The sequence below is a fragment of the Bufo gargarizans genome, chromosome 2 (assembly GCF_014858855.1).
Source record: "Bufo gargarizans isolate SCDJY-AF-19 chromosome 2, ASM1485885v1, whole genome shotgun sequence".
NCBI classification, from domain to species: Eukaryota; Metazoa; Chordata; class Amphibia; order Anura; family Bufonidae; genus Bufo; species Bufo gargarizans.
In genome coordinates this window covers 457,706,742-457,850,920 of record NC_058081.1, presented here as the reverse complement: position 1 = coordinate 457,850,920, position 144,179 = coordinate 457,706,742, and the positions used below count along the sequence as shown (strand labels likewise).

At 40.5% G+C, this 144,179-nt stretch overlaps 5 protein-coding genes across 5 annotated transcripts; all 5 read left to right on the top strand.

Annotated features, from left to right (window-relative positions):
• The first annotated feature begins 14,597 nt into the window (after positions 1–14,597).
• Positions 14,598–17,052, top strand: LOC122926038 (protocadherin alpha-4-like). Its single transcript, XM_044277428.1, has 2 exons — positions 14,598–16,964; positions 17,047–17,052. Exons 1-2 carry the CDS (start codon positions 14,598–14,600, stop codon positions 17,050–17,052), a joined length of 2,373 nt encoding a protein of 790 aa, XP_044133363.1.
• Positions 17,053–48,726: 31,674 nt separating this feature from the next.
• LOC122926037 (protocadherin alpha-3-like) lies at positions 48,727–51,189 on the top strand. Its single transcript, XM_044277427.1, has one exon. The coding sequence runs from the start codon at positions 48,727–48,729 to the stop codon at positions 51,187–51,189; it is 2,463 nt and encodes an 820-aa protein (XP_044133362.1).
• Positions 51,190–90,462: 39,273 nt separating this feature from the next.
• On the top strand, positions 90,463–103,997 carry LOC122926036 (protocadherin alpha-4-like). Its single transcript, XM_044277426.1, has 3 exons — positions 90,463–92,829; positions 103,779–103,854; positions 103,909–103,997. The coding sequence occupies exons 1-3, from the start codon at positions 90,463–90,465 to the stop codon at positions 103,995–103,997; spliced, it is 2,532 nt and encodes an 843-aa protein (XP_044133361.1).
• Positions 103,998–105,606: 1,609 nt separating this feature from the next.
• Positions 105,607–108,015, top strand: LOC122926035 (protocadherin alpha-10-like). The gene has a single exon (XM_044277425.1). It carries the CDS (start codon positions 105,607–105,609, stop codon positions 108,013–108,015), a length of 2,409 nt encoding a protein of 802 aa, XP_044133360.1.
• A 15,731-nt stretch (positions 108,016–123,746) lies between these two features.
• LOC122926034 (protocadherin alpha-3-like) lies at positions 123,747–126,122 on the top strand. Its single transcript, XM_044277424.1, has one exon. The coding sequence runs from the start codon at positions 123,747–123,749 to the stop codon at positions 126,120–126,122; it is 2,376 nt and encodes a 791-aa protein (XP_044133359.1).
• Positions 126,123–144,179: the final 18,057 nt, after the last annotated feature.

Here is a 144,179-nt window from a genome sequence, read left to right as displayed (position 1 = left end):
GGGAATTGTATTTCAACCCAGAACAAGAAATGTGCTTGAACGGACACTAAATAACTCGCCCAGCTACAGCACTAAGGACAGATTTAGCGGGATATAAATTTGAGACCTAGTATTTAGGCGCTGGGTGACAGGTATGGGTTTAGTGCCAGAATTAGACTTGGAAATACACAGTAGCGGGTGTGTGTGAAGTTATTCTGAATGACCCAATGTGCACCTTGAATATTATATACCCTTTTAGGGATAGATTTCAAATAGCTCTGATATAGCAGAAACCACTAAATTATGAAATTGCTAAATTGGGAATTGTATTTCAACCCAGAACAAGAAATGTGCTTGAACGGACACTAAATAACTCGCCCAGCTACAGCACTAAGGACAGATTTAGCGGGATATAAATTTGAGGCCTAGTATTTAGGCGCTGCGTGACAGGTATGGGTTTAGTGACAGAATTAGACTTGGAAATACACAGTAGCGGGTGTGTGTGAAGTTATTCTGAATGACCCAATGTGCACCTTGAATATTATATACCCTTTTAGGGATAGATTTCAAATAGCTCTGATATAGCAGAAACCACTAAATTATGAAATTGCTAAATTGGGAATTGTATTTCAACCCAGAACAAGAAATGTGCTTGAACGGACACTAAATAACTCGCCCAGCTACAGCACTAAGGACAGATTTAGCGGGATATAAATTTGAGGCCTAGTATTTAGGCGCTGGGTGACAGGTATGGGTTTAGTGCCAGAATTAGACTTGGAAATACACAGTAGCGGGTGTGTGTGAAGTTATTCTGAATGACCCAATGTGCACCTTGAATATTATATACCCTTTTAGGGATAGATTTCAAATAGCTCTGATATAGCAGAAACCACTAAATTATGAAATTGCTAAATTGGGAATTGTATTTCAACCCAGAACAAGAAATGTGCTTGAACGGACACTAAATAACTCGCCCAGCTACAGCACTAAGGACAGATTTAGCGGGATATAAATTTGAGGCCTAGTATTTAGGCGCTGGGTGACAGGTATGGGTTTAGTGCCAGAATTAGACTTGGAAATACACAGTAGCGGGTGTGTGTGAAGTTATTCTGAATGACCCAATGTGCACCTTGAATATTATATACCCTTTTAGGGATAGATTTCAAATAGCTCTGATATAGCAGAAACCACTAAATTATGAAATTGCTAAATTGGGAATTGTATTTCAACCCAGAACAAGAAATGTGCTTGAACGGACACTAAATAACTCGCCCAGCTACAGCACTAAGGACAGATTTAGCGGGATATAAATTTGAGGCCTAGTATTTAGGCGCTGGGTGACAGGTATGGGTTTAGTGCCAGAATTAGACTTGGAAATACACAGTAGCGGGTGTGTGTGAAGTTATTCTGAATGACCCAATGTGCACCTTGAATATTATATACCCTTTTAGGGATAGATTTCAAATAGCTCTGATATAGCAGAAACCACTAAATTATGAAATTGCTAAATTGGGAATTGTATTTCAACCCAGAACAAGAAATGTGCTTGAATGGACACTAAATAACTCGCCCAGCTACAGCACTAGGGACAGATTTAGCGGGATATAAATTTGAGGCCTAGTATTTAGGCGCTGGGTGACAGGTATGGGTTTAGTGCCAGAATTAGACTTGGAAATACACAGTAGCGGGTGTGTGTGAAGTTATTCTGAATGACCCAATGTGCACCTTGAATATTATATACCCTTTTAGGGATAGATTTCAAATAGCTCTGATATAGCAGAAACCACTAAATTATGAAATTGCTAAATTGGGAATTGTATTTCAACCCAGAACAAGAAATGTGCTTGAACGGACACTAAATAACTCGCCCAGTTACAGCACTAGGGACAGATTTAGCTGGATATAAATTTGAGGCCTAGTATTTAGGCGCTGCGTGACAGGTATGGGATTAGTGACAGAATTAGACTTGGAAATACACAGTAGCGGGTGTGTGTGAAGTTATTCTGAATGACCCAATGTGCACCTTGAATATTATATACCCTTTTAGGGATAGATTTCAAATAGCTCTGATATAGCAGAAACCACTAAATTATGAAATTGCTAAATTGGGAATTGTATTTCAACCCAGAACAAGAAATGTGCTTGAACGGACACTAAATAACTCGCCCAGCTACAGCACTAGGGACAGATTTAGCGGGATATAAATTTGAGGCCTAGTATTTAGGCGCTGGGTGACCGGTATGGATTTAGTGACAGAATTAGACTGGGATATGGCCAAAAAATAAACAGACTATTGCTGGTTAAATGCACTTGGTGTGACAGCTTCACCCTGATGTAGGCTTTAGCCAAAAAACAACCACACCATTGAGGGTTAAATGCACTTGGTGACAGGCGCAGCTTGCCCCTGATTTAGTATATGGCCAAAAAATGAACAGACTATTGCTGGTTAAATGCACTTGGTGTGACAGCTTCACCCTGATGTAGGCTTTAGCCAAAAAACAACCACACCATTGAGGGTTAAATGCACTTGGTGACAGGCGCAGCTTGCCCCTGATTTTGTATATGGCCAAAAAATGAACAGACTATTGCTGGTTAAATGCACTTGGTGTGACAGCTTCACCCTGATGTAGGCTTTAGCCAAAAAACAACCACACCATTGAGGGTTAAATGCACTTGGTCGCAGCTTGTGCTGGCGCACCACAAGACACAAAATGGCCGCCGATCACCCCAGAAAAATGTGACTGACAAACGGTCTGTGCAGCCTAAAAACAGTGAGCAATTGAGGATCAGCAGCTCAATGATCCACAGCTGCAGATCGATCAGTTAATCAAGTCCTTTGGAGGAGTTAATCTGCCTAATCTCGCCCTACTGTCGCAGCCGCAACCTCTCCCTACGCTAATCAGAGCAGAGTGACGGGCGGCGCTATGTGACTCCAGCTTAAATAGAGGCTGGGTCACATGGTGCTCTGGCCAATCACAGCCATGCCAATAGTAGGCATGGCTGTGATGGCCTCTTGGGGCAAGTAGTATGACGCTTGTTGATTGGCTGCTTTGCAGCCTTTCAAAAAGCGCCAAGAAAGCGTCACAAAAGCGCGAAGAAAGCGACGAACACCGAACCCGAACCCGGACTTTTACGAAAATGTCCGGGTTCGGGTCCGTGTCACGGACACCCCAAAATTCGGTACGAACCCGAACTATACAGTTCGAGTTCGCTCATCCCTAATAGTGAGTGCCTTAACGAAAAAATAAAATCAGAATGCCCAAATCACTTTGTTGAGGTAGATTCCTGTTAAGGGAAATATGGCTTTCAGCCAGAACCTCATCCTGATGACCACACAAATATGCCTAATAATTGGACCCAGTGCTATTCACCCATTCAGTATGGCCAGTAGCATTGTGTCCCTTGTTAGCATATCTAAGGCAGTTGAACAACATCCTCTTGACCAAGAGATGGGGGGAGATATTTGGGTTGTCACAGGGTGGAGTCTATGGTGGGGGGGCTGGAACACAGCAAGATATAGGTGAAAGTTGGGAGTGAGGCAGGCTCTCTCTCTTCCTGCCAGCCACTGGAACAACAGCACTTCAGGAGCAAGCTAAGTTATATGTGTGCGTATGTGGGTATGTATATAAGTATAATATCCCAGTAGACTTTATATGTGTACATATAGATATTTGTAGTCGGCAATTGCATTACCAGTTAGATTATATATGCTGTTTATGCAGGAGTCTCTATATGTACATGTACTAATGGTCAGGTACTGGATGTGAAGAATAGATCCAGTAGACTGTATATTGATGGACTCTGGATATACTGTATATACATACACATTATTAGCCACATTTGGTTAGTATCCGGGGAGGGCAGGAACTGAGAAGGCTGTGTGTGGTGGTGTCCTCTATGTATTGTGTTATCTGTATCTCTATGTATAATGTCCATTGCTTTGTCATCTTTATGTTATCAGTAAACTATTTTTATATATAAGAATCTGCGAGGGTTGTGTGTTGCTCCTGGGGTATATGAAGGACTGGAAGAGGTGTAATTATACACAGGATATTCGGGTTGTATGGGAAACAACTGCAACATGCTAGGAATAGAATAGAAGGGATGGAAAACAGAGATATACATAAATCTCCATTTTCCAAGAAGCAAAAATCCCCTCTTCAATTCCCCTCTCAAAAAAATAGAATAAAGAGTAATCAAAAAGTCATATATACCCCAATAAAAAGACTACAGCGTACCTGAAAAAAGAGTCCTTACAGAACTCCGTAGACATAAATATATAAAAAGAAATACAAAGAATGGTCGGCTCACAAGAAGTCAAATATAAGTTATTTAATCCTCACTGATGAAATAACAATAACCCTTATGGATCGATCTTATACAGACATAAACAATATATATTACAGATGTAGAATGACAGATAAAACAACATAAAATATCTAAAATGATCCAGGGTCCGCCTTTGTAATGAGCTGCGGAGCTCTCGCAGCTCCCAATTTAATATGGTGACTGCAAACCTTTGTAGCCTTGGTTATGATTCCCGATGTAAAGTCATCCAGATTTTGAACAAGGACACAAATTTGTGCGGCTTTCTGGTAAAATCCAGTATCATTATGCGGTTATATTTGGTGTGTCTGATAGTGGTCAGTAAGCGGCTTAATATAGTGAATGGAAGTTCACCAACTCACAAATGCGCCACACGGATGTCACATGACACGCGTGCTTGGTTTTTACAGTCGCCAAGTTGTATCAAGTTGTTTTCTTTTTTCTGTACTTAGTAGCACTCTGGATTTGATGGTATAAACATATAGGACAGAGATATAGGGAAAAAAGAAGAGGGGATTAGTCGCAGACTCCTTGGTGTCTAGAGAGTCTGGGATATCCAGGCAGGGCGCCAAAGGGAACGGACCGTTAGGTGGTAATATGATATATCCCGGGTCCAAAAGTGTATATTTCGGGTGAATACTTATTTCTTTCTGTATGTTATTTTTTGTATTTTTTATAAATATTTATTTTTCGTATATTTTTTATTATTATTATTTGATTCGGTTGTTGGGGAAGTGTAAGGCTGCCACATGTGCAATGTCCAGATAGAATTAATCTAAAATGGACCTGGTACAAGAAGGACAACACAAAATGAAGAAAATGACCTGTATAAGGCGCCAAATCCTTAAAGACCCAGTCCTAAAAGACTCCCTACCTAGGCAACCCTCCCTCACATTCAGAAGAGCAAAAACCCTAAAGAATCGAATTTCCCCGTCCTGCCCCAAATTAGAGACGCAAAAAGTGATCCAACCACTAGGGATCACCCAAAATATAAGTAGAATAGGGATACGGAAATGCCAAACCAAAAAGTGCCTATGTTGCTCTATGATCACCCATGGGATCAAAGAATTGCCTCTCAGTACACCAAAAGAAGGCCATTACGGAATATGGAACATCAAACAAGACCTACATTGTGGTACAAAACATGTGATATACCTACTAACCTGCCCTTGCAAGTTACAATATGTCGGCAGAACCACACAATCAGTCAGAGAAAGAATGAACGAGCATCGCTCAAACATCAGACGAGGTGTCCTAACCCACAGCGTATCCCGCCACTACTCAGAGAAACACAACAAGGACCCGTCAACACTCAAAGTTTCACCCATAGAACATATAACCACTTCTTATCAACAACTCTGCCAGAAAGAAATGCACTGGATCTATCGCCTCAACACATTAACACCTTTTTGACTAAACAAATCAATCGAATATTCAAACTACTAACCAGAACCTCCAAACCATATGACGTTAAAAACTGACCACAACCTGAGACCGTGTGGACGAGGATAATTTATGTAATACATTTATATGTACGCGTGTGTATATATATGTATATATGTATTTGTACATCTGTTCGTAGGTATATACATATACAGTTGAAAATAGAACACAGAAAAAGCCACATTTCCCCCGCATGATATATCATTATATATCTATATGTGTCTCTATTTTATTTATTTTTTTTATTTTATTTTTTCATGTAGATATATATATATATCTTTCTGTATATATATAGATCGAGGTTTTTATTTATATTTCATTTACATTTAGATTTTATTTACATATATTTACGTTTTTAGAGACAACGCACAGTCTGACGAATACTTAATATTTATTTATTCTTTTTACATCGTTCTCACCCTCTTTTTAAATTTTTCTACTCAAATATGACATTACCATTTCTATTTATTTTCATTTCCATTTGGATTTTATCCTCCTTTTTTATTTCATTTTTTTATTCTTTTCATCCTTCATCTCATCTATCGATTATATATTTTCAATAGTCTTTTCATTTTTTACTGTTTGTAATCCATGCGCAATTTCTGTACAAACTTATGTGAAACACCCCTGGTTTAAGGACAGAGTTGAACACAGACCCGCATGTAATTTCTATGTATATAACTTCCACTGGTATAATTTAAATTTTCCAACTTGCTCTCTACCCTGGAGCAACTCATCAGTGCCAATTCACCCCCTCCCCCTTCCCAAACCTTTCTCTCCCCCCTCCGGGCCCTTACATGCAGTATCAAAAACCAAAAAAAAACTTTCTGTCACCACCATATATGCCCCCTATCAGCCTTCTAGACAGAATTAGAATAATAACAAAACCTACAAAAACAGTTTTTATTGCATTATTGCATCATTGCATATGCCCCTTATTACCCCTCCAGACTAGCCATCCACATCATCCCTTGAAAGTGCACCATTCTACATTCGTCTTGCATTGGCTACGATGCGTTCCACAGTGGAACGCATACCGGAACTCACTTCTCAGCCGCACCAAGCGCTCTCTATTGTTCGCGATGCGTTCCACTGTGGAACACAAACCGGAACTAACCTCTCCACCGCTCCAAGCGCTCTCAGCTGGAGCTTATCTTTAAACCATGTCACTTCCTCCTGAAGCGCCTGCCTCCTCACCACCCAGGTCCCGGTCATCACACCAGAACCACTTCTAACTTAGCCGGCCGATGTGCGCTCCACTCTGGAACGCATACCGGAAGTGACATCACTTCCTTTCCCCGCTGCTGCTGCCCTGCTGCTTTTTGGCGCCCTTTTTGAATATAAATACATGAGAACCATTGTAATTTACTCATGCTCCTGTTGAAGGGGATCCTTGGTGACCCCGAAACACGTTGAGCCTACCTTTACCTTTACCCTACCCTGTGCTAATAAAGAGGAAATATACCAGACGTTCCAGTTGTGACTGCCGTTTATTTCCAGACGATCTTATAGGCGACCCAGGCATAGGAGGAAGCAGAGTGGGTGTTATGTGCTTTATCCCACCCTGCCCCTCCTGGGTGAAGTGAGTTTTTTTTTTTTACTTGAAAATTTCCATTTGAAAAATGCATTTTATAGAAGATTTTTTGCAAAAAGAGTATCTTTTTTGAAAAATTTCTTCGGTTCCAACGGGGACATTTTTAATAAACCTTTTTAATATACCTTTCTCAATTATACCATTCTAATAAGCCTGCTGAGGTAGACAAGCATCTGGGATTTTTTATAGCGAGTTTTTATAGCGAGTTTTGATTACCACCTGTTTTCAACATTCAACCCCCCCCCCCCTTTTTTTTTTTTTACTATTCTAAAATCAGCAACTGACTACCTCTAAGGGATTTGGCGCCTTATACAGGTCATAAACATATAGCACAGGGTCCTTAAAGGATGCCGTCACTCTTATCACAGACGCGTTTCAAAACTGCAAGGGTTTCATCCTCAGTGGCAAAAGAATTGTGTTAACAAGGGGGACATGTCGCTCTTTAAATAGAGCCTGAGTTTAAATTAAAACCTGGACCGGACCGTGACTTCTAATCATATAGCATATACAATAGATAATTTTGTTTACATTTAGCTTAATAGGCCTATATCATTCTCCACATATAAACAATTGCTATAAGATAAACATAATATTATGTTTTAAAGAAAATGAGAACATTTTAAAGTTAGGTCTACAAAATTCTCAAAGTCATTCCTTGTATTACTATACATCGATTAGCAATGTCTGCTTTACTTCAACTGATGGATTATCTGATACCGGAGAGAAGATGCAGGACATGTCGACACGCTGGAAAACATGACATGTCCGCAGCTCATTACAAAGGAGGGACCGTCATCATTTTACATATTTTATGTTATTTTATCTGTCATTCTAAATTGGTATTTTTATGTTACATACTATTTTTTGATAAATATATAAAAGTTTATGGTGTCAAAATATAGAAATGCAAATATTATTTTCTCAAATTCTTAAATTTGTTATATATATTAAAACTATTTATATTTGGCATCATTTCCATCATTCTGACCTGTAGAAAAAAGTCAACATGTCATTTTTGCTACGCAGTAAATATCTTAAAAACAAAACCTACAAAATTATAGCACAATTGAATTTTTTTCTAATTCCACCCAATTAAATGTTTTTATCGAAGCTTTCTAATATATGTTATGGAATATCACATGGTGTCATTGGAAAGTATAACTTGTCCTGCAAAATGCCAAGCTCTCATTTTTTTTCTAGAATTGTTTTGTTATATGATTAATTTATAAGTGAATAGTGTTTGTGGATACAATATGATACACATTTATCCTATTGACTATTTGCCATATTTATATTTATTACTTTGCTTTATATTTTTCTCAGTGTACTATTTGGATATTTCTTGATACTTTCTTCTAAGACTTTTTTTTCATTTTCATAGTTATCCGTTGAAGCCTCTCTAACCCGCTTTTTATAGAATGATTCATATACTGTATTATATTGTATATACTGTAAATTACTGTACTAAATTACAAGTGGCATTGATAACCAAAAGTTTACCTTGCTTTATCACGGAATGAAGTGGTGCTCTGTTGAACTCAAAATTAAAAAAATTACCTTTGACAATTATACAATACACTGAGTTGGGTATGTTCACCTTTGCAAGGAAAAAACATATTTGGTGGTAGAATATATCCAAAATAAAAAAATCAAGCATCTTTATGAATATTCTTGATTTTAAATATCCTACCATTTTGTAGTTATACCTTCTAAGCAGGACTGTATCTTCCCATTACTACAGACTACAAACTAATCATGTTTAGTCTGATCCTAAGGTCATGATCCTTCATCCCACTGATTATTGACAACCTATCAGATATATGTTATATTGTTTTGTCTTTGGCATTTAACATTCTGCATAATACTTTATGCATCTTTTAAAACTTTTTCAAAAATTTTATTGTACAACAATATTCGGAAGAACAAAATATTTGTCTTTTTTACATAAATTTTTTAACAATTAACATTTTTCTAGACATAGTATATTAGACCAGATAAACTAGGGCTAGTAAAAGTTGTGATTAGTGTTGGGCGAGCATGTTCAGCCGAACACCATTTTCACTATGCTGCCAATAAACACGCAGGAAAGTACTGCCCCTCACTGTAATGCCATAGCCATGTTGGTTACTGGCATTACAGTGATTGGCTGGCTGGACCGTGTCATCGGGTGCTATATAGCACCCGATGACACGTGGTTCGGCTCAGTCTTAGTCAGTCAGTCTTAGTTAGGTCAACAAGTCAGGAGGATGACCAGAGTGAGAAAGTGGAAGAGGAGGTGGTGGACGATGAAATCACTGACCCAACCTGGGTAGAGATGCCTTTTTAAAAATAATGAATTAAAAAAAGTTTTTTTTATTATATAAAAGTGTATCTGGTACTGGCTATATGCATTATATCAAGCATATTTCTCTTTACTATAATCACATTTATCGTATTAAGATGGCAATAATATAGAGATTAATAAACTGAAGGAAAATTACAAGATGTGCTTTAACATTAGTGCTAGTCGGATTTATAGTATTCTCAGCAAACTCAATATAGAGTATGTTCCAACCCAATGCCAGTCAAGAATGACTAATTATCTTTACCCCTAATGGTTCTCAGACTACCGGCAATGAAAATCAACAATCTAACAGATAATGCAACTACATTTATCTTACCAGATAAATCTGAAATAATTAGAAGTATTTTATTAGAACAAGATGATGAAACTTTATATGACAGATAGATATGACAATGTATTATTAGTAATTTATAGCCTTATTCATGATGAACTGCAATGAATAATACAGTGAATAATTTTTTTCACCTTAAATTCTAGTCCAATTTTTGGAAATCTGATGTTATTTTATGCGGTAATAACTCTTGAATGCTTTAACTTATCTGCTTTAACACATTGTATTTCATTATAGTAACGATAAATACTCCAGCGCTTATGATGCAAAAGAATAGGTATTTATTGGATAGTGTGGCTGTATGATACATGTGACGTTTCGGCCACACTCTGGCCTTCATCAAACTGGTGCCGCTTGGTAGATGGCTGTCCTGGGAAATAGGCGTGCAGGATAGAGTGCAACAGCACTGAGGGAAAAGGTGCCTGTATCCCTGGGAGCACATGCCATATCTCTAAGCATACTATACTCAAGCTGTCTTTTTCTTTGGCAGCACATCGATGCACTTGTTTGAGTAGGGGTATTGTTTTTGATATATTTTTAAAGCAGTTGTGTGGTTAGAAAACCTATAGCTAACCCACCATACCTGTGTCCATACATTCAGATAGTTTTATTGGGCAATTGGTTAAACTTTAAAGTTTCCCCTTGGTGGTGACACTTCAAAGGGTTGAAAATGTTCTTCTGAATTCACTTTAGATTATAGTTAATCCCCGGGGGTTCTAACAGCAGAAATCATAACTTATTTTTGAAGTTACATTTTGATCAATCAAAAACAATAGGGGGTGCTCCCTTGTGAAATACCTTAGGGTTCCCAGATAAGAACTCAAGGTGAGAATACCTTACTGAATAATGTTATACAAATCTAGACACAACACTAGAAAATTGTCTCTCCTGTAGAGAGAATAGATCAGGCTGCTGTGCTTGTTCGCAGGGATCCTCCAGATGGAGTCTGCAATAAACATAGGAAAATGTACGCTCAACAAGGAGCAAAAAAAAGAAAAACAAAAGCGTGCTGCTCTGCAATCTATAAAAGTTATTTATTAAAAACATACATAAAACACTATAAATAAAAGGCTAGCTATGCATTTCAGTGGAATGTTAATCATTTGTCTATCCAATTTGTATTTGTTGTTCAATTCAAATTTAGAAACTAAGGCCATGAAAATATTATTGCTATGATAATCATGAGATTTCTTTTTATAGAACTATCATTGAAAACTAGCCATTTTACTAGTTCTCAGGCTTAGAGGTTTGATATAGTAACTTTTTACTGGCTATGAGTTGTAATTTGCAATGCCACCATTTTGGGGTACAACGATAACTCTTATTAGCTCATTTATTTAATTCTACCATTGTCTTATATCTGGTAATGTACATTTACCATATTGCTTTAATAGTACATTACCACATTTTTATTTAATATATTTTACCCTTTTGCACATAAATACTTTTTTTTTAAAGAAAATCATTTGCTTATTGTGCATTATTAGAACCATTAAAAAAATGCCATTGATGGAACTAAGAGAGGATTTTTTTTTTTTGGTAGATATGACTTTTTGATCACATATTTTTTTTGTGCTATAAACGGAGTGATATAAATGACACCTTAACCTTATTCTACAGATTGCTACAATGAGGGCAATATGATTTATTTCTTATTCTTTCCTAAATTATAAAAAAAATAACATTTTGCCGCCATTTATTTAACTTTAGTTGCTTTTTTTGCAGAATAAGGTGTTTTACTTTTTTAATTGGGTATATATATATATATATATATATATATATATATGTGAAACTCGAAAAATTAGAATATCGTGCAAAAGTCCATTTATTTCAGTAATGCTAATTAAAAGGAATTTCATTAATGCAGCTTAAAATTAGAATTTTGTGAAAAGGTTCAATATTCTAAGCTCAAAGTGTCACACTCTAGTCAGCTAATTATTCCATATCCCCTGTGAAAAGGGTTCCTCAAAATTGTGACTTTGGGGTTTAATAAGCTGTAAGCCTTAATCATCCAAATTATAAAAAATAAAGGCTTGGAATTTCTCTCTTTGCATGTAATGAGTCTATCTCATATATTAGTTTCACCAACTTTACACAATATTCAAATTTTTCGAGTTTCACATATATATATATATATATATATATATATAAATTTTCCCATTATTTTTCTTTTTTATAATGTTTACAGTGCAAGATAAATAAGTTTTATGGAAAAGTTGTTTCAGGCATGGTGACACAAAATATTTGTAGGTGTTTTTTTTATATATTTATATAATGCAATGTATTTTTGCCTATATACTGTTGTCTATAAGGCTCCGTTACTGTTTATTACATCTAAGAAGTTAAGCTGCTAGGATTGGAGCTACAGTCGTTCTGTTTCTGGTTATTTTAGTGGAAGCCTGGCTGTGAGTCATCATTTGGATCCTGCATGCTTTGATATAGATTTTTATATTTAAAGATTTTGCCTGGGTGTCCCTATAGCAAATGATAATAAATATTAATTTTACTTAATTTAAATAATTGTATAACTAGTTTAAAATGTTAAAAAAGGCAAGATAGTCATTGTTCAAGGTTTGTTCTGGTTAAACCTTAATCTGACAACAGTGAGCAATTTTTTTTATTTTGCTTTATGGTGTTATTTAGAGATGAGCAAAGTTGTATAAAATTCGATTCGGCTGCTTCGCCAAATTTTAGAAAAAAATTCACTTTATGACAAACTACGCAAAGCGCACATATTAAACAAATTGTCAGAAAGAAATTTGGCTTTGAGATTAATCTAATTCATCCTGAAATTCAGATCATCATTCCTAGTATTATTATCCTTTTAAGGGTCTTAAATCCTTATTGACATATTGAACTGGCAAAAGTATTGTGTGTTTTAGGCTTTATTGTAGGGTGCTAAAATTACAAATCTTGTATAGTACTCTGTTATAACATTGGTAAAAAAAATCTTAGAATTTGGATTAAATTAATTAAAAAAGCCGAAGGAAGTTAAAAGTCGTAAAAACGGTTTCTTAAGATATAAAAACAACTTAATATGGATATGTCACTAATATAATGGATCATGCCCATCAGATATAGCTGTTACATCACTTTTTCCAAATACAACAATTTATCAAACCTGCTTAAAGTTACTAGCCTATTATTGTGCTTTGTGGCAGATTAGTTTTGATTATAATAATACAATAATTATGAAAACAATGAAATTAAACTTTACACTGAAAAGTAATTTATGTTTATATAAAGGACATTCCACACTCTGAACATAAGAATCCTTTCATACAGTAATCTCTAAATCTTTCCACTGATAAGCAATGCCTCCTAGTGTTTTTTAAAATTCTTGGGACTAACAAATCACGTGCAACACATTTTTTTTACTTTTACGGTAAATGAGCCTACTTGTCAGATATGGTGTTGAACCCTATTTTGATTCTTATCTAGTTTGAATCTCTAAATCTTTCCACTGATAAGCAATGCCTCCTAGTGTTTTTTAAAATTATTGGGACTAACGAATCGCGTGCAACACATTTATTTTACTTTTACGGTAAATGAGCCTACTTGTCAGATATGGTGTTTAACCCTATTTTGATTCTTATCTAGTTTGAACTTCTTAACTGTTGCTCTACATAGCACTTTCCCAAGTCCAGAGAAAAATCACTGTTACCCAGGACTAAACTGTATACCTTAAGTAACAGCTCACATAAGCCTGGTGAGGAAGGCTCAAATGAACATATTTCTTACAAATAAAGGTGGAAAGAATTAAGCAGAACCTATGGATCATGCTCTGCGTTATGTGAATACTACAAAATACTGAAAGAGTTATGTACTGTACAATGGAAATGAAAAAGTATTTATGAATGATAAAAGAAAATGGAAACTATGTCTGAAACATCTTTTCTATATAAGCAGTGGCATTCCCCTGTGTCTTGTTCTGAGGTTTCTAGATATACTGTCATTATAACCATAAATATTGGTGTCAGTAATTTAAATGTTTAATAATTTCCCAAAATAACTATAGATCAACTAGTCTGAAAAGAATAGCAAATAAATATACTACTATTTTTATTCCAAACAATACAAGGAAAGCAACATTTCTATTGATATAGAACCTCTATATTGAAGTTGGTACATCATTAAATAATTTATTTACATAATGCATGTTATAATAAAAATCAAATCAAGATAAGAATGCAAAAAAAGAGACATGAATATATTGACTTATTCCAGAATATGTTTTATAACATAGTATAAGAATTAAAAGGTTCTAAAATTGTTAAATACTGTATATCATTTAATAAAGGTACATTTTAAAATTTAAAATAATAAAAAAGTAAAAATATGACTACTTAAGACAGAAAAACTAATTTGAAATGCAGCCTAGAAATTGAGCACTAGATGGCACTCCACACCAACTAATAGCAGAATAGTAACAGGAAATGCATTTCTCATATGCATAAATCATTGATCTTGGGATACCAGCCATAGTAGATTATTTTTTTCCATTTTCCTCTTTCTTCCCTCAGTGAATGTGCCTTTATTCTTGGACAGATTTTGACCTTTACCTTTTCTAAATTTAAGAAATGCTCTATCAGAGACAGGATTATCAAGCACGAAAAAGATTGGTTTGTTTCTTTTTGCTACAAATATCCTGGGATATGGTCCTGAGTCAGCTGCATTATATTATTCCGGAGGAATCCAAGCATGGCACCTTTGTAGGAAGAATTGCTCAGGATCTTGGACTGGATTTAGGTGAGATTAATTCCAGAATGTTACATATTATCTCTAGAGATGAGAAGGAATATTTCCAGGTTAATCTGCAGAATGGAATCTTATTTGTTAAAGAGACAATAGACAGAGAGTCATTATGTCCAAATACTCACTTCTGCATTATTCCTCTGCAGGTTATTGTAGATAAGCCTGTGCAGATGTATCGTGTAGATGTAGAAATAGAAGATATAAATGACAATAGTCCAGTATTCTCCTCAAGAGTCACTAATCTGGTCATATCAGAAATGAAACCTTCAGGATCTCGGTTCCCATTGAAGGTAGCTGGTGATCCAGATCTTGGAACAAATTCTGTAACAAACTATGAGCTCAGTGCAAATGATTATTTTGCATTAGATTTCCAAAAATATATAAATCAAATCAAGTCATTAGAGCTTGTGCTTAAAAAAAATTTAGACAGAGAAAAGCAGTCTATTCACAATCTGACACTTACAGCTTATGATGGAGGCAAACCAAGACTGAGTGGAACCACATATATTCTTGTTAATGTGGAAGATTTTAATGATAATGCTCCCATGTTTGGTCAGCCATTTTACCAGTGCAGTGTTAATGAAAATGCTGTAGAAGGAACGTTAGTGTTCAAGCTAAATGCCACTGATCTGGATGAAGGAAGAAATGGAGAGATACTATATAAATTTAGCAACATGGTGTCAGGGGAGGCAAAAGAAACATTTATCTTAGACAAATACACAGGAGAAATAAGAGTAAAAGGGAAATTGGATTTTGAAATGGTTAACATGTATGAAATTCAGGTTGAAGCTATTGATAATGGAGATTTACAGCTAGTTGGACATTGTAAAGTTCTAGTGACTCTTGTGGATGTCAATGACAACCCTCCTGAAATGACAGTGACATCATTATCCGTTCCTGTTCCTGAAAATTCTCCTCAGGGGACAACAGTTGCCATCATCAGTGTTCATGATAAAGATTCAGGTTCAAATGGAAAAGTAAACTGCTATATTTCGGATTCTTCACCATTTAAAATAAATCCAGCTTTCATGAGTGATTTTTCTTTGACTGTGAATGAACTTTTGGACCGAGAAGTGAAAAATCAATATGAAGTTATAATTTCTGCAAGAGATGAAGGTTCTCCTTCCCTGTCTATCTCAAAAGCTCTGAAGATTGATATAAGTGATGTCAATGACAATGCTCCAAGATTTATCCAGTCAGTAGACACAATATTTATTAAGGAGAACAACCCACCAGGGTCCCATATATATACAGCATCAGCTTATGACCCAGATATTGGACAGAATTCTTTTATTACTTATTCAATTAGTGAGCGCATAATTGATGGGATCCCTATTTCCTCCTACATTTCCATTAATCCGGAAAATGGGAAGGTTTTTGCTTTAGTATCATTTGACCATGAGCAGATTGCATATTTCCAATGTCACATAAAAGCCACTGATGCTGGCCTAAAAGCTCTTAGTTCTAACCTTACTCTAAACATATTCATTGAGGATATTAATGATAATGCTCCTACATTTACCCCACTTCATTCTGAAATAACAGTTAAAACTACTAGGTCAGCAGAACCTGGACACCTGATAACTAAAGTGAAGGCCGTAGATCTGGATTCTGGATACAATGCTTGGACATTTTATAAAATAAAGGACCTGGGAGGATCTGGAAAGTCTCCTTTTACCATAGCACATCAAACTGGAGAAATTACTTTAAAACGGTCATTGACAGATTCAGATAATGATGAGTATAGATTGCATGTAATAGCTCAGGATCACGGAGAACCATTTATGACAACAGAGACTCAAATTGTCATATCTGTGGTGGAGTCTGGAGAAGAATTAAAGTTTGATAATCAAGAGACCAAGGTGACTTTTGAAGCATTTTCTGATGAAAATATTTACTTGGTTGTTGCAATCTGCATTATATCAACTATATTTCTCATTACTTTAATTGTGTTCAGTGTGTTAAGATGGCAAAAGTACAGAGATGAGGTGAATGAGCTGAAAGAAAATTACAAGATCTGCTCTAACACTGGAGGGAGCTGGATGTATTCTCAGCACACTCAATATCAAATAAGCTCCAATTCATCCCGACCTAAAAGTGACTTAATTGTCTTTACTCCGAATAACTTTCAAACACCAGGGAATGAAGAGCAAGTCAATCCACTAGGGGTAATGTTAAGCTCCTCTTATAAGGTAAGAAGAATCAAATACAATTGTTTATATCTTGTTTTATGTATATCATATTGCTTTTTATATAACAATATGTTAAAAATAGGGATGAGCGAACTCGAACTGTATAGTTCGGGTTCGTACCGAATTTTGGGGTGTCCGTGACACGGACCCGAACCCGGACATTTTCGTAAAAGTCCGGGTTCGGGTTCGGTGTTCGTCGCTTTCTTCGCGCTTTTGTGACGCTTTCTTGGCGCTTTTTGAAAGGCTGCTAAGCAGCCAATCAACAAGCGTCATACTACTTGCCCCAAGAGGCCATCACAGCCATGCCTACTATTGGCATGGCTGTGATTGGCCAGAGCACCATGTGACCCAGCCTCTATTTAAGCTGGAGTCACATAGCGCCGCCCGTCACTCTGCTCTGATTAGCGTAGGGAGAGGTTGCGGCTGCGACAGTAGGGCGAGATTAGGCAGATTAACTCCTCCAAAGGACTTGATTAACTGATCGATCTGCAGCTGTGGATCATTGAGCTGCTGATCCTCAATTGCTCACTGTTTTTAGGCTGCCCAGACCGTTTGTCAGTCACATTTTTCTGGGGTGATCGGCGGCCATTTTGTGTCTTGTGGTGCGCCAGCACAAGCTGCGACCAAGTGCATTTAACCCTCAATGGTGTGGTTGTTTTTTGGCTAAAGCCTACATCAGGGTGAAGCTGTCACACCAAGTGCATTTAACCCTCAGTAGTGTGGTTGGTCAAGCTATCACACCAAGTGCATTTAACCAGCAATAGTCTGTTCATTTTTTGGCCATATACTAAATCAGGGGCAAGCTGCGCCCGTCACCAAGTGCATTTAACCCTCAGTAGTGTGGTTGGTCAAGCTGTGACACCAAGTGCATTTAACCAGCAATAGTCTGTTCATTTTTTGGCCATATACTACATCAGGGGCAAGCTGCGCCCATCACCAAGTGCATTTAACCAGCAATAGTGTGGTTATTTTTTGGCCATATCCCAGTCTAATTCTGTCACTAAATCCATACCGGTCACCCAGCGCCTAAATACTAGGCCTCAAATTTATATCCCGCTAAATCTCTCGTTACCGCTGTCCTGTTGTGGCTGGGAAAGTTATTTAGTGTCCGTCAAAGCACATTTTTTGTTCTGGGTTGAAATACAATTCCCAATTTAGCAATTTAAAAATTTAGTGGTTTCTGCTGTATCAGAGCTATTTGAAATCTATCCCTAAAAGGGTATATAATATTCAAGGTGCACATAGGGTCATTCAGAATAACTTCACACACCCGCTACTGTGCATTTCCAAGTCTAATTCTGTCACTAAACCCATACCTGTCACCCAGCGCCTAAATACTAGGCCTCAAATTTATATCCAGCTAAATCTGTCCTTAGTGCTGTAGCTGGGCGAGTTATTTAGTGTCCGTTCAAGCACATTTCTTGTTCTGGGTTGAAATACAATTCCCAATTTAGCAATTTCATAATTTAGTGGTTTCTGCTATATCAGAGCTATTTGAAATCTATCCCTAAAAGGGTATATAATATTCAAGGTGCACATTGGGTCATTCAGAATAACTTCACACACACCCGCTACTGTGTATTTCCAAGTCTAATTCTGTCACTAAACCCATACCTGTCACCCAGCGCCTAAATACTAGGCCTCAAATTTATATCCTGCTAAATCTCTCGTTAGTGCTGTAGCTGGGCGAGTTATTTAGTGTCCGTTCAAGCACATTTCTTGTTCTGGGTTGAAATACAATTCCCAATTTAGCAATTTCATAATTTAGTGGTTTCTGCTATATCAGAGCTATTTGAAATCTATCCCTAAAAGGGTAGATCATATTGAAGGTGCACATAGGGACATTCAGAATAACTTCACACACCCGCTACTGTGCATTTCCAAGTCTAATTCTGTCACTAAACCCATACCTGTCACCCAGCGCCTAAATACTAGGCCTCAAATTTATATCCAGCTAAATCTGTCCTTAGTGCTGTAGCTGGGCGAGTTATTTAGTGTCCGTTCAAGCACATTTCTTGTTCTGGGTTGAAATACAATTCCCAATTTAGCAATTTCATAATTTAGTGGTTTCTGCTATATCAGAGCTATTTGAAATCTATCCCTAAAAGGGTATATAATATTCAAGGTGCACATTGGGTCATTCAGAATAACTTCACACACACCCGCTACTGTGTATTTCCAAGTCTAATTCTGTCACTAAACCCATACCTGTCACCCAGCGCCTAAATACTAGGCCTCAAATTTATATCCTGCTAAATCTCTCGTTAACGCTGTCCTGTTGTGGCTGGGAAAGTTATTTAGTGTCCGTTCAAAGCACATTTCTTGTTCTGGGTTGAAATACAATTCCCAATTTAGCAATTTCATAATTTAGTGGTTTCTGCTATATCAGAGCTATTTGAAATCTATCCCTAAAAGGGTATATAATATTCAAGGTGCACATTGGGTCATTCAGAATAACTTCACACACACCCGCTACTGTGTATTTCTAAGTCTAATTCTGTCACTAAACCCATACCTGTCACCCAGCGCCTAAATAATAGGCCTCAAATTTATATCCTGCTAAATCTCTCGTTAGTGCTGTAGCTGGGCGAGTTATTTAGTGTCCGTTCAAGCACATTTCTTGTTCTGGGTTGAAATACAATTCCCAATTTAGCAATTTCATAATTTAGTGGTTTCTGCTATATCAGAGCTATTTGAAATCTATCCCTAAAAGGGTATATAATATTCAAGGTGCACATTGGGTCATTCAGAATAACTTCACACACACACGCTTCTGTGCATTTCCAAGTCTAATTCTGTCACTAAATCCATACCGGTCACCCAGCGCCTAAATACTAGGCCTCAAATTTATATCCCGCTGAATTTGAATACAATACATTGGGCCAAATAATATATTTGTTGTTGTGGTGAACCATAACAATGAGAAAAACATCTAGTAAGGGACGCGGACGTGGACATGGTCGTGGTGGTGTTAGTGGACCCTCTGGTGCTGGGAGAGGACGTGGCCGTTCTGCCACATCCACACGTCCTAGTGTACCAACTACCTCAGGTCCCAGTAGCCGCCAGAATTTACAGCGATATATGGTGGGGCCCAATGCCGTTCTAAGGATGGTAAGGCCTGAGCAGGTACAGGCATTAGTCAATTGGGTGGCCGACAGTGGATCCAGCACGTTCACATTATCTCCCACCCAGTCTTCTGCAGAAAGCGCACAGATGGCGCCTGAAAACCAACCCCATCAGTCTGTCACATCACCCCCATGCATACCAGGGAAACTGTCTCAGCCTCAAGTTATGCAGCAGTCTCTTATGCTGTTTGAAGACTCCGCTGGCAGGGTTTCCCAAGGGCATCCACCTAGCCCTTCCCCAGCGGTGAAAGACATAGAATGCACTGACGCACAACCACTTATGTTTCCTGATGATGAGGACATGGGAATACCACCTCAGCATGTCTCTGATGATGACGAAACACAGGTGCCAACTGCTGCGTCTTTCTGCAGTGTGCAGACTGAACAGGAGGTCAGGGATCAAGACTGGGTGGAAGACGATGCAGGGGACGATGAGGTCCTAGACCCCACATGGAATGAAGGTCGTGCCACTGACTTTCACAGTTCGGAGGAAGAGGCAGTGGTGAGACCGAGCCAACAGCGTAGCAAAAGAGGGAGCAGTGGGCAAAAGCAGAACACCCGCCGCCAAGAGACTCCGCCTGCTACTGACCGCCGCCATCTGGGACCGAGCACCCCAAAGGCAGCTTCAAGGAGTTCCCTGGCATGGCACTTCTTCAAACAATGTGCTGACGACAAGACCCGAGTGGTTTGCACGCTGTGCCATCAGAGCCTGAAGCGAGGCATTAACGTTCTGAACCTGAGCACAACCTGCATGACCAGGCACCTGCATGCAAAGCATGAACTGCAGTGGAGTAAACACCTTAAAACCAAGGAAGTCACTCAGGCTCCCCCTGCTACCTCTTCTGCTGCTGCCGCCTCGGCCTATTCTGCTGCTGCCGCCTCGGCCTCTTCCTCCGCCTCTGGAGGAACGTTGGCACCTGCCGCCCAGCAAACAGGGGATGTACCACCAACACCACCACCACCACCTCCGTCACCAAGCGTCTCAACCATGTCACACGCCAGCGTTCAGCTCTCCATCTCACAAACATTTGATAGAAAGCGTAAATTCCCACCTAGCCACCCTCGATCCCTGGCCCTGAATGCCAGCATTTCTAAACTACTGGCCTATGAAATGCTGTCATTTAGGCTGGTGGACACAGACAGCTTCAAACAGCTCATGTCGCTTGCTGTCCCACAGTATGTTGTTCCCAGCCGGCACTACTTCTCCAAGAGAGCCGTGCCTTCCCTGCACAACCAAGTATCCGATAAAATCAAGTGTGCACTGCGCAACGCCATCTGTAGCAAGGTCCACCTAACCACAGATACGTGGACCAGTAAGCACGGCCAGGGACGCTATATCTCCCTAACTGCACACTGGGTAAATGTAGTGGCAGCTGGGCCCCAGGCGGAGAGCTGTTTGGCGCACGTCCTTCCGCCGCCAAGGATCGCAGGGCAACATTCTTTGCCTCCTGTTGCCACCTCCTCCTTCTCGGCTTCCTCCTCCTCTTCTTCCACCTGCTCATCCAGTCAGCCACACACCTTCACCACCAACTTCAGCACAGCCCGGGGTAAACGTCAGCAGGCCATTCTGAAACTCATATGTTTGGGGGACAGGCCCCACACCGCACAGGAGTTGTGGCGGGGTATTGAACAACAGACCGACGAGTGGTTGCTGCCGGTGAGCCTCAAGCCCGGCCTGGTGGTGTGTGATAATGGGCGAAATCTCGTTGCAGCTCTGGGACTAGCCAATTTGACGCACATCCCTTGCTTGGCGCATGTGCTGAATTTGGTGGTGCAGAAGTTCATTCACAACTACCCCGACATGTCAGAGCTGCTGCATAAAGTGCGGGCCGTCTGTTCGCGCTTCCGGCGTTCACATCCTGCTGCTGCTCGCCTGTCTGCGCTACAGCGTAACTTCGGCCTTCCCGCTCACCGCCTCATATGCGACGTGCCCACCAGGTGGAACTCCACCTTGCACATGCTGGACAGACTGTGCGAGCAGCAGCAGGCCATAGTGGAGTTTCAGCTGCAGCACGCACGGGTCAGTCGCACTACAGAACAGCACCACTTCACCACCAATGACTGGGCCTCCATGCGAGACCTGTGTGCCCTGTTGCGCTGTTTCGAGTACTCCACCAACATGGCCAGTGGCGATGACGCCGTTATCAGCGTTACAATACCACTTCTATGTCTCCTTGAGAAAACACTTAGGGCGATGATGGAAGAGGAGGTGGCCCAGGAGGAGGAGGAGGAGGAGGAGGAAGAGGGGTCATTTTTAGCACTTTCAGGCCAGTCTCTTCGAAGTGACTCAGAGGGAGGTTTTTGGCAACAGCAGAGGCCAGGTACAAATGTGGCCAGCCAGGGCCCACTACTGGAGGACGAGGAGGACGAGGATGAGGAGGAGGTGGAGTAGGATGAGGATGAAGCATGGTCACAGCGGGGTGGCACCCAACGCAGCTCGGGTCCATCACTGGTGCGTGGCTGGGGGGAAAGGCAGGACGATGACGATACGCCTCCCACAGAGGACAGCTTGTCCTTACCCCTGGGCAGCCTGGCACACATGAGCGACTACATGCTGCAGTGCCTGCGCAACGACAGCAGAGTTGCCCACATTTTAACCTGTGCGGACTACTGGGTTGCCACCCTGCTGGATCCACGCTACAAAGACAATGTGCCCACCTTACTTCCTGCACTGGAGCGTGATAGGAAGATGCGCGAGTACAAGCGCACGTTGGTAGACGCGCTACTGAGAGCATTCCCAAATGTCACAGGGGAACAAGTGGAAGCCCAAGGCCAAGGCAGAGGAGGAGCAAGAGGTCGCCAAGGCAGCTGTGTCACGGCCAGCTCCTCTGAGGGCAGGGTTAGCATGGCAGAGATGTGGAAAACTTTTGTCAACACGCCACAGCTAACTGCACCACCACCTGATACGCAACGTGTTAGCAGGAGGCAACATTTCACTAACATGGTGGAACAGTACGTGTGCACACCCCTCCACGTACTGACTGATGGTTCGGCCCCATTCAACTTCTGGGTCTCTAAATTGTCCACGTGGCCAGAGCTAGCCTTTTATGCCTTGGAGGTGCTGGCCTGCCCGGCAGCCAGCGTTTTGTCTGAACGTGTATTCAGCACGGCAGGGGGCGTCATTACAGACAAACGCAGCCGCCTGTCTACAGCCAATGTGGACAAGCTGACGTTCATAAAAATGAACCAGGCATGGATCCCACAGGACCTGTCCGTCCCTTGTCCAGATTAGACATTAACTACCTCCCCATAACCATATATTATTGGACTCCAGGGCACTTCCTCATTCAATCCTATTTTTATTTTCATTTTACCATTATATTGCGAGGCTACCCAAAGTTGAATGAACCTCTCCTCTGCCTGTGTGCTAGGCCTAAATATATGCCAATGGACTGTTGCAGTGGTGGGTGACGTGAAGCCTCATTCTCTGCTATGACATGCAGACTGATTCTCTGCTGACATGAAGCCAGATTGTCTGTTACGGGACCTCTCTCCTCTGCCTGTGTGTGTGCTGGGCCTAAATATATGCCAATGGACTGTTGCAGTGGTGGCTGACGTGAAGCCTCATTCTCTGCTATGACATGCAGACTGATTCTCTGCTGACATGAAGCCAGATTCTCTGTTACGGGACCTCTCTCCTCTGCCTGTGTGTGTGCTGGGCCTAAATATATGCCAATGGACTGTTGCAGTGGTGGCTGACGTGAAGCCTCATTCTCTGCTATGACATGCAGACTGATTCTCTGCTGACATGAAGCCAGATTGTCTGTTACGGGACCTCTCTCCTCTGCCTGGGTGCTGGGCCTAAATTTATGACAATGGACTGTTGCAGTGGTGGCTGACGTGAAGCCTCATTCTCTGCTATGACATGCAGACTGATTCTCTGCTGACATGAAGCCAGATCCTCTGTTACGGGACCTCTCTCCTCTGCCTGTGTGTGTGCTGGGCCTAAATATATGCCAATGGACTGTTGCAGTGGTGGCTGACGTGAAGCCTCATTCTCTGCTATGACATGCAGACTGATTCTCTGCTGACATGAAGCCAGATTCTCTGTTACGGGACCTCTCTCCTCTGCCTGTGTGTGTGCTGGGCCTAAATATATGCCAATGGACTGTTGCAGTGGTGGCTGACGTGAAGCCTCATTCTCTGCTATGACATGCAGACTAATTCTCTGCTGACATGAAGACAGATTCTCTGTTACGGGACCTCCCTCCTCTGCCTGGGTGCTGGGCCTAAATATATGCCAATGGACTGTTGCAGTGGTGGCTGACGTGAAGCCTCATTCTCTGCTATGACATGCAGACTAATTCTCTGCTGACATGAAGACAGATTCTCTGTTACGGGACCTCTCTCCTCTGCCTGGGTGCCGGGGCCTAAATATCTGAGAATGGACTGTTCCAGTGGTGGTTTCAAAGGAAAGGACCGGCACTTCGCTGATGTAGATCACAATGTAGATTTATTCAGTCACATATTCAAAATGGCATAGTGACGCGTTTCAGCACAGATGTGCTTTCATCAGACTGCATAAAACATCTTACACTCCAGCTATTTATACATAAATGAAACACAAAGGAACTGACATCATCAAAGAAGCTCCGCCTCCCTCATTAAATAAAATTCGCATATCAAATAATCGCAATGAAAAATTCGCATTGAAAAATTCGCAATTGAAAATTCGCAACTGAAAATTCGCAATTGAAAATTGAAAATTCGCAATTGAAAATTCGCAACTAAAAATTCGCAACTGAAAATTCGCAATTGAAAATTCGCAAAAAACATATCCACTCTATACTGGCGAAGATTTTCAGTCACATAGTCCATTCTTGCAGTGATTAATCACGCTGAAGAAAAAAAGAAATATATTTATCAGATTGCATAAGGCCGAATGCCTTATAGGAAGCAGGACACATTGTACTCACGATTGAGGCCCCTGGGCTCCATTGTCTGAAGACGATGGATCCAGTAAGCCTCCCTTTTCAATAACAATTTATTTCTGTCACCCCCTCGACGGGGTAATGATACACCTTCAATAATCTGATACCTCAACTGCGAGATGTTGTGTTTTTTATCATAAAAATGAAGGGGTATTGGGAGTAATAAATTCTGTTTACGGATAGTAGATTTGTGTTTACTTAGTCTGTCCTTCATTCTCATTGAGGTTTCCCCCACATATAGTAATCCACATGGACATTTAAGAATGTAAACCACAAATCTACTATCACAAGTGAACGTGCCCCTTATTGGAATATTTTCACCTGAGTGAGGGTGGGAGAAACATGAACCCTTTATAACGCTGGAACAATTGACACAGTTTAAACAAGGAAAAGTGCCCCGTCTAGGTGTAGATAAAGTACTCTGTCCTCTTTCTATTTTATTACTTCCCACATCCGCCCGGACTATTTTATCCCTAATATTTTCTGCCCGTTTATAGCATATCATGGGTGGCCTCTGGAACTCTCCTATCCGTGGATAGGACTTAGATAATATGTGCCAATGTTGATTAACAATAGTCCTAAGGCGCTGGGACCAGGGATGGTATTTAATCACTAAGGGGATCCTTGTTTCTTTCTTAGTTCTATCTGGTGGTGTAATCTCAGCTTTATTACGCTGTATTTTCAATAGATCAGGGGGGTAGCCTCGCTCTCTAAATTTATTGGTCATATCGTCTAATCTTGTTTGACACATATCCCTATCACTAACGATCCGTCTAACCCTCTGGTATTGCCGCCCTGCTTCTTACTAGAATTGTTCCAGTGGTGGGTGACGGGAAGCCAGATTCTCTGCTATGGAACCTCTCTCCAATTGATTTTGGTTAATTTTTATTTATTTAATTTTTATTTTAATTCATTTCCCTATCCACATTTGTTTGCAGGGGATTTACCTACATGTTGCTGCCTTTTGCAGCCCTCTAGCTCTTTCCTGGGCTGTTTTACAGCCTTTTTAGTGCCGAAAAGTTCGGGTCCCCATTGACTTCAATGGGGTTCGGGTTCGGGACGAAGTTCGGATCGGGTTCGGATCCCGAACCCGAACATTTCCGGGATGTTCGGCCGAACTTCTCGAACCCGAACATCCAGGTGTTCGCTCAACTCTAGTTAAAAAGCAAAAAAATAAACAACATACAAATACTATGAAGTTTAAAAAATCTAAACATCATGGGCATCGCCATGTCCAAAAATGCCTGTATGATTAAACATATGCAGTGTTATTGCTTCTGTTTATAAGTTGTTACACTGTGGCAGACACGTTTTTTGACATATACAAAATAAGTTTTTCAAAGTTAAGGTACTGTCAAAGCTCCTGAATTTAAGGCAGCAAAAGTCTCTTGTAATTTGTGCTATTGCTGTTAAAATATCAAAAATTGTTACAGAAACCGTGATAATACCCCTGAATAGGGATGGGAAGAAAGGCTAAAACAAATTAGTTAAATAGATAAAGATGTAATTACAAAAAACAAAATGGCTGCACTCCATTATATATACAAACAATAGAGCTAAGAAATGGGGGTCATTCTAGATAAAAGTGGTACAAGACTATAAATGAGTATATATGAATAATGGAAGCTCTTAGCGCAATAAATATGTCTATATTTCAGATTAATAAATTACCCCCTATATGACTATTACTGTATGATGCCTTTGTAACACAACATGTTATGGAGGAACTGTATTTTACTCTGAAAGCAATACATCTGATTTAGCACTTTGCTTTATATCTATTTTATTGGGTCACTCCCACTTATAAAAATGGATTTGTATGCAGTTCTTATGACATATGTCGATATTGTCTTTCTTGATTGGCTGATGATGACTGCAAGGAATTATGGACAAGCCCTTTGGCCATGGAACTACCAAGGGTCTTGTGATCCTCCATCCTCATCTTTTCTGTCCTGCTATGCTGTCTTCTGGTATATATTCAGACACCATTTTCAGCAATTTGTTTTACAGTATCTTAATATTTGCTGAGCCCCAGCTCTTTCTGTGACACACATGGTTATGAGAGAATGGAGAATAGGTTGAAAGTTTGTCTGAGATGGTGTCAAATGGGTATCTGGAATTGTGGACTAAACTTGTTTCTCTAAATGAAGGCAGTGACCCCTTATCTTTTGAAAGTAATTGACATGGAATCGATTTTCACCATGTTTTTTCTATGGACTATTAGTACATTTATATAAAATAATCATTCATTACTCTTCTCAGGACTAAATGCACTTATTTATTTTAATCTTTTATCATAACTACGGCAATCCATACATCTTATCAGTTTATTTGCACTATTTTGTACCTTTTCCAACTCCAGGGCATCTTTTCTTTCAACTGGTACTCAGAAGTGAACAGAATATTTTAGAATACACCCCTAAATAACAGTGTATATACAATGGGTTACAGCATTTAGCAGATCATAAGCAGATCAGGCTTACTTGTGATTGGAGCCCTAGGATTTTGTACTATGGATGAAGAAGGTGCCCATGGACTCTAGAATCTTGCAGATTAGCTGTTACCATGTAGCAGCATATACAATAGAAAACAGATTCGGAATGCATACATTCTCGAGTATGGCTCCTAATAAAAAATCTATGCAAACCAAATAAACGTCAAAGGGGAGAAAGGGAAATAAAACATACATTTTACTGGTAATAATAAAATTGATGCACTGCACCAGGTAATGACATTCACAAACATAAAACAGGATACAAAACATATCCAGACAAGCATCCCCGTAGAATGTGATGCAATGGGACCACTAAACCAATGAATACTCACTAGTGGGGAACTAGTCAGAATGCAATACATAAATTGGAAAGTTCTTACCAATCTTGGAGTGCCTTAAGTTTTACAAAAAAATTAAAGTTTCAAGTAAAAAAAAGTGTCCTTTTCACAAAATAAAGTAAAGAAATTTATATAAAAAAAAATTAAGGAAAGTAGACATATTAGGTATCTCCCCGTCTGTATCTACCGGCTCTATAAAAATATCACATGACCTAAGCCCTCAGATGAACATCGTCCAAAAAATGTAATAAAAACTGCTCAAAAAAATTTGGGGGTCACCTTACATCACTAAAAGTGCAACACCAAGCGATCAAAAAAGCATATGCCCCCCAAAATAGTACCAATCTAACCATCACCTCATTAAACAAAAAATGAGCCCCTAGCTAGGACAATCACCCAGAATATGGAGACACTAAAGCATATTTTTTTTGGTTGCTGTTATTGTGTAAAACTTAAGTAATTAAAAAAAGCATACATAGTTGGTATCGCTGCGTGAGTAACAACCTGCTCTATAAAAATACCACATAACCTAACCTCTTAGGTGAATACCATAAAAAACGGTGTAAAAAAAGCAATTTTTTGTTACCTTACATCACAAAAAAGTGTAATAGCAAGCGATCAAAAAGTCATATGCACCCCACAATAGTGAGAATCAAACTGTCATCTCATACTGCAAAATGATACCCTGCCTAAAAATAAATATCACCCAAAACATAAAATAACTATGGCTCTCAGAAAATGGAGACACTAAAACATAATATTTTTTGTTTCAAAAATGATATTATTGTGTAAAACGTAAATAATTTAAAAAAAGTTGACATATTAGGTATTGCCACATCCATAACGACTGGCTCTATAAAAATATCACATGACCCAACCCCTTAGGTGAACTCCGTAAATTTTTTCTCTCACCTTACATCACTAAAAGTGCAACACCAGGCGATCAAAAAGGTGTATGCCCCCAAAATAGTACCAATCTAACCGTCACCTCATGCCACATAAAATGAGCCTCAACCCAAGACAATTGCCCAAAAACAAAAAAATAACTATGGCTCTCAGAATATGGTGACACTAGAATATATATATATTTGTTTTTAAAAAAAACTATATTATTATGTAAAACTTAAATAAAGAAAAGTAGACATATTAGGTATCTCTGCTTCCATGAGAACCTGTTGTAAAAAGTATCACATGAACTAACACCAAAAAAATAAAATTAAATAAAAAGTGTGTCAAAAAAGCCATTTTTTGTCACCTTGCATCACAAAAAGTGTAATACCAAGCGATCAAAAAGTCATATGCATCTTAAAATAGTACAATCAAACCATCATATCATACCGAAGACAATGAGCCCCTACATAACACAGTCACAAAATAAATACGGCTTTTAGAATGTGGAGACAGTAAAACTGAAACAAAGAACCCCAAAAAGTTGTCATATTTGGTATTATCGTGTCTGTATCAACCTGCTCTATAGAAATAGCACATGATTTAACCTGTCAGATGAATGTTGCAAATAACAAAATATAAAAACAGTGCCAAATGGCTATTTTTTGTTACCTTGCCTCACAAAAAGTGTAATATAGAGCAACCAAAAATCATATGTACCCTAAAATAGTACTAACAAAATTGTCACCATATCCTGTAGGTTCCAAAATGGGGTCATTTTTTGGGAGTTTCTACTCTAGCGGTGCATCCATGGGGCTTCCAATGGGACATGGTGTCAAAAAACTAGTGCAGCAAAATCGGCCTTCCAAAAACCATATGGCTTTTCTTTCATTCTGCACCCTGCTGTGCGGCCATATAGCAGTTTATGACCACATATGGAGTGTTTCTGTAATCTACAAAATCAGGGCAATAAATATTGAGTTTAGTTTGGCTGGTAATCCTTGCTTTGTTAGCGGAAGAAAATAATTAAAATAGAAAATCTGGCCAAAAAATTTAAATTCTGAAATGTCATATCCATTTTCAATTAATTCTTGTAGAACACCTAAAGGGTTAAAAAAGTTTGAAAAATCAGTTTGGAATACCTTGAGTGGTGTAGTTTCTAAAATGGGATCACTTTTTTAGAGTTTCTACTCTCTAGGGGTGCATCAGGGGGGCTTCAAATGGGACATGGTATAAAAAAAACTGTCTAGCAAAATCTGCCTACTAAAAACCATATGGCGGAACGCCATGTGCCCATAAAGCAGTTTAAGACCATATATGGGGTGTTTCTGTAAACTACATAATCAGGGAAATAAATATTGAGTTTTGTGTGGCTGTTAACTCTTGCTTTGTTAGAGGACAAAAATAAATTAAAATGGAAAATCTGCCATAAAAGTGAAATTTTGAAATTTGATCTCCATTTTCCAATAATTCTTGTGGAACACCTAAAGGGTTAACAAAGTTTGTAAAATCAGTATTGAATACCCACAGTAGTGTCGTTTCTAAAATGAGGTCACTTTTTTTAGAGTTTCTACTCTAGAGGTGTATGAGGGGGTCTTCAAATGTGACATTTCAGCTTAAAATTAACCCAGTGAAATCTGTCTTCCAAAAACCATATGGTGTTCCTTTCCTTCTGCGCCCTGCAGTTTACGACCAAATATGGGGTGTTCCTGTAAACTACAGAATCAGGGCAATAAATATTGAGTTTTGTTTGGCTGTTAACCCTGCTTGTTATTTGTTATTGGAAAAAATGGATTCAAATGGAAAATCTGCCAAACTGAAATTCTTACATTTCATCTCCATTTTCCATAAATTTTGGTGGAACACCTAAAAGTTTAAAAAATATTGTAAAATCAATTTTGAATACCTTGAGGGGTGTAGTTTCTAAAATGGTGTAATTTTGTGGTGGTTTCTATTATTGCCTAACAAAGTGACTTCAGACTTGAACTGGTCTTTAAAATGTGGGTTTTGGAAATTTTCTGAAAAATTTCAAGATTTGCTTCTAAAATTCTAAGCCTTCTAACGTTCCCAAAAAATAAAATGGCATTCACAAAATGATACAAACATCAAGTAGACATTTCGGGAATGTAAAATAATATTATTTTGGAGGTATTACTATCTATTATAAAAGTAGAGAAATTGAAATTTGCTAATTTGCAAATTTTTCTAAATTCTTTGGTAAATTTGGTATTTTTTTATAGATAAAAATGAAATACTTTGACTCAATTTTTCCACTGTCATGAAGTACAATATGTGATGAGAAAACAGTTTCAGAATGGGCCTAGATAAGTAAAAGCGTTTTAAAGTTATCACCAAATAAAGAGACACATGTCAGAGTTGCAAAAAATAGCCTGGTCCTTAAGGTGAAAGATGGCTTTGTCCTGAAAGGGTGATGAAGTTCAGTGTTGATAAATGTTAGCCTATAGATCCACCGGAGGATTTAGTTCTAACTAGAGATAAGCAAATTTTTCAAAAATTTGATTCACCGGGTCGCCGAATTTTTGGGGAAAAATTTGGTTCATTCCTAATTTATTTGCGGCAAATTATGTTAAAAACTGCTATTTTGGGGGGCTGCAGAGAGACTTTATAGGGGTGTAGAACATTGTGCCTTGCAGTAACACGCATAGGGAGCCTGCTATGGTAGTGAAATAATATTGTGAGTCAGTATGATATGCAGATGACAGTGGTCTCTCTTAGAATCACTGCATACTTCACTTATTTGGGCAGTCACGGGGCCAAAACTGACCAAATAACTAAAGTATTAACTTAGCCTTACAGGTCGATGTTAGCGACAAGAAGTACAGTTCTTTTACACACTTATCAGCTGATTCCACATAGCTGTCTATAGAACCCGTTCTATTAAATGCTTATACAAGCAGAGCCGCCTAACAGAGTGGAGAGGGTGTCAGCAGTAAGTTTGTATTGACGTCATTGATTAATTTGCCCTTTCTCTGATCCGTCAGAACAATAAACCACAAAAAACTGATCCTGTCTGTGGAGCATACGCATTAACTAGGTCAGAATTTGTTGAATAATCCATGAGTATTACCAATACCAAAAAAACAAGAGTGGATCTAAAACAGAGATGACATGTCGAAAGCCAAAATAGTGCACCAGTCATGAAGTGGGGAGGGTGGGAACCGCATAAGATTTCCACAGAGTGGACCTATTATATAGTGGTGAGGTGGAAACAGCATGAGGAGACCACAAAGTGGCCCAATAACAGAGTCTGGAGTTGGCAGCAGCATCAGGAGGCCACAGAGTTGCATGACAACAAGAGATTGTGCAGGTGGCAGCAGCATGAGGAGGCCACAGAGTAGCATAAGAACGAGAAATTGTGTAGGTGGCAGCAGCATGAGGAGGCCACAGAGTGGCACAATGACGAGAGATTGTGGAGGTGGCAGCAGCATGAGGAGGCAACAGAGTGGCACGACGACAAAGTGTGGAGGTGCGAAGAAACCTGAAAGACGGGGGCTAACCAGAATTAGAGCAAGAGTGCCGGCACACAGTATGAAACATACAATATAAGCTAAAAAAGTGAAAAAGAATACCGAGATATTAAAAAATTAAATGTATTGAAAACATCTGACAAACAGAGACAAATTTAAATCATTGCATGCAATAAATCATGACTGTGCGGACCGAATAAGTACCACATGCCACCCTAACTCTACCACAAGACCATAAGCATAATCCCACATAGGTAAGCAATAAGTAATATTCAGTTAAAGTGCATCCATCAACTTGAATGATGTAAATATAATACTTATCATGGAAGTAGCATGGTGGGAGTATGCGTGGTGGACAGGGAAGAAAGCCCAACGTGTATCGCCAGGCTCTGCTGGCTTACTCAGAGGTGCCAGTATGAAGGTGGCAGCAGCATGAGGAGGCCACTTCGGCTCTGCACGATTTAATAATACACGTTCTAAAGCACAAAAGGCTGGCAAACTGATTGTCTGGGAATTTCCATAAAAGATTGGGATATTATATTGGCAAATTTAAGTTTAGTTTCTTATAATTTAAATAAAATTTTGGTTCCATTTAATATTAAATATTTGATAAATTTAATAAAAAAATAAAGTGTTGCCTAAGACAGGAGACAATTGGCCAGTCTTCTAATTATTCGATGACATGGTTGCGATGGAGAAAGCATAAAAAAAAAACAATATCTCTCCACCTGGAGAAGAATCCTGTAAAGATTGATGCAAGTCCGGTATCGGCTGCTCATTGAGCCAGATAATTCTAGGGGATCTTGCCTGGCATGGACAGGCCTCTAGTAGCTATAGTAGCTATATCACAAGTTCCCAGAGTAGTGTTGATCAAGCACCATTGTGCTCGGGGGCTCGGGCCGAAAACATTGGGATGCTCGGGTACTCTACCGAGCACCCGAGTATAATGGAAGTCAATGGGAGAACCCGAGAATTAAACCAGGCACCCCCTGCTCTGAAGAGGGGAGGGTGTCTGGTTCATAGGAAAAGGTCAGAAATTGATGGAAACACCACCAAAATAATTCAGGAACAGCATGGGGAGGATGTCTGGATGCATCTTGGACTCCCAGGTCACTGCTGGGAAGGATGTTGTACGAGTAGTACGCCAATTTTACAGACTGACAATAATACGCACAAAACCGAAGATAAAATCTATTTTAGAGGACAGATTGCTAAAAACATTCTTTCCTATATATATACTTGTATATAAAGTGCAAGTGCTGCCAGAAAATTACAAGGAAAAGGCACTCCGATACAACCTGTATATATCACATAAATGAGGGCCTCATTCACATTGTGGTACAATTGTTTAGGTAGTGGGACTCCTACACTTATAAAGCCTATGCACTAAGTGAAAGGGCTGCCAAAAATTAAAAGGAACCGGCACTACAACAAACCTTTTTCTACACATAAAGGAGGGCATCATACACAGCCTTGAAAAATTATGATTGAAGGCCTGCTGGTGACCCTCAAAAACATTAGGCGCAAGGGCCTGCTGTTGACCCTCTTAAACATTAGGGGCGAGGGCCTGTTGCTGATCTGACCATTAAAAACATTAGGGGTGAGGGTCTGCTGCTGAGCTCACCATCTAAAACATTAGGGGTGAGGGCATGCTGCTGAGCTAACCATCGTAAACATTATGGTTGAGAGTCTGCTGGTGAGCTGAATCTCTAAAATATTAGGGGCAAGGCCCTGCTGCTGATCCGACCATGGAAAAAATTATGGCCGTGGGTTGGTGCTAATCTGACCATCGAACAAAATATGGTTGAGGGTCTGCTGCTGAGCTGACACTCTAAAACATTAGGGGCGAGTGCCTGCTGCTTAACTGAACATCTAAAAAATTATGGTTGAGGGCCTGCTGCTGAGTTGACCATCACAAAAATTATGGTTGAGGGCCTGCTGCTTAGCCAACCATCAAAAATATTATGGTTGAGGGCCTGCTGCTGAGCTGACCATTGAAAAAATTATGGTTTAGGGCCTGCTGCTGAGCCGACCATCGGAAATATTAAAGTTGAGGGCCTGCAGGTAAGCTGACCCTCTAAAACATTATATGCAAGGGCCTTCAGGTGAGCTGACCCTGTAAAAGTGCGGGCCTGCTGGTGAGCTGACCCAGTGCACAATAACGTAATACCAAAGGAGATTGATGTTGTCTCCCCACAATACTCCCAATATAAGCAGAAAATTAAAAAGACCTCCAAAAATGTGAGGTATGGGAATTTTAAAACATGACTTTTACTGGTGATTATAAAAATATCTCAACACCATAGAGACATACAACAAATATAGAACACTTGTGTGCAAAAAATCCACACTTTGGCTACAACTTACTAAAAATACATCACCAGGCAGGTTTGGATGATAGAATACAACATAGGGGAGGAAAAAATTTAACAATCTCACCGGTCCATATGTGATGGATGGTTATTTCGGATGTGAATCGTTCAAATGCCCCTAGGTTGCCATTAGTGCCAGCTTAGGTGCGTGGTCCATGTGTCGCCAAGCAGAAGATAGGAGTTCTCCAATATGTCACACATGCAAAGCAGGGTAGCTCTTGAACTTCTATGCAGAGGTGGCAGCAGGAACAGCTATCCCTAAATTACCCTGTAAGGGGAAGGGAGCTGAAAGACCCTGCCTACCTATGCAGAGCACCCGCCCCAAAAGGAGTGACCCCGCCCAGATACCTGTCCCTAGGCCCGGGCAGAATCTCTAGTGCACCCTAGAAAGAAGTTCCCGACGTGCCACGTTTCGTTGCAGAAACTCAGCAGGGTATACGCAGTCTAGGTTAAATAAGCTGAGTACATTAATTGCTAAATACACAATTGTCTAGGTTAAGTAAGCTAGTAAACAAATAGCTGAATACACAATTAATAATTACATGAATTGCTAAACTTTGAATATTCTAAATATCAGAAGTGGATAACTCCAGCTGTGAGTCAAGAGAAAAGGATTACCACCAATGTACGAAGATGTCCCATACTAAAGATGCAAGTGGTTGGAAAGAATCCCTAAGGTGCCCTATAGTGATACGGGACTTAAAGCTAATTACAAACTACAGTAGCCTAACTACCAGTGGGCAGGGGCTGCATGACTCCGTGTCCATTCTGACGCTCGTGTCTCGGTAAAGGCGCCGCTTCACGCCCTTATTTGCGAAATCCGTATGACGAGTCAGGTGACTCGATCATGTGATGCTGAGACAGTGGCCACAGGCATGCTGACGTGTTATGTCATGCGCCCCATGGAACGCAGGCAGCGATCACATGATGTGGAAGTAAAGCAGTGGGGACAGCAGCAGCCCGTCCCTGCAGTTGGGTATGCCCGATCGGAGGAATGGACATTCTGGCTAAGGGGCCGAGGCATCGATAACTGATGCCTGTTAGTATACATCAATAATTCAAAGAAAAAGGCATTTTATGCAAGATCCCCCCAAGTGTGATCAACCGCACATAAAGGCAAAGGGAGCCCCAATGGGTAAAAACATATGCACATGACAACATTGCAGAAATAAAAATTTAGAAATATATTCCTGTAGCAAGAATACGACTATTTATATAATGGCATAATATAAATATGATTTAACCATGAGCAACCCAGTGGAGTTGGTGGAATGAATTCACTATGGATCAACCTGTCATGTAAACTCTGCCCCCGATGGTAGGAAATATGTGGATATACCCCCACCATGGGTTGCAGATCTGGATCCATAGTGAGAATTCCCCAGTGTTGGGTCGCTATCTGCCGTATCTGTGGTGACGCCCTATCGGATTTGGTGACCAGGCGAATCAGACCTATGTCCTGATCCTGTGTTGGTTTAGGGGATAGTAAATTCAACCTTTCCTCTTGCAGGGCTGACCGAAAGGCAGATCTAAGAATCTTATCAGGATAGCCCCACTGTTGAAATCTGACTCTCAGGTCCGAGGCCTGACGTATGAACTCCCGTTTAGTGGAACAATTCCTGCGAAGGCGCAGGTACTGTCCCTTGGTAATTCCTCTTCTGAGTGGTACTGGATGGCTACTTTCCCATCTCTGAAGAGAATTGGTAGAACTGGGCTTTCGGGAAACTGTGGTATCAAGTTCCCCTCCCACATTCCTGGTAATCAGAACATCCAAGAATTGTAATGACTGCCTATCAGATTCATAGGTGAAGCATAGATTAATCTGATTATGATTCAACCCCTGAACAAAGGACTCAAAAGCTAGTTTAGGCCCGTTTTCAGATAATAAAAATGTCATCGATGTACCGTGTCCATAGCCCTATTTGGTCACTAAGATGCCCCCTATCCTCCGTGAACACCAAAGACTTCTCTCACCAGCCCAGGAACAAATTAGATTACGATGGGGCACATGGACTCCCCATCGCGGTGCCCTGAGCTGGTGGTACAATTTGTTATTGAAGGAGAAGATGTTGTGAGTTAAGGTAAACTCCAGAATGTGGAGGAAAAAGCGGCAATGGGCACGGTACTGACAACCTCGTGACCTTAGGAAATGCTCCACTGCTGGGAGCCCCAAAGAATGTGGAATACTGGAATACAATGCTTCCACATCAATCAAGCAGAGCCAACTACCCTCATCCACACATACCCCCTCAATACATTTCAACAAGTCAGTCGTGTCCCACGTGTAAGAAGGTAAGGCAGACATAAAAGGGGCCAATATCCGATCAATATAGATACCCAGATTCTGACATAAATTGTCCACACCTGAAACAATCGGTCTGCTCTTAAGAGGCAAGACACCCTTGTGTAGTTTTGGAAGACAATAAAATGTCAACATATGTATCAGTAGAAGGAAGTCATTTTTATCTTGTGTAATAACCTCAGATTGTTTGGCCTCATCCAGAATACCCTTAGGTTCACTCCTAAATTTGTACCTGATATGTATCACCATCCCTCAGGAGGGACTCACACATTGTATGATATTGATCCACATTCATGATGACCATATTGCCGCCCTTATCCGACAGTTTAATCACCACTGACTTGTCATTCTCCAAATCAGCAATAGCGGCCTTCATGGCAGGATCACAATTAGGTACAGAGGGTTGGAGTCGCATCCCCTCAATCTGTTTGGTTACTAGATCTAAAAAAACTTCAATGAATGAGACTTCTGTCTGGGGTGGCATCCTGCTGCTTTTAACTTTCAGGCTAGTGAATGGTCCTGTTGTCACACTACGATATGTTTCTGATTCAAGGGCATACAAAAGACGAACGTCCGGTAAAATCTCTATTGGTATCCGTAGTTCTCGACACTTTTTTCTCTCCTGATGCCGAAAATGTTTGTGCCACCGAAACTTACGAATGAATAGGTTCAAATCCTTCATCAGAAATTGAACCTATCAAAATTCGGTGTGGGCACAAAGGTGAGACCAAGCTCAAGAACCTGGGTTTCAATCTTACTCAATGGACGGGCTGAGAGATTGACAACCTGGGGGCCAGAGATTAGCTCTGTGTGGGTGGAGCCCAACCAGAGGAATGATTTATCTCCTTACTTGTGAGTGTGGCATGGAGTACATTGGCAAAACCATTCGCAAATTTAGGCAAAGAGTAGGAGAACATCTGAATGATATTGCCAATTGAAGGGATACACCAGTAGCCCAGCATGTTATATGCCATTACCAGGGCAGGGCAAAGGTATCATTCAAGGGTATTGACAAGGTCATATTCCCCCGTAGAGGTGGTAACTGGGACCACCTAATTGTCAAAAAAGAGGCCCGATTGATTTACTATGTGAAGACTATGGCCCCGCTTGGTCTGAATGAACAACTTAATTACAGCTGTTTCCTCTAAACGCATTTTTGAATGTATAGTGTACCATTAGTTCCAGTATCTCTATTTCATTGATCTTATACCATTATAGAAATAGTCGTATTCTTGCTACAGGAATATATTTCTGCATTTTTATTGCTGCATTGCTGTCATGTGAATATGTCTTTACCCATTGGGGCTCCCTTTGCCTCAATGTGCGGTTGATCACACTTGGGGGGATCTTGCATAAAATGCCCTTTTCCTTGAATTATTGTTGTATACTAACAGGCATCAGTTATCAATGCCTCGGCCCCTTAACCCGTGTTGTATCCTATGGTCCAAACCTGCCTGGTGACGTATTTTTAGTAAGTTGATGCCAAAGTGTGGCTTTTTGAACACAAGTGTTCTATATTTGTTGTATGTCTCTATGGTGTTGATATATTTTAATAATCACTAGTAAAAGTTATGTTTTAAAATTCACATACCTTTAATTTTATTTATTTTTTCTGATATTGAGCTGACCGTGTAAAAGATTTTAGGTGCTGGCCTGCTGGTGAGCTGACCCTCTAAAAGGTTGTAGGTGAAGGCCTGCAGGTGATCTGACCCTCTAAAACACTATATGTGAGGGCCTTCAGGTAAGCTGACCCTATAAAAGATTGTAGGTGAAGGCCTGCTGGTGAGCTGACCCTGTAAAACATTATATACAAGGGCCTGCTGGTGAGCTGACCGTCTAAAAGGTTGTACGTGAGGGCCTGCAGGTGAGCTTACCCTGTAAAACATTATATGTGAGGGCCTGCTGGTGAGCTGACCCTCTAAAAGGTTGTAGGTGAGGGCCTACAGATGATCTGACCCTTTAAAACATTATATGAGAGGGCCTTCAGGTGAGCAGACCCTGTCAAATATTGTACAGTTGCAAGAAAAAGTATGTGAAACCTTTGGAATGATATGGATTTCTGCACAAATTGGTCATACAATATGATCTGATCTTCATCTAAGTCACAACAATAGACAATCACAGTCTGCTTAAACTAATAACACAAAAATAATTAAATGTTACTATGTTTTTATTGAACACACCATGTAAACATTCACCGTCCAGGTGGAAAAAGTATGTGAACCTGAGCTAATTTCCCGATACACCCCCACACGCACTCTCCGATCCTCACAAGACCTCCTTCTCTCCTCTCCTCTTATTGCCTCTTCCCACAATCGACTCCAGGATTTCTCCCGTGCATCCCCCATACTCTGGAACTCGCTACCCCAACATATCAGACTCTCACCTACAGTGGAATCCTTCAAAAGAAACCTGAAAACCCACCTCTTCAGACAAGCCTACAACCAGTGACCCTGCTGCCTCTATACCGCCATGACCAACTTAACCCGCACCTACTGTGTCCTTCTCCCATACCATGTAGATTGTAAGCCCTCACGGGCAGGGCCCTCTCTCCTTCTGTACCAGTTTGTAACTCATTTTGTTTATGATTAGTGCAATTGTCTGTATTATGTATGTGCACCCCTTATCATATGTACAGCGCTATGGAATGAATGGCGCTTAAATAATAAATAATAATAATAATAATAATAATTCTAAAGGGTTCACATACTTTTTTCTTGCAACTGTAAGTGAAGGCCTGCTGGTGAGATGACCCTGTAAAACATTATATGCAAGGGCCTACTGGTGAGCTGACCCTGTAAAACATTATATACGAGGGTCTTCTGGTGAGCTGACCCTCTAAAAAATTATATGTTAGGGCCTGCTGGTGAGCTGACCCTTAAAACATTATATGCGAGGGCCTGCTGGTGAGCTGACCCTTTAAAAAATTATATGCCAGTACCTACTGGTGAGCTGACCCTTTAAAACATTATATGCGAGTTCTTGCTGGTGAGCTGACCCTCTAAAAAATTATATGCGAGGGCCTGCTGGTCAGCTGAACCTGTAAACATTATATGCAAGGGCCTGCTTGTGAGCTGACTCTATAAAATGTTGTAGGTGAGGGCCTGTAGGTGAGCTGACCCTGTAAAACATTATATGCGAGGGCATGCTGGTGAGCTGACCCTCTAAAAGGTTGTAGGTGAGGGCCTGCAGGTGATCCTACCCTCTAAACCATTACATGCGAGGGCCTTCAGGTGAGCTGACCTTGTAAAAGATTGTAAGTGAAGGCCTGCTGGTGAACTGACCCTGTAAAGCATTATATGCGAGGGCCTGCCGGTGAGCTGACCCTTTAAAACATTATATGCGAGGGCCTGCTGGTGAGCTGACCCTGTAAAAAATAATATGCGAGGGCCTGCTGGTGAGCTGACCCTGTAAAACATTATATGCGAGGGCCTGCTGGTGAGCTGACCCGTAAAACATTATATGCGAGTGCTTGCTGGTGAGCTGACCCTGTAAAACATTGAACGCAAGGGCCTGCTGGTGAGCTGACCCTGTAAAACATTATATTCGAAGTGCCTGCTGGTGAGCTGACCTTGTAAAACATTATATGCGAGTGGCCTGCTGGTGAGCTGACCTTGTAAAACATTATGTGCCAGGGCCTTCAGATGAGCTGACCCTATAAAAGATTGTAAGTGAAGGACTGCTGGTGAGCTGACCCTGTAAAACATTATATGCCAGGGCCTGCTGGTAATTTGACCCTGTAAAACATTATATGCCAGGGCCTGCTGGTGAGTTGACCCTGTAAAAAATAATATGCGAGGGCCTGCTGGTGAGCTGACCCTGTAAAACATTATATGCGAGGGCCTGCTGGTGAGCTGACCCGTAAAACATTATATGTGAGTGCTTGCTGGTGAGCTGACCCTGTAAAACATTGAATGCAAGGGCCTGCTGGTGAGCTGACCCTGTAAAACATTATATTCGAAGTGCCTGCTGGTGAGCTGACCTTGTAAAACATTGTAGGTGGGGGCCTGCTGGTGAGCTGATCCTCTAAAAAAATATATGCGAGGGCCTGCTGGTAAGCTGACAAAGTAAAACATTATATGCGATGTGCTGCTGGTGAGATAACCCTCTAAGAAATTATATATGAGGGCCTGCTGGTGAGCTGACCCTGTAAAACTTTATATGCGAGGGCCTGCTTGTGAGATGACCTTGTAAAACATTGTAGGTGAGGGCCTGCAGGTGAACTGACCCTCTAAAAAATTATATGCAAGGGCCTGCTGGTGAGCTGACCCTGTAAAAAATTATATGCGAGGGCCTGCTGGTGAGCTGACCCTTTAAAAAATTATATGCGAGGGCCTGCTGATGAGCTAAGCCTCTAAAAAATGATATGCAAGGGCGTGCTGGTGAGATGACCCTCTAGAAAATTATATGCAAGGGCCTGATGGTGAGCTGATCCTCTAAAAAAATATATGCGAGGGCCTGCTGGTAAGCTGACAAAGTAAAATATTATATGTGATGTGCTGCTGGTGAGATGACCCTCTAAAAAATTATATATGAGGGCCTACTGGTGAGCTGACCCTGTAAAACTTTATATGCAAGGCCTGCTTGTGAGATGACCCTGTAAAACATTGTAGGTGAGGGCCTGCAGGTGAACTGACCCTCTAAAAAAATTATATGCAAGGGCCTGCTGGTGAGCTGACCCTGTAAAACATTATATGCGAGGGCCTGCTGATGAGCTAAGCCTCTAAAAAATGATATGTATTTATGCGAGGGCCTGTTGTTGAGCTGACCCTCTAGAAAATTATATGCGAGGGCCTGCTGGTGAGCTGACCCTGTAAAACATTATATGCGAGGGCGTGCTGGTGAGCTGACCCTATAGAAAATTATATAAGAGGGCCTGCTGGTGAGCTGACCCTGTAAAACATTATGTGCGAGGGCCTGCTGGTGAGCTGACCCTCTAAAAAATTATATACGAGAGCCTACAGCTGAGCTGAACCTATAAAACATTATATGCGAAGGACATTGTAAGTGACGAATAAGTATGTGTTAAGGAGGAGAAGGAGGATGAGAAAAGGAAGATTGAACCATATACCCTTGTTTGTGGTGGAATGGGTGCATGGGAATATATTGTATTCAGTACATTATGAACAACACATTTAAAGTGCCTTTATGTTCATCAGCTTTCCTCTGATGTAGTCGAGAAGTCATGGTCAATCTAGGCCTTGTTCATTTTTATAAGAGTCAACCTGTCAGCATTTTCAGTTGACAGGCGGATACGCTTATCTGTTATAATGCCACCAACAGCAGTAAATTCCCGCTGAGACAAAACACTGTCAGTAGGGCAGGCCAGCACCTTCAAGGCATAGAGTGCCAGTTCGTGCCATGTGTCCAGCTTGGACACCCAGTAGTTGTAAGGCACTGAGGGATCATTGAGGACGCTCCTTCACCATCTTCCAAAATGTTTCCCTCCTTTTCCCGCGCATCAGGGTATGGGTGCTGGCGGGATGTCCTAAAACTGTCCCAGGCTTTGGAGATTGTTGCCCTGCCTCTGTTGGTACTGCTATGTGTTCCCCTTGTCTCCCCTCCTCGGTTGCCCAAGGAACTGTGGACTTTGCCGCCAGCGTTATCAGATGTAAATTTTTGGAGCAATTTTTCAATAAGGATCTTCTGGTATTGCACAATTTTGCTCGTCCTCTCCACCAGAGGAATGAGAGATGAGAGGTTCTCTTTTGTAGCGGGGCTCGAGAAGGGTGAACAACCAGTAATCCGTATTGTCTAAAATGCGTATAACGCTTGGGTCGCGGGAGAGGCAGCCTAACATGAAGTCAGCCATGTGTGCCAGAGTATCAACAGGCAAGACTTCGCTGTCATCATCAGGAGGATCACTTTCAATCTCTTCATCCTCTACCTCCTCTTCTGCCTACCCACGCTGAACAGATGGAATTAAACTTCCATGGGTACTACCCTCTGTAGCGGAGGCAACTGTCTCCTGCTCCTCCTTCTCCTCCTCTTCATCGTCCAATTCTCGCTGAGAAGACGAACTGAGAGTGGTCTGGCTATCACCCTGTGTAATATCTTACCCCATTTTCACCTTTTCAACATGCAAAGCGTTGTCCTTAATTGTGAGCAGCGAGCGTTTCAGTAGACACAGAAGTGGGATGGTTACGATGATAATAGCAGCACCGCCGCTCACCATCTGTGTTAATTCCTCAAAGTTTCTTAAAACCTCACAGAGGTCAGACATCCATGACCACTCCTCTCATGATCAGTGTTGGGTGAAACTCCACACTGAACACAGCAGGGAAGGGGAACAGTAAATGGGCCTGGAAACTAGGAAAGAAACAGGTCACCTCCTAGACAACCCTAATCCGGGCCCTGACTACCTAACAATATGAATAGACCTTGAAGGTAGGAATATTCATATGCAGTATACCTAGAACCTGATTTTTCTATAAGGCCCTGGAATAAGTTTAGGACCAGAGACAACCCATTCCTCCACAGATGGACGAATGGAAGGTTCTGTCTCAGGCCCAGATACAACAACAGGCAATATAACAAATACAAACAAACGCGATACTTAACTTCTGTAGAGATGGAAGAACAAGAAACCCAGAGACGACCTCACACAAGTTCAACCAAACCCAAATGAAGCTATGGGTGGGGTCAGACTATAAAGGTAGAAGTGATGACCACTGAGCAACAGCTGAGAAAATGGAAGTGGTCATTAACCCTATCAACACTGAATAAAGAGAAAACAAGGAGGCAGTTAGATTCCTCCATGCTCAGCCAGTCTCGCTGATCTCCTGACACCAGTCACCTGAGGGACCATGACATCCTAGCGAAAGCTGACTGGAAAGGCGACGACCATGTTGCAGCTGGTATTCCACTACTGCCCTCTGCTGCTCACAAAGTGTGGCCAACATATGGAACATGGAGTTCTAGCGCGTGCTCACTGCGCACAACAGCCGGTGACCTGTCAATTTCAAGTGCTGCTGCAGCGTTGACAGACTGGCTGAAGCTGTCAATGATTTGTGGAAATGTGCACACGTGGCGCACCTTCACCAGTCGCTCAGGCAAATTGGGGTAAGTTTTGAGAAACTGCTGAACTACAAGGTTGAACACGTGGGCTAGGCATGGGATGTGTGTGAGCTTGCCGAGCTCCAAAGCTGCCAACAAGTTACGGCCATTATCAGACACAACCATGCCTGGTTGTAGGTTGAGTGGCGAGAGCCACAGCTCAGTCTGGTCTATTATCCCCTGCCACAGCTCTGCGGCGGTGTGCTGTTTGTCCCCTAAGCATATCAGCTTCAACGAAGCCTGCTTCTTTCGCACTGCATTTCTACACTGCTTCCATCTACCAACTGATGACTGACTGGTGCTGCACGCAGATAATTCAGAGGTGGAAATGGAAGAGGAGAAATGGGGGTTGGAGCTACTTATGTAGGTGTTGGCGGAAACCCTGATCGATGTAATGTAGGGCCCATAATCCTTGGCGTTGGTAGCACCACTGCCATCCCATGGTACAACTCGCTCCTGGCCTCCACAACATTCACCCAGTGTGCCGTCAGGGAAATGTAGTGTCCCTGCACAAATGCACTTGTCCATGTGTCCGTGGTTTAGTGGACCTTCCCAGTAACTGCCTTGGTCAGGGCACATGTGATGTTATAGGACAGATGTTGGTGTAAGGCGGTCATGGCACACCTTGAAAAATAGTGGCGGCTGGGGACTGCATAACGCGGGACAGCAGCCGACATCATGCTGTGGAAGACCTCAGTGTCCACAAGACTAAATGGCAACATTTCCATGGCCAGTAATTTGGAAAGCTGCGCATTTATTGTTATGGCCTGTGGATAGGTGGCTGGGTATTTTTGCTTGTTTTAAAAGGCCTAGGGTAAGAACATTTGGACGCTTAGCTGGGACACGGAAATGGATGTGGTCGCTGATGGTGCTTGCGAATGTCCAGGTGCAAGGTGTGAGGCATTCGACAGGGGATTGGCCAGCATGTAACACAGCGGAAGAGGAGGCAGTGATATGACCTGCTGACACAGATTGTGGACCCAGGCGTTCGTCCCACCTATTACGGTGCTTGGTGCCATGTGGCGGATCATGCTGGTGGTGGTGAGGTTGCTAGTGTTTACACCTCGGCTCATTTTTGTATGGCACAGAATGCTAACTACTATTCTTTTGTCGTCCACACTTTCTTCAAAAAAGCTCCATACTGTGGAACATATACCCCTTGGCAAGGGAGATTTCTGCAAGGGGGCGCTCCGTGGAATAGTTGTGGTCCTGTTTGGTGTGGCCCGCCTTCTCCCTTTTTGCACCACACTACTACCTGTTGCGGTGCTGCAGATCACTCCCCCTCTTTGCTTCTGTCCTTGCTCGGCTTTCCACCTTTCCAGGTTGGGTCAGTGACCTCATCGTCCACCACCTCCTCTTCCACTTCCTCACTCTGATCATTCTCCTGATTTGTTGACCTAACCACAACCTCAGTGATTGACAACTGTGTCTCATCCTCTTTATCAACCTCTTGAGACAGTAATTGCGGTTGACTCATTGGCAACTGTGTATCATTATCATCCAACACATTAAACACTAATTGCCGTTCCTCACCGTCATGTTCTTGTGACTGTGGATGCTCAAGAGGTTGGTAATCATGGCACAAGATCTCATCTCAACACATATAACTGCAGAAGTGAGCAGAGAATATATTTTTATTTTTGTACTGAAATAGGCAACTAAATGCTTTCACCACAAAAAACTGCAAAGTAAAATGCGTATATATTTTTAGTTTTCTAATTAAATGGGCCACTAAATGCTTTCAACACAAATGACTGCAACAGTCAAGTGCGTATATATTTTTCTTTCTGTACTGAAATTGGCCACTAAACGCTTTCACCACAAATAACTGCAACAGTGAAGTGTGTATATATTTTTCTTTCTGTACTGAAATCGGCCACTAAATGCTTTCACCTGAAATAACTGCAACAGTGAAATGCGTATATATATTATTCTTTTTGTACTGAAATTGGCCACTAAACACTTTCAACACATATAACTGCAGAAGTGAACTGAGAATATATTTTTCTTTTTATTACTGAAATAGGGCACTAAACTCTTTCACCACAAATAACTGCAACAGTAAAATGCGTATATATTTTTATTTTTGTACTGAAATCGGCCACTAAACGCTTTCAACACATATAACTGCAGAAGCGAACTGAGAATATATTTTTCTTACTGTACTGAAATAGGCCACTAAATGCTTTCTCCACAAATTACTGCAACAGTGAAATGCGTATATATTTTTCTTTTTGTACTGAAATTGGCCACTAAACACTTTCACTATATATAAAAGCAGAAGTGAACTGAGAATACATTTTTCTTTTTGTACTGAAATAGGCCACTAAATGCTTTCACCACAAATAACTGCAACAGTAAAGTGCGTATATATTTTTCTTACTGTACTGAAATCGGCCACTAAATGCTTTCAACACATATAACTGCAGAAGCAAACTAAGAATATATTTTTCTTTTTGTACTGAAATAGGCCACTAAATGCTTTCACCACAAATAACTGCAACAGTGAAGTGCGTATATATTTTTCTTTCTATACTGAAATCGGCCACTAAATGCTTTCACCACAAATAACTGGAACAGTAAAGTGCGTAAATAATTTTCTTTCTGTACTGAAATGGGCCACTACATGCTTTCACCACAAATAACTGGAACAATAAAGTGCGTATATATTTTTCTTTCTGTAATAAAATAGGCCACTAAATAATTTCAACCCATATAACTGCAGAAGTGAACTGAGAATATATTTTTCTTTTTGTACTGAAATAGGGCACTAAACACTTCCACCACAAATAACTGCAACAGTAAAATGCAAATATATTTTTCTTTTTGTACTGAAATCGGCCACTAAACGCTTTCAACACATATAACTGCAGAAAGACCCTGAGAAACCTTCTATATTGAGTAGATTATAGAAAATGTTGAATTTTTTTTAGAGATAATTTGATATTTAAGCAGTATATAGTTTGATTAGTCCCAGAGAGTGCAGCTAATTTAATATTTTCAATAATTATCTTCAAATAATTTTAAAGCTCTTTTTTTTTTTCTACGATATTGTCCTTTAACTTCCAAACTTACTTTCTGGGTAATTTGTCATTAAAGTTACTGTATATTTAAAATCATTTTTAACAGATTCCAGACTATTGTTCATTCTACCATTTTCCAAGTTAATATTGTTTTTCTAAACATTACAAAAAGCATAAAACCTTTTTTTAGCATTTCAACTTAACCTGGCAAAGGAGGCTCATATAGAGACTGTTTAATAACATAACAAGAATAACTAGTATATAAAGATTATGTTAATTTTAATTTTTTGTAAGAGAAGAAAGTCATGTAACATTACAGATTATAGCAGAGTCAACACACCCACTTAGTGAGTTATCATATTTAGTTAACGCGTTATGACTGTGGCTGTTAACTCTACTACATCCATATTTGTTCTTGATCTAATCATGACTAAAATAATAGAAAACTCTATTTTAAAAAAGCAAGTAACAAGGACTGTGATTGAAATACAATTACCCAAAATATAGAAAAGTGGTCAACTAGAAGAAAATAAAAAGCATTTCTCTAGAACATGAGTGCCATGAAAATAGTCCTTAAAAATATTCTGGATCAAAAGTGGTCTATTAAAAGCAGTGACCTGTTTGAAAACTTTCACAGTATATTAAAATGTGTAAAGTTATATATAGGAGCTATATCTGGAAAATGTTGTGCCACTTGTTAAGAACAGATGCATAATAGAGGCAAAATTCCATTTTTCTGTTTTGGTACTCCAGCATCCAACTGATAGATTTCACTGACAAAGAAGGGGTTTGTCAGGATTCTATCATGGACTCCCAAATATAGTTGGACAAAACTAAACTATATATAGTAATATTTTATCAGTTTTTGCTAGAATCTGCACTATAGGCTCCTAACAGAACATCTGCTATAAATGGGAACCTAAACTAAATAAAATATGGAATACTGTACATTAAATTATTTAACTCTATGGACAAAAGTCACTGCTCTCTTTTACTATTTTACCTAATAATTTTAATAAAACTCACAACATACTTGACAACATAGTTGTCATAAAAAAAAGTAAAATATGTCAGTGTTAATATTTCTATTCTACTTCTTTTTACTTAAAAATACAACAGTACAGTAAAAAACAAACAGTAAAAAAGTATTCTTTCAAATGTTTTAGGTTTAGTAAATCAGTATGAGTATTGTATAGCGAGAAAATAATTAAATAAGTCAGTAAGAACACAATTTTCTAAGTGTTATTACTCTTGTTACTATGTTATTCAAAGTAGAAGTGTTGATTCTTAAAAATTAAGATTACTTAAAACTATATTACTATAAACTATAAAAACTATAAAAAATAACTTAAGAGAGGCAAATTTAAGCTATAATACAATTCATTATTCTAGATTATACAGTCAGAATCAGACTGGAAATATTACAAAATACTTTTAACTAAATATGGCATTTGGAAAAAATAGACTGTATATTATGTATTAAAGATTTATACAAACTATTCTGAAAATAAAAAAAGACAAAGATACCTACAGTATGTGTAACCTGGAAATTGAGCACTAGATGGCACTCCACACTAACTAATAGAGATTATTATTTCCTCTTTTCTTGCTACTATCAATATATGAGATTTCTGTCCTACGGATACCGGCCATGATAGATATTTTTTCCATTTTCCTTGTTCTTCCATAAGCTTCAGTGCCTTACTTGGAGAAATTCTCACCTTCACTTCCACTGATATTAAGAAATGCTTTACCAGAGACAGGATTATCAAACAAAGATCAGGTTGGTCAATTTCTTTTTGTTACAAATGTCCTGGGATATGGTCCTGAGTCAGCTGCATTATATCATCCCAGAAGAATCCAAGCATGGCACCTTTGTTGGAAGAATTGCTCAGGATCTTGGACTGGATATAGGTGAGATTAATTCCCGAATGTTACATATTGTCTCTAGAGATGAGAAGGAATATTTCCAGGTTAATCTACAGAATGGGATTCTGTTTATTAAAGAGACAATAGACAGAGAGTCATTGTGTCCAAATACACCCTTCTGTATTATTCCTCTACAGGTTATTGTAGATAAGCCTGTGCAGATGTATCGCGTAGAGGTAGAAATAGAAGATATAAATGACAATAATCCAGCATTCTCCCCCACTGTGACAAATCTTATCATATCAGAAATAAAACTTCCAGGATCTCGTTTCCTATTGAAGGTAGCTACAGATCCAGATCTTGGAACAAATTCTGTAACACACTATGAGCTCAGTGCAAATGATTATTTTGCATTAGATTTCCAAAAATATATAAATCAAATCAAGTCATTAGAGCTTGTGCTTAAAAAAAATTTAGACAGAGAAAAGCAGTCTGTTCATAACCTGACCCTTACAGCTTATGATGGAGGCAAACCAAGACTGAGTGGAACCACACATATTCTTGTAAATGTTGAAGATGTCAATGATAATGCTCCTGTCTTTGATCAGCCATTTTACCAGTGCAGTGTTAACGAAAACGCTGTAGAAGGGATGTTAGTGTTCAAGCTAAATGCTACTGATCCAGATGAAGGGAAAAATGGAGAAGTACTATATAAATTTAGTGATATGATATCAAGTGAAGCAAAGGAAACATTTAAATTAGACAAATACACAGGAGAAATAAGAGTGAAAGGCAAATTGGATTTTGAGACTGTTAATATGTTTGAAGTTCAAGTTGAAGCTATTGATCATGGAGATTTCCAGCTAGTTGGACATTGTCAAGTTCTAGTGACTGTTTTGGATATCAATGACAACTCTCCTGAGATGACAGTGACATCATTATCCGTTCCTGTTCCTGAAAATTCTCCTCAGGGGACAACAGTTGCCATCATCAGTGTTCATGATAAAGATTCAGGATCAAATGGAAAAGTCAATTGCTATATTTCTGAGCCTTCACCATTTAAAGTAAATCCAGCTTTCATGAGTGATTTTTCTTTGACTTTAAATGAACCATTGGATCGAGAAGTGAAAGATGCATATGAAGTTATGATTACTGCCAGAGATGAAGGTTCCCCTTCCCTGTCTATCTCAAAAACTCTGAAGATTGATATAAGTGATACTAATGACAATGTTCCAAGATTTGTCCAGTCAGTAGACACAATATTCATTAAGGAGAACAACCCACCAGGGTCTCATATATACACAGCATCAGCCTATGACCCAGATATTGAACAGAATTCTTTCATTACTTACTCAATTAGACAGCAAACAATTGATGGGATCCCCATTTCCTCTTACATGTCCATTAATCCAGAAAATGGGAAGGTATTTGCTTTAGTTTCATTTGACCATGAGCAGATTGCATATTTCCAATGTCATATAAAAGCCACTGATGCAGGCCTACAAGCTCTAAGCTCTAACCTTACTCTAAACATTTTCATTGAGGATATTAATGATAATACTCCTACATTCACCCCACTTCATTCTGAACTAACAATTAAAACTTCTAGGTCAGCAAAACCCGGACACCTGATAACTAAAGTGAAGGCCATAGATCTGGATTCTGGATACAATGCTTGGACATTTTATAAATTAAAGGACCTTGGAGGATCTGGAAAATCTCCTTTTACTATAGCACATCAAACTGGAGAAATTACTTTAAAACGGTCATTGACAGATTCAGACAATGATGAGTATAGATTGCATGTAATTGCTCAGGATCACGGAGAACCGTTTATGACTGCAGAGGCGCAAATTGTTATATCTGTGGTGGAGCCTGGAGAAGAATTAATGTTTGATAATCAAGAGACTAAGGTGACTTTTGAAGCATTTTCTGATGAAAATATTTACTTAGTTGTTGCAATCTGCATCATATCAAGTATTTTTCTCATTACTCTAATTGTGTTCAGTGTGTTAAGATGGCAAAAGTACAGAGATGAGATCAATGAGCTGAAAGAAAATTACAAGATCTGCTCTAACACTGGAGGGAGCTGGATGTATTCTCAGCACACTCAGTATCAAATAAACTCCAATTCATTGCGACCTAAAAGTGACTTAATTGTCTTTACTCCAAATAACTTTCAAACACCAGAGAATGAAGAGCAAGTCAATTCACAAGGGGTAATGTTAAACGCCTCCTATAAGGTAAGAAGAATGAAAGCTAATATTTTATGGATTCTTTTAAACATGGCATATATATCATATTGCATAAAACCCCCAAAACATTACAAAATTATGTGAGGTAACCTATAGAGGAGGGTTTGGGTACCCTCAGCATCTCCATCAGGCCCCTGTGTTCCAGTAATGGGGATCCATTGGCGGAGAAGGCAGCCCGATGCCTTCCATAGGCATCGGGCCTTGCCTTCTACCGGAGCCTATGAGATCCAGCCGCTTAGGCTGGGTCTCACAGACAGGCTGTCAGCATATAATCTGACAGTCAAAGCATTATAATACAGGATGTATTGTAATGCTTTGTAGAGGGGATCAGACTCCAGAAGTTGAAGTTCCAGATTGTGACAAAAATAAAAAGTAACAAAAAAGAAAAAAATCTAAATAAACCACATAAAATTGTAAAAATAAGAAAACCAGACATATTGGTTATTGCTGCGTCTGTAACGAGCCTCTCCTGAACACAGTGGAAAAAATAAAATTAAAACTGTGCTAAAACAATCATTTGTTTAGATCACAAAAGTGCAACAGCAAACGATCAAAAATAAGTATGCCCCCAAAATAGTACCAATCAAACTGTCACCTCATCCTGAAAAATATGAGCACCTACATAAAAAAAATCTGTCAAAAAATATAAAAAAGCTATGGCTCTCAGAATATGGAGACACTAAACCATGATTTTAAAAAAAATGCTTTTATTGTGTTAAAAGTGAAAAAAGTTGACATAATAGGCATTGCTGTATCTGTAACAACCAGATCTATTAAAATATCACATGACCTAACCCCTCAGGTAAACACCGTAAAAAAATAAATAAAAAATGTGTCAAAAAGCTATTTTTTTTACCTTACATCTCAAAAAGCGTGATACCAAGCGGTCAAAAAGTAATATGCACCCTAAAATAGTACCAATCAAGCCATTATCTCATTCCCCAAAAAAATGTGCCCCTAAATAAGACAGTCGCCCTAAAAATTAAATATAAGCTATGGCTTTCAGAATATGGAGACACTAAAAAATATATATTTTTTAACAATGCTTTATTATGTAAAACTGAAACGAACAACCAAAGATTGTCGCATCCATATCAACATGCTCTATAAAAATAGCACATGATCTAACCTGTCACATGAACATTGCAAATAACAAAAAATATAAATGTTGCCAAAACAGCTATTTTTTGTTACCTTGCCTCACAAAAAGTGTAATATAGAGCAACAAAATATCATATGTATCACCATCTTATTCCATAGTTTCCAAAGTGGGGTGACTGTTTTGGTGTTTCTACTCTAGGGGTGCATCAGGGGGTCTTAAAATGTGACATGGCAACTTAAAATTATCCCAGTGAAATCTGCCCTCCAAAAACACCTTTACTTCTGTGCTCTCCCGTGTGCACATATGGCAGTTTAAGATCACAAATGGGGTTTTTCTATAAACTACAGAATTTAGTTAATAAATGTTGAGTTTTGTTTGGCTGTTAACCCTTGCTTTGTTAATGGAAAAAATGGATTAAAATGGAAAATCTTCCCAAAAAATGAAATTCTGAAATTTTATCTATATTTTCCTTTAATTCTTGTGGAATACCTAAAGGGTTAACAACGTTTGTAAAATCAGTTTTGAATACTTTGAGAGGTGTAGTTTCCAAAATGGGGGTCACTTTTTGGAGATTCTACTCTAGGGGTGCATCAGAGGGTCTTCAAATGTGACATGGCAACTTAAAATTATCCCAGTGAAATCTTCCCTCCAAAAACCATATGATGCCCATTTCATTCTACTCCCTGCCATGTGCCCATACAGCAGTTTACGACCATATATGGGGGTTTTCTGTAAACTGCAGAATCAGTGTAATAAATATTGAGTTTGTTAACCCCTGCTTTGATTCTGGAAAAATGGATTAAGATGGAAAATCTGACAAAAAGGGGAAATTTTTAAATGTTATCAACATTTTCCTTTAATTCTTCTGGAACACCTAAAGGGTTAACAAAGTTTGTAAAAACAGTTTGAAATATATTGAGGGGTGTAGTTTCTAAACTGGTCCTTAAAAAAATGGGTTTTGGAAAGTTTAAAAAAAAAATCGATATTTGCTTCTAAACTTCTAAGCCTTCTAACATCTCGAAAAAATAAAATGGCATTCAGAATGATCGAAACATAAAGTAGACATATGGGAAATGTAAAGTAATAACTATTATATGAGTTATCACTATCTGCTTTGAAGCAGAGAAATTGAAATTTGAAAAGTTGCTAATTTTTCCAATTATTTTGTAAATTTGGAATAAAAAAAATGTTAAATGAAAAATATTGACTGCAATGTAGCACTATCATAAAGCAAAATTTGTCACAAGAAAACAATCTCAGAATGGCTTGGATAAGTAAAAGTGTTTCAAAGTAATGACCACATAATGTCACACCTGTCAAATTTCTCCAAAATGACCTGGTCCTTAAGGTGAAAAATGGCAACGTCCTGAAGGGGTTAAAAACTATATGACTGGGCAGATGCAAAGCCAAATTATGTGTATTGTCATTGCTTCTTTGTATATGTTAAGTTAGGGTTCTGTCAAGGCTCTTGTAGTTTAGGCTTCAAAGGTCTCTTGCAAACTTTGCTAATGGTGTTATTAAAATTCCAAAAATCTGGACAGAAACCTTGATAGCACCCCTTCACCCAGAAAAGGAATTGGAAGAGAACCTAAAAAAAATGTGCAAAATAGAGAAAGATGTGGGCAGGATGTTACCGTATAAGACGCACCGGCCCATAAGACGCACCTAGGTTTTTGGGGAGGAAAATAAGAAAAAAAATATTTTTAACCAAAAGGTGTGCTTTTGGTGGGTTTGGAACTAATGGTGGTCTGTGGATGGCACTATTACTGGAGATCTGTGTATGACAGACACTGTTATGGGGGGATTTGTGGATGACGGACAGTGTTATGGGGGGATCTGTGGATGACGGACAGTGTTATGGGGGATCTGTGGATGACGGACAGTGTTATGGGGGATCTGTGGATGACGGACAGTGTTATGGGGGATCTGTGGATGACGGACAGTGTTATGGGGGGATATGTGGATGACAGACACTGTTATGGGGAATCTGTGGATGACGGACACTGTTATGGGGGGATCTGTGGATGACGGACACTGTTATGGGGGGATCTGTGGATGACGGACACTGTTATGGGGGGATTTGTGGATGACGGACACTGTTACAGGGGGATCTGTGGCTGGCACTGTTACAGGGGGATCTGTGGATGGCACTGTTATATATGTGCCATCCACAGACCCCCCCAGCCCATAACAGTGCCATCCACAGACCCCCACCCCTTAACTGTGCCATCCAAGGATGTTATCCACAGATCCCCCCTCCCGCCGCTCCAGTGCTGCACAAATATAAAATGTCTTATTCAATTAAAAGTGATTACACATGCCCCCTCACTCCAATTAGTACCGTACCTCCTAACAGCTTCAGTAGAATGCCATCAGGCAGGCCGGACGGCCGGCGTGTCACTCACTGACATCACTTGCCTGCGCCGCCTGCTTCATTCATAAAGTAGGCGGCGCAGGCACGTGACATCAGGGAGTTACGCTGCCGCCCGCCCGGCCTGCCTGCCGGCATTCTACTGAAGCTGTTAGGATGTACGGTACTAATAGGAGTGAGGGGGCATGTGTAATCACTTTTAATTGAATAAGACATTTTATATTTGTGCAACACTGGAGCGGCGGGGCTATAGTACAGTGACTGCACCACCCCGCCGCAATTGCCGGCCCCCAGCTCCTCCTCCCAGTCCCTCCCCGCTCTCGCATACATCGCAGCCAGCTATGTTAAACTGTCAGCATTCGCCCCATAAGACGCAGGGGCATTTCCCCCCCATTTTTCGCACCATGATCGTCACGCCCCTGATCCCATCACTACAGAAATAAAGCGCCCCATACCTCTTACATCCAGTGATGTCTCCTTTGATGTAGATGTTCTCTGTCCTTGTCGTCTCCTTTCAGACCAAACCACCATTTTGTCGCCATTTTCCGTCTCTGCAGTTTGACAACAAAAAGAATCTTAGTTTACTACTTTTCCATCATCCTTCCATCTTCTGGACAAATCATGCTAATACCCCTATGCTGCTGTGCTCCCCAATACTATACTGCAGAAACAGAAAATACCCCTGATAATACTAGTACCACACAGAGCCCCCAATATAAAATACCCCTTCTTTGTGGTCTCAGTAGAAGCACCCATAGTGCCCCATAATAATGTGCCAGTAGCAAGTGCCCCCATAGATATCCCCAATCATGTGCCAGTAACAAGTGCCTCTGCCCCATGTGCCAGTAACAAGTGCCTCTCCCCCTTCCATGTGCCAGTAACAAGTGCCTCCCCCCATGTGCCAGTAACAAGTGCCACTCTTCCCCCCATGTGCCAGTATGAAGTGCCTCTCTCCCCCCATGTGCCAGTATCAAGTGGCACCTCATGTGCCAGTATCAAGTGCCTCTATCCTTCCCCCATGTGCCAGTATCAAGTGCCTCGCTAATTCCCCCCATGTGCCAGTATCAAGTGCCTCTCTCCTTTCCCCCATGTGCCAGTATCAAGTGCCTCTCTCCTTCCTTCCCTCCCATGTGCCAGTATCAAGTGCCTCTCTCCTCCCCCCATGTGCCAGTATCAAGTGCCTCTCTCCTTCCTCCCCCCCATGTGCCAATATCAAGTGCCTCTCTCCTTCTCCCCCCCATGTGGCAGTAACAGATAGTCCAAAAAAAAAAAACTTTTACTTACCTCCACTGCGAGGCAGGCCTCTTCCGGCCTGTGTCCCATGCACGCTCCAGAAAGAAGACGTAAGGTACAATGTCACTGATGGTGCCCTGGTTGCGACTGATCAGTTTGGTGATCTGATCAAATGGCCGAAGAAGTCTGCATGCATCGCGCATGAGCAGCCACTGGCGCGGTGAAAAAAACAAAGCTCCCCAGAACCTATCCTGCCGCAGAGTTTGTACAGGTAGTCGTTAATGCTGTGTTTCTGCTGGAGCAGCCCATCAAGCATATACTGTACAAGGTGGAGTTCCAGCACGTCGGTCAATCACAAATCAGATGTCTGACGGGCAAGTTGTGTCGCCGCTAGTGATGAGCGAGCATGCTCGGCCGAATACCTGTTCGGCTCGAGCTTCGCTATGCTCGGCACATGGCGATACTCGACCGAGTACGGCATGTGCTCGAGCGCCATGCTCAAGTCTCCTCCCATCATGTTTTGCGGCTGCTAAGCAGCCAATAAACGTGCAGGTAAGTACTGCCATCACTGTAATGCCAGTAGCCTTATTGGCTGCTGGCATTACAGTGATTGGCTGGCCAAAACACGTCATCGGGTGCTATATAGCACCCTATGACACGTGCTTGGATCAGTCTTAGTCAGCATAGTCAGACTTCACCACATTACTATCCAGAATCCCACAATGCCTATCATCCATATCCTCCTTCTTCTCCTCTCGCTTTCTAAAAATTAACATGGATAAAACAGAGTTCATCACTAGAGTTGAGCGAACACCTGGATGTTCGGGTTAGAGAAGTTCGGCCGAACTTCCCAGAAATGTTCGGGTTTGGGATCCGAACCCGATCCGAACTTCGTCCCGAACCCGAACCCCATTGAAGTCAATGGGGACCCGAACTTTTCGGTACTAAAAAGGCTGTAAAACAGCCCAGGAAAGGGCTAGAGGGCTGCAAAAGGCAGCAACATGTAGGTAAATCCCCTGCAAACAAATGTGGATAGGGAAATGAATTAAAATAAAAATTAAATAAATAAAAATTTACCAAAATCAATTGGAGAGAGGTCCCATAGCAGAGAATCTGGCTTCACGTCACCCACCACTGGAACAGTCCATTCTCAGATATTTAGGCCCCGGCACCCAGGCAGAGGAGAGAGGTCCCGTAACAGACAATCTGGCTTCATGTCAGCAGAGAATCAGTCTTCATATCATAGCAGAGAATCAGGCTTCACGTCACCCACCACTGTAAGAGTCCATTTTCATAAATTTAGGCCCAGCACCCAGGCAGAGGAGAGAGGTCCCGTAACAGACAATCTGGCTTCATGTCAGCAGAGAATCAGTCTGCATGTCATAGCAGAGAATCAGGCTTCACGTCAGCCACCAATGCAACAGTCCATTGTCAGATATTTAGGCCCAGCACCCAGGCAGAGGAGAGAGGTCCCGTAACAGACAATCTGGCTTCATGTCAGCAGAGAATCAGTCTTCATATCATAGCAGAGAATCAGGCTTCACGTCAGCCACCAATGCAACAGTCCATTGTCAGATATTTAGGCCCAGCACCCAGGCAGAGGAGAGAGGTCCCGTAACAGACAATCAGGCTTCACGTCAGCCACCAGTGCAACAGTCCATTGGCATATATTTAGGCCCAGCACCCAGGCAGAGGAGAGAGGTCCCGTAACAGAGAATCTGGCTTCATGTCAGCAGAGAATCAGTCTGCATGTCATAGCAGAGAATCAGGCTTCACGTCAGCCACCACTGCAACAGTCCATTGTCATAAATTTAGGCCCAGCACCCAGGCAGAGGAGAGAGGTCCCGTAACAGACAATCTGGCTTCATGTCAGCAGAGAATCAGTCTTCATATCATAGCAGAGAATCAGGCTTCACGTCACCCACCACTGTAAGAGTCCATTTGCATAAATTTAGGCCCAGCACCCAGGCAGAGGAGAGAGGTCCCGTAACAGACAACCTGGCTTCATGTCAGCAGAGAATCAGTCTGCATGTCATAGCAGAGAATCAGGCTTCACGTCAGCCACCACTGCAACAGTCCATTTTCATAAATTTAGGCCCAGCACCCAGGCAGAGGAGAGAGGTCCCGTAACAGACAATCTGGCTTCATGTCAGCAGAGAATCAGTCTTCATATCATAGCAGAGAATCAGGCTTCACGTCACCCACCACTGTAAGAGTCAATTTTAATAAATTTAGGCCCAGCACCCAGGCAGAGGAGAGAGGTCCCGTAACAGACAATCTGGCTTCATGTCAGCAGAGAATCAGTCTTCATATCATAGCAGAGGATCAGGCTTCACGTCACCCACCACTGTAAGAGTCCATTTTCATAAATTTAGGCCCAGCACCCAGGCAGAGGAGAGAGGTCCCGTAACAGACAATCTGGCTTCATGTCAGCAGAGAATCAGTCTTCATGTCATAGCAGAGAATCAGGCTTCACGTCACCCACCACTGTAAGAGTCCATTTTCATAAATTTAGGCCCAGCACCCAGGCAGAGGAGAGAGGTCCCGTAACAGACAATCTGGCTTCATGTCAGCCGAGAATCAGTCTTCATATCATAGCAGAGAATCAGGCTTCACGTCAGCCACCAATGCAACAGTCCATTGTCAGATATTTAGGCCCAGCACCCAGGCAGAGGAGAGAGGTCCCGTAACAGGCAATCAGGCTTCACGTCAGCCACCAGTGCAACAGTCCATTGGCATATATTTAGGCCCAGCACCCAGGCAGAGGAGAGAGGTCCCGTAACAGAGAATCTGGCTTCATGTCAGCAGAGAATTAGTCTGCATGTCATAGCAGAGAATCCGGCTTCACGTCAGCCAACATTGGAAGAGTCCATTTTCATAAATTTAGGCCCAGCACCCAGGCAGAGGAGAGAGGTCCCGTAACAGACAATCTGGCTTCATGTCAGCCGAGAATCAGTCTTCATATCATAGCAGAGAATCAGGCTTCACGTCAGCCACCAATGCAACAGTCCATTGTCAGATATTTAGGCCCAGCACCCAGGCAGAGGAGAGAGGTCCCGTAACAGGCAATCAGGCTTCACGTCAGCCACCAGTGCAACAGTCCATTGGCATATATTTAGGCCCAGCACCCAGGCAGAGGAGAGAGGTCCCGTAACAGAGAATCTGGCTTCATGTCAGCAGAGAATTAGTCTGCATGTCATAGCAGAGAATCAGGCTTCACGTCACCCAACATTGGAACAGTCCATTGGCATATAATTAGGCCCCGGCACCCAGACAGAGGAGAGGTTCATTCAAATTTGGGTAGCCTCGCAATATAATGGTAAAATGAAAATAAAAATAGGATTGAATGAGGAAGTGCCCTGGAGTACAATAATATATGGTTAAGGGGAGGTAGTTAATGTCTAATCTGGACAAGGGACGGACAGGTCCTGTGGGATCCATGCCTGGTTCATTTTTATGAACGTCAGCTTGTCCACATTGGCTGTAGACAGGCGGCTGCGTTTGTCTGTAATGACACCCCCTGCCGTGCTGAATACACGTTCAGACAAAACGCTGGCCGCCGGGCAGGCCAGCACCTCCAAGGCATAAAAGGCTAGCTCTGGCCACGTGGGCAATTTAGAGACCCAGTAGTTGAATGGGGCCGAACCATCAGTCAGTACGTGGATGGGTGTGCACACGTACTGTTCCACCATGTTAGTGAAATGTTGCCTCCTGCTAACACGTTGCGTATCAGGTGGTGGTGCAGTTAGCTGTGGCGTGTTGACAAAACTTTTCCACATCTCTGCCATGCTAACCCTGCCCTCAGAGGAGCTGGCCGTGACACAGCTGCCTTGGCGACCTCTTGCTCCTCCTCTGCCTTGGCCTTGGGCTTCCACTTGTTCCCCTGTGACATTTGGGAATTCTCTCAGTAGCGCGTCTACCAACGTGCGCTTGTACTCGCGCATCTTCCTATCACGCTCCAGTGCAGGAAGTAAGGTGGGCACATTGTCTTTGTAGCGTGGATCCAGCAGGGTGGCAACCCAGTAGTCCGCACACGTTAAAATGTGGGCAACTCTGCTGTCATTGCGCAGGCACTGCAGCATGTAGTCGCTCATGTGTGCCAGGCTGCCCAGGGGTAAGGACAAGCTGTCCTCTGTGGGAGGCGTATCGTCATCGTCCTGCCTTTCCCCCCAGGCACGCACCAGTGATGGACCCGAGCTGCGTTGGGTGCCACCCCGCTGTGACCATGCTTCATCCTCATCCTCCTCCACCTCCTCCTCATCCTCGTCCTCCTCGTCCTCCAGTAGTGGGCCCTGGCTGGCCACATTTGTACCTGGCCTCTGCTGTTGCCAAAAACCTCCCTCTGAGTCACTTCGAAGAGACTGGCCTGAAAGTGCTAAAAATGACCCCTCTTCCTCCTCCTCCTCCTCCTGGGCCACCTCCTCTTCCATCATCGCCCTAAGTGTTTTCTCAAGAAGACATAGAAGTGGTATTGTAACACTGATAACGGCGTCATCGCCACTGGCCATGTTGGTGGAGTACTCGAAACAGCGCAACAGGGCACACAGGTCTCGCATGGAGGCCCAGTCATTGGTGGTGAAGTGGTGCTGTTCTGTAGTGCGACTGACCCGTGCGTGCTGCAGCTGAAACTCCACTATGGCCTGCTGCTGCTTGCACAGTCTGTCCAGCATGTGCAAGGTGGAGTTCCACCTGGTGGGCACGTCGCATATGAGGCGGTGAGCGGGAAGGCCGAAGTTACGCTGTAGCGCAGACAGGCGAGCAGCAGCAGGATGTGAACGCCGAAAGCGCGAACAGACGGCCCGCACTTTATGCAGCAGCTCTGACATGTCGGGGTAGTTGTGAATGAACTTCTGCACCACCAAATTCAGCACATGCGCCAAGCAAGGGATGTGCGTCAAACTGGCTAGTCCCAGAGCTGCAACGAGATTTCGCCCATTATCACACACCACCAGGCCGGGCTTGAGGCTCACCGGCAGCAACCACTCGTCGGTCTGTTGTTCTATTCCCCGCCACAACTCCTGTGCGGTGTGGGGCCTGTCCCCCAAACATATGAGTTTCAGAATGGCCTGCTGACGTTTACCCCGGGCTGTGCTGAAGTTTGTGGTGAAGGTGTGTGGCTGACTAGATGAGCAGGTGGAAGAAGAGGAGGAGGAAGTCGAGTAGGAGGAGGTGGCAACAAGAGGCAAAGAATGTTGCCCTGTGATCCTTGGCGGCGGAAGGACGTGCGCCAAACAGCTCTCCGCCTGGGGCCCAGCTGCCACTACATTTACCCAGTGTGCAGTTAGGGAGATATAGCGTCCCTGGCCGTGCTTACTGGTCCACGTATCTGTGGTTAGGTGGACCTTGCCACAGATGGCGTTGCGCAGTGCACACTTGATTTTATCGGATACTTGGTTGTGCAGGGAAGGCACGGCTCTCTTGGAGAAGTAGTGCCGGCTGGGAACAACATACTGTGGGACAGCAAGCGACATGAGCTGTTTGAAGCTGTCTGTGTCAACCAGCCTAAATGACAGCATTTCATAGGCCAGTAGTTTAGAAATTCTGGCATTCAGGGCCAGGGATCGAGGGTGGCTAGGTGGGAATTTACGCTTTCTCTCAAATGTTTGTGAGATGGAGAGCTGAACGCTGCCGTGTGACATGGTTGAGATGCTTGGTGACGGAGGTGGTGGTGGTGTTGGTGGTACATCCCCTGTTTGCTGGGCGGCAGGTGCCAACGTTCCTCCAGAGGCGGAGGAAGAGGCCGAGGCGGCAGCAGCAGAAGAGGCTGAGGCGGCAACAGCAGAAGAGGCCGAGGCGGCGGCAGCAGAAGTGGTAGCAGGGGGAGCCTGAGTGACTTCCTTGGTTTTAAGGTGTTTACTCCACTGCAGTTCATGCTTTACATGCAGGTGCCTGGTCATGCAGGTTGTGCTAAGGTTCAGAACGTTAATGCCTCGCTTCAGGCTCTGATGGCACAGCGTGCAAACCACTCGGGTCTTGTCGTCAGCACATTGTTTGAAGAAGTGCCATGCCAGGGAACTCCTTGAAGCTGCCTTTGGGGTGCTCGGTCCAAGATGGCGGCGGTCAGTAGCAGGCGGAGTTTCTTGGCGGTGGGTGTTCTGCTTTTGCCCACTGCTCCCTCTTTTGCTACGCTGTAGGCTCGGTCTCACCACTGCCTCTTCCTCCGAACTGTGAAAGTCAGTGGCACGACCTTCATTCCATGTGGGGTCTAGGACCTCATCGTCCCCTGCATCGTCTTCCACCCAGTCTTGATCCCTGACCTCCTGTTCAGTCTGCACACTGCAGAAAGACGCAGCAGTTGGCACCTGTGTTTCGTCATCATCAGAGACATGCTGAGGTGGTATTCCCATGTCCTCATCATCAGGAAACATAAGTGGTTGTGCGTCAGTGCATTCTATGTCTTTCACCGCTGGGGAAGGGCTAGGTGGATGCCCTTGGGAAACCCTGCCAGCGGAGTCTTCAAACAGCATAAGAGACTGCTGCATAACTTGAGGCTGAGACAGTTTCCCTGGTATGCATGGGGGTGATGTGACAGACTGATGGGGTTGGTTTTCAGGCGCCATCTGTGCGCTTTCTGCAGAAGACTGGGTGGGAGATAATGTGAACGTGCTGGATCCACTGTCGGCCACCCAATTGACTAATGCCTGTACCTGCTCAGGCCTTACCATCCTTAGAACGGCATTGGGCCCCACCATATATCGCTGTAAATTCTGGCGGCTACTGGGACCTGAGGTAGTTGGTACACTAGGACTTATGGATGTGGCAGAACGGCCACGTCCTCTCCCAGCACCAGAGGGTCCACTAACACCACCACGACCATGTCCACGTCCGCGTCCCTTACTAGATGTTTTCCTCATTGTTATCGTTCACCACAACAACAAAAATATTATTTGGCCCAATGTATTGTATTCAAATTCAGCTGAATATAAATTTGAGGCCTAGTATTTAGGCGCTGGGTGACCGGTATGGATTTACTGACAGAATTAGACTTGGAAATGCACAGTAGCGTGTGTGTGAAGTTATTCTAAATGACCCTATGTGCACCTTGAATATTATATACCCTTTTAGGGATAGATTTCAAATAGCTCTGATATAGCAGAAACCACTAAATTATGAAATTGCTAAATTGGGAATTGTATTTCAACCCAGAACAAAAAATGTGCTTTGACGGACACTAAATAACTTGCCCAGCCAAAACAGTACAGCGGTAACGACAGATTTAGCTGGATATAAATTTGAGTCCTAGTATTTAGGCGCTGGGTGACCGGTATGGATTTACTGACAGAATTAAAATTGGAAATGCACAGTAGCGTGTGTGTGAAGTTATTCTGAATGACCCTATGTGCACCTTGAATATTATATACCCTTTTAGGGATAGATTTCAAATAGCTCTGATACAGCAGAAACCACTAAATTATGAAATTGCTAAATTTTGAATTGTATTTCAACCCAGAACAAAAAATGTGCTTTGACGGACACTAAATAACTTGCCCAGCCAGAACAGTACAGCGGTAACGACAGATTTAGCGGGATATAAATTTGAGGCCTAGTATTTAGGCGCTGGGTGACCGGTATGGATTTACTGACAGAATTAGACTTGGAAATGCACAGTAGCGTGTGTGTGAAGTTATTCTGAATGACCCTATGTGCACCTTGAATATTATATACCCTTTTAGGGATAGATTTCAAATAGCTCTGATATAGCAGAAACCACTAAATTATGAAATTGCTAAATTGGGAATTGTATTTCAACCCAGAACAAAAAATGTGCTTTGACGGACACTAAATAACTTGCCCAGCCACAACAGTACAGCGGTAACGACAGATTTAGCGGGATATAAATTTGAGGCCTAGTATTTAGGCGCTGGGTGACCGGTATGGATTTACTGACAGAATTAAAATTGGAAATGCACAGTAGCGTGTGTGTGAAGTTATTCTGAATGACCCTATGTGCACCTTGAATATTATATACCCTTTTAGGGATAGATTTCAAATAGCTCTGATACAGCAGAAACCACTAAATTATGAAATTGCTAAATTGGGAATTGTATTTCAACCCAGAACAAAAAATGTGCTTTGACGGACACTAAATAACTTGCCCAGCCAGAACAGTACAGCGGTAACGACAGATTTAGCGGGATATAAATTTGAGGCCTAGTATTTAGGCGCTGGGTGACAGGTATAGGTTTACTGACAGAATTAGACTTGGAAATGCACAGTAGCGTGTGTGTGAAGTTATTCTGAATGACCCTATGTGCACCTTGAATATTATATACCCTTTTAGGGATAGATTTCAAATAGCTCTGATACAGCAGAAACCACTAAATTATGAAATTGCTAAATTGGGAATTGTATTTCAACCCAGAACAAAAAATGTGCTTTGACGGACACTAAATAACTTGCCCAGCCAGAACAGTACAGCGGTAACGACAGATTTAGCGGGATATAAATTTGAGGCCTAGTATTTAGGCGCTGGGTGACCGGTATGGATTTACTGACAGAATTAGACTTGGAAATGCACAGTAGCGTGTGTGTGAAGTTATTCTGAATGACCCTATGTGCACCTTGAATATTATATACCCTTTTAGGGATAGATTTCAATTGCTCTGATATAGCAGAAACCACTAAATTATGAAATTGCTAAATTGGGAATTGTATTTCAACCCAGAACAAAAAATGTGCTTTGACGGACACTAAATAACTTGCCCAGCCACAACAGTACAGCGGTAACGACAGATTTAGCGGGATATAAATTTGAAGCCTAGTATTTAGGCGCTGGGTGACCGGTATGGATTTACTGACAGAATTAGACTGGGATATGGCCAAAAAATAACCACACTATTGCTGGTTAAATGCACTTGGTGTGACAGCTTGACCAACCACACTACTGAGGGTTAAATGCACTTGGTGACGGGCGCAGCTTGCCCCTGATGTAGTATATGGCCAAAATATGAACAGACTATTGCTGGTTAAATGCACTTGGTGTGACAGCTTGACCAACCACACTACTGAGGGTTAAATGCACTTGGTGACGGGCGCAGCTTGCCCCTGATGTAGTATATGGCCAAAAAATGAACAGACTATTGCTGGTTAAATGCACTTGGTGTGACAGCTTGACCAACCACACTACTGAGGGTTAAATGCACTTGGTGACGGGCGCAGCTTGCCCCTGATGTAGTATATGGCCAAAAAATGAACAGACTATTGCTGGTTAAATGCACTTGGTGTGACAGCTTCACCCTGATGTAGGCTTTAGCCAAAAAACAACCACACCATTGAGGGTTAAATGCACTTGGTGACAGGCGCAGCTTGCCCCTGATGTAGTATATGGCCAAAAAATAAACAGACTATTGCTGGTTAAATGCACTTGGTGTGACAGCTTCACCCTGATGTAGGCTTTAGCCAAAAAACAACCACACCATTGAGGGTTAAATGCACTTGGTCGCAGCTTGTGCTGGCGCACCACAAGACACAAAATGGCCGCCGATCACCTTAGAAAAAAGTGACTGACAAACGGTCTGGGCAGCCTAAAAACAGTGAGCAATTGAGTATCAGCAGCTCAATGACCCACAGCTGCAGATCGATCAATAATCAAGTCCTTTGGAGGAGTTAATCTGCCTAATCTCGCCCTACTGTCGCAGCCGCAACCTCTCCCTACGCTAATCAGAGCAGAGTGACGGGCGGCGCTATGTGACTCCAGCTTAAATAGAGGCTGGGTCACATGGTGCTCTGGCCAATCACAGCCATGCCAATAGTAGGCATGGCTGTGACGGCCTCTTGGGGCAAGTAGTATGACGCTTGTTGATTGGCTGCTTTGCAGCCTTTCAAAAAGCGCCAAGAAAGCGTCACAAAAGCGCCAAGAAAGCGACGAACACCGAACCCGAACCCGGACTTTTACGAAAATGTCTGGGTTCGGGTCAGTGTCACGGACACCCCAAAATTCGGTACGAACCCGAACTATACAGTTCGAGTTCGCTCATCCCTATTCATCACCTTTCCCCAATCTTGCTCAACCCCCCCAACAGACCTATCTATCACGATCAATGGCTGCACTCTCTTAACGGTCAACCAAGTCTGCTGCCTTGGAGTGACCTTGAATTCTGCCCTCTCCTTCCGACCGCACATCCAAGCCTTTCCACCACCTGCCGCCTCTAACTCAAAAACATCTTCCGCGCTTTCCTTAACGTTGAATCTGTGAAAATGCTTGTACATGCCCTCATCATCTCCTGCCTAGACTACTGCAGGATTCTCCTCTGTGGCCTTCCATCTAGCACTCTTGCACCCCTCCAATCTATTCCTCAACTCTGCTGCCCGACTAATCCACCTACCACCCTGTTACGCCTCTCCCCTCTGCCAATCCCTCCACTGGCTCCCCATTGCCCAGCAAATTGAGTTAAAAATACTAACAAATACATACAAGGCCGTCCACAACCTGTCCCCTCCCTACATTTCTGAGCTACTTTCCCGATATAGCCCCACACGCACTCTCCGATCCTCACAGGACCTCCTTCTCTACTCTCCTCTTATCACCTCTTGCCACAATCGCCTCCAAGTATTCTCCCGTGCATCCTCCACACTCTGGAACTCACTACCCATATCAGACTCTCACCTACAGTGGAATCCTTCAAAAGAAACCTGAAACCCACCTCTTCAGACAAGCCTACAACCAGTGACCCTGCTGCCTCTATACCGCCATGACCAACTTCACCAGCACTCACTGTGTCGTTCTCCCATACCATGTAGATTGTAAGCGCTCACGGGAAGAGCCCTCTCTCCTTCTGTACCAGTTTGTAACTCGTCTTGTTTATGATTAATGCAATTGTCTGTATTATGTATGTATACCCCTTTTTATATGTACAGCGCTATGGAATGAATGGCGCTTTAATAATAAATAATAATAATATATAGTACTCCATCTGAAAAGTGCTTCTTTTGCGTGAATTCCAATAATCTGGGCCTAATCTAGTGTCCATAGTGTGTTGTTTTCTGTGACATATACAGAACGCCATCCAAAAACTCTTTCTTTACAACTACTGGGTGTCCAAGCTGGACACATGACATGAACTTGGAGGTGCTGGCCTGCCCTGCCGCCAGCGTTTTGTCTAAATGTGTATTTAGTGCTGCTGGTGGCATCATAACAAATAAGCGTATCCGCTTGTCCACTGGCAATGCTGACAGGTTGACTCAGATAAAAATGAACAAGGCCAGAGGAGAGCTGAGCTGATGATGAACATAACGGCAATTTCAATCTATCATTTATAATGTACTCAATCTACTGTAGTGTATTCCCATGCACCTTTTCCACCACAAAAAAGAGTATATTGTTGAATCGTGTTTTCTGCTCCTCCTCATCCAGATTGTATATATTCCCTCAACTCAATTTTTTTTAAAGGGTCAGCTGAAAAGCAAGCACTCGCATGTAATGTTTTAGAGCGTCCGCTCACCTAAAGGCACTCGCAAATAATGTTTTAGAGCATTAGCTGTACAGCATGCACTCGCATATAATGTTTTAGAGCGTCATTTGAACAGCATGCACTCGCATATAATGTTTTAGAGCGTCAGCTCACCAGCAGGCACTCACATATAATGTTTTAGAGCATCAGATCACCAGCAGGCCCTCTCCCCTAATGTTTTACAGGGCCAGCTTAGCAGCAGGCCCTCACATATAATGTTTTACAGGGTCAGCTCAACTGCATGCCCTTGCATATAATGTTTTACAGGGTCAGCTCAACTGCAGATCCTTGCATATAATGTTTTAGAGTCTCAGCTCACCAGAAGGCCCTCGCATATAATGTTTTAAAGAGTCAGCTGAACATCAGGCCCTCACATATAATGTTTTACAGGGTCAGCTCAACTGCAGGCCCTCGCATATAATGTTTTACAGGGTCAGCTCAACTGCAGGCCCTCACATATAATGTTTTACAGGGTCAGCTCAACTGCAGGCCCTCGCATATAATGTTTTACAGGGTCAGCTCAACTGCAGGCCCTTGCATAATGTTTTACAGAGTCAGCTCAACTGCAGGCCCTCACATATAATGTTTTACAGGGTCAGGTCACCTGCAGGCCCTCACCTAAAATCTTTTATAGGGTCAGCTCAACTGCAGGCCCTCGCATATATTTTAAAGGGTCTGCTCACCTGCAGGCCCTCACCTACAATCTTTTACAGAGTCAGATCACCTTCTGATGACGACAGCAAAGTCTTGCCTGTTGGGACTCTGGTACACATGGCTGACTTCATGTTAGGCTGCCTTTCCCATGACCTGTGGGTTACATGCATTTTAGACAACACAGATTACTGGTTGTTCACCCTTCTCGACCCCCGCTACAAAGAGAACTTCTTATCTCTCATTCTTTTGGTGGAGAGGACAAGCAAAACGGTGCTATACCAGAAGGTCCTTGTTGAAAAATTGCTCCAAAGTTCATAGGGCAGAAATCCAAATGGATCGTCGCCATCACGGGGACGTGCAATTGCCTAGAAGTTATTGTAGTGTCCCACTAGGTAGAAGGGGGCACTACACAAGGGTCAATTGGGTAGCGTGTACTTCTACTCACAAGGGACAGTGATATTGTATTGATCTATGCATTTAATGTAATTTACTGTGTGTTTTTACATGTATGATTTACCCTGTCATATGCTTTGCAGGCCTAGTGGGGTGTAATTTAGCCTCCCAGACACTAGAGGGGGATAGGGAGCCCCTAGTATAAATGTCCAGGCCCAGACAGGGAGTGGTTAGGTCATAGTCAGGAGTCTGTGGAGACAGAAGTGAGAAGACACCAGCCCAAGATATGCTGAGAGCCTCCTCCTGACATGCAGCTGGATAGTCCTGGTTTCTAGCTGCACCAAGGGGCTAGATGGAGTACAGCCTGCTTGGAGACCGAGTGTATTCCAGGGGACTAGAGGAGTTACCTCGTCAGCCTGAAGCTCCTGAGGCTAAAGATAGCTCAGTTGAGATACCCCAGTAGTAGGACAGCACCTCCTGGGAGCAACCTGCAGTCACCTGTCAGCTGAAGCAGAGACAGTGTCATCAGCACAGATAAGTAATCTAATGGGCGGAGGAACTATAAAGTAGTAAAGCAAGAATCCATACGAGAGGAAGATATATTTACCAAGGATTTAAGCCAGCATTTAGGCATCCGGGCCTTGGGATAGAAACCAGACAGGAGTTCTAAAAGAACAGTGTACACTATTTCTGAGGAAAGGTACAACCTGATTCTGAGTGTATTGTGGATTTACCCTCTGAGTATCTTGCACCGAGTTATACCTGCCAGTATTTGTATTGAAGCCTGCTTGTGAAGCTTATGTTATAAGGGACTGCATTACCATCTTGATGTACAAAGTTGGACTGTTTAAGTAAAGCGACGTTTGGTTCACTATACCATCTGTGTACCTCACTTATTGCTATTGAAAACCGGTGTGCCACCGTTCCAGGCACTGGCGTCACGAACCTTAAAGGGACCTTGCCTCAGGCACTCTAAACACCTGCAACAACCAGGGCACCTCACCCAACATCAGGCCAGGTCTCTACACCCAGAGTGTGCCCCAGAGGAATTAGTGTCTGCCTCTCATTCACTGCTACATGCCTGCCCAGGGTCCTCCAAAAAGTGAGTAACCCTCAATTGCCCATACCGTGACCTCACTGTCGCTATACCCTGCAGTTCTGTTGCATAAATTGGCGTCACGAACAGGATACGAACATTCCTGCGCCATTGCGGATACAAAAACTGTGTGCTATTAATTGCCCTAAAGTGACAAGCCCTAATTGTTTTATTGAAAATTGCTGGGCCAAAGTGAACTGTGATAATAGCGGTGTGAAGATTGTAGTGTATGGACTGTTTTCTGCTTATTTAAGCCACCGCTTGCTGTCAGTGAATAGACAGCGATTTTGCTCAAAGATGGCCGCTTAGCTTGACTGGATTTGTTTGCTGCGTCATCTTCATACTGAATTGGCGGTAAAAATTGGCGCCTTCTGCTGAAAAGTGCGGGAAGGACTGTATGTCCGCGCCACCGCCCTGTCTGGAAATTTACATGTCTGTAGAAATGGACTCCGCCTCCCCATGCAGGAGTTCCTGGGGGGCGGCCTCCCAGTGCAATGGGAGGATCTGTCTGAAATTGTTGGCGCCACCCTGTCGCTCTCCACAGAAGGATTGAGCATGTTGAAGAGTGAAGACTGCTCTGCTGGGATGTCTGCGCCTGATCTGCTAAAGATGAATATTGTTGGTGTAGAGCAGGAGGACGCTCCACCAGCCTACTCTCCGGGACCGGAGAGACCCACCTGCCCGCCACCGAGGACGCAACCGGAGACCTACTATGGCTCCTGGAGAGACTTTTTCCAGCCCTCGTTTAAGTGGTCAGCATTGATGGCAGAGATTCTGGAGGCCGCAATAAAGAAAACTACCAAGACCAAGATCTACTATGAAGAACTGGCAAAGACCGTTCATGAGTGCCACACTGACACCCAACCCCACCTGGAAAGGAGAATGGGGTTGGTTGTGGCCTTTGACAAGGACCGAGGCTTCGGTTTTATTAAAGACTATATTACCGGCAGAGACTTATTCGTGAATCGGAGGTCCGTCAAGCGGAGTTACCTCCCAGAGCATCTGCATAACCTCCGCGAGGGAGAGGAAGTAGAGTTCACCCCTGCCGAGGGCCTGGGAGGCCCCTACGCCACTGCTGTGTCCCGTCCTAAAAAGAAAACGGAGGACTGGGACCTTGATGAGGATCACCCTGGCTGCAAGCGCGAACCTGTGCGCTCTCCAGAACCGGCCCATCATGCCTTTCAAGAACGGGGCTCCTTCATTGGCCCGAACGTCTTTTGGCAACCTACAGTGGTGGAGAAGAGGGTAAGGCCATGGCCCTCACCTGAGCTGCCTCGCAGGGAGAAGACTGTCCGTGAAGTGGAAGATGCTGAAAGATTCCGTGCTGCCCTGAACAACATCAGAAGAGGAAGAAAAGCGGACGCCTCACCTGAACCTGCAGCGGCTGCGCAGGATGCACCAACTCCTGTACAAGTGCCGGAGGCGACAGCGGAGGACAGCAATCCCGACTCTGAAAGCCTGGACGACCAGATCGTGCGGCTGGAGAAGAAACTACGGGAGCTGCGCCAGATTGCCTCCGCCAGGATCCAGACTCCACCTGACCTGAAAGAAAGTGGACTTAAGGACTCGGACGTCTCCGGGTCTAAGGTGAGAGTACCTGTCCCTTCCAGCCGGCCCTCTTTAGTGTCAGCACCTGCGGTGAGGTCTTCCTATGCTGTGCACCGGCGCACAGAGCCAGTCGTCCAGGAACCCACCGGACCGCTTGCAGCAGCGGTACCCAGGCCAGGGCAGCAACCTCCAATTGTCATGCCTGCACCGGTGCGGTCAGCAACCGTGATTACCCCTAGGCCTATGGGGCCCAATACCTATTAGGGGTTCATTCATGCTGCAGTTGCCCCCCAATACTGTGTTGTGGGCACATCCGCCTGTTGATCCTCAGTACAGGCCCAGTCTGCAAATGGAGCCAGGGAGCACCACTGAGATGCCAAGTGGATATGACTTGCCCCTGTGAATTGGCCTGCTAGGCCATTGATTTAATTTACTTTTACCAAGGGACCCTAAGTAAAGTGGATTAACCCTTCCAGGACAGGAGTCCTTCGTTGTTTTGGCCCTCTGTTGCTGCTGCCAGTTACCCACGGCTCAGTGGTAATGGTCGGCCACTGAAATACCAATTGCAGCAAGGCCATATTGTTTACAGGACCTCCTGCCTGCTTTCTCAGAGTGAAGAAATAATCCCAGTTGTGCCTATTTTGTGTATGTTGCACCTTTAACCCTTTCACCCCCTTTTCAGGTTGATTAAGGGTATTACAGCACTTATTTTTATATGTATGCCATTTAAATAATGTGGACTATTTTATGTGCTGTCACTTTTATTATGCAACGCAACGAAATGTGCCCAGAGATGGACTCCACTGTATGCGAGCCTCTGTGATCTTGTACCTTTGTCACTGCTTGAGGTGAAATATGTGCTGCAGATAAGAAAGGAACCTGGGTACGGACTCATGTTTGTTCTTTGAACCTCCAAGAACTTTTAAATTGTTTTACCCTTTTCTACTGTTCTATTATGGACAATTTGATTAATATGGACTATCCGGGTATTTATTGATACGCTGTGCCAGGTCAGCGCCCCTATTCCCTTATGTTATCCTGAGAGAAGAGAACGACGCCCCTTTTCACCGAACTTGCTCCTTAGCCAGTGGAACTGCCAGTATCTGAGGAAAGGGATTTAGGAGTAATTATTTCAGAAGACTTAAAGGTGGGAAGACAATGTAATAAAGCAGCACGAAATGCAAGCAGAATGCTTGGATGTATAGGGAGAGGTATAAGCAGTAGAAAGAGTGAAGTGCTTATGCCGCTGTACAGATCACTAGTGAGACCTCACTTGGAGTATTGTGCGCAGTACTGGAGGCCATATCTCCAGAAGGATATAGATACTCTAGAGAGAGTTCAGAGAAGAGCTACTAAACTAGTACATGGATTGCAGGATAAAACTTACCAGGAAAGGTTAAAAGACCTTAATATGTATAGCTTGGAAGAAAGAAGAGACCGAGGGGATATGATAGAAACTTTTAAATACATAAAGGGAATCAACTCGGTAAAGGAGGAGAGCATATTTAAAAGAAGAAAAACTACCACAAGAGGACACAGTTTTAAATTAGAGGGGCAAAGGTTTAAAAGTAATATAAGGAAGTATTACTTTACTGAGAGGGTAGTGGATGCATGGAATAGCCTTCCTGCAGAAGTGGTAGCTGCAAATACAGTGAAGGAGTTTAAGCATGCATGGGATAGGCATAAGGCCATCCTTCATATAAGATAGGGCCGGGGCTATTCATAGGATTCAGATATATTGGGCAGACTAGATGGGCCAAATGGTTCTTATCTGCCGACACATTCTATGTTTCTATGTTTCTATATATACAAATAATGTATTTTGCAAATGTAGATGTATTTTCCTGCTTTGCCTTATTTATTTTTTTACAGGTGCAGTATCCAGCTGGGCAGGGCCCCTTTTATGTTGCACCGAGGACGGGCAACGTCATAGCGTGGGGGTATGTAGTGTCCCACTAGGTAGGAGGGGGCACTACACAAGGGTCAATTGGGTAGCGTGTACTTCTACTCACAAGGGACAGTGATATTGTATTGATCTATGCATTTAATGTAATTTAATGTGTGTTTTTACATGTATGATTTACCCTGTCATATGCTTTGCAGGCCTAGTGGGGTGTAATTTAGCCTCCAAGACACTAGAGGGGGATAGGGAGCCCCTAGTATAAATGTCCAGGCCCAGACAGGGAGTGGTTAGGTCATAGTCAGGAGTCTGTGGAGACAGAAGTGAGAAGGCACCAGCCCAAGATATGCTGAGAGCCTCCTCCTGACATGCAGCTGAATAGTCCTGGTTTCTAGCTGCACCAAGGGGCTAGATGGAGTACAGCCTGCTTGGAGACCAAGTGTATTCCAGGGGACTAGAGGAGTTACCTCGTCAGCCTGAAGCTCCTGAGGCTAAGGATAGCTCAGTTGAGATACCCCAGTAGTAGGACAGCACCTCCTGGGAGCAACCTGCAGTCACCTGTCAGCTGAAGCAGAGACAGTGTCATCAGCACAAATAAGTAATCTAATGGGCGGAGGAACTATAAAGTAGTAAAGCAAGAATCCATACGAGAGGAAGATATATTTACCAAGGATTTAAGCCAGCATTTAGGCATCCAGGCCTTGGGATAGAAACCAGACAGGAGTTCTAAAAGAACAGTGTACACTATTTCTGAGGAAAGGTACAACCTAATTCTGAGTGTATTGTGGATTTACCCTCTGAGTATCTTGCACCGAGGTATACCTGCCAGTATTTGTATTGAAGCCTGCTTGTGAAGCTTATGTTATAAGGGACTGCATTACCATCTTGATGTACAAAGTTGGACTGTTTAAGTAAAGCGACGTTTGGTTCACTATACCATCTGTGTACCTCACTTATTGCTATTGAAAACCGGTGTGCCACCGTTCCAGGCACTGGCGTCACGAACCTTAAAGGGACCTTGCCTCAGGCACTCTAAACACCTGCAACAACCAGGGCACCTCACCCAACATCAGGCCAGGTCTCTACACCCAGAGTGTGCCCCAGAGGAATTAGTGTCTGCCTCTCATTCACTGCTACATGCCTGCCCAGGGTCCTCCAAAAAGTGAGTAACCCTCGATTGCCCATACCGTGACCTTACTGTCGCTATACCCTGCAGGTCTGGCATGTTGCATTATCTAGAGTCAACAAAGTGGCAGAAGGCCCTCACTTACAAGTCCAGTCTCAGTAACCAAGAGTCTGGTCAACACAATCCTCACCATGATGGCACACTGGGTGAATCTTATGGAGGCTGGAAGCAAGTTGGCTGCTGGCAACAGACTTGCCCTCCAATAGATCCTCGTTAAAGGAAAGTGTACTCATTCCAATAACAGGGCTGCTTAGGAGTGCTGTATTGTTATTTATCGTCACTACCTCCTCAAGTCGGAAGTGGTTAATTGCTGCGCGCCTGCTGCCCTTCCTTGGATTCTTTTGCTTCAATAACTTGACCCACCCTCTCTGGGTGGTTCACAATTAGGAAAAAAAGGGGCAAGGCAACAATAGCCAATCAGATTTCAGCCATTGACCTCACTTGGATGTGGTATCCCTTTGTCAAGCTCCCTCTCCTGCATCGAACCCTGATTCCCCGTTAACCATGATCACCATGGTAGGAGCAGAAAAGAACATCGAAAGTTGTTAGGGCAGACATCCAAATGGATCGTCGCCATCACGGGGATGTGCAATCGCCCAGAGGTTATCTAGAGTCACCAGTGCAGCAGCAGGCCCTTGCCCCTAAGGTTTTAGATGGTCAGATCAGCAGGCCCTTGCTCCAAATGTTTTTTAGGGTCACCACCAGGCCATCAATCATAATTTTTCAAGGGTGTGTATGATGCCCTCCTTTTTGTGGACAAAAAGAGGTGTTTTGGAGTGCAGGTTCCTTGTAATTTTTAGCAGCCCTTTCACTTAGTGCATAGAATTTATGAGTATAGGAGTCCCACTATCTGAACAATTGTACCACAATGTGAATGAGGCCCTCCTTTATGTGATATACAGACTGTTTCGGAGTGCCTCTTGCTTGTAATTTTTTGCAGCACTTGCACTTTATATACAATTGAATATACTGGAAAGAATGTTTCCTAACAATTTTTCCTGTAAAATGGATTTTACGGGGGGGTTTGTGTGTATTTATGTCAGTCTGTAAAAGTGGCGTACGACTCGGACAACACGGTTCCCAGCAGCAACCTGGGAGTCAAAGATGCATCCAGACATCGTCCCCATGCTGTTCCCGATCCATTTTGGTGGTGTTTCTGTCACTTTCTGACTTTTTTCCATGGACCAGGCACTCCCCCCTCTTTAGAGCAGGGGGTGCCTGGTTGTCTCCAATTGACTTACATTATACTCGGGTGCTCGGCAATGTGTTTGGGCCGAACACCCAAACACCCAAATACTTTTGTGCTGGATCATCACTAGTCACCGCTAAATGTCAGCAAGGCGAGCCATGGCCGTGTATGAGCTTCTACTGCACGACTAAGTTCAGGACGTGTGCCATGCATGGCACATGTGTCATTTTGCCCTGTTTCAGTGCGCTCAGCAGATTGGCATCGTTGTCGCACACCACTTTACCAACTGGTAAATTGAGCTGGGTTAGCCACTGATCGGTGTGGCTTTTGGCTTCCAGGCACAACAGCCGCAGCACAGCAACATCTCAACTGGCACGTCAAATAGGTTCTGGGGAGCTAGGAGGGTGAAGCAGAAGAGGCGGTAGCAATGGAAAAGGAGGAGTAAGCCGAGAAGGAGACGGAGGATAAAGTAGGAGGAGGAGAAGAAGAGGCAGGCCTGCAGGTCTTCCTTGGAGGTAACACCAAATCCACACGGGTGACACGGGTCGCATTCTTGACAACTGTCAGAAGGTTCACCCAGTGGGCAGCAAAAGTTATGTACCTTCCCTGCCCGTGTTTGCTAGACCACGTGTCTGCCAATGGCCACAAATTTTCTTAAGGCCTCCGAGTCCACCACTTTATATGGCAGTAGTTGGTGGGCTAGCAGTTCCGAAAAGCCGGCGGTCAGCCCTTGGGCAAGAGGGTTATCCGGCGTCATCAACTTTTTACATTCGAACATTTGGTCCACAGAAGCCTGCCTTTTGTCAGATGAACGTGACGACGGCACGGTGGAAGGTGGATTAGAGGACAACTGGGAGGAGAAGAAGAAGAGGCCAGGAGTGTGGCTTTGTGGGTTCTGACATTGTTGCTTCCACTGGGCTCGGTGATGGGAGGCGAGGTGCCTTCTTAACCCCTTCAGGACCCTGCCATTTTTCACCTTAAGGACCAGGCCATTTTTGGCAAATCTGACATGTGTCACTTTATGTGGTGATAACTTTAAAACGCTTTTACTTATCCACGCTATTCTGAGATTGTTTTCTCATCACATATTGTACTTCATAACAGTAGTAAGATTGAGTCAAAATAATTCATTTTTATTTATAAAAATATCAAATTTACCAAACATTTAAAAAAATTAGCAAATTTCCAAATTTCAATTTCTCTACTTTAATAATAGATAGTAATACCTCCAAAAATAGTTATTAATTTACATTCCCCATATGTCTACTTGATGTTTTGTGTATGCCATTTTATTTTTTGGAGACGTTAGAAGGCTAGAAAGCAAATCTTGAAATTTTTCTAAAATTTTTCTAAAATTTCTAAAACCCACTTTTTTAGGAACAGTTTAGGTCTGAAGTCACTTTGGCTTACATAATAGAAACCACCCACAAATGACCCCATTTTACAATCTACACCCCTCAAGGTATTCAAAACTGATTTTTACAAATTATGTTAACTCTTTAGGTGTACCACAAGAATTAATGGAACATAGAGATACAATTTCAAAATGTCACTTTTTGGGCAGATTTTCCATTTGAATCAATTTTTTCCAGTTACAAAGCAAGGGTTAACAGCCAAGCAAAACTCAATTTTTATGGCCCTGATTCTGTAGTTTACAGCCCTGTAGAAACACCCCAAATGTGGTCGTAAACTGATGTATGGGCACACGATATTGCGCAGAAGGAAAGGAACGCCATATGGTTTTTGGAAAGCAGGATTCACTGGGATAATTTTAAGCTGCCATGTCACATTTGAAGACTTTTGTAGGGGCAAATTTTTTTTCAGGATGAGATGACGGGTTGATTGCTACTATTATAGGGTGCATATGACTTTTTGATGGCTTGCTATTACACTTTTTGTGACATTTTTTACGGTATTTTCCTGAGGGGTAAGGTTATGTGATATTTTTATAGAGCAGGTTATTATAGATGCGGCGCTACCTAATATGTCAACTTTTAAATTTATGTAGGTTTTACACAATGATTTCATTTTTGAAACAAAAAATAATAATGTTTTAGTTTCTCCATAGTCTGAGAGCCATAGTTTTTTCAGTTCTTGGGCGATTATCTTAAGTAGGGTATGATTTTTGCGGGATGAGATGACAGTTTGATTGGCACTATTTTGGGATGCGTATGATTTTTTTGATTGCTTGCTATTACACTTTTTATGATGCAAGGTGACAAAAAATTTCTTTTTTTACACCGTTTTTATTTTAAAAAAATGACGGTGTTCATTTGAAGGGTTAGATTATGTGGTATTTTTATATAGCCAGTCATTACGGACGTGGCAATACCTAATATGTATACTTTTTTTCATTTATTTTATTTTTAGATTTTTTGATCGCTTGCTATTACACTTTTTGTGATGTAAGGTGACAAAAAATTGCTTTTTTTGTCACCTCACCTTACCTGGTGTCTTGCAGCGATCTACGGGTATCTTCGCCCATTCTTCATGGGCAAAAGCCTCCAGTTCAGTCACATTCTTAGGCTTGCGCGCTGCAACTTCTTTCTTTAAGTCCCACCAGAGGTTCTCAATCGGATTTAAGTCTGGTGACTGTGATGGCCACTTCAAAATGTTCCAGCGTTTAATCTGCTACCATGCTCTAGTGGACTTGGAGGTATGCTTGGGATCATTGTCCTTTTGAAAGGTCCAACGTCTCCCAAGCCTCAGGTTTGTGACGGACTGCATCACATTTTCATCCAATATCTCCTGGTACTGAAGAGAATTCATGGTACCTTGCACACGCTGAAGCTTCCCTGTACCTGTAGAAGCAAAACAGCCCCAAAGCATGATTGACTCCCCGCCATGCTTCACAGTAGGCAAGGTGTTCTTTTCTTTATAGGCCTTGTTCTTCCTCCTCCAAACATAGCGTTGATCCATGGACCCAAACAGTTCTAATTTTGCTTCATCAGTCCACAGAACACTATCCAAAAACTTTTGTGGTTTGCCCACATGACTTTTGGCATACTGCAGTCGACTCTTCTTATTCTTTGGAGACAGCAAGGGCGCCTGGGAGTTCTGGCATGGAGGCCTTCATTACTCAGTGTGCGTCTTATTGTCTGAGCTGAAACTTCAGTACCCACATCTCACAAATCTTTTTTCAGTTCCTCAGCAGTCACACGGGGACTTTTCTCCACTTTGGGCTTCAGGTAGCGCACAGCAGTCGAAGTCAGCATCTTCTTTCTGCCACGACCAGGTAGCGTTTCAACAGTGCCCTTTGCCTTGAATTTGCGAATGATGTTTCCTATGGTGTCTCTTGGTATGTTTAACATCTTTGCAATCTTCTTATAGCCATTGCTCTTCCTGTGAAGAGAAATCACCTCTTCTCTTGTCTTCCTGGACCATTCTCTTGACTTCACCATGTTTGTAAACACACCAGTAAATGTCTAGAAGGAGCTGAGTATCACAGTCCTTTTAAATCTGCCTAATTGGTGCTTATTATGCTTGATTGCTGCTCCTTGACATCCACAGGTGTTTCCAATACCTGATTGAAAACACTTGAATGAACCTCTGTTCTTAAGAGTGGTAGTCTTTAAGGGGTTGAATAGTTGTGTCAATGAAGAAATCACAAAAAAAACATTTAATACTGTATTACAAAAACAATTGAAGTCATTTTAGTTGCATTTGGTTCTTTAAAAAGTCCTTGTAAGATTTCATTCTGAACACAATTACAAATGTACATTAAATTCCCTAAAACCCTTTACAGCATTGGGGGTTGAATAATTTTGAACACAACTGTATACTTTTTTTATTTACTTAAGTTTTACACAATAACAGCATTTGTAAAACAAAAAAAATGATGTTTTAGTGTCTCCATATTCTGAGCCATATTTTTTATTTTTTTTGGGTGATTGTCTTCGGTAGGGGCTCATTTTTTGTGGGATGAGGTGACGGTTAGATTGGTACTATTTTGGCGGGAATATGCAACATCGCTTGGTGTTGTACTTTTAGTGATGTAAGGTGACAATTTTTTTTTTATTTAGCACAGTTTTTTTTTTTTACTTTATTTGGGGAACATGACATTTATTTTTCTTGAAACTTTTAGTTTTTGGGGGGAAGACTTTATTTTTCAACTTTTTTTCACTTTATTTTTTGTCCCACTTTGGGACTTGGATGGGAGTAGGAGGAGGGGGGGTTGGATCTCACAAGCTATCCCCCGGAAGGCAGCCCGATGCCTAAGTAAGGCATCGGGCTACCTTCCATGCCATCGGGTCCCCATCACAGCAGCACAGAGACCCGATGGCAGCTCCGGACCCCACCCGACATTGCAAGTGCTGCAGTCAGTGCTGACCGCGGCACATCAAGGGTTAATGCCCCGGCAACGGTGATTTCACTGATCCTGCGCCCGCCCGATCACCATGAAATACATGTAAGTCACCGGTCTTTAAGTCTCGGACAGAAATGACTTACATGTTAGTCATGAGTACTTAAGGGGTTAAGATGGTCGTCCCTAGGTGAGTGTTGGTCTTACCGCGACTTATGCATTGACAGCACAGGCTGCAGATGGCAACACTATTGTCAGCAGCTGACATGCTAAAAAAAAGCCCACACTGCAGAGTCATGTGCCGGCCTCTTGGGAGCACCAGATGTGACCGTGCATGGTGGATGGCTCGCTCCGGATACATTTGTAGTTAGATTTTTACCTCCTGTGCACTGCGAGTTCTACCTGCTTTTCCTTCTCCTCCCTTTCTGCTGCTCTGTCTCTCCCTCTAAACACCCCTCCTCTTCCTCTCTTGTGGGCACCCATGTAACGTCCATCAATGAGACATCATCGTCACCTTCACCACCACTGACATTAGAGATCTCAGAGTAGGCAGCAGCAGCAGCGTGGACCACCCTCCTTGGGCTGATCTGGGTACTGTCGTCAGACCGCTGGGTGGCGGCCGTTGCTACCTCCTCTTCCTCATCCGATTCCAAGAATGGCTGTGCATCAGTAAAGTTTGGGAATGGATGGGAAAAGAATTCCTCTGACTCTAGTGGAGGGGCTATGGTGGTGGTGTCTTTGGAGGTGCACACAGTAAAGTGTGAGGAGGGTGCAGATACAGAGGATGAGGATATCTATCCCCTCTATCAGTATTTTGTGGAAACAGGTATATAGAACCCAATAATGAGTATTTGTCGGAAGCTGGTAAATCAAACCCCTTAATCAATATTTAGTGAAATCTGGTGTATCACAGGCCTCAATCAATATTTGGTGCAAGCCGTTATATCAATCCCCTCTATCAGTATTTTGTGGAAACAGGTATATAGAAACCAATAATGAGTATTTGCTGGAAGTCAGTGAATCAAACCCCTTAATCAATATTTGGTGGAAGCCGGTGTATCGCAGGCCTCAATCAATATTTGGTGGAAGCCGGTATATCAATACCCTGTATCATTACTTTGTGGAAACTGGTATATAGTACCAAATAATGATTATTTGCTGGAAGCAGGTATATCAAACCTTTTAATCAATATTTGGTGGAAGCTGGTGTATCGCAGGCCTCAATCTATATTTGGTTGAAGCCGGTATATCACACCCCTCAATCAATATTTTGTTGAAGCCCGTGTATTACACCCCTCAATCAGTATTTTGTAGAGGCAGGTATATTGCAACCCTTAATCAGTTTTTAACCAGTTATAATTAGTTATTCAATTTGTCCCTCTATATACCTGCGGTATCTCAGCAGAACCGCACACTGCACAATTCAATTGACCAATAATATACTTTCTATGCTAGAAGGTATATTATAGGTATATCACACCCCTCAATCAGATTTAATTTGGCAGGGAAACAGGTATATGACACCAGTTGCAATTACTTATTCCAATAGCGTTTGTCCCTGGTATCTAGCTGCGGTATCTCAGCAGAACCACACATAACTGCTGCACAATACAAATGCACTATGATATACTTTCTATGTTAGAAGGTATATTATAGGTATATCACACACCTCAATCAGATTTTTTTTGTGGGGGGGGGCAACAGGTATATCACACCAGTTGCAATTTGTTTTTCCAATAGCATTTGTCCCTATATCTAGCTGCAGTATCGCAGCAGAACCGCATACAACTGCTGCACAATACAAATGTACTATAATATACTTTCTATTTTAGAAAGTATATTATAAGTATATCACACCCCTCTTTATATCACACCTATCGATAGCACATCTATACTAGTCCTTAAAAGGACTTTTGTGGCCCTATTAGCTAGCGTTTGGTGTCCCTAACAGTCTGTCCTTGCTTCACACAGCAACCTCTCCCTATACTGGCAAAAAAATTAATGTAAAATGGCTTCCAGATCGGGTTTATTTATAGGGTAAGGGGTGTGTCCATGTGCTGAAACGTTTGCTGTCAATTTGCTGTCCTGTCACACCTGATGGATGTGTCATGGGTCAAAGTTCTGCACGTTGCAAAGAATATGACGCCAGCGGACGTCTCCATATGTTCGCCTGTACAGCAAACTTCGAACGAGCAAAGTTTGCAGTGAAACGACCGCTGGGTGAACAACAAGGCCATCTCCACAAATGCGAACTTTGCGTGTTCGTGATTCACCGAACATGCAAACATATGGCAATATTCGCGCCCGCCATATTTTTTCACATTGTGAAGAACTTTGACCCATGACACATCCATCAGGTGGTACAGGACAGCCAATTGAGACGTTTCAGCACATGGACATACCGCCTACTTTATAAATAAACCTGATCTGGCCGCCATTTCACATTCAGTCTTTTGCCAGTGTAGGGAGAGGTTGCTGTATGGAGCAGTAACAGGCTGTTAGGGACACCAAACATCTAGTTAATAGGGCTACAAAAGTCCTTTTAAGGACTGGTATAGATGTGCTATCGATATGTGTGATACACAGAGGGGGTGCGATATACTTATAATATACTTTTATAATGAATCAAAAACACATAGATAGATCTATATAGTGATCACCTGGAAGTCAGGGGCTTAGGGGCTAGGGGCTTACTAGGGACATTTTTAGATAGGGTAAGGTTCCGGGCGGGGTTGCTCTTATCAGGGCGGGTGCTCAGTGGTCAGTCTATCAGGGCCAGAATAGCACTTCCCTGAAAAGCAATATCAGGGACAGTTCTTTGCCCACCCTGTCCTTCAATACCACATTATCATCTAGCCCAGGGATAGATGTCTTTTGCTTTCCTTCCGGGATTTATCGATGTGCACTGGAACCCCCCGGATTGTAGTAGGACATATGGTTTCTGATTTGGTGCCGCTGAGCACCTGATTTAGTGCCGTCGAGCACTTGTTATTGTCTACCACATCTAAGCTTTTTGCTTAACTTCAATAATATCATTAATTTTCATTTTAAGGGATATCTTTAAGGACTCATTCAGTCAGCCGTTTTTTTGCGGACAGTTCAGCATGTCCGTAAAAAAAGGATAGCATTCAGTATTTTTGCGGACTCATAGACTTCAATGGGGCCATGTCCTGATTTTCACGGACAAGTATAGGACATGTTTCATTTGTTTTGCGGAACCGTGGAATAGAAAAGGGCCTCATTGAAGTGAATGGGTCAGCATCTAATCCGCAAAAAGACGGACCCACATTTTTGCAGATAGCATACGGCCGTCTGAATGAGCCCTTAAGGGTCCATTCACATGTCGGTAAGTGTTTTAAGGATTCACAAATTGCGGATCTGCACATCGCCGGCACTATAATAGAAAATGCCTAATCTTGTATGCAATTGCGGACAAGAATAGGAGATGTTCTATTTTTTGGCGGAAACGGAAGCACGGATGCAGAAGTGCGGATCCGCAAATGCAGATGCGGACAGCACATTCCTGCCCCATTGAAAATGAATTGGTCTGCACCCGTTGGGTCCATTCACACGTATTTGCCGATTCGCACTTCCGCATCCGTGCTTCCGTTTCCGCCCAAAAATAGAACATGTCCTATTCTTGTCCGCAATTGCAGACAAGATTAGGCATTTTCTATTATAGTGCCGGCGATGTGCAGAACGTAAATTGCGGAATGTACATTGCCGGTCTCCGTGTTTTGCAGATCTCCGCAAAACACTTACGGACGTGTGACTGGACCCTCATAGTAACATTATTAAAGGTTACATTTTTTCTTTATGTATATTCTAATGGATTGCCTTCCTTGTACAATGTTATAATATACTTTCTAACATAGAAAGTATATTATAGTGCATTTGTATTGTGCGGCAGTTGTGCGAGGTTCTGCTGCGATACCGCAGGTATATAGAGGGACAAGCGTTATTGGAAAAATCATTTCTACTGGTGTGATATACCAGTTGCCCCGCTAAAAAAGTGATTGAAGCAGGAGTGGTATATACCAATAATATACTTTCTATATAGTGCATTTAGGTAGCGCAACAGGGCACATTTAAGAGAATTTCCTTTTAAGGCCTCTTTCACACTTGCGTTGTTCGGATCCGGCGTGTACTCCACTTGCCGGAATTACTCGCCGGATCCGGAAAAACGCAAGTGTACTGAAAGCATTTGAAGACGGATCCGTCTTCAAAATGCTTTCAGTGTTACTATGGCACCCAGGACGCTATTAAAGTCCTGGTTGCCATAGTAGGAGCGGGGAGCGGGGGAGCGGCATACTTACCATCCGTGCGGCTCCCGGGGCACTCCAGAATGACGTCAGAGCCCCCCATGCGCATGGATGACGTGCCATGTGATCACGTGATCCATGCGCCCTGACGTCACTCTGGAGCGCCCCGGGAGCCGCATAGACGGTAAGTATGCTGCTCCCCCGCTCCCCGCTACACTTTACCATGGCTGCCAGGACTTTAGCGTCCCGGCAGCCATGGTAACCACTCTAAAAAAGCTAAACGTCGGATCCGGCAATGCGCCGAAACGACGTTTAGCTTAAGGCCGGATCCGGATCAATGCCTTTCAATGGGCATTCATTCCGGATCCGGCCTTGCGGCAAGTCTACAGTTTTTTTGGCCGGAGCAAAAAGCGCAGCATGCTGCGGTATTTTCTCCGGCCAAAAAATGTTCCGTTCCGGAACTGAAGACATCCTGATGCATCCTGAACGGATTTCACTCCATTCAGAATGCATTAGGATAATCCTGACGACGGAACTCTATGCCGGAAGACAATAACGCAGGTGTGAAAGAGCCCTAAGACACATAAACATGCCCCCTGATTAAGACACATTTTTGTCATTGATCCCCCTCTAGTATGTCACTGTCCATGTTGTGGGACTAGTTGTGCACTTCTACTAAGTATTTGGTGGCTGCAAATATGAGCTGAAGGTTTTTCAGGTTAGCCTGCCATTAAACTGAATGGAGCCCGCTGCGAACTTTTGATTCGCGAACATTTGATTGCGTTTGCACGTTCGCAAACCGTTCCGGCCGATGTTCGTCTATCACTACCCATCAGTGCAGCGAAAACTGCAAACGACAAAGGCCTTGCCCTGTGCGATACAGCTCAGGGCATCGGAGAGCATCAGAGCATGAAATAGGGCCCGCAAGGGTGAAAAAGGGGATATATCCGGATTCAGCTCTGAACTCAGGCAACCCCTTTAAGTCCTGCTTGTTGAAAAGTCTATTGGTTTAGTACTTACAAGCCATAGGCACTCCTTGTGCCACTGTATGTTGCCTCTGTAACACACCATGTTATAGAGGTACTGTATTTTCTACTAGAAGAATTACCTGTGATTTAGCAATTTGCTTTGTATTTATTTTATTGGGTCACTCCCACTCATAAAAATTAGGGCACCTTTTGGTAAACTACAGAAATTGGTTACACCTTTCAGGCTATTTAAGCCCTTCTTATGACTAGTGTCACCTAACCTATAGATAGAAAAAGTTCTATGACTGACTTGTCTTAGTTTCATAGGGTTTATGGATATGGTCACAAGTGGTGTATTCGATCCAAAGTTTAGGCAAACTTTGATCTGCAATAAATCTGAATTGCCTCACTCTTTGTGCTAACATATCTGTTTTTTTTGCACGTTATAACATGAAAGAAGCCTGGAAATGTGAGTTCACCCATAATGCAGCGCAACCAGCCAATCCACTATAATGTCACAGCCGTATAAAACCCTCATCCCGCGTGTTCTCCTCCATTGTCCTGTGAGCTGAGCATAGGGAGAGACGTGGCAAGCACTGATGTGCTGGGGACAGTGTTGCTGAAAATGTTAAATAGAAGAATATTGGAGAGTGTAGGGAGAGTGCTGGGAGACTTATGCTGCGTCCATTTTATTTATTCCTACATTTGTTCCTGTTGACATATTGTCATCAATATTAGATGATGTGAAAAAGAAGGAAAAGTGATGGCAGAAGAAGGGCTCACACCTGTAGGGCAGGAGACCGCTGGGGTCGGAGAAATAGGTATGCAAAAGCTGAGTAATATTCTGTGTTTACTATTAAATAAGTAGGAGACTGCAGGCAAGAACAGCAATAATTTGCATATTGTCCGCCCAGCTAACCAGCCAAAAGCCATACCAGCAATAGCCCCTGTTTAAAGATGCCTTGCGGCCATTAACAATGAATAAGGACTATACAATGCGGTCTTCATCATTAAATGAAAGTCATCTGAGGGCTTATTGGCTGCACAGTTCTTCACCGCAGAATGGCTGAAAACCACCAGCAGCACGGTCGCTCCATGTAGCTTTACCCTAATGTAGAATGGCTTGGGTATACCTGATTTATAGCGATTCATGATTGATTTGTAACTAATAATATTTTTTGTCTATTACATGGAGCACTCTCATTCACAGCATGGAAATGAGTGATAGCTATGCCATCGCTCGTCCCCATGCTGTCTATTGGTTTGCCGGCAGCACATTGTGGTGTATGAAAACGATACATTTTTAACATGTCATAAAATTTGGATTGCCTGATGATTGAGCTTTTGCTCACTTATCGAGCAGTCGTGGCAGTATTACACTGCCATATTATTGCAAACAAGCATCCATGCAAAAGCTTGTTAACAATTATCTGCCAAAAAATGTAGCACTATAATACAGGTTTTACTCTAAACGCTAAAAAGGAGAATTCTGAAAAAGTCCAGATCTCATCAGTTCAGTCAGTGCGGCACTGTTAGATGTTCACAATAAGCTGGATTGTAGCCAAAGCAGTCGGCTATTAAGTGCAGGAGCACTCTCTTTCTCCAAGCTGGTACAGTCACAAACACTGCAGTTGCACATTACTTCATGGAGTCTGGGAGTTTATTGTACATAACTAGAAAACAAACAAGGGCATCCTGGGTGGGATATGATGTAGTTTATTTAACGTGTTTAAAATTATACTTACAGAATTAAAAGTTTGTAGTTATGCATATAAAACATCTTAAAATCAAACCGGTTTTGCCATCTTGACACTCCTGCACCTATAATCCAGCTTAGTGGGAACATCTAACACTGACTGATCTATTGAGATCTGGACTTTGCCATAATCTTCCTTTTTACCCTTTTGCTACATGTATGGCACTAGAGGGATAAGTAAACATGGTGCCCACTCGCGAGAGCATCGCGCACCTTGGACAGCAGGTATCCGCTGTTTCAAAGAGCAGAGACCTGCATAGAATAAACGTGGCAATTATGCCGATCACGCTCATTAAAGCCTTTAGATGCCGTGATCAAGTGTGTACTTCTGGGCTTCTTACCAGCATCCTCTGCAGTCAATAATAATGCTGGTAATTGAATTCAATACACTGGGTCTCCCTTAAGAGAGCGGCAATTCTTATTTTGGCCAACTGGCAAATTCTAGTATAACCATGGATTTATATGAAACATGATGATACAGAATAAATAAAAAAAATAGTGAATCTTGTAGCCTCAATCACGAACTACAAAACCATAAAAAAGAAAAAAAAATGATAAAGAATATATAATTCTTTTTAATATAAACATTTAAATCATCTTTCTGTAGAATAAAAAAATAAATAGCAAAAAAATATAAACATTATGGGCATCACTAAGACTGAAAATGCCAGTACTATTAAAATATAAAAATACTTTTCTGATAAGGCATATGACATAATGAAAAAAGTTAAAAATGGCCGATTCACCATTTTTTTATTGTCTCTTACGCAAAAAAGTAATCAAAATGTAATCACAAAGTCACACACACTCCAAAATAGTATCAATAAAAACTACAGATTGTCCTGCAAAAAATGACCCCTTACACAGCTCAGTAGATATAACTATAAAAAAGTTATGAGGGTCAAAATATGGTGATTTAAAAAATAATAATTTTTCAACATTATATTTCTATACTATTTAGAACTAAAACTAAACATATATGTTATTGTTGTAATCGTACTGACCCAGGGATTTAAGAGAATTTTTTTCCAATTACACCCCATTTAGAAATGTTTCCCGCTTTCCACTACATTGTATACCATATTAAATGGTGGCATTAGAAAGTACAACTTGTTTAAAAAAAAAATAAGCCTTCATATGGATGTACTGTATGTGAACGGGAAAATAAAAAAGTTATGGCTCAAGGAAGATAAGGAGCAAAAATGAAAAAACCTCTGGAATCCAAGGTATCCAACTGCTAACAAAGAAACCTGCTGCAGGTCCAGGCTATATTGTTTTTATTATGTTCAGTATCTGGTCTGTTTCACAAGGACTTATTCTGGCCTGTTTTGAGCCACATACTGTATAGGTTTCTATGCTATCCTTGTTTATTTTTACCCTAAACTAACTATTTTGTATGTCTAAAGATTAGCTATATTTGCTGTATCTCTCTGTCAGACATCTTGTCATGTCAATGTGCAAACTCGAAATACACTTCAGTTTCCTACTTGGGATCTTGTGCAGCACTCATCATATATGGAAATATTGCTCTTCCTGATTGTTGCTGCAAGGCAGTATTGATAAGCATTTTGGCCAGGGCACCACCAAGTGACATGGTATCCTCCTTCTGCATCTTTTCTGCCCTGCTGTGCTGTAATCTGAGACACCATTTTGAGCAATTTGTCCATTCTAAAATTTTCGGATTCACTGGAAATCAAAGATTTTGGGAAATTCGAGATAATTTTGATTTATTTAGAATCAATTCATTTATCTCGATCACTGATAAAATGAACTGCTTACTTTGATTGGTTTGTTTTTTATTGTTATCAGTATTTTAACTCTGTACATTATATTTGTTACTATACTTTGAGGAAGGACTAAAGTAGCCTGAAACACTTAAGTGATTTCTCTGATTGAATAAAGATCCTGTTGTTTAACTGTTGTTTCTTTGTGAAATTTGGCAAAGCAGCCAAATCAAATTTTTCATAACTTCTCTCATCTCTAATTGCTATTAAGAAGTACAAAGTATTTATTTTTTTACTTTGTATTGTAGTGGCTGACACAATTTTGGTTTGTAGTATTAAAATGCTTTCCAGATGTACACTATGCATGTACTTGTTCAAATATGAAGGTGAAACAGGTGAATATTACACATTATTATGTGGCCTTTAAAAATTGTCAGCTGTTTTTGGTAGTTTTTTTATAGCACAAAAAGTATATAATTCAAACATTTTATTAAAAAATTGTGAAGACATTGTGAAACATTCCATATTGAGTAGAATTTCATTTGATAAATAATCATTATAGTTTGTCTAATCCTTGATGTTTAATCAAATTAATTACTTTTAATACTTCCACTACGTTAATACTTTCAATGAGCATAATTATCTAACAATTATATTCATACCCTTTGAAAGTGAAAAGGGTATAAGAAACATTTTTATATTATTAAAGCTTTTAGTTTTTTTTTTTATATCGCCCTTTAACTTTTACCTTTACTTCTAACATTTGGACTTCCTGGGTGATTTAAATATTTTGACTGAACCTGACAGATGAGGCTCATATAGAGATGATTTAACAATATAATTTAAATGATTTCACCAGAATATGATGATTAGTCAGAAAGTTATGAAAAAATATTTGCACCTGGTTTAATCATGACAAAAATAATGCAAAACAAATATACCTTTTAATGGCTTTATTGACTTCAATGAGGTTAGTCGAGATACTGTCATGGATTCCCAAATGCAGTTGAAAAAAATTACTACTGCGTGTAGTAATATTTAGTAAAGTTTTTTTTTATGCAAAGTTTGGGATCAAAACTCCTAACTGATTTTTTTTCTGCAGATAGGAAGCTAGTCTATTGTGTTTCACAATTTTACCTAACACTTTTAACAAAATTTCCAAAATAAGATCCATAGTTGACATAAAAAGGTCAAATTAAGGGAATGTCAAAATGTTTGCATTATTCAACTTTTTCTGTACTTCATTTTACTTGCAACTACTACCATTATTGTGCAAAACAAAGCAAACAAAGTAAAAAAAAATACTTGTGGAAGGATTTAAATTTAGTATACATAAAAAAAGTAAGACAATAAGATAAATTAACCCGTTAAGGACCCATGAAGTACAAGTAAGTCATATCTGGTCATTTACAAAATGATCCAAGCATGAAGTAGACATATGGGAAATATAAAGTAATAACTATAATATATGTTTCAAAAGCAGAGAAAACAAAATTTTGAAAATTGAAAATTTTTCCCAATTTTTGGTGAATTTTGTATTTTTTTATAAATAAAAATGAAATATTTTGTCTCAAATTTACCACTGTCATGAAGTACAGTATGTGACAAAAGAACAATGACTTGGATAAGTAAAAGCGTTTTAAAGTTATCGCCACATAAAGTGACATATGTCAGATTTGCAAAAAATGGCCTGGTCTTTAAGGTGAAAAATGGCAAGGTGCTGAAGTTTTTAACATACTTTGTTTACTTATTAAAAACAAAATGCTCTGTGTTATTATTAATATTATTATTATTATGTCAAACAAAGTAAAAGGATCAATTCTTAAAACGTATTGCAATCTAAAACTTTTTATTTAAGCAAGGCTAATTCAAGGTGTAATACAATTCTTCATTCTAGATTATATTATGGTATAACAAATGTAATATATTGATAAAGCTAGATTATGAATAGTATGTAAAAACTTTATATAGCTTTTAGTGAAAACAAATAAAAGACAAAAGATATATACTATATGTGCAACCTGGAAATTGAGCACTAGATGGCTCTCTAAACTAACTAATAGCACAAAGGAAAGAGGAAATGCAATCTCTATCATTATATGAAAATCTTGCTGTAGGGATACCAGCCATGATAGACATTTTTTCTTTTTCCCTCATTCTTATATAAGCTTCAGTGCCTTACTTGGACAAATTTTTATCTGTACCTTCATTGATTTTAAGAAATGTTCTATCAGAGACAGAATTATCAAGCAGAGATAAGGTTGGTCCATTTTTTTTTGTTACAAATATTTTGGGATGTGGTCCTGAGTCAGCTGCATTATATCATTCCCGAGGAATCCAAGCATGGCACCTTTGTTGGAAGAATTGCTCAGGATCTTGGACTGGATATAGGTGAGATCAATTCTAGAATGTTACATATTGTCTCTAGAAATGAGAAGGAATATTTCCAGGTTAATCTACAGAATGGAATCTTGTTTGTTAAAGACACAATAGACAGGGAGTCATTGTGTCCAAATACACCCTTCTGTATTATTCCTTTGCAGGTTATTATAGATAAGCCTGTCCAGATGTATCGTATAGAGGTAGAAATAGAAGATATAAATGACAATAGTCCAATATTCCCCTCTAGTGTGACTAATCTTGTCATATCAGAAATAAAGCCTGCAGGTTCTCATTTCCCATTGATGGTAGCTGGTGATCCAGATCTTGGAACAAATTCTGTAACAAACTATGAGCTCAGTGCAAATGAATATTTTGCTTTGGAATTCCAAAAATATATAAATCAAATCAAGTCATTAGAGCTTGTGCTTAAAAAAAATTTAGACAGAGAAAAGCAGTCTGTTCATAACCTGATCCTTACAGCTTATGATGGAGGCAAACCAAGAATGAGCAGCACTACACATATTCTTGTTAATGTGGAAGATGTCAATGATAATGCTCCTGTCTTTGACCAGCCATTTTACCAGTGTGGTATTGATGAAAATGCTATAGAAGGAATGTTAGTGTTCAAGCTAAATGCTACTGATCTGGATGAAGGGAAAAATGGAGAAATACTGTACAAATTTAGTAATATGGTTTCAGAGGAGACAAAGGAAGCATTTAACTTAGAGAAATATGCAGGAGAAATAAGAGTGAAAGGCAAATTGGATTTTGAGACTGTTAATATGTATGAAATTCAAGTTGAAGCTATTGATCATGGAGATTTCCAGCTAATTGGACATTGTAAGGTTCTAGTGACTGTTGTTGATGTCAATGACAACCCTCCTGAGATGACAGTGACATCATTATCGGTTCCTGTTCCTGAAAATTCTCCTCAGGGGACAACGGTTGCCATCATCAGTGTTCATGATAAAGATTCAGGATCAAATGGAAAAGTCAATTGCTATATTTCTGAGCCTTCACCATTTAAAATAAATCCAGCTTTCATGAGTGATTTTTCTTTGACGGTAAATGAACCATTGGACCGAGAAGTGAAAGATGACTATGAAATCACAATTAGTGCAAGAGATGAAGGTTTCCCTTCCCTTTCTACTTCAAAAACTCTGAAGATTCATATAAGTGATACTAATGACAATGCTCCAAGATTTGTCCAGTCAGTAGACACAATATTCATTAAGGAGAACAACCCACCAGGGTCTCATATATATACAGCATCAGCCTATGACCCAGATATTGGACAGAATTCTTTCATTACTTACTCAATTAGACAGCAGACAATTGATGGGATTCCCATTTCCTCTTACATTTCCATTAATCCAGAAAATGGGAAGGTTTTTGCTTTAGTTTCATTTGACCATGAGCAGATTGCATATTTCCAATGTCATATAGAAGCCACTGATGCTGGCCTACAAGCTCTAAGCTCTAACCTTACTCTAAACATTTTCATTGAGGATATTAATGATAATACTCCTACATTCACCCCACTTCATTCTGAACTAACAATTAAAACTTCTAGGTCAGCAAAACCTGGACACCTGATAACTAAAGTGAAAGCTGTAGATTTGGATTCTGGATACAATGCTTGGACATTTTATAAATTAAAGGACCTTGGAGGTTCTGGAAAATCTCCTTTTACCATAGCACATCAAACTGGGGAAATTACTTTAAAAAGGTCATTGTCAGATTCAGACAATGATGAGTATAAATTGTATATAATAGCCCAGGATCATGGAGAACCATTCATGACAGCAGAGACTCAAATTATCATATCTGTGGTGGAGCCTGGAGAAGAATTAAAATTTGATAATAAAGAGACCAAAGTGACTTTTGAAGTGTTTTCAGATGAAAATATTTACTTGGTTGTTGCAATCTGCATCATATCAAGTATTTTTCTAATTACTTTAATTGTGTTTAGTGTGTTAAGATGTCAAAAGTACAGAGATGAGGTCAATGAGCTGAAAGAAAATTACAAGAGCTGCACTAACACTGGAGGGAGCTGGATGTATTCTCAGCACACTCAATATCAAATAAGCTCCAATTCATTGCGACCTAAAAGTGACTTGATTGTCTTTACTCCAAATAACTTTCAAACACCAGGGAATGAAGAGCAAGTCAATCCACAAGGGGTCATGTTACAATCCTCTTATAAGGTAAGAAAAATTAAATGGAATACAAAATACTAACTATTGTAATTTAAAATTATTTTATTGAACATAGGCAAAGTAGGGATGTATTTGGTGTTATTGCTTCTGTCTATATGGTAAGTTGTTAAACTGTGACATTTTTGACAGATGAAAAAAAAATCTATTAAAGTTAAGGTTCTGCCAAAGTTCTTTTATTGTAGACAGGAAAAGCCTTTTGCTGTAGTTAAAGTACCAAAAATCTTAACAGAAACCTTTATAGTACTCCTGAATAGGGATTGGAAGAAAGCCTAAAACAAATTTGTAATATAGGTAAATACATATGGTAGACAGTTTAGATGCCATTAATCTACCGATGTAGTAAAGTTAACACTCATGCTTTCTGAGATTTCTGAATTGTGTTATCTAAACTAAGCAAACACCTTTAATTGCTTTTCAATGGCTTTTGTTTCAAGATAACACAATGATTTAAGAAATTTGAGTTAGGAGTTTGAGTGCTAACCCTGCTACATCTGTAGATTCATTATTAATGCCTACATATGGAAAAATCCTAATGGTTCAGTACTGAAGAGGCAAAGGCAGTCCATCTGCCACTCTATGATGTCTCTGTATGATGCCATGTTATAGAAATACTATATTTTTCATTAGAAGCAATATTTCTGAATTAGTATTACTCTACATTTATTTTATTGGATCACTTCCACTCATAAAAGTAGGAAACCTTTCTCAACCTCACACACCTTGAAGATAAGAATACTGTATGTAGGCTTTTGTCTGATATTGGCAGCTAAACAGCTATCAACTCATCGTGTCAGAACATTTTGTAACAGTTTTTAGGGTATTAAAGGATAACTGTCATATTTTCATTTAAAAATATCAATTTTAGCATATGTTACTGCTGCAGCAACATTATACATCAAGCAATCTTTAGTTTCTTCACTTACCACTGTTTTCCTTGAGTTTTCCCCTTAGTTACGGCTATTTTAAATCCTACATTATGAGGATCTTCTCAAGAAGGTTCCTCTGCCAAAACTGCATCCCCTCAGGTCACATACAAACTTGCTGTAGCCAGCAGCTTCGTGCCAGCTAATCAGATTGGATTACTGAGAGCCACGCTTCCTCACTCTGAAGCCTAATGCAGGCATGCATTGTGATGGACCGCCCCTCTGTCTTCCTAGCCGGAGACAGATGAGCCATAGCAACGGTCTTTTAAGGGAGGAGTGGAAAGGGACAGAGGACATTATTGAAAGCTGTTATTATAAGGCAATTACAGATATTTTGACAATCATTGACAGACTAACTCAGGTTTACATGCCTTGCTCTAATAAACTAGCAAATAAAATAAAATATGACAGTTATCTTTTAAACATGCACATAGATCATTAAGGCTACTTTCACACTTGCGTTCGGGGTTCCGCTTGTGAGTTCCGTTTGAAGGCTCTCACAAGCGGCCCCGAACAGATCAGTACAGCCCCAATGCATTCTGAGTGGATGCGGATCCGGTCAGAATGCATCAGTATGGCTCCGTTTCGCCTCCGTTCCGCTCAGCAGGCGGACACCCAAACGCAGCTTGCAGCGTTTTCGTGTCCGCCTGGCCGTGCGGACCCAAACAAATCCGTCCTGACTTACAATGCAAGTCAATGGGGACGGATCCGTTTGACGTTGACACAATATGGTGCAATTGCAAACGGATCCGTCCCCCATTGACTTTCAATGTAAAGTCAGGAGATCTGAGTTTTCTCCAATCCAATGGTATATTTTAACTTGAAGCATCCCCATCACCATGGGAACGCCTCTATGTTAGAATATACCATCGGATTTGAGTTAGATCGTGAAAACTCAGATCCGACAGTATATTCTAACACAGAGGCGTTCCCATAGTGATGGGGACGCTTCAAGTTAGAATATACTAAGAACTGTGTACATGACTGCCCCCTGCTGCCTGGCACCACCCGATCTCTTACAGAGGGCTGTGATCAGCACAATTAACCCCTTAGGTGCCGCACCTGAGGGGTTAATTTTGCATATCATAGCCCCCTGTAAGAGATCAGGTGCCGCCAGGCAGCAGGGGCCAGACCCCCCTCCCTCCCCAGTATTAAATTAATTGGTGGCCAGTGCGGCCCCCCTCCCTCCTCTGTATTAAATTCATTGGTGGCTAGTACGGCCTCCCCTCCCCCCCCTAATTAAAATCACCCCCCTCCCCCATCATTGGTGGCAGCAGAGAGTTCCGATCGGAGTCCCAGATAATCGCTGGGGCTCCGATCGGTTACCATGGCAGCCAGGATGCTACTGCAGTTCTGGCTGCCATGGTTACTTAGCAATTTTAGAAGCATTATACTTACCTGCCTGCGCTTTCTGTGGCCAGCCGGGTGCTCCTCCTACTGCTATGGGCCGCACAGACCTGTTACTTACCAGTAGGAGGAGCGCCCAGCCGGCTACAGACAGCGCAGGCAGGTAAGTATAATGCTTCTAAAATTGCTAAGTAACCATGGCAGCCAGAACTGCAATAGCGTCCTGGCTGCCATGGTAACCGATCGGAGCCCCAGCGATTAACTGGGACTCCGATCGGAACTCTCCGCTGCCACCAATGATGGGGGTGATTTTAATTAGGGGGGGGAGAGGGGAGGCTGCACTGGCCACCAATGAATTTAATACAGGGGAGGGAGGGGGAGGCCGCTCTGGCCACCAATGAATTTAATACTGGAGAGGGAGGGGGGGGGCAGCACTGGCCACCAATGAATTTAATATTGGGGAGGGAGGGGGGTATGACCCCTGCTGCCTGGCAGCACCTGATCTCTTACAGGGGGCTATGATATGCACAATTAACACCTCAGGTGTGGCTGATCACAGCCCCCTGTAAGAGATCGGGTGCTGCCAGGCAGCAGGGGGCAGTCATGTACACAGTTCTTAGTATATTCTAACTTGAAGCGTCCCCATCACCATGGGAACGCCTCTGTGTTAGAATATACTGTCGGATCTTAATTTTCTCAATGTGAAAACTCAGATCTGAAAAAGCTGTTATGCAGACGGATCCGTTCTGAATGGATACAAGCGTTTGCATTATAGGTGCGGATCCATCTGTGCAGATACCAGATGGATCCGCACCGAATGCAAGTGTGAAAGTAGCCTAACAGGCAGGGATTTTAAAAGCAAACTGTTTTCCAGATAAACATACTGGATTTTCACATTAGTCACTTATCAGCCACATGGTATAAATATGAAGCAAGATAGTATCATTATTGAGAATTTGGTCTCACATAGTTAATAGAATCATTGTATTGACTATCAAAATTATTGAATGTAGTGACTAGTAAAGTATGGTAGGCTGTTTAACCATCTAGGTATTTATTTGCAAATATGTCTTTACAGTAATTATGTATTTTTATAAGCAAGTTTTTATAGCATGAATGTTTACCTTTCCTAGATTAATGAAACTGTAATTCATTAGGGGGTTCTCCGGGAATTATGAAAATGAAAATACTTATAAATTACTTTGCTATAAATGTATTATCAAATACCTTTCATTAGTTATTATTGCTTATTTTGTCTAAGAAAGCAATCATTGGGAACAATTTAATGGCCGCCGTCCTATTAGTACACACAAAACCTGTCCTAATACCAGAGATGGGCAAGTTACTTCATAGCATTGAGGTAAAGAGCTGCCTCTTCCTCCTCTCTGCTCTACTTGTCAGGAAAAATAATCCTGCATATAGCTGATAAAAACGCCAGCTGAATCTATGTAGGAATGGGGTTTATCAGGAGACATGAAGTACAGATAGAACAGATAGGACAGACTGTGGTAATGTAGAGCTGTGTATACAAGTGCTGCTGCTCATCACCCACTTCCCACTCTCCTTTTTGTACTTCATGTCTCCTCATGAACTCCATTCCTACAGAGATTTAGCTGAAGATCATATTAAAGTATATTCAGGATCATAATCCCTGACAAGTAGGAGAGGAGGATGGGACATGTCTTTAGCTCAGTGTTGTGAAGTAACTTGTCCAGAAGTGTGATTAAAACAAGGTTTTGTATGTTCTAATAAGACAGCGGCCATTTTTTATTTTTTTTTGCAATGATTGCTCCATAGACAAAACAAACCATTATAATTAATAAATGATATTTGAGAATATATTGATGGTAAAGTCATATTTAAGTGTTTTTATTTTCTTAATTCCCACAGAACCCCTTTAACATCATTTTTACAATTGGCATTATTTATGTGCAGCTTCTGTTTGAACAAGTTCCTTTTGTGATCTAGGGGTAAAAAAATGCTGCATTTTATGTCCTTTTGTTATCTATTGCTAGGCATTTGCAAGAGATATGGTGTGAATATAGCCTTAATTAACCATGGTGTTTTATTACTATCCTACTTTTCTCCACTTCCAGTAACCAATTGACTCACCTAATTGAAGTTTGATAATCAATGATTAAAGATAAGGGAATTTCTTAAAATTCATTTTGGGACTGATTCAAACAAACCCAATGTTTTTGGGAGCAACAGCAGTACAGTGTAGAACCTTATGGATAAGGCAGGAGGTGTATGACTATGTAAGGGAGATTGTAATGTCAGCAGAGACAGTAGTAGTTATAGTGGTAGCAGAACAGTATAGAACCTGACAGACAAGTCAGGAGATGTTTGACTATTTAGCGGTATCCATGCATTTTAGTAGACGCGTATTTCAGGTAACCACTCCAAATCAGAGAATCCACTTCTGCACATATGGGTAAAACATTAGTCTCCACAGGAATCTCTCTTCCTACACTGACTCCTATGGGATACCAAAATCACACTGATAGTGTCAAACAAGCGCTATAGAAGCGAGTACATCATGGTCCTCCTTCCCAATATTCCAAGCTATACATGTTATGGTCCTTTCATCTTTCCTGGTAAGTTTTATTCTGCAATCCATGTACTAGTTTAGTAGCTCTTCTCTGAACTCTCTCCAAAGTATCAATATCCTTCTGGAGATATGATCTCCAGTACTGAGCACAATACTCCAAATGAGATCTCACTAGTGCTCTGCAGAGCGGCATGAGCACCTCCCTCTTTCTACTGGTAATGCCTCTCCCTATACATGCATTCTGCTAGCATTTCCTGCTGCTCTATGACATTGTCTGCCTACCTTTAAGTCTTCTGAAATAATGACTCCTAAATCCCTTTCCTCAGATACTGAGGTTACGACTATATCACTGATTGTATATTCTGCTCTTGGGTTTTTATGCCCCAGGTGCATTATATTGCACTTATCAACATAACATTTTAGTTGCCAGATTTTTGACCATTCCTCTAGTTTTCCTAAATCCTTTTCCATTTGGTGTATCCCTCCAGGAACATCAACCCTGTTACAAATCTTTGTGTCATCAGCAAAAAGACACACCTTACCATCGAGGCCTTCTGCAATTTCGCTGATAAAGATATTAAGCAATATGGGTCCCAGAACAGATCCCTGAGGTACCCCACTGGTAACAAGACCATGGTCTGAATAAACTCCATTGACTACAACCCTTTGCTGTCTGTGCCTCAGCCACTGCCTAATCCATTCAACAATATGGCACTGCAATTTATTGATAAGCCTTCTATGTGGGACAGTATCGAAAGCCTTACTAAAGTCTAGATAAGCGATGTCTACTGCACCTCCGCCATCTATTATTTTAGCCACCCAATCAAAAAAATCAATAAGATTAGTTTGATATGATCTCCCTGAAGTAAACCCATGCTGTTTTTTATCTTTCAATCCATGGGATTTTAGATGTTCCACAATCCTCTCCTTAAGTATGGTTTCCATTAATTTTCCCACTATTGATGTCAGGCTTACTGGCCTATAGTTGCCCGATTCCTCCCTATTACCTTTCTTGTGAATGGGCACATTTGCTATTTTTCAATCTTCTGGGATGACCCCTGTTACCAGTGATTGGTTAAGTAAATCTGTTAATGGTTTTGCTAGTTCACCGCTAAGCTGTTTTAATAGCTTTGGGTGTATCGCATCAGGCCCCTGTGACTTATTTGTATTAATTTTAGACAGCTGACTGTCTGTGTAAAGACACATGCATCAAAAGATTCATTAGTCTTCCTAACTGAGGTCCTTTTCCTTCATTTTCCTTTGTAAAAACTGAACAGAAGTATTTATTGAGGCAGTCAGCTAGTTCTTTATCTTCTTCCATATACCTTCCTTCTTTTGTTTTTATTTGGTAATTCCTTGTTTTAGTTTCCTTTATTCATTTATGTATCTAAAGAATGTCTTATCGCCTTTTTTCACTGACTAAGCTAATTTATCTTCTGCCTGTGCTTTAGAAGCTCTTATAACTTATTTGGCCTCTCTCTGCCTAATCTTATAAATTTGCCTGTCATTCTCATTTTTTTTTTATAATTACTAAATTATATCTTTTTGTTTTTAATGATTTTGGCCACTTCTGCTGAGTACCACAGTGGTTTCTTCCTTTTTTTGCTTTTACTGACAAGCCTAATGCAATTATCTGTTGCCTTCTATAGTGCCACTTTTAAGTAGTCCCATTTCTCCCGGACTCTCCATTGAAACTGTTCCAATCTGATAGGGACTCGTATACCACTAATACAATTTTGGAAAAGTCAGTTTTTCTAAAATTTAAAACTTTAGTTTTTGTGTGGTGTGTACTTATAGTAAACCACACTGACTGGCGATCACTAGATCCCAAGCTTTCCTCTACAGTAATATCAGATACCAAATTCCCATTTGTGAATACTAAATCTAAAATGGCCTCCTTCCGGGTTGGCTTCTCACCTCTTTGTTGTAGAGATAATCCCAGAGGGGAATTTAGAATATCTGTACTCCTGGCAGAACTAGCATTTTGGTTTTCCAGTTTACATCAGGAAGATTAAAGTCTCCCACAATGATAACTTCCCCTTTCAATGTCATTTTAGCTATTTCCTCAACTAGTAGATCATCTTGTCTCCCTTTCAGAAACTATAAAACATTCCACCATTTTGCTTTAATAGCAATGGGTAATTTATTAAGACCGGCATTTTAGATGACTGTCTTAAAAAAGTCACTGTTCTGGCGGTGTATCGCTGAAATTATGAAGAGTTGCAGGGCTTTGGCTCTACAGAACAGCTTTCTAGCTGTCTTAGATTTAGACCATTTTCTATGCCTAGACCAGGTGTAGAAAATGATGAATGAGACGGGCCTACCGCCAGTCCACTTCTTTAGACCTGGCGTGAGAGGTGAAAAGTTGCGGATTGTTGCACAATTAACCATTGCGCCGCCATCTTCAGCTGAAATACGCCTAATATAGGCGTATTTCAGGTTAATAAACACATACATTTCTAGTAGTCATCACTATGCTTGATGCCAACAATACATTTGTCAGCACATAATCAACAAAGTATGAAGCTTGCCATGCTCGTCAATGTGCATGAGGGCCCAATTATTTCTTGTTTGTCATGGCTAGCGTTGTTGTCATCATTATGTCTGACCTAATGATAACCAGTCTTGTCTATTAGCTATGCCTTGGGAAACTGCATTTACCCCTGCACCACCAACTTACTAATGTGGTGGTCAAAAAGGCAATGTGTGATAATGTGATGCTTATACAGATGGTCCAGCATATTCAAGAAGGAATACCAACAAGTTGGAATGTAGCACATCAAATGGTGCAAAGACAACCCATTATTTTACTGCGAGTCCCCTAGGAGGTAATTGGCCACATAAGAATAGCTAAAATATGCATGCACTCTACCAGACATGGTCAGCACCTTCTTCCAGACACAAAACTTGTTTTAAAGGTTGTATTTGCCAGGGAGACATCCAGAGGGAAATTTGCTATTTGATGAAGAATAGCAGGTGATCCATTGTGTGGCTTCTCTCACCCAGGCTTATCAATTGTCAGAAAGCATGACAAAACTTCAGCGGAAACATATGAAAAGAGGGAGGATGATTTGGAAGCAAAATTTTTTCCAGGTGGGGAAAGGAGGATGTCCACTGAGGAGAATGTGGAGGAGGTGGACAAGTGCCTGATGCGGGAACCAGACCAGCACAACCATCGAGGTGTCAGTGGCACCTAGCCTCATTTCTGTGGTGCAGAGACTCCATTGCCAAGCAAAACATTGACTCAGTGGGTCGTGAAGGACATATACTGTCCCTGTATGCAACTGCAGTACACATTTCAATAGAGGCATACAGCTTGCCTTATAGTGGCAAGTTTTAGGAGCAGCCCATGTTCTTCACCACATGACATGATGTAAGGCAGGGATGGCTTTTTGTGCATAGTAGTGTCTAGGTATTCTCTATTAAAACTGAGAACATATCAGTTGCTTGAATGCAGTGGAATGCACCAAGTGGTATGACAGCAACTACACTGCTGCCTAATTTGCTGAAGGCATGCTCTAGTGCCTACATTTGTGCTTGAATGGGCATGTCTTATTTTCTGCTTTTAGAGCTTTCAGACTACAATGGTTTTGTCCGTTGTCATTGTGGAGATAGGAAGATAGACTTACCACTTACAATGCTCAAAACATTACTGCCACTGTTACTAACACCACCTAGGATTACCATAGGTCTGACAGTTTTTGAGCCTGTACCAACAGCAGCAACAACATCACTTGTTTCTGAGCCATAGGTTTGTAGATACAGTCCACTACTATCATGTCCGCCAACTGTGACATAGACCATTACATCAGGTTAGATACTGTAGCCTATGCTAAATAGAATTTTTCTAATAAGATTTTCAATATTCTTTTAGAAAAAAAAACATTTGGTCTGTGAGTGATGCAGAGCAAAACTTTTATCATAATTTACATTTTTGTAATAAAATATTCAATATTTTTGGGGATAAAAATAAACAGTAGGACAGAGTATTTACAGTATAACAGTGAGTGATACAGAAGAACACATAGTGTATGTGTATGCTAGTCAAGAAACTTTGCAATATGTTGCAAAAATGCTGGATTACCTCATCTTAATATTTGTTGAGCTTCAGCCCTTTTTGTGACACACATGGTTCTAGGGGAAGGGAAATAGGTTGTAAGTTTGCCTGGGGTGGTGTTCAGTGTACATGTGCAATAGTGGACTGAATGTGTATCTCCACTCGCAGTGCCTCCTTGTCTTTTAAAAATAATTAACACAGGACTGTTTTTCACTATAATTTTTTATGGGCTATTAATATATATGATTTAATCCTGTCTCTTCTCAAGACTAAATTCATATAATTATTTTAATATTTTCTCATAACTAAGAGCTTCCATTCCCAGTTCCCATTTTTCAGTTTAGTTGCTCTTCCTTGTACCTTTTCTAGCTCCAGGGCTTGCTTTCTTTGAAATGGTACCGAAAAGTGAAAACAGTATTTTAGAACATACTGCAATCATGATATGTAAAGTTATGATAAACCTAGATTCTTTGGTACAAGTGACTCTCCCAATTTTACTCTTTCTAAGACATCTGATACATGTAGATTATTAGTGCCCAGATACATAACTTTTCATTTATCCTAACTGAACCTCATTTACAAGTGAATGTCCGAACTCTGAGTGTGTCCAAGTCAGCATGCAGTTTGTGGACATTTTTCATTTCATGCCCAGTAATATATAGCTTGGTGTCCTTTGTAAGTAGAGATGAGCGAAGTTTTGAAAAATGCGATTTGGCAACTTTAACAAAGTTCGCTAAGAAATTCGATTAGTTACAAATTAATTTGTTACAAATCTCTATAAATCAGGCATACCCAGGCCGCTCTGCCTTAAGGTATAGCTACATGGAGCTGGTGAGTTGCAGCCATCCTGCGGTAAACAACCACGTATCCAATAATCCTCTAGCTGCCTTTCATTTAATAATGAAGACCACACTGTATAGTCAGTCTTCATTGTTAAAGGTTATGTGGCACCTTTAATGTACCTTTAATCAGGGGCTATTGCTGGTATGGGATTTGTCTGGTTTGGTGGGGGCAAAATGTGCAAACTATTGCTGTTCTGGCCTGCAATCTTCTACAGGTTATTTGACAATAAACACAGAATATTAATCAGCTCTGGCATACCCACTTATCCAACCCCAGTGCTCTCCTGTCCTTCAGATGTGAACCCTTCTTCTGCCATCTGCTTTTCCTCCTTTTGTACATCATATAATATTGATGAATATATATCAGGAACATTCAGCTCCTCCTCTCTCTGTATCTTGTTAACTTTTCTAGGACATTGGAGACTTTGAAGGATGATTTGGAAGAAGTAAAGCCAGCAAAAGATGAAGATGGTTATCATTAAGACCTGGCCCTCCTAAGGGGTGTAGACATGATAGCATTAGTTGGCACACTGGCACTAGAATAAGGCTTCAAAGCGGGATTCAATCCAAAGTTTAGGAAAACTTCAATTCTAAATGAATCTGAATTTCCTCGTGCTTCGCGGTAATGAATCATGTTTTTCTAAAATTGCGGCTTCACCTGTTACAAAGTGAAACTAGGTAAAGACAAGACATGCCTAAGAATGTAATATCACCCATAATACCACTCAGCCAGCCAATATATAGTATTCAAACAAAGTTTTGTCTAAAGCAACTTTGGCTCTATGATTCAAAGTGTGCTTCGCTCAACCCTACTTATAATATACTTACCTAGCTCCATACATCTCTATATACTAGAAATATACAGTATTATTGAGGTTTGTTGACAGGAATTCCTGACTGCTCATAAGCAATTGTTTAAGCCAAATTCTTATCAGTTTGATAATAAGTTAGCTATAATGAGTGTTTAAGAGCCATCAAGAATTCAGAGATAAAATCTATACATTGAGCTGTCAGTGTGAAAATGAAAGCAAGAGTCTCTGAAGATAGACCAAAATGTAACCCTATAAAACAAAGACAGTTGCATTTTTTTAAATAAAGACCAATTGAAAAAAAAAGATTTTTATTCTAGTAAAATTATTCTAGTTCTTTTGTTAAACAATCCATATTTGAGATTATGTCAGGTAAACTTTTAAGTAAGGTTTTATATACTTTTTTAGCAAAACAATATTAATATGGAAATTGATAGACTGGACAATCATCTGGAGTCTGTTACTAACAAACTTAACACTTACGGTATGAATACCTTCAAGACATTTTTTTCTAGTATTGTATCTTACTAATTTTTAGCTAAAAATAGTTTTAAGAGCATACTCCACTTTGAAATAACACGTAACATTGTCTTTGATGGAAAGGGTGTTAAACCAGAAAAAAGCTAGCATATCACTAAAACATTAGTGTTATTGAAACATTTTCTAGATCAGGGGTGGTGTATTAAAAGCAGTGGCCCATTAGAAAAGTTTGACAGTATATTACAATTTGGAAATTTATAAGATGCGAGCTATATCTGGAGAATGATTGAGCCACTTGTTAAATATAGGTACAAAACAGTGCAATATTAAATTTTTGTCTTTTGGTATAGGAAAAGAAAATGGAAGCCTTTAGACCTAGAATATTTTGCACACCAGAGGCTTCAGACCGATTATATTGACTGCAATGGGGTCAGTTGGGTTTCTATAACTTATTCTAAAATTCATTACCTCTGTGTACATCAATATTTTGTCCTGTTTTTTGCCAGAATGTGTAAATTGAGGCTCCTACTAAACCTACACTACATAAGGGAACCTAGTGTAAATAAAATATGGTATGCAATTAATTATTTAAATGTATGTACAAAAATCATGTTTCACTATTTTACCTAACAGTACACCTTTAATAAAACCCCTACAGTTAAACCAACAATTGACATAAGAAAGGTTAAAATAAATGAATTTAAAAATTTCTGAAGTATTCAACTTTTTCTTAACTTATTTTGACTTACAACTACTACCATTATTAGGATATAGAAAACAAAGTAAAACGTTTTTTATATTTAGTAAATCAGTATACGACTTTTATAATAAGATATTGATTAAAAGCGGTCAGTAAGGTATATTAAAACACATGGTTTACTTTTTAAAAACAAAGTGGTCATTTATCAACCAATATACAACACTTTTTGGCATATATTAGGTGCAGATTTGTCGCAAAGGTGTCCCTTTTACATGCCTCATGCCATGCTAAGAAAAAGAGAGGTGGTGTAGATGTGTAAAAGGGCGGGCCGGTAGGCCCGTCTTATTTATCATTTTATACGGCAATTTTTGCCATAGAAAATGTCTTTATTCTATGCCAGCAAAGGAGCTGGTGTAGGTTTAAGCTTTATGTAGGCTGCCAGAAAATTACATAAGTTATGTGGAGGCCAATGCCTCTCCATAGCTTATGTGCATCCACTGGCATCGCGGGGGCATTAAGACCAGCTCATGAATCACCGGTCCTAATAAATGACCCCAAAAATGTGTTATTCCTATTATTATATTACACAAAGTAGAATGGTTCCTTCTTAAAACTTAACATTAGTTTTAAAAAATCATTATATATTTTATACTATAAAATAATTAAAACAGGGCTAACCAAAGTGTAATGCAATTCTTCATTCTGGATGAAACTATCAGGGTCAGATCTAAAATATTACAAAATATCTTAAATTTCATATAATATTTTATAAAGCTCAGATGTGAATATCATATGCCGAAACTTTATATAAATTATTCTCTAAACAATAAAAGATACATAGATTACATGCAACCTTGAAAGTAAGCACTAGATGGCTCTCCATACCAACTAATAGCAGAAAGGAAATAGGAAATGCAATCTCTATTATGAAATGAAATTCTTGCTGTAGGGATAAGGGTCATGATAGATATTTTTTTCTATGTTCCTCATTCTTCCATTAGCTTCAGTGCCTTACTTGGACATATTTTTACTTTCACCTCAATTGAATATTAAGAAATGTTCTATCAGAGAAAGGATTATCAAGCAAAGAGCAGGTTGGTCAATTTCTTTTTGTTACTCATATATTGGGATGTGGTCCTGAGTCAGCTACATTATATCATCCCAGAGGAATCCAAGCATGGCACCTTTGTTGGAAGAATTGCTCAGGATCTTGGATTGGATATAGGTGAGATTAATTCAAGAATGCTACGTATTGTTTCTAGAGAAGAGAAAGAATATTTTCAGGTTAATCTGCAGAATGGAATCTTGTTTGTTAAAGAAACAATAGACAGAGAGACATTGTGTCCAGATACACCCTTCTGTATTATTCCTCTGCAGGTCATTGTAGACAAGCCTGTGCAGATGTATCGTGTAGAGGTAGAAGTAGAAGATATAAATGACAATAGTCCAGTATTCCCCTCTAGTGTGACTAATCTTGTCATATCTGAAATAAAACCTCCAGGATCTCGTTTCCTATTGATGGTAGCTGGTGATCCAGACCTTGGAACAAATTCTGTAACAAACTATGAGCTCAGTGCAAATGATTATTTTGCTTTGGATTTCCAAAAATATATAAATCAAATCAAGTCATTAGAGCTTGTGCTTAAAAAAAATTTAGACAGAGAAAAGCAATCTGTTTATAACTTGACCCTTACAGCTTATGATGGAGGCAAACCAAGAATGAGTGGCACCACACATATTTTTGTTAATGTGGAAGATTTTAATGATAATGCTCCTTTGTTTGATCAGCCATTTTACCAGTGCATAGTTAATGAAAATGCTGCAGAAGGAACATTAGTGTTCAAGCTAAATGCCAAAGATCTTGATGAAGGAAGAAATGGAGAAATACTATATCATTTTAGTAATATGGTTTCAGAAAAGGCAAAGGAAGCATTTGTCTTAGATACAAATACAGGGGAAATTAGAGTGAAAGGCAAACTGGATTTTGAAACTGTTAATATGTATGAAATTCAAGTTGAAGCTATTGATCATGGAGATGTTCAGCACATTGGATACTGTAAAGTTCTAGTGACCGTTGTGGATATAAATGACAACCCTCCTGAGTTGACAGTGACGTCACTATCAGTGCCTGTTCCTGAAAATTCTCCCCAAGGAACTACAGTTGCCATTATCAGTGTTCATGATAAAGATTCAGGTTCAAATAAAAAAATCAATTGCTACATTTCTGAGCCTTCACCATTTAAAGTAAATCCAGCTTTCATGAGTGATTTTTCTTTGACTGTGAATGGACCTTTGGATCGAGAAGTTAAAGATGAATATGAAGTTACAATTACTGCCAGAGATGAAGGCTCCCCTTCCCTATCTACTTCAAAAACTCTGAAGATTGATATAAGTGATGCCAATGACAATGCTCCAAGATTTGTCCAGTCAGTAGACACAATATTCATTAAGGAGAACAATCCACCAGGGTCTCAAATTTATATAGCATTGGCCTATGACCCAGATATTGGGCGGAATTCTTTCATTACTTATTCAATTAGGGAGTGCATAGTTGATGGGATCCCTATTTCCTCTTATATTTCCATTAATCCAGAGAATGGGAAGGTTTTTGCTTTAGTATCATTTGACCATGAACAGATTGCATATTTCCAATGTCATATAAAAGCCACTGATGCTGGCCTACAAGCTCTTAGCTCTAAACTTACTCTAAACATATTCATTGAGGATATTAATGATAATGCTCCTACATTCACCCCACTTCATTCTGAACTAACAATTAAAACTTCTAGGTCAGCAGAACCTGGACACCTGATAACTAAAGTGAAGGCCGTAGATCTGGATTCTGGATACAATGCTTGGACCTTTTACAAATTAAAGGACCTTGGAGGATCTGGAAAATCTCCTTTTACCATAGCACATCAAACTGGGGAAATTACTTTAAAACGGTCATTGACAGATTCAGACAATGATGAGCATAGATTGCATGTAATAGCTCAGGATCATGGAGAACCGTTCATGACAGCAGAGACACACATTGTCATATCTGTGGTGGAGTCTGGAGAAGAATTAAAGTTTGATAATCAAGAGAAAAAGGTGACTTTTGAAGTGTTTTCAGATGAAAATATTTACTTGGTTGTTGCAATCTGCATCATATCAAGTATTTTTCTCATTACTTTAATTGTGTTTAGTGTGTTAAGATGGCAAAAGTACAAAGATGAAGTTAATGAGCTAAAAGAAAACTACAAGATTTGCTCAAACACTGGGGGGAGCTGGATGTATTCTCAACAAACTCAATTTCAAATAAGCTCCAATTCATTGCGACCTAAAAGTGACTTAATTGTCTTTACTCCAAATACCTTTCAAATACCCGGGTACGAAGAGCAAGTCAATCCAGAAGGGGTCATGTTAAGCTCCTCTTTTAAGGTAAGTCAAACTAAATATAATATTATTTTGGCTTATGTTTAAAGATATCCTAATACTCTTCTTCCAAGGTATTAACAATATAAACCAAATGATTTACTTTAAGAAAATTCCTATGTTGTTGAACATATTCAAAGTAGTGCTCTTTTCATGCTATTTTCATTACTTTTATTTATAAGGTAAAGTGTTCTCCTGTTAAATCTCCATTTCTTGACAGATCTAAAAGGAGTTTGATGGACTCCATTAGAGTTTTAGTTCTATTAAGGCTTCAGCATTTTTGCAAGAAAAAAAAATTCTCTGCAACCTGCACAATTTTTTTTTCAAAAGGCTATAAAGTTATAAGCCAGTGAGCCCACAGAACATGGTCTGTTAAACAACTTAAGGAAATAGCTAAAGGCATAAGCACTATGGCTGTCATAATGGAACATCAATATAGATTTATGCTTAAGGCCCTATAAACATGAAAAAATCTCAATAGTTTGGTATTGAAGAGCCATAGGCACTTAGGAGGTAATTTATGAATGGATATACACAACTTTTGTGGTGTGTAACTGGCACAGATTCCGTCACATGCCATGTTGTGTCATATTGTCCGAATTCATCCTTGCTCATACTAGGTCTATAAACAGGGGCATGGCATAGGCGGTGAAGGGGTTGCCTGGCAGGCTTGTCTCATTCATCATCTTCTATGTCTGGTTTAGGCGTAGAGAATAGTCTGTATGTAAGACAGCAATTAAGCTTTTTTACATTTAAAATAGGCTCTGTATATGCCAAAGTTATGTAGAAGCCATTGCCTCTACATAACTTTGGAGAGCCACTGCCAGTGCATGCCCTTATTAGTGATCATTGGCAGGGGCTATATTCGTATTTGTGATATTTCACGAATATATGCAATTAGAGTGCTCCAATATATTCGCAATTGCACTAATCGACACTAATGATGCAAATATTTTGTCACAATACATGAGACTTCACATTTTAGCAGGTCTGCATATATGTATAGACAGCAGACCCTATTACACTACCTAACACACTGCACTACACCAGCTACACTATACCAGGATATAACCCACACTCTGTGCCACTAACTATCTGTGTTATATATATATAAGCTATCTAACTATCTATCTAATGTAGTGTGGAAAGCATAGAGCACAGCAATGACACTGCTGTCTCTCTCATAACTTTAAAAAACTGTAGAAAATGGCTGTTGGGGAGGTTCTTATATAGTAAGGGGTAGGCAACTTTCCTATTGGTTGCTAGTGATGTTGCTAAGCTCAGAAGCAAGAAGGGAGATTACTGATGAAAAAAAATCTAGAATATTCGAAATTACGAATATATATCGCTATATTCTAAATATTCACAAATTCTCGAAGTGCCTAGTATCAGTGTCAGTATTAATATTCACGATTCGAATATTCGCGCCCAACACTAGGATTAAGCAGGCAGAACATTATTTAGATTTTTGTGTATTTATCTTCTGGATTTTTAGCCATACCTTTTTTATTTTATGCCAGCTATAGTTGTGTTAGTTTTTTTTTTTTTTTTTTTTATGCATTTATTTTAATGGTGTTAGCTTTTAGTAATATTAACTTTACCAAAAAGTGACTTATATTTGTCAATTCATTATTATTTTTTTGCACCTATGCTATCACAGCTCTGCACATATCTATATACCATTATATTAAAGAAGAATATATCACTAAGTGCCACTGGCTCACTGTTAGCTTTTCTGCCTACCATCAACAAGATCCCAAGTTTAAGACTCAATATGGATGAAGTTTAGAAGAGTTTATAGACAGAGGCATCAGAGCATTGTCAGGGTGTGGGAGTGCCCATTCACTGATGCTCTATGCTAGGGAGTGTATTTAGGTATAACAGTGCATAAGCCTTCTGTGTAGGTTTTTCCTTTGATCTGTGTGAAATCATTGCACAGGATGAAATTCAGAGTATAGTGCAGCAATGAGCTCTTTAATTTCTAATAAGTCTTAGGATTAGCCCAATCTTGCCACATATAGACAATAGCTGATGTCATATTGTAGAATTGTCATTATTAGAGTTTCCTAGGAATCTTTACTAAGATCATGATTAGCTGAGCTATGTATTTATGGATCATAAATTAATACTTCTGTATAAACAAAAAATGTATAGTATAATAGATATCATAAAACATCTTATCCCTATACAGTAGGTCAAACTGTATAAACTAAATAGCTGGGTAGCTAAATAACAGATGAAATTCAATGTTTCTATATATGAGTCTATACTTTTTGGAGCAAAGAAAATGCAAACCCTTTAACCTGAAATAAACCATCCACTGAACAAATATACACAAAATTTACCATAGTTATTGTTGATAATAAATTTGATTATGCAGTTATGGTGTAGGTCTGCTGTGTCCAAAGCAAAGATATTCACAGATACTGAATATATTATGGCTATCAAGAAGTCATTTTCTCACTTTAAATGATTCATTACCGGAGTGTTTACCCCCTTTCTAAACAAGGACTTTTTAGTTTTAGCAATTGACCTATTTAACTGAAAATAACTAATTCATTTCTTAGATAACCTACATATATTTGATATTATTATTATTACTATAATTTTTTTCACGGGGCACATTAGACAATTCTTTTGTGCCATTAGATGACAAATATAATATTTAAAAAAATCTTTAAGAAAAAACTAAATTATAAAAAAGATTTCAAGACAAAACATTTCAAAATGTTAAACTTTTTTAATAAAGCAAAAAAGAAAAAAAGTGTATGGTTTTATATTTCACACATGCAAAGTCTCCTATACAATTGCTAAAATTAATATGCATATTGTGTGGGGAGAAAATGTGTGCATGTGTGTATGTAGTCTAATATACTGTTGTTAAAACTAGTAACTGTATATTTTTTTTTTTTTACATTTTATATTTTAACTTTACAGTATGGTGCCTAATGCGATCACAGCGATCTGCAGTGCCACAGAGGGCATCAGCTGATGGCAATGTAATCTGATGCTTTTATACATCGTGTAATAGTTAGGAGCTTACTGCCACAAGATATGTAGTTGTGCAGTAAGCAAAAGGTTAAAAAGCAGTAGCTAGCTTGTATCTTGAATGTGAAATATAGATTTTTACACATCAGCTCATAAAAAAGATTTCATGAAACTGGAGAAATTTAAAATAAAAACAGATAAGTTAATATGATTTATCAGAGCTATGAGGAAATGTTAAATGTATTCACATTAGAGAAGGAAAGGTGGGTATATGATAATTCTATTATAAAGGGTAAGTCATTACAATTACATGTTTTATATCATGTCTACTAGTATTATCATTTGAGAATATATAGATTAGACTTAAAATTGTGATTGCTAGTAAGAGGTCAGGAATTTATTTCAAACTCTATGAACCAATTCAGGGGTAGCATTTGCTTTACTCTTGGGATTGCAGTGATGTATGAATAATGGTAAAAAAAAACTAAGCATTACATGTTTTTTAATTAATTTGTCTTTTGTTTAAAAAAATGTATGCAGCCTTTGGAAATTTTCCAATACTTTGTATTTTTTTTTCTTTACAGTTCAAAAGTTTATACAATTCAAAAATTTAAAGATTTATAAACCCCCCTAAGAAAAATACTATTTTTATTCAAATATCATATGATATTTATGGATTATATATATATTTTTTGAAATTAGCTAAGTTTTAAAAAATTCCATTTGGCTGATTCGCCTAAATTTGTCAAGAAATTTGATCAGTTCTGAATTAATTTGTCATGAATCGTGATAAATCTGGTATAACCAGGCCCCTATGCCTAATTATATTCATCCCACTTGGTGATCAAATCTTAGTGTGAAGGCTTGGAACTTAAAGGGAACCTGTCACCGGGATTTTGTGTATAGAGCTGAGGACATGGGTTGCAAGATCACCCCTAGCACATCCGCAATACCCAGTCCCCATATCTCTGTGTGCTTTTATTGTGTCAAAAAAATCGATTTGATACATATGCAAATTACCCTGAGATGAGTCCTGTATGTGAGATGAGTCAGGGACAGGACTCATCTCAGGTTAATTTGCATATGTATCAAATCGATTTTTTGACACAATAAAAGCACACAGAGCTAAGGGGACTGGGTATTGCGGACGTGCTAGCGGCCATCTAGCAACCCATGTCCTCAGCTCTATACACAAAATCCCGGTGACAGGTTCCCTTTAAACTGCAGTGAGAGTGCAAGGGGAGAACATTGGGACTCTCCACCTTGGCTGGTCACAAGCCATCACTTCTCTAAAATGTGCAGAGTCAACTCCCCAGAAAGGGAGAGATTGCAGTACCAGCAACTTGGCCATTGGATGAGTGCACGCATACTGTTGTCTTTTAGAGACATCGGTAATCGATTTCCGTCTAAACAAGTGAAGAGGAGGAGGAGCATCAGGAGCTAAAGGCAACATTGAAGTTGATGGGAAGGAACAACAGCTTCCTTTGCTGACGATGGCGAGTAATGTTGAGCGAATCAAAGCCAAATGAATTTATTTCAATCCGAATTTCAGTAAAAATGTTGTTTCGCTACAAATCCAAATTTCCTTCCGTTTCGTGGTAACTAATCTATTTTTCTGAAACGGTGGTAAAAAAAACAAAAAACATACCCACCTCATCAATTTGCTTGAGGAGAGGCCATCGCGGCCATCTTGATTGAAGATACCACATGAAATCTCGCGCAGGGTGACATCACCATGCCAGTGCGCTAGCAGGGCGTGATGAGGTAATCAATGACCTCACCGCACCTGGCCAGTGTGATGAGATAACGCCATCAAGTCAAGGCAACAGATTTCACACAGTGTTTTCAATCAAGATGCCAGCAACTGCATCTCTACAAGCAAATGGATAAAGTGAGCATTTTTATTTAACCAGATTAACCCCTGAAAGGCCAAATTTATACCATCAGATGCTGCAATCAGTGATAAATGCGGCATGTAAAGGGTTTAATGACATAATTGCACCCACTACATATGATGGAATGCTCTACTTTATCACAAATCTGATTTCTTTGTGAAATTCAGAAAAGCAGCTGAATCGAATTTTTCATAACTTTACTATTGATGAGCCCTGACTGCTGGAGATGGAATGTTGCTGCATCAAGCTATAACACTAAATGAGTGGTATAGTTTTCCCATGACACTTTATAGTGACGCTCATGTGTTGATGCAGAGACATTGCACCCTGCCCACATCTCACCTTCTGCCCACATATCCTGCATACCACCATACTACAGTCCCCCAGCAACTTGCAGAAAAATGTCCACACTGCTCAGTATGGCATTTCCCCCCCACGACTGTGTGATGCTTTATTTTATGAACCCATGAACTGCTAGTGAGTTCCTCACAGGTTGTCTCCTGAGTAGCAGATGTTGTACCCCTCCCACTTTTAGCTGCAGATCTCCCACTGCTTCCACCCTGCTGTCTTATGGGCATGCTTCCACCCTGCTGTCTTATGGGCATGCTTTCACCCGGCTGCCATGTGCGATCGACAACATTGTCATCCACATCGGTTTGTTCATCACTAATGTCACCCTCATCTCATCTAATGTCTCTTGCACATGTCCCTGACCTCTCTCAACATGTGCTTCCACCTCTCTGTCATCTTTGGTTGTTGCATGCCTAGAATAGCTTGCAGCGGACCTCTCCTCCAAATCTGTGTTGGCTTATAGCTGCTCACTGTCCTCAAAAACTTATTGTCGCTGAAAAGCGGAGTAGCGCTAACAGCATGCCTTACTTGGCTAGCAGAAGGAGCAGCAAAAGAAAATGCAGGTTCATGACAGGTGAGAGCATAGGGGCAGTTCCTGAGCCATACCAACTAAGTATGTCAGAGGAACCCATCAATTCTTGGCTGAGTATATCTGTCATCACCTGAGATGATGTTGAAGAGTGAGTAAACCATTCCAGTACAGCTGGATTGTTGGTCAAAACGCAACCACTGGATGACAGTGACAGCTCTAGCCTGTTGGTGCAGGTGGTGCTCCCACCAACCCTTCTTCTGCTGTTACTTGTGCCAGCTTCAGCTACATTTTTGTCGCTGTCCGTTTCTTTTGCTGGCCCGGGAAGCTGTCTGTTGGCCATAGTGTACAATAACTGAATCAGAATGTAACAGATTAAGTATGAATTGCGCAGCAGGTGAACAAGATAAACGCAGAGATATATTAGACTGCCTGTTGAGACTAAGTCTGATGCACATTAGTCTATGTATAACAGAACAGATTAAGTATGAAGGGCACAGTAACTAAACAAGATGCATATGGCAATTACACTCGGTCTACACTGTCCTTGTACTGTTTTAACTCCAAAGCTCAGCTCACAGTGAAATGGAGGAGACTGAGTGGGATGAGTTTTTTTTTAAAGGGCTTTTGTAGCCATTTTAGAAATAATCTGATTTATTACCATAAAGTGCAATGAAATTAGGTCTTATGGTGATTCAAATTTTTGTTAATCTTCAGATCAAATTCCGCTTTGGATGTATCAATTTGATCAACACTAAGGTTTTGTAGCTACTGGTTTTAGAACTACTGTACAATAAATTGATAATTTTTCAATAACTATCTGTCTATTGCATCTGGGGTTCATGTGAGTGGTCGGATTTTATGTGCCATGGTCCACTCTCTCCTATCTATGAATTAATCTCCTTTGCTAGTAGTCCTCCCATATGTGTTGGATACCTGGAATGAGCTTTACCAGATGCCTGACAGAAGATCAATTCCCTAAACCTATTGCAGCATGGCTGCTCTTCCTGGTAAATGGGGAGCAGTTTTAGAATCCAGCTGGTGGCCTATGTGGAGTTCTAGAATCTATTAAGGATTGTTGCTTTCTTTTTTGTTGATCAAACTAAACAGCAGTTTATCTGCTTCACATAGACGTATTGTGAAGCAATGATATTTCAAATTTGGAGGTGCTTAAAATTACCAGCATAGAGTTAATTGCTGCATCATTGCTATCTTTATTTGATCAAGAACTGTGGCCTATTTATTTGTTAAAGTGTCAATAGACTGTCCTAAACAGTCCTAAACATTGTTCCTTGGCTGAGAAACAGCAACAATGATTTTATCTGTTTCTGTTTGCCTTTCCTGCCACTCTGCATGATCTGTTTCCATTGTCATGTCTGACCTAATCCTGCATGTGCCTCCCATAGTCTGTCTGTGTTATCATGCTTGTTTGGTCTCAGTTTAGTTTTTTCATGTTTTGTCATCCATTCTGGTGTTTGTGCTCCTTTTCCAGTCTGCCTGTTGACGGTGTCCAGTCAAGTGCTCCAGTGGCCTACATTCTAGTCTTAGTTCCTGTTCAGACAATGCCTATGATTTTTGTGTGTTTCCTGATTCCTGTGCCTCCAGGTGCTTGCACCAATGAGTCCAAGGGTCAACTTTCACATATACCAGGACTATCCCATGAGCTATGGGTCTGGTCACTAACCTTTAGCAAAGTCCGCATCCCTGTATAGGGGTTAAAGGATGAATTCCGGGGAGGCACCAGAATTATGCCCTTAAATTCTGGCCCAACATCATATATCTGTAATCTCAACACCGAAAAAGAAAAAGGACCAAGCACGATTAACAATATATATAAACTTTATTATGGTTCCCAAAAACAGGGGAAAATCCAATAAAATACAATGAAAAACAATACATAGGTGGACGAGAGACACACAGGGTGGGAAAGGATCACAAAATGGACGGCATGTAAAAACAATACATGGAAAGGTCAAGGGGATACTAAATAATTGATGAATACCCAAATGGAGTACATATTACAATGACCTCACCAAAAATGTGAACAAGATATTGGAGCCAAATGCAGTACATAAGTTAAGGTGCCAAGTGCAAAAAATACAATGTACATGGACAATAAAATGAACAATATAATAAATAGAAAATGACATAAATACCAAAATAGTGATCCAAAAGAGTCCCAAAGGGTGTTTCGCGTAAGCTTCCTCAGGGGGTGCGACACGTATTTAGTATCTGCTTGACCTTTCCATGTATTGTTTTTACATGCCGTCCATTTTGTGATCCTTTCCCACCCTGTGTGTCTCTCGTCCACCTATGTATTGTTTTTCATAGCATTTTATCGGATTTTCCCCATTTTTTGGGAACCATAATAAAGTTTATATATATTGTTAGTCGTGCTTGGTTCCTTTTTCTTTTTTGGTGTTGATACTTGGTATACAGGCCTAGTACGCATACTCACTTTGTGAGTTTTCTTTTATTGGTGTCATCTTGATCTATAATCTGTAACAAGCAGACAAACCTTCTGCTACTGTCTCATGTGAAGTGCAGACTATAACCAGTACCGGGTCCAGATTTTCATCTCTTGTAATTGAGAGGTTGTATGAAATTAGATGGAAAACCCTGGGAATGGATGACTCCTCAGAAGTATCCTTGGGAGAGATTTTGAAAACTGTAAAAAAAAAAGCAATATTTCTCTTGGTAATCTCACACTCATTGGAGGCATTATATCTGATATCAGCCTTATTAAAGATGATCTGTAAATAAAGAGGAGTAATATTTATCACGCAGAAGGAAACATTTCTGAATTGCAGCATATGGTCCAAAGCATTTCTTTCAGTCTTTAAAATGTGATTTTGGAAAATGAAGCCTTAAAACTGAAAAGTATTTGACTATAAGTATGTGAATGTTCTTATTTTTTCCAGGAGGATGTAAATTTGTGTATGCCTAGATAGATGCGCATATGAAAGGAATGTGGGTTTAGCAAATATGGTTAAAGGTTTATGAAATATGGCTGGGCAAATAGATAAGGGGGGAAAGGAAGGGCGAGAAGGAGCTATGGAGCCCAAAGGAAAAAATGTATCATTTAAAAAATTAACATTAATGGTTTTGGAGATAAAGTTAAATGTTGAGCAATATTTGATTTAGTCATTCAGCATCTTCCGGTGATTGTATGTTTGATTGAAACTCATTTGTCTAAACAAATAAGATTGTTTATGAAGAATAAAGAGACATTTGTCTAATCACAAATTCATTATTTTAAAACTTATTGTAGGGGAGTTAGTGTGAGTTAGTGTGTATTTTCACCATAAGATAAAATGTAAGTTGGTTAAGACTAAAATAAACACAGAGTGTTGTTATATCATGTAATATATCTGAATAACACAAGATGTATTTAAACATTTCATTATATCCCCCATAGTCAGCTAGAGTAATGGGATTCCTTAGTCAGTTTATAGCAGGGGTGCTCTACATTTGATCATGGGAGACTTAAATTGTATAATGGACTGTATTTGAATAGCATAAGGTTGGGATAGGCATAAGGCCATCCTTCATATAAGATAGGGCCAGGGGCTATTCATAGTATTCAGTATATTGGGCAGACTAGATAGGCCAAATGGTTCTTATCTGCCGACACATTCTATGTTTCTATATTTCTATGTTTGTTAACTTGGGAAAAAAATATCTTCTCCATTACAAAGACCATACCAAGATGGATTGAATTGCTATTTAGAGGTTTGGAGGGTGTTGAACCTATATAGAAGGCTTTCTCTTGCTATGTAGACTTGGTATTTTTCCCTAGAGTTAGTAAAATGACAAATTAGCTTAGGGGAGTTTCTGATCGTCATCCAGTTTCTATGATATTGACTTGGCATAATGAGAAAGGAAAGGAAGGTGGAAAAACTAATAAAGAAATATTTCCAATGTAATAAGTTTTTTGTCATTACCTCAGATACTTTGCGATTTCTTTAAGGCCTATCATAGAGGGATCTTGTTTAAAGAGATCACTGTACTACATAGGGAATATGATAAATTAGAGGAAGAATTAAGGAATCTAGTTATTGTATGGTTAAAGAGAGTTTATTCATTGCTACTCCCATTAACAACTTGCTTGAGGAGTGGGTTCAAGCGCAAAAGAAATCTAAAGTTATTCTTAATAAAGCCCAAAAAGAAGTTTCTTATTTTTTTTCTGGGTAGGAATACAGTATTTTGTTGAAGATGCTCCAACAGACTGTTGGAGACTGTTGGACTTGAAGAATGTTGTCAAAAAACGCTAACATTATAGTGTTAATTAGGTTAAAGGGTGGACAGCTTAGTAACAAATTAGAGATCATTAAAGGAAATGTTATTCTTAATATTCCTATATACTGTATATTGTTCCAAAGTAAATTATGGAGAAGGGGAGATAGAGATATATTTGTCTCTTATTGTTTTCCTTGCTATATTGGATGGACAAAGTGAGGTTGTTATTGCACCTATTATTTTATGGAGTTAAAATAGGCTTTTGAGGAAATAGCTAAGAACTCCTCACTGGGTTAAATATGAAATAAACAGAAAAAAGGGTCCATCCTTTTGCCTAGGTTGATGGATTTACTTAGTAATACAAAAGGATTGCGCTGCAGGAGAGAGTTCTTTTTCTATTTCAGTCAATTCTTATTCTTTTATATTTGGAAAATGTCTTCAGTTAATAGGACCACATGCACATATCAATCTCAGCAATGGCATTGAAACCTGAAATGAAGTGAAAAACCGCACTATGGTGTAGTATGTTCTCAATAGTTACCGCACCTTATGAATAGATTATACTCACAAGACTCCACTGAGGGCGCGCGTGGATAGAAGTCTGGTCGGTATCCTCTACAGGAGAGCTTCACGGGTGCGATGGACGTACGCCTGGAGCCGTCGGTTAGGCTGGTGTTAATCTACACCGCGATCAAGAGGGGTGGGATGCCACTTAACTTTTACTTCCAAAGGTAAGATTCCAATAGTGAACCGCACGAATGGAGGTCTCGACGGTGTCCTTTGTAAAGGAACTCTGTAGATGTAGTCGACCCAAGCCTGGAGCCTGCGGCCGGGGAACGTCCAGGGAAACCAGCAGCATGACATCCTTTAGGGAGTGAGGACCGGATGTTCCCCGGCCGCAGTCAGATCTTTGAAAGTGGAAATCTGGTGTTATCCCTGACAAGCGGCATTCCGTTCATTGGATTGCAGTTTTGTTCTGAATATCTGTTGAACCGACGGCTCCAGGCTTGGGTCGACTACATCTACAGAGTTCCTTTACAAAGGACACCGTCGAGACCTCCATTCGTGCGGTTCACTATTGGAATCTTACCTTTGGAAGTAAAAGTTAAGTGGCATCCCACCCCTCTCGATCGCGGTGTAGATTAACACCAGCCTAACCGACGGCTCCAGGCGTACGTCCATCGCACCCGTGAAGCTCTCCTGTAGAGGATACCGACCAGACTTCTATCCACGCGCGCCCTCAGTGGAGTCTTGTGAGTATAATCTATTCATAAGGTGCGGTAAGTATTGAGAACATACTACACCATAGTGCGGTTTTTCACTTCATTTCAGGTTTCAATGCCATTGCTGAGATTGATATGTGCATGTGGTCCTATTAACTGAAGACATTTTCCAAATATAAAAGAATAAGAATTGACTGAAATAGAAAAAGAACTCTCTCCTGCAGCGCAATCCTTTTGTATTACTATATTTTGTGGACTCTTTTGCTCACATTGTCCTTGGATTTGCAGCGCTAGAGGGGCTGATATCCTATACAGAGATTTTATTATATTGTCTTGATGGATTTACTTAATGATCACCTTATTCAAGGTGCTTTACCTACTTCTATGAAGGAATTGGGCATTATATTAGTTTTAAAGAACAAGGCAATGGACTGGCATAACTAGCATAACTGCGGTGCTACCAGCCTCTTCAATCAAATTCTGGATAAATAGCAAAGAACAGGGGTGGTGGTATAAAACCTGCAGAGCAAAAGAGGTGTATCTGCCAATATATCTATTGAATACAGATTTAAAAATCTTTGTTAGAGTGTTGGCCCTTAGGCTCTCCAAGGTTGTTGGGGACTGGCTGAGGCTAAGGAGAAATTGTTCCAGTGATCCAAACAATTAGAGGTGCTGTGACGCAATGTCACGTCCCCGTCTGGATCTTATTAAAAAATGACTGTCAGTTTAGAAAAAATGAACCACGTCTAATCAGGGAACAGGACATCCATATCTAGTCGTTCCTGTAGCCCTTTGGAGACCACAGACTCTAATCACCCCCTGCTGAGATCACCTCACACCTCGGACAGCTTCTAAGTAAACCCCAGCCCATGCGTCTCCTGCCCACCTTGGAACCATGAAAGTTAAATGCATGCTAGTTGGCCCTTCCTTGCAGCCTGCTCAATTTACACATCAGAAGCAGAGATAGCTGGGAGGGGGAACGCATCGGAGAGACATGTGAACCGTGCTCTGAGAACCCCAAAAAGCATATTGGGGCAATATGGAATTATGACCCAAAAATGTAGGTACCCTCAAAATGCACCTTTCACCCAGAGGAACCAGGAGAGTCCAAACTTGACAGCTCTGGGGTCTTCCTAGACTGGTAAATGGGTTACTAGTCACCTGGAGGGGAGAGAGGTGGGGTGTCACCCATAGAATCGTCCATAAATTCATGGGTGACCCAGCATAAGTGCCTGGTTTTTCACATTTATTACGCTGGCAAAGTTATGGGCTATTTTTGTAAAATTATGGAAAACTGGCCTGGCCAGCAGCAGGGAGGGGCAAACAAGCCCTCCCAAACCCTCCTTCAGGAACACCAACTGTGCAGCCCTTGGCCAGCGATTGGCTGGGCCAATCCCCCTTACCCTCCCACAGAATGGGGCATAAAAGTCAGTGCGCAATGGGAGAGGAGAGCTTTTCGCCCTGTGGTCACATCGCTGATAGGCTGTCCGTTGGAACGTAAGTTCGTGCCTGGATTTTGCATAGGCAAATTCCAAGATAGTATTCCTCTTTTTATCCCAGTTTATTTTCCGCATGCTTCCCAGCTTGCTATTGTAATCTTTTTCTGTAAATTTTTGTATGCATTGTTTGTTTCACTTCTGTGTTACTTATAGCAAAAGATATTTTCATATCTTTTAAATTGTCTCTCTCTTATTGCTCTAAGCCCCACTGCAACAAAGTACTCGTACGCCCTGAAGAGACCTACCTGTCTTATAGTAGACTGATATTAGAGACATAACTGTTTTTTGACTCGATTGGTGTTAGCTTGTAGCGCGATAGTGGGGCTGATCTGTGAGTGGTCCGAACCCCTATCCCTACAATTATAGAGTTGTTCACCCATGAACGTGGTGGCAGCAGAAAATAAGGTGGGAGATTCAGAATTACCCAGTCAATCCTGGACCGGATTGACTGTTTGGGTAATTCTGAATCTCCCCCCTGTCACGGTCCACCCTCGGTTGGGCTTTTCTCCACGCTGGGGCGTCCTGGCAGTCAGAAGTCTGATTTAAACGGGGGTGGTCGTGACAGGTGCTATATTAGAGACTGAAATCTAGAGGTTATGATGATGGTCTCCTGTGACATACCATTGATCTGAAGAGATTGGATAAAAGAGATTAATTGTAAATAGGGAGAGAAGAGATAAAAATAAACAAAAATCAGAAGCATGGGTCTCTTTTGTTACCAAAACCCAGTTATAGTTGCCAATTTACAAAAATAAAAACATTGTTTTAAATATGTCACTACCTATATGTATAATAAGCAATCTAAAGGGGTGTACAACCAACCAACTTAAATAGGCCATATGACTAGTTTTAAATAATCTATATATAAAGGGTATATAGACAAAGGAGAGGATCCTGATTCTTCAATACAAACTGAGATTCCTGAGAACAGTGTAAATAGAAACTAATCAGATATGCCAATAGTGACCAAGACTCTAGTGAATAATGTGAATGGTGCTGCATCAAACATGGCATCTCCCATTAATGAGTCATTTGTTTTTAATTGTTATAATTAAGTTTTATATAATTTCATATTGTGCGGGTCATGAGTAGCCAAAACATGTATACCAGGGAGTAAGGTCTTGTATATGGATTTTTTTTGTATTCTTTTTAGGAAATAAACCATTGATTTTATTGGACTGTTTTTGGTGCTGGATTTGTTATGCTACATTTCTCCCCTGGTGTGTGCTATGGTGAATGGGGAGACAAGAAGACTAAAAGTACCCTAGATGTTTGTTCTCGAAAGGCTTCATATTTTCATATTTTATGGAATTGCTTTTTTATTATTGGACATAGGTTTATGATATTATTAATAATAGGTACTCTATACATTGTCTTCCTTATTATCTAATTGCTATTCTTCCAGTAAGCCTGATATTAACTATTAAAAGCAGAAAATAACCTCAATGCTTAAAATATTTTTAGCCCTTTTTCTACTAATAATATGAGTCTGGATTTACAATAAGATCCTGAGTATTTCTTACCTGCTATCTCTGACAGATCAATTTACTATCATTATATTCTTTTAGACCTAGACTCAAAAATTTGAAATGGAATGGTCTCACTGGATTTGTTGTTTATTTGTTAATTTGTTTCTTTATTTTTTTGTTAAATTTCCAATTTAGTGCTCTCTCTTTTTCACCCTTTTTAGGTAGGATAGGGTTTAGCATACATTTTTGAAAATTATTTATTATGGTTAATTTATTAATTTTTGCATAATGAATATTATATATATATATATATATATATATATATATATATATATATTGTATCTAGCTATATACTATTCATTTTTTCACAATAATTGCATACTATTACCATTATTTTTTTCAAAATAATGGCATACTATACCTTTTAGTATTATCAAATATTTTTTTTCTTAATGTTCCTAACTCCAATACTGTAACTTAAACATTTAGACCATCTGGTGTTTCAGGTTTACATTGTATTTAAGCTTAAGCATTTTTAAACCTTTCCAGACATACTGAACATCTTAAATGAACTTAGAAAAGAAGGCTCACATAGGGACTGATTATTAATAGAACTAGAATGATTTGACCAATGGTCGATCACATTATACACTGCTCATTTCCATGGTTGCAACCACTCTGTAACCCATCAGTGGTGGCCATGCTTGCACACTATATAAAAAAAACACCAGCCTATGTGGGCTTCGACAGGCCACCAGACAGGCTGCCACTTTTTCCTATAGTGTGCAAGCACGACAATCACTGATGGATTGCAGGGAGGTCATAACCATGGAAACAAGCAGAGTATAATGCAATGGAAAAATGGATCCAGGCAGCAAAGGAGTCAATATGGACAATTACAATATTTTTATAAAATTCTCTACATTATAAATGCCACTTGCTGAGGTGACACAAACTCTTTAATGCTAAAATCACAACTGTGGTGATATACCATTCTCTACACCAGTGGCACTGGACGGATTCCATTAAATATAATGTGGCTCATCTCCACTATGGATTCTGGCATTCTTTCTATTCCTCCATTCTGGACAAAACATATAACAGGATTATATATATATATATATATATATATATATATTTATTATATATATATATATATATATATATATATATATAATGTTATATAGAGAAAGAAAAGAAAATAATTTAAAGATGGTTGATTAGAGGTGTAATACAATTATTCAATGTACATTTTAGGAAAATGAATTAATTATTACAAAATTAATTGATAAAACTATATTATGAACATTACATTGCAAAAATGTATATCAATTATTGCATATACAATAAAAAAAAAAAATATATATATACCTTGCGTGCATTTTAGAAATTGAACACTGGATGGCACTCCACACCAACTAATAGCAGAAAGGAAAGAGGAAATGCACTCTCCATCATGAAATTAAATTCTTGCTGTATGGATACCGGCCATCATAGATATTTTTTTCCCCATGTTTCTCGTTCTCCCATAAGCTTTAGTGCCTTACTTGGACAAAATCATCTTTACCTTAACTGATTTAAAAAAAATGTTCTATCAGAGAGAGGATTTTCAAGCAAAGGGCAGATTTATCCATTTCTTTTTGCTACACATTTATTGGGATGTTGTCCTGAGTCAGCTCCATTATATCATTCCGGAGGAATCTAAGCATGGCACCTTTGTTGGAAGAATTGCTCAGGATCTTGGACTGGATATAGGTGAGATTAATTTCAGAATGTTACATATTGTCTCTAGAGATGAGAAGGAATATTTCCAGATTAATCTACAGAATGGGATCTTGTTTGTTAAAGAGACAATAGATAGGGAATGGATCTGTCCAATTACACCCTTCTGTATTATTCATCTGCAGGTCATTGTAGACAAGCCTGTGCAGATATATCGTGTAGAAGTAGAAATAGAAGATATAAATGACAATAGTCCAGTATTCTCCTCAAGCGTCACTAATCTTGTCATATCAGAGCTCATACCTCCAGGTTCCCGTTTCCCATTGAAGATAGCTGCAGATCCAGATCTTGGAACAAATTCTGTAACTAACTATGAGCTTAGTGGAAGTGATTACTTTGCATTGGATTTTCAAAAATATATAAATCAAATCAAGTCACTAGATCTTGTGCTAAATACAAATTTAGACAGAGAAAAGCAATCTGTTTATAATCTGACCCTTACAGCTTATGATGGAGGAAAACCAAGACTGAGTGGCAACACACATATTCTTGTTAATGTGGAAGATGTCAATGATAACGCTCCTTTGTTTGATCAGCCTTTTTACCAGTGCACTGTTAATGAGAATGCTGTAGAAGGAACTTTAGTATTCAAGTTAAATGCTACTGATTTGGATGAAGGTAAAAATGGAAAAATACTATATGGATTTAGCAATATGGTGTCATGGGAGGCGAATGAAGCATTTATCTTAGACAAATACACAGGGGAAATTAGAGTGAAAGGCAAATTGGATTTTGAAACTGCTAATATGTATGAAATTCAGGTTGAAGCTATTGATCATGGAGATGTTCAGCTAATTGGACATTGTAAAGTTTTAGTGACTGTTGTGGATGTCAATGACAATCCTCCTGAGATGACAGTGACATCACTCTCAGTTCCTGTTCCAGAAAACTCCTCGCAAGGAACCATAGTTGCCATCATCAGTGTTCGTGATAAAGATTCAAGTTTAAATGGAAAAGTCAATTGCTATATTTCTGAGTCTTCACCATTTAAAATAAATCCAGCTTTTATGAGTGATTTTTCTTTGACTGTGAATGGACCTTTGGATCGAGAAGTGAAAGATGAATACGAAGTTATAATTACTGCCAGAGATGAAGGTTCTCCATCTCTATCTATCTCAAAAACTATTAAGATTGTTATAAGTGATGTCAATGACAATGCCCCAAGATTTGTCCAGTCAGTAGACACAATATTCATTAAGGAGAACAACCCACCAGGGTCTCATATATTTACAGTATCAGCCTATGACCCAGATATTGGGCAGAATTCTTTCATTACTTATTCAATTAGGGAGCGTACGATTGATGGGATTCCCATTTCCTCTTACATTTCTATTAATCCAGAGAATGGAAAGATTTTTGCTTTAGTTTCATTTGACCATGAACAGATTGCATATTTCCAATGCTATATAAAAGCCACTGATGCTGGCCTACAAGCTCTAAGCTCTAACCTTACTCTAAACATTTTCATTGAGGATATTAATGATAATGCTCCTACATTTACCCGACTTCATTCTGAACTAACAATTAAAACCTCCAGGTCAGCAGAACCTGGGCACCTGATAACTAAAGTGAAAGCCGTAGATCTGGATTCTGGATATAATGCTTGGACATTTTATAAATTAAAGGACCTTGGAGGATCTGGAAAATCTCCTTTTGCCATAGCCCATCAAACTGGAGAAATTACTTTAAAAAGGTCATTGACAGATTCAGACAATGATGAGCATAGATTGTATGTAATTGCTCAGGATCATGGAGAACCGTTTATGACAGCAGAGACTCAAATTGTTATATCTGTGGTGGAGTCTGGAGAAGAATTAAAGTTTGATAATCAAGAAACCAAGGTGACTTTTGAAGTGTTTTCTGATGAAAATATTTACTTGGTTGTTGCAATCTGCATCATATCAAGTATTTTTCTCATTACTCTAATTGTGTTTAGTGTGTTAAGATGGCAAAAGTACAGAGATGAGGTGAATGAGCTGAAAGAAAATTACAAGATCTGTTCCAACACTGGAGGGAGCTGGATGTATTCTCAGCACACTCAATATCAAATAAGCTCCAATTCATTGCGACCGAAAAGTGACTTAATTGTCTTTACTCCGAATAACTTTCAAACACCAGGGAATGAAGAACAAGTCAATCCACAAGGGTTCATTGTAAACTCCTCCTATAAGGTAAGGTAAAGTAAATGCAATATCTGGCATCATTTTGTCATATATTTTAGTATGTTTTATAAAAAATATATATTAAAAATATCACATTATATATAATACATTTCATAGGTAAAAGCCAATGTAACTCAATATTTGCAAAGTTGGGCTATATTTTTGCTAGAGGCATCTCTTCTGTTAATAGCTTGTCATGCTATAACTGCTCCTTTTTTTATAAGTCAGTAGATCCCATATGGTTTTGTCAAGTGTCTAGTAATTTCAGAAGCAAAAACCTCTATTTAGACTGCATTCATTTTGTAATTAACATACTAAAAAGTGAGATAACCTCTAGCAATCCACCTTAATGTGGACTTGTGGAAAAATAATACTTCTGAATTAGACTGATGCTATACATTTATTGTTCGATCTCTCCTATTCAAACAATAAAGATTATACTGAAACTGGGCTTCCCAAGCTTTTTGTTCTGTGGGCTGTAGCAAGAATATAGTGATGTTGCACAGTTGTAGGCATAGTACTGTTGAAAAAAGATATGTTTATCAAGTTGAACAAAACGGTAGGGGATTTCGATAAAAGAATGGGTTATAACCCTGTGGCAGAACCGCTTCCTATACAGCTCTGCTACATCTATCATTGCCAGTACCCTCTAGCCCTGTGGCAGAACCGCTTCCTATACAGCTCTGCTATATCTGTCTTCGCCAGTACCATCTATCACTGTGGCAGAACCGCTTCCTATACAGCTCTGCTACATCTATCCTTGCCAGTACCCTCTATCACTGTGGCAGAACCGCTTCCTATACAGATCTGCTACATATGTCTTCGCCAGTACCCTCTAGCACTGTGGCAGAACCGCTTCCTATACAGCTCTGCTAAATCTATCTTCGCCAGTACCCTCTAGCACTGTTGCAGAACAGCTTCACATACAGCTCTGCTACATCTGTATTCCCCCCCCCCACTAGCACTGAGGCAGAACAGCTTCAGATACAGCTCTGCTATATATATATTATATATATATTACCTCATAAAAGAGCGAGTTAGACTGCGCATTTCTATACAGAAGGTCATAGCTTTTTTTTGTATTATTTAGTAGCCATAGCTTTTTTATTTTTTTAACCGATTTTCTTACATAGGGGCTAATATTTTGTTGGATGAGATGACGGTTTGATTGGTACTATTTTGGGGGGCATACACCCTTTTGATCAATTGGTGTTGCACTTTTTGTCATGGTAGGTGACAAAAAATATATTTTTGGGCACATTTTTTTTACAGTGTTCATCTGAGGGGTTAGGTCATGTGACATTTCTATAGATCCGGTCATTACGGATGTGGCTGATACCTAATATGTATACTTTTTCTTATTTATTTAAGTTTTATACAATAATAGCATTTTTTAAACAAAAAAAATAATGTTTTAGTGTCCCATAATCTGAGAGCCATAGCTTTTTCATTTTACAGCCGATTGTTTTGGAAGGGGCTCATTTTTTTGCAGGATGAGGTGACGGTTTGATTGGTACTATTTTATGAAGCATACGCCCTTTTGATTGCTTGGTGTTGCACTTTTTGTGATAGTAGGTGACAAAAAAATGTCTTTTTTGGCACTGATTTTATTTTCATTTTTTACAGTGTTCATCTGAGGGGTTAGGTCATGTGAGATTTCTATAGAGCCGGTCGTTACAGACGCGGCAATACCTAATATGTATAATATGTATACTTTTTTTATTTCTTTTTAGTTTTACACAATAATAGCATTTTTGAAACAAAAAACATAATGTCTGAGAGCCATAGCTTTTTTATTTTTTGGCCAATTGTCTTAGGTAGGGGCTCATTTTTTGTGGGATGAGGTGACGGTTTGATTGGTACTATTTTAGGAGGCGTACGCCTTTTTGATTGCTTGGTGTTGCACTTTCTGTGATAGTAGGTGACAAAAAATGTCTTTTTTGGCACTGTTTTTATTTTTATTTTGCTTTACAGTGTTCACCTGAGAGGTTAGCTCATGTGATATTTTTATAGAGCTGGTCGTTACGGATGTAGAGATTCCAAACATGTTTAGGGTATTTTCTTTTCTTAATTTTTACTGAATTATAAAAGTGTGTATTTTGGAAAATGTTAGATTTTTGTTTACTTTTTCTTTTTTTTTTTACACTTTTGAACCACTTGGTTCTTGAAGATCCATTGAGTCTGATGTCTCTATAATACACTGTATAGTGTACTGTAGTGTACTTTCTATTACACTGATCAGGCTTAGATATACCATGGCAAGCCGGATACCTGTGAAGGCGTCCACTTCCCATGGTAACCATCAGGGATGACACAGCAGCACAGCACCCGATGGGGGGAGGGAGCTCCCTCCCTGTTAACCCCATCCATACAGTGGCCCCTACGGACCGCGGGATGAAAGTGGTTAATGGCCGACATCAGTGCTAGCATGGGGCATGGGGTTCCGCTCGGCCATCCTGAAATTGAAAGGAGGGGTCGGCACAGTTATACACAGCAGTGCAGCCACGATCTTCTCACAACTCACTGAGGAGATCAGGGCTGCGCTGCTGAACGCTGAGATTGGTCACTCAAATCCGATAGCTCCCCTCCTCCTCCGCTGAGTTTCCACCAGTCTGTCCCCCTACGGCCGAGCTGCATACAGAGCATGTGTGGCTCTGTATCAGACGGCTGTGAAGAAAGAAGAAACGCGCAGTGTGCACGCTCTCATGTGAATCACCGGCTGCTTGGGTGAAAAGTAAGTGCGGTCTGCGCAAGCGTGGCCCATAGATGCAGCCGTGGAATGGTGGCCGTATCTATGGGTTGTCAAGTTTAAACAATAGGATAGGAGGGAAGGCAATTTATCTAAATGGGTGCATTATAAAAAATAGAAGCTATTTAGATAAATGAAGTATGGCACCAGTGTAAACTTTTGATACATGATCATCAAAATGTGAATACCCCTTTAATGATTTTCTGTTCTAATAAATTATTTTACCCATTTTTGAAGGCGTCAAATTTTCCTGCTATTACCAAATCCTGAGCTAGCCTACTCCACACATTCATAGCTTTTATCATAAAAAAAAAGCCTTATAATGTCTGGAGCTTGACTAAATATATTTAATTCCTTTCTATCTTTCCTAATTGTCAAGACCCTCTATTTTAATTAGTTTAGTTGCTTTTCTTTGTACTTCTTGCAACTTCTGTGCATCCTTTCTATGAAGTGATGAACAATTCTGATCTGCATATTCCAGATGAAGCCACACTAATTATTTGTATAAACAAAAGACAAATTTAGTCAGCACATCCTATAGTATAAATTTTCATGTGCATATGCATGTCTTCATAGTTGAAAATATAAAAATAAAAACATAGATTACACAGACTAATACTTCATTCACTTAACAAAAATATATATGGGTACAGTCATTTGCAAATATATTTTGATCCAAATCAATTATGCCCATCCACCCTGCCAAGGTAACCCCATTTGGATGGGAACTTACTCCGTATAAAACCTCTTCTTGTGCCCACTAGCATCAAATGAATTCAGGGAGACTAGGCTCAACATAAATACTGAACCTTCTCTATATAATGTCTTTCCTTGTGCCAAATAGCCTCTAGTAAATATAAAGGAGACATGCTCCATATATACAGTACAGACCAAAAGTTTGGACACACCTTCTCATTCAAAGCGTTTTCTTTATTTTCATGACTATGAAAATTGTAGATTCACACTGAAGGCATCAAAACTATGAATTAATCACTTCCGACACTTGGATTGAGTGGTGTGGAAGAAGAATGGCTCCCCTCAGGTAGCCCTGCTCCTACCCCGCTCTCCACAGCATGATGACGGGTACAGATTGTGGTTTAAAGAGAAGGAGCATATTGCTTAAAAGGAAGGTAAATCCACAATACAAACACCACTGCCTTCTTGTCTTACTGCTAACAGACATGCCACTCCCTGAAGAGCCATATACTGATGGTGAAACGCATTGGAGAAGTATAGTTAGCAACTGAGAGAGATTTATTAGTCTAGGCCTAAGGTTCCAGTTGTCTGGGGGTCTCTTGTTTTAGAGCACGTGCTCCAATTACAGCCATGCTAGCTACTGTATTTCCTATTAGCAAGACTAGCATTAACAGGACCAGCATATGTAGGCTTGAATATAGGAATATAGGGATCACCTGCCTACTTGACCGACCTAGCCTTCTAAACTACCGGTTATACCTAGCCAGACTTACTGATCTTATTTTGAATACAGTTTACCTCGTTCCATAAACAATTATTTTAGTTACTATAATGAAGGTTAAGTTTCATATAGAAAAAGGAGAACTCAGTATTTAATCAGATAGCCTTATTAACTCTCTGGGCACTTAATGAGCGAGCAAACCACTCACCAAATTTTGCACACTCCTTGTGACAACTGGCCTCAAATGAATAAAAGGAAAGCAGACTACAATTATATACTGCACTAATAAAAAATAAGAAAAAATAAGAAAAGATACAAAACATACTGCATGATATGATAAATGAATATGCGGATGTATATGGCTATGTTTATAAAAGAAAAATCACAGAATCAAAAATAGCCTATGGAAAGGATGAGTTAGGGGTGCACGACCAAGATGAAGCTAGCCACACCTCCAATTGCATACTGCAAAAACAAAAGACAAAATGAATAAGCACATCCTGTAAAATGAAGTAAATGTGTAGGTGCATGTCACCGTAGCTGAAAACACAAAAGTAAAAGGAAACACAATGCAACTGCATTAGTGAACTAATCCTATATTAAATATATACAATGAATATGAGATACTTAGCAAATAAAAATCATGTGTGTACATCCACCACTTCAATAATTTGTAAAGGGTTAATATTACACCCCTGCCCTGTGAGCCTGTGCCTCTTTAAATATATAACAGTATTCTGCTGACTATAGTACTAATTTACATGGTACTCTGTTTTACCCCCCAGGAAATATATTGCACGTTAATTATGAAGAAACAGATGCATATCTTTATATTTATCCACATTGAATCTCATTTGCTAAGTAGATGCATAAACTCAGTGTTCAACTAAGGCCTCATGCACACGACCGTTGTGTGCATCCGTGGCCGTTGTGCCGTTTTCCGCTTTTTTTCGCGGACCCATCGACTTTCAATGGGTTCGTGGAAAAATCGGAAAATGCACCGTTTGGCAGCCGCATCCGTGATCCGTGTTTCCTGGCCGTGAAAAAAATATGACCTGTCCTATTTTTTAACGGCCAACGGTTCACGGACCCATTCAAGTCAATGGGTCCGTGAAAAATCACGGATGCACACAAGATTGTTATCCGCGTCCGTGATCCGTGTCTGTGATCCCTGTCCGTTTTTTCCTATAATTTCAATGGCAAACTTGACTTAGATTATTATTTTTTTTTTCCATGTCCGTGGATCCTCCAAAAATCAAGGAAGACACACAGACAAAAAAAGGTCACGGATCACGGACCTACGGACCCCGTTTTTGCGGACCTTAAAAAAAACGGTTGTGTGCATGAGTCCTAAGGTTGTAGTTTAAAGACATCTTCCATAGCGTATACAATACTACCATAGTTTATCACCTGCAAAAATAGGAACATTGTTTTAATCCCATTTTCTATGCCATTAAAAATAAGTTAATCGTGGACTTACCACTAAACTTTAGGATATTCCACTTCCATCATTCAGAATAAGGATCATTTACACAAGGCTCTATACACCACTCTAAAGACAGTTTTCAATCTAATTACAAATTACACTTACTGAGCCTAGACATTTAATTTATCCATTAAGTATCTGAAGATATAGTAGAGTTAACGCTCAAGCTCTTAACTCAAATTTCTTAACCTATGGCTATATCATCTTACAAAAGCCATTAAAAAGCAAAAGTGGTAGCTGAAAATACAGTGAAGGAGTTTCTGTCACCTGCTTTTACCATTTTAAGCTGTCACCATCGCTATGTTCACTAAAGTACCTTATTTCCAGCAGTCTTCTTTTTACTTTATTTTGTTTTGTCCTTTTGATATAAAAGCGCTTTTTATGATATGCTAATGAGGCTCCAAGGTGCCCAGAGGGGCGTTTTTTTCCTTCTCCGGTGCCCAGTAACGCCCCCCTCCAGTGCCCAAGAACGCCTCCTGATCCTTTAAATAACCTTCCACAGCCCCGGCAAACGGTTCCGCCCCCTCCCCGCGTCATAGTCTACCTTCTAGAAATGCCCTGTCCTTCTTTCTGTCGGCGTCCAGAAAACTTGCGCAGTCGCAGTACCGCGCCTGCGCGATCATCAAGCTCCTCAGGGCAACAGGGCTCAGGTTACATCACTGGGCTCAGCGCATGTCCAGTGAGACTTTTGCGGCTGTTGCCCTGAGGAGCTTGATGATTGCGCAGGCGCAGGCCGTACAGCGCCTGCGCAAGTTTTCTGGCCGCCGACAGGAAGAAGGACGGGGGATTTATAGAAGGTAGACTATGACGTGGGGAGGGGGCGGAACCATTTGCCGGGGCTGTGGGAGGTTATTTGAGGATCAGGAGGCGTTCTTGGGCACTGCAGGGGGGCGTCACTGGGCACCGGAGAAGGAAAAAAACGCCCCTCTGGGCACCTTGGAGCCTCATTAGCATATCATAAAAAGTGCTTTTATATCAAAAGGACAAAACAAAATAAAGTTAAAAAGAAGACTGCTGGAAATAAGGTACTTTAGTGAACATAGCGATGGTGACAGCATAAAATGGTAAAAGCAAGTAAAAGGTGACAGATTCCCTTTAAGCATGCATGGGATAGGCATAAGGCCATCCTTCATATAAGATAGGGCCAAGAGCTATTCATAGTATTCAGTATATTGGGCAGACTACATGGGCCAAATGGTTCTTATCTGCCGACACATTCTATGTTTCTATGTTTCAATTGAAGGTGGCTTTACACAGCTAGTTTATTTAACGCATCAGGCATCAAGTTAAGCATGAGTGTTAACTCTTCTACATCTGTTAAAGGGACATTATTAAAATCATATACAATATCCAAGAACACTACATTGTCAGCTGCTCCTCTGTCTAGGATTCTACTCACCTCCTCATAAAAACAAATTAGGTTAGTCTGACAACTTCTGTCCTTGGTAAACCTTTGTTGGCTATTATTTTCATTCAGACCTCTGTGCCGTAACTCTTGTTGATATTCATTCCAAAACTGAAAAAGTATCTAAGATTAGGATTTGAGAGACTTGATCACCTCTCAAAACTATGTCCTTAGCTATATCTCACTAACAACTAGGGGAGCCTTATATAAGTAACAATACAAAAATATATAGTATGTATAGTATACATTTTCAAGTATGTGTGTATATATATATATATATATATATATATATATATACTTTACACTATCTATCTGATTTGCAACAGTTCCTTATAAGTTTTGAAAGAACTCATTGATTTTTGAATGAAGCCTTGGGTTTTTATATTAATGATAAAACAGGCAATAAAGCAACCATCAACATATAACAGAAAATTGAACTGTCACATATGCACTATCCTGGCATGTGACTTGAAAGTGAATGCAAAGGGTTAATTTACTCCACTCAGTTTTGCATTCCCCTTAACTCAGGCAGCAAATTGAGCATCCATCACAACCAACTCAGTCCACACACCTCAGATACATACTGCCACCATCTATTGCATTCTAAGGAATTGTAGGCCAACAAGTACCACAACACAGAAAGTAACACTAGCCATTTGTATACTCTAAAATGGATGCTTGGGTTTGTTGGGTTTGTTTAGGGTAAGTTTTAATTTGAAAAAAATGTACAGCACTCAGTTATAAACAAACAAACATACATCCTACATTTGCAAAGACCATTACAAATAAATAGGAGAGAAACAGAAAGTCTAACGCTTAATATATTGGATGGTAAAAGTTCTTTGCTGTCCTGGGGACAGAAAACAAGATTTACACTGTGCAATCTGACTAGATCTCCCAACATGTGTCAACTAAAATGTTCACAGACCTGTATTTTTATTTTCCCTCAGCAAAAGGGGGTAGGCTGAGAGGACAGGCTCCTCCATTCTGGCTTAGCCCTTGGGTTCGTGTTTCATTATTCATGCTCACCCCACAACCCTATCCAACTGGTAGATGAAATATGGACAAAACATGATTTCAATAGCCTAGGGAAACCAAAATTTTTCATTATACGCATCGTATGGACTCTAAGTATGAACTATGTAGGCTTGACAGAAGGTTGGATCCTTATTCAATGAAAACACATGTATGGGATGTTTGGTTTATGTAATTATGAAAATTATTAACAAGGAATGATAATTTTATCAGTGAAGACTCAATGTCGGGGCCGTTCATGAATTCCAATGGGATCAGATGATTTGCGTGTGTTATATGCTGTCCTTGTGGGTCTTGAGGGAGAAAACACCATTATGTTTCTTACTATGTACTGATTACACTGTGTATAGTATAAATGACAAAAAAAGCTACTTATATTTATGTAATTATATTAGTATACAGTTGCAAGAAAAAGTATGTGAACCCTAAATGATATGGATTTCTGCACAAATTGGTCATAAAATGTAATCTGATCTTTATCTAAGTCACAACAATAGACAATCACAGTCTGCTTAAACAAATAACACACAAATAATTCAATGTTACCATGTTTTTATTAAACACACCATGTAAACATTCACAGTGCAGGTGGAAAAAGTATGTGAACCCTTGGATTTACTAACTGGTTGAACCTCCTTTGGCAGCAATAACTTCAACCAAACGTTTCCTGTAGTTGCAGATAAGATGTGCACAACGGTCAGGAGTAATTCTTGACCATTCTTCTTTACAGAACTGTTTCAGTTCAGCAATATTTTTGGGATGTCTGGTGTGAATCGCTTTCTTGAGGTCATGCCACAGCATCTCAATCAGGTTGAGGTCAGAAGGCATATTTTCTTCTGTTTAAGCCATTCTGTTGTTGATTTAGTTCTATGCTTTGGGTCGTTGTCTTGTTGCAACACCCATCTTCTGTTAAGCTTCAGCTGGTGGACAGATGGCCTTAAATTCTCCTGCAAAATGTCTTGGGAATTAATTTTTCATTCGATGATAGCAATCCGTTCAGGCCCTGACGCAGCAAAGCAGCCCCAAACCATGATGCCCCCACCAACATACATCACAGTTGGGATGAGGTTTTGATGTTGGTGTGCTTTGTCCTCTTTTTCTTCACACATAGTGTTGTGTGCTTCTTCCAAACAACTCAACTTTGGTTTTATCTGTCCACAGAATATTTTGCCAGTACTGCTGTGTAACATCCAGGTGCTCTTGAGCAAACTGTAAACATGCAGCAATGTTTTTTTTGGACAGAAGTGGCTTCCTTTGTGGTATCCTCCCATGAAAGGGATGTTAGCATATGCCAGAGACTTTTGTAAGTCTTTAGCTGACACCTCATTGAGCCGTCTGCGCTGTGCTCTTTCAGTCATCTTTACAGACAGCCACTCCTAGGGAGAGTAGCAGTGCTGAACTTTCAAAATTTTATAGACAATTTGTCTTACCATGCACCTATGAACAGCAAGGCTTTTGGAAATACTTTTATAACCCTTTCCAGCTTTATGAAAGTCAACAATTCCTAATCGTAGGTCTTCTGAGAGCTCTTTTGTGCGAGGCATCATTCACATCAGGCAATGCTTGAAAAGCAAACCCAGAACTGGTGTGTGTTTTTTATAGGGCAGCTGTAACCAACACCTCCAATCTCATCTCATTGTTTGGACTCCAGTTGGCTGACACCTCACTCCAATTAGCTCTTGGAGATGTCATTAGTCTAGGGGTTCACAAACTTTTTCCACCTGCACTGTGAATGTTTACATGGCATGTTCAATAAAAACATGGTAACATTTAATTATTTGTGTGTTATTAGTTTAAGCAGACTGTGATTGTCTCTTGTTGTGACTTAGATGAAGATCAGATCACATTTTATGACCAATTTGTGCAGAAATCCATATCATTCCAAAGGGTTCACATACTTGCAACTGTATACATAAGACCAGCTCAATAGGGAATCCCTCCTTAGTAAGACACAGTATTACCAATTTACATACAATGCAACATATTAGATAACTAAATCGAGTAATAGATGATGCATCATACAAGATGGGCCATGGATTAATCAAGTTAACATTAACATATTATATATCAAGGAAGCTGTATGAGGTTTTTATAAGCTAGCTCTAATATGCTTTTTTAGTTGTCATTGTCCTAAACTTATAATTAAGCATTTGATTTATATTTATTCTTATTATGAGTTAAATTAAGTAAATAAATAAATATATATATATATATATATATATATATACACAGTTTCTTGAAACAGTATTCATACCCCTTGAACTTTTCTTGAACTTAAATTTTATTTTATATGATAGACCAATATAAAGTAGCAAATATGTGTGAAGTGAAATGAAAATTATATATGGTTTTCAACATTTGTATTAAAAATCTGAAGTGTGTTTGTTTTCAGTCCTCTGTACTCTGATACCCCTGAATAAAATCCAGTGTGACCAATTGCCTTCAGAAGTCACCTAATTAGTAAATAGATTCCACCTATGTGTAATTTATTTTCAGTATAGCTACAGTTGTTCTGTGAAGGCCTCAGAGGTTTGTTATAGAACATTATTGAACAAACAGCTTCATAAAAACCAAGGAATACACCAAACAGGTCAGGGATAAAGTTGTTGAGAAGTCTAAAGCAGGGTTAGGCTAAAAATAATGTTTAACACGGCAAACCTCACCCGGTCCGGACATGGAAAGGATTGACAGATTGATAGCTTTTTCTCGATTCTGTGGGTGGTGGTGCATGGCTGTTCTGAGTTGTTGAAGCGATTTATCTGGTTAATTACAATAACCAATGAGACTCCTCCGTGCTAATTAGTTACGTGACTCCCAGTGGTGGGGATTGTGTGGACCAGACTTTTATGGGAGAGTGCCTGCTGCTTAGCTGACCATCGAAAAAATTATGGATGAGGGCCTGCAGGTAAGCTGATCAGCAAAAACATTATGGGCGAGGGCCTGCTGTCGCTTTGTTGACTCAGTGTTCGATTCTGGAGAGGGAGCCTGAAAAACAGCTACCACATCCAAGGAAGGCAAGCGGGGGACGCTCAAATTACCCACTCCCGAGTCGGGGAGGCAGTGACAATAAATGACAATGCAGGACTCTTAAGAGGCCCTGTTATTGGAATAATTTTTTTTAAAATTACAGGGAATGTCACTGGCATTTAGGATGAGGAAACGTTATACAGGAGAGGTGCCACAGGTAATGTCACAGTTTGCAGCATCTACGCAAAAGTACACTGCATGTCACAGATATGCGAGGGCATGCAGGTGAGCTGAACAGTGAAAAGATTATGGGTGAGGGCCTGCTGCTGATTTGCTGACTTTAGATAACGTCTGCCTGATCGCATGTCCCCGTGACATCGACGATCTATTTGGATGTCAGCCCTTTAAAATGTGGAGCAATTTTTCCACGAGGACCTTCTGGTATAGCACCGTTTTGCTTGTCCTTTCCACCAAAGGAATTGGAGATGATAAGATCTCTTTGTAGCGGGGGTCCGTGTTGTCTAAAATGCATATACCGCGTGGGTTGCGGGAAAGGCAGCCTAACATGAAGTCAACCATGTGTGCCAGAGTACCAACAGGCAAAACTTTGCTGTCATCATCAGGAGGCAAGCTGACCCTGTATAAGATTGTAGGTGGGGCCCTGCTGCTGAGCTGACCATCTAAAAAAAATTGTGGACGAGGGCCTGCTGCCGAGCTGATCATTTAAAAAAAATTGTGGACGAAGGCCTGCTGCCGAGTTGACCATCTAAAAAATGTTGTGGGCGAGGGCCTGCTGCCGAGCTGACCATATAAAACATTTTGTGGATGAGGGCCTGTTGCCGAGATGAGCATTTAAAAAAAAATTGTGAACAAGGGCCTGCTGCCGAGCTGACCATTTAAAAAATGTTGTGGACGAGAGCCACAGCTCAGTCTGATCCCTTATCCCCTGCCACAGCTCTGTGGCGTTGTGCTGTTTTACACCTAAGCAAATATGTTTCAGCACGGCCTGTTATCGCTTCCTCACTGCAGTGCATTTCTGCTTCCAGCTACTGACCGATGGCTGACTAGTGCTGCAAGATAATAATTCAGAGATGGAAGAGAAGGCGGAGGAGGAGAGGGGGGGGTTGCAGCATAGGTGCTGGCGGAAACCCTGATGGAAGTAGGGCCCGCAATCCTTGGCGTCGGTAGCACCTGTGCCATCCCTGGGTACGACTCGCTCCCGGCCTTCTTAACGCTCACCCAGTGTGCCGTCAGGGAAATCTGGCCAAAAGCGCTTCTAATGTCGCTGCCACCACCGCAAATTTAAAATTTAACTGAATGAATGTCACTGATATTTAGGATGCGCACACGTTATACAGGAGGTACAGTACAAAGTAATGTCGCTGCCACCACCGCCTAATGCTAAATTACATTGAATGAATGTTACAGATATTTAGGATGCTCACACGTTATATAGGAGATTTGTCGCTGGTAATGTCGCTGTCACCACCGGCTAATAAAAAATTGCACTGAATGAATGTCACTGATATTTCGGATGGGCTACTGTTATACTGGAAATGAATCACAGGTAATGTTGCTGCCACCAGCAGCTAAAAAATTTGACTGAATGTCACTGATATTTCGGATACACAAACGTTATGCAGGAGATGTAGCGCAACTAATGTCACTGTCCGCAGGGGACACTGTCTACGGAAAAAGGGTTGCGGACACTTTAATCAGAAGATGTGGTGCGGGTAATTTAACTGTCCATATTGTACACCGTCTATTGAAAAATAAAATGTTATGTCACAGAAAATGTTTAGAAGCGCAAATGTTACATAGCAGATGTGGGCCTGGTAAGGTCACTTTCAGAAGAGGATTATGCGTTCTTACGCGTTTTTCCGGATCCGGCGTGTAATTCCGGCAAATTGAGAACACGACGGATCCGGACAACACAAGTGTGAAAGAGCCCTTACACAGTGGATGTGGACCTAGTCAGGTCACTGTCAGAAGTGGACACCGTCAATTGAAAAATGTAATTTACAGTCAGAGAAAAAAATTCGAAGCGCACAAGTTACAAAGTAGATGTGTGCCTGTTCAGGTCACTGTCAGAAGCGGACACCATCTACGGAAAAAAAAGGGCACTGGATGTAACTGATATTTTAGGGATGTGCACACTTAAGGGTCCATTCAAACGTCCGCAAAATGGGTCCGCATCCATTTCGCAATTTTCAATGGGGCCGGAAAGTGCTATCCACATCCTCATTTGCGGATGCGCACTTCCGGATCCGCATTTCCGTTCCACCAAAAAATAGAACATGTTCTATTCTTGTCCACAATTGCGGACAAGAAAAGCTATTTTCTATGTGAGGATGGAACGCACATTGCCGGTGTCCGTGTTTTGCGGATCCGCAATTTGCTGATCCAAAAAACATATACGGACGTGTGAATGGACTCTTAAACAGGAGATGTGGCGCGGATAATTTAAATGTCCACAGCAGACACCGTCTACTGTAAAAGTGCACTGGATGTCACTGATATTTTAGAAATGCACACACTTTAAACAGGAAATGTGACACGGATAATTTAACTGTCCACAGCAGACATCGTCTATGGAAAAAGTGCTCTGGATGTCCCTGATATTTTAGGGATGCGCACACTTTAAACAGTAGATGTGGCGTGGATAATTTAAATGTCCGCAGCGGACACTGCCTATGGAAAAAGTGCTATGGATGTTAGCAGCCGCGAAACGTGCGTAGGAGGAGACTCGAGCATCGCGCTCGAGCACATGCGGTACTCGGCCGAGTACCGCCATGTGCCGAGCATAGCTATGCTCGAGCCGAACTGGTATTCGGCCAAGCATGCTCGCTCAACACTAGTCATGCGTCATCCCGCGTTAGATTTTGCATAGTTTCTGCAATCAAGATGGCTATGACAACCTCTTTGCGGGCAAATGGATGAAGTGAATATGTATTATTTTTTTTTCTACCACTACTATAAAAATAGATTTGCTACCAGGAAGCAGAAGGAAATTTGGCTTTTTGGCGAATCTAATTTTTCCTGAAATTCAGATTGAAGTCAATTCATTTGGCTTTGATTCGCTCAACACTAATTGTCATAATTAGTGATGACAAAGTTATCAAAAATTTGATTTGGCTGTTTTGCTGAATTTCACAAAGAAAGTGCATTCCTTTGTATGTAGCGGGCTCAATGATGGGAATGGCAATTGTGCCTCCTCCTCTCATTGAACCCCTCAGATGTCACATTCATCGCTGATCGCGACAACTGAGGCTACAATTTAGGCGTTTCAGGGGGTAATCAGGCTAAAATAAATAAATAATTACTCACCTTATCCGTTTTCTTGCACAGGCGCCACCACGGCCATCTTGATTGAAGACACTGCACAAAATCCATGAAGTGCGACATAATTTGACTTTGTGGTGAATTGAATTTTTCCTGAAATTTGTATCGAAGTAAATTTGTTTGGCTTCAATTCGCTGAACACTAGTCATATTGCTGGGAAGAAACTTTCCCTATATAGTCTGTTGGACAATCTACAAACATATAAGAACATACCAATATCTTGTATAGTTTTTCCTTCTAACCTGCATAAGATAAACTAAACATGACATAAATCCAGGGTAAATAAGAGCAATGGGCCCTCCCTCCTCCAATTTGCCATGCTCTACTATTTGAGAAATAGCAATTCTGCATCAATTGCTCATACTCAGACAAAACATGATAAGAATCTTTACTAAGATCATAAGTGTTTAGTGGATTTATAATTTGGGTGGAGAGAACCCGAATTGTAAAGTTCAGGTCTGTACCAAACTTTGGGAGTTCGGGTACTCGGACCCGAACTTTGCCGGAAAAGTTTGGGTTCTAGTTCGATGTTCGGGCATTTAAGAAAGTTTTTCAAAGGCTGCAGGGCAGCCAATCAACAAGCTTTTAAGCTGTGGGCACTTAGAAGCCATCACAGCAATCCCTAGTAATGGCATGGCTGTGATTGGCTTGCGAATCATGTGACCCAACCTCTATACAAACTGGATCACGTGTAGCACCACCCATCAGCTCTGAGTAGTGCAGGCACAGGAAGCAGGCAGCTGAAGTGAGGGAGAGTGTTAGGAAATTGTTTTGAGGGTGACCTATAATGAATTTTTGTGGGTGCAATACACCAGCTTTGCACCCCTGACACAGAAATATAATAATAAATCTGGCTGTTAATTCTGTGGGTAACCTATGGTAATTTTTGGGGTGGATGCAATGCACCATCTTTGTACCTCTGACACAGAAATATAATAATTAATCTGGCTGTTAATTCTGCGGGTAACCTATAGTGACTTTTTTGTGGGTGAAATGCACAATTTTTCTACCCCTGACACAAAAATATAATAGCTAATCCATCTGTTATTTTGATGGGAGACATTTACCCATTTTTGGTGTGAGATATAGTGTTGAGCGCGAATATTCAAAAAGCTAATTTTTATCGTGAATATCGGCAGTTCGAGAATTCGTGAATATTTAGACTATAGTGCTATTATTATTTTTTTTAAAACACAGTACGCATCAGGTGATCATCCCTCCCTTCTAGCTTGTGGGCCAATGAGAAGGCTTTGTCACAGATTAGCAACATCCCTAGCAACCAATAGAAAAGTTGCCTACCTCTTACTATACAAGTTGCACGTATTGCGAAAAAATATGCGCATCATTAATTGCCGAAAATTCGCAAGCACAAATATATTGGAGCACTCTATCTGCATATAAAGCTATTCTAATGTTCTGCTGTGTCAACCATTTTCTCAAGTCTCAGGAAACTTATACTAGCTTGAAAAATGTAGCATAAGTGACCCACGCCGGCTTTTTTCACGCGCATTGCGCTAATAATACATTGCCGATTTTCACAATCAAGACTATAATCTCGAATGTTGCCCCTGCCACTCATCACTAGTAAGATACACGTGCACTTTAAAAGTGACATGAAATAAATATAGTTAATCTGACTGATAGTTCGGCTGGTGACATATACCCATTTTTGGTGTGATATACACGTGCACTGCATATGTGACAGGAAAATTTGTATAGTTAATCTGTCTGTTAGTTCAGTGGGTGACATATACCCATTGATTGTTGTGAGGTACACCTGCACTGCATACGTGACAGGGAAATTAATATAGTTAATCCATCTGTTAGTTTGGCGGGTGACATATACCCATTTTTGGTGTGAGGTACACCTGCACTCCATATGTGACAGGGAAATTTATATAGTTAATCTGTCTGCTAGTTTGGCGGGTGACATATACCTATTTTTGGTGTGAGACACACGTGCACTGCATATGTGACAGGGAAATTAATATAGTTAATCTGACTGTAAGTTCGGCCGGTGACATATACCCATTTTTGGTGTGAGATACTCGTGTACTGCATATGTGACAGGGAAAGTAATATACATAGTTCATCCGTCTGTTAGTTTGGTGGGTCACATTACCATTTTTGGTGTGAGGTACACGTGCACTTTATACGTGGCAGGGAAATTAGTATAGTTAATCTGACTGTTAGTTCGGCCTGTGACATATACCCATTTTTGGTGTGAGACACACGTGCAATGCATATGTGACAGGGAAATTAATATAATTACTCTGACTGCTAGTTCCATTGGTGACATATACCCATTTTTGGAGTGAGATACACATGCACTGCATATATGACAGGGAAATTAATATAGTTAATTTGTCTGTTAGTTTAGTGGGTGACATATACCATTTTGTTTTGTGAGGTACACGTGCACTCCATATGTGACAGGGAAATGTATATAGTTAATCTGTCTGCTAGTTTAGTGGGTGACAAATACCTGTTTTTGGTGTGAGACACACGTGCACTGCATATGTGACAGATAAATTAATAAAATAAATCTGACTGCTAGTTCGGCCGGAAAAATATACCCATTTTTGTTTTAGGATACACGTGCACTGCATATATGACAGGGAAATTAATATAGTTAATCTGTCTGTTAGTTCAGTGTGTGACATATACCCATTGTTTGTTGTGAGGTACACCTGCACTGTAGACATAACAGGGAAATGAATATAGTTAATCCGTCTGTTAGTTCGGTAGGTGACATATATCCATTTTTGGTGTGAGATAAATGTGCATTTTATACGTGACAGGGAAATGAATATAGTTAATCTGACTTTAAGTTTGGCCGGTGATATATAACCATTTTTGGTGTGAGATACACACGCTCTGCATATGTCACAGGGAAAGTAATATAGTTAATCCATCTGTTAGTTCGGTTGGTGACATATTCCCATTATTGGTGTGAGGTACACCTACACTGCATTCATGGCAGGGAAATTAATATAGTTAATCTGACTGTTAGTTTCGGTGGGTGACATATACCCACTTTTGGTGTGAGACACACGTGCACTGCATATATGACAGATAAATTAATATAGTTAATGTGACTGTTAGTTCAGTGTGTGACATATACCCATTTTTGGTGTGAGATACACGTGCATTTTATACTTGACAGGGAAATTAATATAGTTAATCTGACTTAGTTCAGTGTGTGATATATACCCATTTCTTTTGTAAAGGTAGACCTGCATTGCATATGTGACAGGGAAATTTATAAAGTTAATGCGTCTGTTAGTTTGGTGGGTGACATATTCCCATTTTTGGTGTGAGATAAACGTGCTCTTTATACTTGACAGGGAAATAAATACACTGTAGTTAATCTGACTATTAGTTCTGCCGGTAACATATACCCATTTTTGATCTGAGATACAAGTGTACTGCATATGTGACAGGGGAATTAATAAAGTGAATCCATCTGTTAGTTCAATGGGTGAAATATTCCCATTTTGCGTGTGAGGTACACTTGCATTGCATATTTGACAGGGAAATTAATATAGTTAATCTGTCTCTTAGTTCAGTGGGTGAACTCAAAGAATGAGGAGTATTGATGAACGAACATCAGCCGGGACGTTTCGCAAAACGCGAGCGCGCATTCGCGATCAGGTGCTCGCAAACAGTGCGTT

Bases quoted from the DNA above. Each gene is read 5' to 3' on its own strand.
- LOC122926034 (XM_044277424.1), top strand. From the start codon at position 123,747: ATGTTCTATCAGAGAGAGGATTTTCAAGCAAAGGGCAGATTTATCCAT.
- LOC122926036 (XM_044277426.1), top strand. From the start codon at position 90,463: ATGTTCTATCAGAGACAGAATTATCAAGCAGAGATAAGGTTGGTCCAT. The intron at 92,830-103,778 runs GTAAGAAAAATT...ATACTTTTTTAG, and splicing joins TGTTACAATCCTCTTATAAG to CAAAACAATATTAATATGGA. The intron at 103,855-103,908 runs GTATGAATACCT...ACTAATTTTTAG, and splicing joins TAACAAACTTAACACTTACG to CTAAAAATAGTTTTAAGAGC.
- LOC122926038 (XM_044277428.1), top strand. From the start codon at position 14,598: ATGCTCTATCAGAGACAGGATTATCAAGCACGAAAAAGATTGGTTTGT.
- LOC122926035 (XM_044277425.1), top strand. From the start codon at position 105,607: ATGTTCTATCAGAGAAAGGATTATCAAGCAAAGAGCAGGTTGGTCAAT.
- LOC122926037 (XM_044277427.1), top strand. From the start codon at position 48,727: ATGCTTTACCAGAGACAGGATTATCAAACAAAGATCAGGTTGGTCAAT.